This window comes from Dreissena polymorpha, chromosome 11 (genome assembly GCF_020536995.1).
Source record: "Dreissena polymorpha isolate Duluth1 chromosome 11, UMN_Dpol_1.0, whole genome shotgun sequence".
NCBI lineage: Eukaryota > Metazoa > Mollusca > Bivalvia > Myida > Dreissenidae > Dreissena > Dreissena polymorpha.
Window position 1 is genome coordinate 57395044 of NC_068365.1, and position 144179 is coordinate 57539222.

The 144179-nt window shown below is 35.7% G+C and overlaps 6 protein-coding genes and 3 long non-coding RNA genes across 14 annotated transcripts in view; 5 read left to right on the forward strand and 4 right to left on the reverse strand.

Moving 5' to 3' along the window:
- Window positions 1-1485: 1485 nt before the first annotated feature.
- On the forward strand, window positions 1486-8740 carry LOC127851539 (sulfotransferase 1A3-like). Of its 3 annotated transcripts, none has more exons than XM_052385365.1 (5): window positions 1486-1984; window positions 3794-4105; window positions 5399-5499; window positions 5779-5953; window positions 6405-6748. In XM_052385365.1, the coding sequence occupies exons 1-5, from the start codon at window positions 1798-1800 to the stop codon at window positions 6521-6523; spliced, it is 894 nt and encodes a 297-aa protein (XP_052241325.1). In that variant the 5' UTR covers window positions 1486-1797; the 3' UTR covers window positions 6524-6748. The 3 variants fall into 3 exon arrangements, with proteins under 3 accessions (XP_052241325.1, XP_052241327.1, XP_052241326.1); XM_052385367.1 differs by lacking the exon at window positions 1486-1984 and adding an exon at window positions 2029-2184 and having other exon boundaries at window positions 6405-8739; XM_052385366.1 differs by lacking the exon at window positions 1486-1984 and adding an exon at window positions 3429-3482 and having other exon boundaries at window positions 6405-8740.
- A 13636-nt stretch (window positions 8741-22376) lies between these two features.
- Window positions 22377-24141, forward strand: LOC127850049 (uncharacterized). Its single transcript, XR_008035026.1, has 3 exons — window positions 22377-22454; window positions 23194-23309; window positions 23586-24141. It is a non-coding gene; the product is annotated as an uncharacterized LOC127850049 (long non-coding RNA).
- A 10771-nt stretch (window positions 24142-34912) lies between these two features.
- LOC127850974 (origin recognition complex subunit 3-like) lies at window positions 34913-77699 on the forward strand. Of its 2 annotated transcripts, XM_052384373.1 has the most exons (20): window positions 34913-35035; window positions 35504-35546; window positions 43306-43397; window positions 45626-45764; window positions 47076-47236; window positions 48257-48367; window positions 50716-50858; window positions 51149-51308; window positions 52215-52328; window positions 54728-54861; window positions 56267-56330; window positions 56608-56724; window positions 60545-60624; window positions 61317-61444; window positions 65842-65927; window positions 66290-66381; window positions 67686-67827; window positions 73627-73743; window positions 76009-76073; window positions 77176-77699. In XM_052384373.1, the coding sequence occupies exons 1-20, from the start codon at window positions 35009-35011 to the stop codon at window positions 77279-77281; spliced, it is 2121 nt and encodes a 706-aa protein (XP_052240333.1). In that variant the 5' UTR covers window positions 34913-35008; the 3' UTR covers window positions 77282-77699. The 2 variants fall into 2 exon arrangements, with proteins under 2 accessions (XP_052240333.1, XP_052240334.1); XM_052384374.1 differs by lacking the exons at window positions 76009-76073; window positions 77176-77699 and adding an exon at window positions 74667-74696.
- Window positions 77700-78277: 578 nt separating this feature from the next.
- On the reverse strand, window positions 78278-82803 carry LOC127850975 (uncharacterized). 2 transcript variants are annotated; one of them, XM_052384375.1, is made up of 4 exons: window positions 82389-82803; window positions 81334-81534; window positions 80498-80614; window positions 78278-79511 (listed from the first exon to the last, which is right to left on the reverse strand). In XM_052384375.1, the coding sequence occupies exons 1-4, from the start codon at window positions 82450-82452 to the stop codon at window positions 78811-78813; spliced, it is 1083 nt and encodes a 360-aa protein (XP_052240335.1). In that variant the 5' UTR covers window positions 82453-82803; the 3' UTR covers window positions 78278-78810. The 2 variants fall into 2 exon arrangements, with proteins under 2 accessions (XP_052240335.1, XP_052240336.1); XM_052384376.1 differs by having other exon boundaries at window positions 78278-79508; window positions 82389-82790.
- A 2193-nt stretch (window positions 82804-84996) lies between these two features.
- On the forward strand, window positions 84997-86082 carry LOC127849866 (uncharacterized). The gene has a single exon (XM_052382620.1). It carries the CDS (start codon window positions 84997-84999, stop codon window positions 86080-86082), a length of 1086 nt encoding a protein of 361 aa, XP_052238580.1.
- A 405-nt stretch (window positions 86083-86487) lies between these two features.
- Window positions 86488-99525, forward strand: LOC127850653 (zinc finger protein 45-like). The gene is made up of 3 exons (XM_052383822.1): window positions 86488-86599; window positions 95411-95511; window positions 96719-99525. Exons 2-3 carry the CDS (start codon window positions 95413-95415, stop codon window positions 98270-98272), a joined length of 1653 nt encoding a protein of 550 aa, XP_052239782.1. The 5' UTR covers window positions 86488-86599; window positions 95411-95412; the 3' UTR covers window positions 98273-99525.
- Window positions 99526-106394: 6869 nt separating this feature from the next.
- On the reverse strand, window positions 106395-112997 carry LOC127850347 (uncharacterized). Its single transcript, XR_008035226.1, has 4 exons — window positions 112987-112997; window positions 112077-112205; window positions 107125-107187; window positions 106395-106956 (listed from the first exon to the last, which is right to left on the reverse strand). It is a non-coding gene; the product is annotated as an uncharacterized LOC127850347 (long non-coding RNA).
- Window positions 112998-117412: 4415 nt separating this feature from the next.
- LOC127850345 (uncharacterized) lies at window positions 117413-121662 on the reverse strand. Its single transcript, XM_052383323.1, has 4 exons — window positions 121502-121662; window positions 120514-120732; window positions 120103-120279; window positions 117413-117540 (listed from the first exon to the last, which is right to left on the reverse strand). The coding sequence occupies exons 1-4, from the start codon at window positions 121556-121558 to the stop codon at window positions 117469-117471; spliced, it is 525 nt and encodes a 174-aa protein (XP_052239283.1). The 5' UTR covers window positions 121559-121662; the 3' UTR covers window positions 117413-117468.
- A 17405-nt stretch (window positions 121663-139067) lies between these two features.
- The window catches only part of LOC127850348 (uncharacterized), a 25235-nt gene continuing 20123 nt past the window's right edge, over window positions 139068-144179 (reverse strand). For both annotated transcript variants that reach the window (XR_008035227.1, XR_008035228.1), the window contains 2 exons: window positions 142783-142844; window positions 139068-140273 (listed from right to left, as the gene is read on the reverse strand). This is a non-coding gene — a long non-coding RNA (uncharacterized LOC127850348). The remainder of the gene's footprint in view (window positions 140274-142782; window positions 142845-144179) is intronic.

Below are 144179 nucleotides of genomic sequence, written 5' to 3' on the forward strand. Positions count from 1 at the left end.
GCGTGCGCACGTCATAGCTATCGCGTGCGCACGTCATAGCTGTCTTGTGCGCACGTCATAGCTATCGCGTGCGCACGTCATAGCTATCGCGTGCGCACGTCATAGAGACCGTTAAATAAAATATTTCCTATGTCCCCGTTATGTTACCGTAGCTTATCAAGACATAAAGGTATTTGTCTAAAATGGTATAAATTAAAACATGACTTTAAGAATTAATTTTTTCTTGTAGCTTTACAAAATATTTTCCAATAAAAAAAAACAGTATAAAAAATATATTCTTTTATCTCCCCTAATCAGATATGAAAAGTATAGATTAGCAGAAATGTTCAGATATATCATAAAACGTATCAATATTATACAAACAAATTACATGCAGCATATAGATTTAAATATGTGATCCAGTTAAAAGATCTTCTGTACAGGGTATTATTCTATTCTGCCATAGACAGAATGGGTAATTATTCAAAATATCTATTAAATGTATGGTTTAAAGGTGTTTGTGATTTTTTAAATTTTGTAAATTATATACTAAATCATATTTTCCTTTTTCAAGCGTTTCATGAAACGTCTGTTATATTTGTAACTGGTTGGTCCGTGTTTTACAATAGACTTCTAAACATAGCCTTCTATAAGCTCGACACAACGCAAGCAAACAAAACGCAAAACTGCAAAAATGGGATAGTTTGCGTCAGTGGATCTATGGGGAGCGAACCCACGTTAACTGTTCAAACACCTATTTGTTTTCTCGAAGTAACCACTCGACTACGCCAGCCCCATATTTAGTGCGGCGAAAATAAGCGAATATTCAATCAGGGTAAACATTGGTTTAATATAGCACCGCAAGTAAGAACTACTTATTGGGCGCTGCACTTCAGTGCGGCACTCTTTATGGAATTATATTTTTATTAAGCCACAGTCAGGATTTGTTTTTATTTAAACGTCCGTTTGATGTATGTGTTTAAATTATGTGTGTATGTTTTAAATTGTATACATAATATGCTTGAACAATTATTTTGCTTTTTCAAGCGTAACAAGAAGCGGCTCCTATATTTGTTTGAGAAATGGATTTTCCGTATTTAAAAAAGACTTCTAAAAATAGCCTTAGATTAGCTCGACAAAAACGCAAGCAGAAAATGCAATTGAGTCCACATAACTAGCACTACTGTAACTGTACTATGCTGGATAAATAAAATTGAAAATGTGTGCTTTCGTCACCCAGGCGTTTCTTAAATTAAAATTTTATTTATTATTTTAACATGTTAATGTTTGGTAATTTACCAAAAAAATTTTGCTTTTGCCTGGCTATTTCGAACCATGTTTCATATATCAATTAGATTTAAAACCCACCAGAAATGTGAATGGAAAAATCTACTCGCGTTTTGTTACAGTCTCTCTAAGTAGAGTTGTCGTTCCATGCTTTCACGTACATGATATGAAACTTGCAACAGTCTTGCAAGAGATTTGCAACATAAATTTCGAGCGACCATAAGATATCTACAATTAGACTCAGACGATCTGAATACACGCACTGTTTATCTGTGTGGTAAACGTAATAATTTATGCAGCAAGTTAAGTTAGTGGTTGATAAACTAGATAGTGTTTGTACTGAATAGTCTTGTTTTGGATGGATTACTAAAATATTATATGAAAAATAATGGTAAAGTTAGGCAATATCGTGTAAGGGTATGCATTAAACGTTTACACCACTGATGGGATTTTTGTTTGGCGTGTTAGGCTTGATATTTGAACGTAACACCAGGAAACTATTATTGAAGAGAATATAGCACAAATATTCCAATGTCCGTCTCGGGCTACGCACTCAGTGACCCTGACGGTCAATCCCTGCAAGGAATGGTTGCTATAGACGGATTTCCTTTACCCACATTCAGAATGGAACCTATGCAACGGGGGGAAGTAATAAAGTCTATCCGATCTTGGACAATACGAGATGATGACATTCTTCTGGCGACAGCTCCGAAGTCAGGTATGTAGGAGTTTGGGGGAACATCGTGTTGTTGAGTATATATATGGTAAAGAACATTTAAACTCTCGGCCGGAAACCAGATCGAGCTCTGAAACTACCACGGCCTGTACCATATTGGAGCTTGTAACCAATCCTTAAACACTCCTCAATTTCCTTCGCTGCCTTGGAGACATCGTCCCCAAATAACTGACTCGTATAAGGTAAGGAGTGTGTGCACAAATGTGCATATTCATTTCGCATTTCAGGTTTTAACAGGTCCCTTCGAAGAAGATTCAACTGTCTATTGGCATGGCCTAGCAAGGCTAATGCATCATTACATCCATCAATTATAGGTCCTATATCTGAACCACTTTGTTTTGCTTGGGACTCAATCTTAGCTGCTTTATCAACAGTTTTTACCAATACACTTGCTGATTTCACAATACTTGTCTCCAGAGTTTGCAGTTTCTTATTCCTGGATCTGGCAACTGGTGAAACAATGTCCCACACTAACTGGTTTAATTTTACAACAACCAAACCATCACAGTTTGACGGACGGGCATTAATCTCATCTTTTGTCAGGTGGTTATACTGTTCTTCCTCCATACCCTGTTTGAACAGTTCATTTACATTGTTTGCTAAGACAAGATCTACATTTTGATCGCAAGTTTCAACCGTTCGGAATTTCTTTGACGGACTGTCAAAACGACTGCTGCTGGCAACAGCTTCATTATTATTGTCATCCGACTTGCGTTTTACCACGGCAGGGACGTCAGGCACACTGCGTGTATCTTCACAACCAAACTCAGACCCCTGTTCTTGATACATTTCATCATATTGACCATCGTCGTCACAATACTCATAATTCTCAATTTGATCTAACCTGTGCCCGTATGCCTCTAATTTTTTATTTGTATTCGGCTGTTCAGTACGAAGTGACTTTAAAATTGACAAAATTTCCTCGTTTTTGTCTGTTGGTTTTGAAGACGAACTTTTCGCCAATGATGGATTCACATCATCACAAACATTAGCCAGTTTTTTAGACTCGTCTGTGGTACGAGATTTGGCAGGCTGTTTTCCCTTTGACGACTGCTTAACAGTTTGACTTTTCTCTTGTTCACATGTCTGAACTGGAACCACCGGTTCCGCCATTTTTTGCCCCACCACGTGTGGCAAATGTTTTTGCAAATTTAACTCCTTGAAGTAAATGTCAGTGTTCGTACTGCGTACAAACTTGTGGCAATACCTTTAATTATCAAGAAAATACTCAATGCTTACGAACTACGTTCGTTTTATGCCACTATAAACTCGAAAATATCGACACAAAAATACATACGTCTTCCATTGACCGGAAGCGCGGAGCACACTGATTGCGCATGCGCACACATCTCATTTAATACCGTAGTAATTCTAATAAGCGAAATAGAATTGACAGTAACCTATTACTAGTATAAGGTAGGTTTTGAAGCGGTGTCTGTGATGGATATTACATTGTTATCAGCGAATGCAATCGTGGCAAGTTAGTGACAATTGTGAATGTAATGAAATCAGGCCCGCATGTAAAAAGTTAACAACGTGTATGTTAATGCATTTAAAATAAAACAACTTTCGGTATTTGGAAACAGAAATTCACATCTGAATCCCAATGAATAAACCAATAAATAGATAAAAATCCTTATTTTACTTGAATTCGTTTTTGTTCGTGAACGTGTTTTTTTTTAATATAACCGTATTTTATCAAAACCCTTATGCAAGCAACCTTTGGCGATCTGAAAAAGCAGAGCGATCTTTGTCCGTCTACTGCGTTGCTACATGTACTCTTTGTTTTAGGGACCCATTGGGCTCATGAAATTCTGAGCATGCTTCACCGTGGTAAGGCAGAGACCATCTCCGAAAGATTTACACTGCTCGAGGCCACAACGGAACAAGAATTCGCTAGCGCTCCTTCACCAAGAGTACTCACCTCGCATCTCCCCCTGAGGTTGCTACCGGATAATGCAATATCGAAGATCAAGATTGTGTTGGTGTTGCGGAACCCCAAGGACCTCGTGGTGTCTAAGTACCATCACATGCTGGGTATGAGGAGCTACGATTATACGGGTGCCTTCAAGCACTTCTTGCAGTGGTTTCTGGAGGATAAGTGTGAGTACTCGGTATATTTGGTATTAATTTATTAGTCTTAAAATAGATATGCCATAGATGGAGATATATTTATAAAGAGGTAAAGATATATGATAAAGATAACGAGGTTAGGTTCAAATCGTGATACAGCATATCTGTATATCTACAAAGCTTTTCAGCTGTAGAACTTAGCATTTTAACATATGCAACACTTGCATGTTCCTTACACTAATAGGGGCATTCTCTTTTTTGTTTACTTATCATATTTCAGTTTGTATACTGTGATTTTATTTGATATGTTATACCACATGGATCACGTAGTTTCTTTATATATTTATTGTTGATTTATGACCGTTTGAACTAATGGGTCTATGCTTTTGTCTGACAATTATTTTTATTCTTCACTATTAAAGGTTAAAACACGCACACACACGCACGCACGCACTCGATCCAGATCAGTATTTATGTATTACATAATATTTGTTTGTGTTGCGGGTGAAATATATTTAAAGGGGCCTTTTCACAGATTTTTTCATGTTTTGAAGTTTGTCATTAAATGCTCTATATTAATAATTGTAAAGATTGGTAATAAAAAGCTCCAGTGAAAAAATCGAGAATAAATTTTTTTTTAAAGAAAAAAAGTAACCCACAACTGGATTCGAACCACTGAACCCTGGAGTCCTGGAGTAAAAGTATAAATTATTTAGACCACTCGGCAATCCGCGCTCACGCAATGTAGAGAGTATTTTATACTTGATATAAGCAGTCCGCCTAGTTTCACTAAATATAACGACAACAACAGAACTCTCCAAATTATTCAATCGTTTCGCGTTGCAACGCTTTATAATTGTCAGGTTTTTAAATCGTCAAAAGATGCGTATATTGGCTATTTTAGAGCTTTGTAAATGTTCAGTTTTACTTTTTCCTCACAAATATCATAACTAAAAAGAAAATTTGCGAATCTGAAACACCTTTTTTTTTAATTTTGTCCATTTATCAAAACGTTAAAAGGCCCCTTTAAAAGAGTCGAAATGTTTTCAGAATAGAATTTTTTTAAAGAATGTTGCTTTACCGGTATTCTTCTTCCCTTTCATGACAATAATGTTGAGATTTTGAATCGTCGCCTCATGAGTAGAGTACATTTTGTAATAAACCAGGTAAAACTCCATCGAGGCCAACCGGAAACTCACTTTATTCAAATAAGTAACACTGCACATGTTTACAACAACAACAACGGGTTACACATGATCAAACAGAATATGATGTTTGAAATGATGACTATTATATTGAACATTGCGTACTATGTTATTCCAGTGCCATATGGAAGCTGGTTTCAGTATGTGAGAGAAATGGAAGCGATTATGGACACAGAACCAGACCGAATTTGTATGGTGCATTACGAGGATTTAAAACAGGTAAGGAATTTCGTTTCAGTAGAAACCAACTTTGGATTATAAAACTCAAACATCGTCAATTCAAAACCGTTAATGCAACCAGATACAGATGTAGGTCTTTCTATAAATCGTTAAAGTTGACTAATCGTCGCGTTGGAAGGAAATAAAGGAATAGTTGTTCAACTTTTATTATAACAAAATGACGTTTATTTGAAAGCACTCAGCCATAGGCTTATGGGACTCCATCGACCAAATATTTCGGAAATCCCGGTCGTCTAGTAAATTATGACTATTTTTCAGAACGGCATTGAACAGATAAAGAAGATCGCACAGTTTCTAAGCGTTGATGCCGACGATCAATTTTGCCAAGCAATTTACGACTGCTGTTCGTTTGAAAACATGGCCGTTAAGAAGCTTCCGCCGAAAGATCTACAGGATAAAATCTGGAAACCCGGTTGCTCGTTTTATCGAAAAGGTATAGTCCTTATAATATTTGTGTGAGATCCGTGAGTTTGAATATGCAAAGCACGTTTAAATTTCTCATGTAAAAGATATTTTAAAAATATGTGCCTTTTTTCTTTTAGGAAGAGTTGTATGTTACATAAATCTTTGCTTGCCGAATGTTCAGCAATTTTTATCGAGTAAATGTATTGTATTGCTTTCAAAAAAAACATGCACTATGCAGGAATAAGTTGGTTAAAATATATGTGTATAACAAGTTTTTTTTGTGTTAATTATAGAAGTCCAGCAAATGGCCATGTAGTAGAATATTAAAGATAACGTGATATGCGTAATAAAACGTCATAAGTCTGATTCGTTGAGCAAAGAGTAGGCGTGGCTTTTCATGCAGTCAATGAACACTACAGTTGTTATGTTCTTATTTCTTCGTTCACTGTCTAAAATGTTGTGTCCCTTATACAATATAGGCATTATCGGAGACTGGAAAACTCACTTCACTGTCGCCGAGAGCGAGATGTTTGACGAGATCTTAGCACAGCGCATGACCGGAAGTAAACTGAAGTTCCGATTTTCGGACCGTTCTTGATAGAAATTATTGATGTGTAAATGTGTATCATGCTGGGCAGTACTATTTATACCGTTAAAATAAAATATTTTTTTATTTCTACGAAGGAGATACATACGAATATGTCATGTTCTTAAAAATAATTAGCAGAATCATATCATATTTCTCAAAAACATGGTAAGCTCTTGAAATTATGAGTACCTGTATATATTTAGCTAAACTAAACCACATATGAGTTTAACAAATCGAAAAAAAAACAAAAAAAACATCCTTTTATTTTTCATAAGAGAGATGTTTTCAAGAAACTGTGCATGTTTATAAACCAATGCGAATAGTATATAAGTCTCTATTATGTGGTCATGGTTTGTCATATGTATAACTACCTAAATGATACATTAACAATTTAACTAAAACATGTCGGAGGAATTCCAGGACGTAGATCCGAATGAATTGCGTTGCATTGGTCACATTGAAAATTGAAGAGATGCTGCCATGCGTTTTGCAACGATGCTAGCCGAATGATGAGCGTAAAGCTAGCGCATCTCATATACAACACATGCAATTCTAACCAGTTTTATATTGACATACAGAAACTTTTCATTATTGGATTTCGCATAAACCAGTGTTGCGGCACAGACATTATAAAAAAAATTAATGTAATCGGGATACACAAAGTCAGTGTGCTATGAGAATTTCGAGAAATCGACCCTTAATACCCGGATAAGCTTTCGACAATGGACCGTTTTATATTACTGAAAAGTATCGAGGTTAGATTTTTCATTTTATAAAGCGCAATCTGTGTAAATGCGTGATTTGAATATCCGGAAAGATATGTGAAAAGAGGGATCAATTATGTAATACCCTATATTCTGAACAATACGCATTGGAAGGCAAATTAAAGGCTTGCCATTAGTTTAGTTAATGCATATTAATTTTAGCTCGATTGCATCACGCCTGAGGCTTAGTGAGACGCTCTCGAATCCGTTTTGTGGGTAGAACCAGTAATTGACGTCGTTTTAAAAGCTGTACATATTGCTACCACCGGTTTGATCGAACGTGTTTCCAGTACTTGAAGCTATTTGTTTCAAAAATTGTTTCGGGTCTTTTTTCGTGTCAGCCCACTTCCCTTATATCATTGGAAGAGTTTTCATGACACATGTCTTGAAAACTTACCACAGAAAGCCAGTCAAACCAACGCAAACGTAACGTATATTTCAAGATGTGAATGTTTATCTTTTAATTTTATGTCCTTTCTGTATCCCTTGTGCAAGAACAAGGATTAATGTGAAACTTGTCTTGTTTATCAAATTGCGGCACTGTGCCTTCACGCAACCTCAAGGTCAATACCATTCGTACATGACAAACGAATAACGGTAAAATATATAGCCTGCTTCGAATTGCCTTTTACATTTGAATTAATAATACTACAAGAAAACTAATGAAGAGCATGAAAATCCAAATTTGCAATTTTAGATTGGTTATTGGATGGTTCATTCTATGCAAATATACTGAGGATGCTATGATACTACACATATACATTTACGTGTACATTATTTTACAGTAAATAACACGAACATTAATAAAATATAATTCTCTTAAAATATAATTCTCATCTCCCCATTAATAAGTGCCCATGAATAGTCAGCCTGTGTGCATTGAATAACAATATTGCATACAAACAGCTACCATTAGGTTAAAAATAACCTGATCTAGAAATGCATATGATTAATATATGTTTGTCCGCCGATTTCGAACTCCGCGTATGAATATGCAATCGTTAATGTTGCTCCTTACAGCCCATTGAACATATTTAGGAATAAAGAATTCCGTACTTACCCAGCAGGAGACAAACAGCATCAGATATTGTTTCACAGAAAACAATCGCTTGTATCGTATATTGACCAATACTTAGGGAATACATGAACAAAACATCACGCAACATACACATGTCATTGATAAGTAATTCTACAATTAATAAATAAAATTCACGAAAATTAAAATTGAAACAATTTTATATTCTATTTTTAACAAGAAAAATGTACGAAAAAAACGAACACCAATTTTTATACCGGTACTTACTTAATCGTGACAAGGTATATAACCGATTTTTACACTCGTTTTATTCGAAAAATTTACACAGTTTAAAGATATAAATATCAGTGCGTTAGACAATTTGAAAAAACAAGAGACAAAAATGCAAAAAGGCTGAATTGCGTCAGTGGATCTATGGGGATCGAACCCACGTAAACTGTTTAAGAGACAGGTTTGTATTTCACGAAGTAACCACTCGACTACGCCAGCCCACGAACACTGAAGGAGAAAACAAGTTTATATTCAATCTGAGTAAACATTGGTTAAATCAAAGATCTATCGATAAATCGTTTATTGATATATCTTTGATGAAATAAAGAACCGCGATATTGAAATATGTCTTATGCGCCGACCTTCATTGCTGCGGTTCATAGTGAATTATATTTTTTATGTTGCCATAGACAGGATGGATTATTATTCCAAATGTCTGTTATGTTTTTTTAATAATTTGTGTATGTTTTGCAATTTTGTAAATTAAATTCTTCAATAGCATATTTTGTTGTATCGTTTTCAAGCACCTGCTATATTTGTTATTGATTAACTGTATTTTCGTGTTTAAAATAAGAATTCTAAATAAAGCCTAAGATAAGCTCGATCTTACAAATGCAGAAATATAAACAAAAACTATCCAGATAATGATGATTTATTAAAATAAAAATAGTGTATTAGTTTATTTAAGTCTCATCCAAAATTCATCAAAACATTTTTTCAATGAAATATGTGTAGCATGTATAGCGAATTATAAGAGACTATATATCACAATCTCATTAAAACTGACATAGAATACAACATAACATAATAATGTTACACTTATCAAATTATAATGTATCTATTTTAAGTTTTATAATTATTATGTTCAATGTAAAACTATACTATTGTATTTACATATTAAAACTTTATTAAATTCTGTTTATCAAGACATTTAGGTATTTGTCTAAAATGGTATTAAAACATGACATTAAGAGTTTATGTTTTCAGGTAGCTTTACAAATTATTTTCCGTTATAAAAAGTATAAAAATATAATATTGTATCCTCCCCGGTCAGATATGAAAAGTATAGTTTAGCAGAAATTTTCAGATATATTATAAAACTTATTATTATTATTATTATAAAAACAAATTACATGCAGCATATAGATTAAAATATGTGTTTCAGTTAAAAGATCTACTGTTCAGGGTATAATTGCTTGGTATATTTACTGGTCTATATAGAATGATATTCTTTTCTGCCATAGACAGGACGGGTAACTATTCAAAAATATCTATTAAATGTATGCTTTAAAAGTGTTTGTGATTTTTTGTAAATTATATACTAAATCATATTTTCCTTTTTCAAACGTCTCATGAGGCGTCTGCTATATTTGTTAGTAACTGGATAGTCGTGTTTTACAATAGACTTCTAAAAATAGCCTACTATAAGCTCAACACAACGCAAGCAAAAGATGCAAAACTGCAAAAAAGGACTGAATTGCGTCAGTGGATCTATGGGGATCGAACCCACGTAAACTGTTAAAAAGTCCGGTTTGTGTTTTGCGAAGTAACCACTCGACTACGCCAGTCCCAATTTTATTATGGAGAAAATAAGCCAATTCATACGAGGTAAACATTGGTTTAATATAGTACCGCGAGTAAGAAGTATTTATTGGGCGCTGCACTTCAGTGCGACAGTCTTTATGGAATTATATTTTTATTAAGCCACAGTCAGGATCTGTTTTTATTCAAACGTCCGTTAAATGTATGTGTTTAAATTATGTGTGTATGCTTTCAATTGTAAACATTATATGCTTGAATAATTATTTTGCTTTTTCAAGCGTCACAAGAAGCGTCTGCTGTATTTGTTTGAGAAATGGATTTTCCGTATTTTAAAATAGACTTCTTAAAATAGCCTTAGATAAGCTCGACAAAAACGCAGCAGAAATTGCAATTAAGGCCACAAGAACTAACCGGATTATGCGCATGAATAAAAATGAAAATGTGTGCTTTCGTCACCCGAGCGTCTCTTAAATTAAAACCTTATTTATTAGTATATAATATAATAATATAATAATGTTTGGTAATTAACCAAATATATTTTTCTTTTACCTGGCTATTTCGAACCATGTTTCATTTATCACTTAGATATAAAACTCACCGGGAATGTGAATAGCATCAATTCTCACTCTTGAGTCCGTCGTGAAACTAATCTTCGTTTTGTATTATTAAGTCCCATTCTTGATTAAATGGTGAAACATAAAATTATATCTGTATTCAATGTACAGTAATGTATTCAATGTATTCAATTAATGTACAGTACGAAATGTATGAGATAAAATAACAATATTATGTTCGCTTCTTAATCAATATTCAAATTTCTGTATTTAGAGTACTTTTACACATCGTATTTTTGTTTTGTTGATTGTGATAGTCTCCTTTTTCGGTCAAAAAACGGCGGTCGGTAAACATACTCTCGAGTTTCTATTGATAAGATGTTTTACCAATATTTTAAATACTTATTTGAGTTATACATGTAGATACCGGCATGAGTTGACTCAATGTAATGGAAGACTGGCCTGAAAAGAAATAACTTCTAGGCATAACACCACACTTACGTTGCGTGGACTTAAAATCGAACTCGCGATTCTCGGATGATGAGGCTAATCGGGGATTGGGTAGAAATCTGTTTAGACAAAGAGGTCAAGTATTTCTTTAAATTTTCCAAAATAGTGTTGGTAAAAAGAAATAAAACACGAGAATGTTGAAAAGGCCCTATTGATAATATATAAGGCATTTAAAAGTACATTTTTTTATGCATATGTGCCCACATACACTTACTCTATGCCTCTACAAAGCAAAGACATTGCAACAAAATGGCTGGAAATTAGTTATTTTTTCACCAATAAGAATTATAAAGTCACTGCTCACATAAGGTTTCCTGGTTTTCTCCATATGGTATCCATGTTTTCCCAGCATGGTCATTAAAAACGCAAATTTCTCCACAAGAAATAGTTTTCTTGAGAAACCCTGCTAAGAGGTTATGGCAGACATGTGTAAGTTTGTATAAATCCTTTAATTAATGTAGTGGCTTGCAAATTGAAGTAGTTGTTCTCCCCTAAATGCCTGCGCATGGCCCATTTTGCCCGATCTTCTACTTCAGGGAGCCATATTTCGCTAATTTTTGTAACAAAATTTGTCAGGATTTTTTCTACATGTAGGCCAATACCTTTGTCATCAATGTTAATACACAGTTGTTTCAAATTGGACTTTGAAATTTTTTTTTTTCCAATTTACCTATCCTATGTTAGTTCATGCTAAAATAACGAGAACTGCTCCAATGGTATTACACTGCTCACAAGGTATCGGGTTTCCTGGGGTGCTAAGGGTGGTGTAATCTAGTGGAGATCTAAACAACCTTGACAATTATGTTTTAGAAAGTATAAAAATACATTTAACAATTGTTGTATGTCAAGTTTAAAATCAATACACTTAAGTCATTAAGTTGTATAACTTTCGAACAAAATTTTTAATCTGAAATTTATATAAATATTGACTTGTCATTAGGATTTAACTAGCTGGCGCTTGAAATAGTGACATTAATTATCCTAGATAATATTGAAGTGATCTAAAATAATTGAAGCCAAATGGTGTCCTAAAAGATTTAAAATGCAAGTTTCATGTGTATATAAAATAAACGGAGTTGTAATCAAGTCCCTGATCTTAGCGTGCGTATTTTTTTTTCAAATAATTTATATGCAGAATTTTGTTGATATTTCTCGTTTTTAAGAAATCATTTTGACATTTCATAAGTTTAAATGCGTGCCCATGGTCTTTATAACAGTTACTTAAACAACCCTTTCAGCAGAACTTTGCCATTTTGTGGTTAGAACAGTCAGGTAAAAGTTGCTAATTTAAATTCAGGTGTACATGTGAAACACGTACATATCTCTATAACTACAAGGTAAATTCAAAGTATTCAAACTGTATAAATGCTTTTGGGATTATCATGCAAGGTCACTGAGCAAAGTCCACAACTCTGATCTGCAATTTCAAATAATTATACCCCATTTGCACTTGGAAAATCCAGATTAGCGCTTTTGCGCAATATCATAAGAAATGTATATCTACGACTTATTTTCAATGAAATATGAATGTATGTCTTCGTGGCCATTGTATTTATAATTGTTTTTGTGTTTATTTTTACCATTTTGGGAATTGAGCCGGGGCCCTTTGAATTGGGAAAATTTGCGGCGTTTTGACTAAAATTGGGAACTAACTGTTGTTGCAGTTTTGCTTAAAAAGCTTCAAGTTGAGAAAAGAAGTGTTTTCAGTTTTATTGTACTAAGGTTGAAATTATATGGCTGGATGGCAGATGGAAAAAAAAGTTGAAATCTAAAAAAATATTACTTTTTCCGAAAACCTTTTATTTGGAAATGTGTAGGTCCCATTTGGAACAAAAATATACTTTTTTCGATTGGGAATGGGGCAGAATACCGGATTAAAAAAAAACACCGATTAGACGGTCACAACTTACCTTCAACTATCAAAATAATGTCCTGTGTACTAATACGTTTTAGGTTTTGTGTTAACTAATGGGTTTACATTGACCAACCCTTATGAAACTATGGATGTAGCAAGACTGCATGGAGACCTTGGATTTGGGATCAGTCGAGTCACGGTCACCGTTCGATAAAATAGAATGTTTCTTTTAAATAAATGCAATTCTGCTGAAAGTTTGTATGAAAGGAGCGTACATGCTGATCTAGCGTGGGATTGCATCTGGGCTTGTTGATGTGCATGTCACTATTACTAAAATAGAAAAATGAATCCCTTTCAGTATATTTTGTTCGGAAGATGGTATTTTGCTGTCATATTAAAGCAAGTAGCATACATGAGACATAGCCAGGGATTGCATTTGGGATCTTTCAGTTCAAGGTCACTGTTTCATAAAATTAAAATAAAATGTTTCGACTAAATAACACGACTTTGATATGTGATGCGTTGTCATACATTTTGTTGTACCTAACATAAATGCAGACGTAGCTTGGGATTGCAATTGGTGCAAGTCACGTCACAGAGAATGTCACTGTTACAGTAACAGTTTCCGCTCATACTACAGACCGTACTAGTCATTTCATTGTTATTTGAATAAAAATATATATGTAAAACGTTTAACATCTAGTTATATGGCACGGTCTGTAAAAATTACAGATTTTTGCCATTAACTATGTATTCATACTTGAAGCTATCGTATCTCATATACAACACTTGCAATGTCGCCCTTGTGTATGTAGCCAAGAAGTCGATATATCGTGTTAAATGTATCGTGCGTCGCAGCGACTGTCAAGAAAAAGATCAAGTATCGCCGCGACGGTCAAGAAAAATATCAAGTATCGCTTCGTGTGTCTAGTATCGCGTTCAAAGGGCGACACTAGACACACTAAGCGATACTTGATCTTTTATAGATTATAGATGGCACTATCCGGATTCCGTAGTTTAGCGTTTAATTTCATGTCCGTTCTTTATCCCTTTTGCAAGATCAAGGATCAATATGAAACTTGCCTGATCTGTTTATCAATTTGCGGCACTGTGCCGTCACACAATCTCAAGGTCAATACCATTCTAATAGGACAAACGGATAACGGCCAAAAATATAGCCTGCTTCGAACTGCCTTATATTTGAATCAATAATACTGCAATAAAACAATAAACCCAATATTTACAATTTTAGATCGGTAATAAGGTGGTTCATTGACTTCATTGTATGCAAATGTACTGAATATGATATGTTACGACAATATACATTTACATGTACATTTTTTTTACAATAATTAACAAGAAAATAAATAAGATAAAATCCTCTTTTGCCCATTAAGAATGCCCATGAATAGTAAGCTGTGTGCATTGCATAAGACAATTGCCTAGAAACAGCTTAGATATAAATAACCTGATCTAGCCATCCATAATATAAATTTAATAGGTATCCATTCTATAATACAACTAACGCAAACCTGTACTTATGCAAGATAAAAACACGTGTGTTCGCCGAATTCGAACTCCGCGTGCGAATATGCTATCGGTAATGTTGCTCCTAACAACCCATTGAACATATTAACGAATAACGAATTCCGTACACACCCAACAGGAGATAAACGTAGGTCACCATCAGATAGTATTTTACAGAAAACAATCGCTTGTATCGTAATTTGGCAAAAACTGATGAAATACATACAACAATACATTTCTCTTCTTCTTTTTCTTCATCTTCTTCCGATACAGAACTCCTTCTAAATTGAAGATTTTGTACCGGCGCCTATTGGTTAAAGGGTGAAAACTGTACAAAGGTGCTCAGTTGCGTGTTAATTTAATATTGTTTACATTGTAAGTGTTTACATGTGGATAAGGGGGAAAATAACAGCCACAAGAGTAAGGGTTTTGAAAACTTCTACTATGTCTGCCTCGTGTATATGCGGAGGACGTGAGTTCCATTGGATTACAGTTCTTTGGTAGAATGACATCAACATGCATTAATTAAATTCATGAAATTATACATTGAAACAATGTTAGATTGTATTTATAACAAGTTAGATATACGAGAAAAACGCACCTCAATTTGAAGGACTTTTGTACAAACTTTGATCTTAGTTTTGGAAAACCGTTGAAAAAATAAAAACGATTTTTACCCCCGTATAATTCGAACATTTTAAATAGTAGATAACTATGAATGCGTTAGACAATTTGAAAAGAGAAAATGGCAAAAATGTAAAAAAAAGGCTGAATTGCGTCAGTGGATCTATGGGGATCGAACCCACGTAAACTGTTTAAGAGACAGGTTTGTATTTCACGAAGTAACCACTCGACTACGCCAGCCCACGAACACTGGAGGAGAAAACAAGTTTATATTCAATCTGAGTAAACATTGATTAGTAAACCGTTTATTGGTTAAATATAGAACCGCGATATTGAAATAGCTCATGTGAGCCAACCTTTATTGTTGCGGTTTACAATGAATTATATTTTTTGTTTTGCCATAGACATGAAGGGTAATTATTCATGTATGTTATGTGTTTGGATAATTTGTTTATTTTTTCAATTTTGTAAATTATAAACTTGGATATGACTAGTAACTTTGTTTTTCAAGCATCTGCTATATTTGCTATATTTGTTATTAACTGGTTTCCCGTGTTTTAAAATATACTTCTAAATATAGTATAAGATAAGATCGACCCAACGCATGAAGAAAATGAAAAAAAACTAGTCGGATTATTCGTCTCACACGCTTCTTTCAAATAAAAATCCTAATTTATAAAGTTATTATTTATGGGTCGAAAATAACCGACAACATTTTTATTTTATATAGTAATTCAAAACAATCTTTCTTTTATCCATTAGACATAACCAGAAATATCTTTAAAAACATTTAATTTCAAACATGAGAGTTCAAACTATGCAACTTTATACTTTAACACGATACACAACTCGCACGACCCAGTTGACACTGATCAGGCAGTATTTATGAATGAAATCTCCAGTTGTAAAGACATACCTCCGCATTGGACCAATGAAATCACTCGTGTGTTTAAAATGTCAGTTAGTTGAAATGTATGTAAACAAAGGTTTCAAACGGCGCTGGACAGTTAGTTTTGATGCATAATGTAACGGCAAGCACGGTAATAATGTTTTTTTTCATACGTTTTATTGAATTATGGTATCGAGGTTCTTGAACTTTGCAGGGAAAATGCCCTTTACTCCGTGAAGATTTCAGTCTTAAATACTGCCTGATCAGTGTCAACTGGGTCATGCGAGTTGTGTATCGTGTTATTTCTTGAAAGTTGACCCAGCATGTGTAAAAATATTGCAAGACATATACATTTCCAGAAAGAAAATTCATTTCTGCGTTGAATAAGACCGAGATCGTGAAAATCGCTGCACAATTGATGAAGATGTGGCTGTTCAAAGCGATGCACCCCGTTTTGGGGTGATTTTGAGTTGCATACCTTGTTATATATATATTTGATAGTGATTTTCTTTTCTTCAGAAAAGTTAATTTTTCGTTATAATATGATTATTTATCATTCAAAATGATGTTTTCACTAATAAATATCATAGCCACACGCTTACCACCTGTGACTTTATATACACGACCTTTAATCACGCACGCCACCTCTTTTTTTGAGATGCATTAATAAATGAGTCAATGCTACTTCCAAGGTGGCGCTCAGGCCCGGATGTTTTGAAATTAAACGGATAATTTTGCAAGGTGATATGGTTTTATGTGGTTTTTTTTTTAACATAGTTCGCATTATTTTTGCAAATCGGCCAATTTAGTGCGATTCAGCGATTATAAATTCATCCAAGGATGTACAGAAATATACAATCACAACTCATTTGGAACATGAGGCCCTTTATAAGTTGCGGCATGGTATATTTCGTAAAAGCAAATCGAAGTTTTTTACCTGTGTGACGAGGAAATTCCCAGTCAATTTAATTGCTCATTACATAAAACGATTGCTTTGAAACTGTAAAAGTTAATGCGTGCACAAAAATATCTGCTTCAAGCCGATCTAATTCATTCATTTGCATTTTTCAAAAAGAGATGAAGAAAATGCCAAGGAGGTGGCGCCCAGATTAGGAGGTGGTGCACATTTACAGCTATTTTAATGTGAAATATTTTATGTTATGGTTTCTATTATGTTTACAGGACATTATCTTTTGTAAGTTGACTACTTCAGCACATTTGAGTCGCGTGCGTTTTTAATTAGAAAAAAAATGTTTTCTAATAATGTCTTGATGGATTTAAACGTTCGTCTTTGTAAGATAACAACATTAACATGTATTATACAAAAAGGTTAACGGAAAAAGAACGAGCTATCTTCATTTTTGGTGTTGATAGTGGAAAAACAACATGTGAGTCTAATTAAGATCCGTTGACCTTGGCCTTTTAGCAAATTAAGCATTTGGATTAAGGGACACAAATCATCATTCAAGAAGAAGTATTATCTTATATTTATTTCGTGAATTATCATACTGTATACAAATATTATTGTCAATGAATTATTTTGATAATGTTGAACATTACGTTATTGGTTTTATTGAGTATTACAAATCTTTGGAATTTATCGTACAGTATGTTTCATTTATGTTGGTGACTTCTTAATTGAGTTGATCACTTAAATATTTAAAAAAACTACATCTTATTTATTTATTTATTATACTCAGTTTAATATCCAGTCGGGATAAAGATATATATTTTCATGGTAATTTATATTTGTAAACCTTGATAAAGCCCATTTGGGCGAAATATTGGAATAAAAAGAGTGTTTTTTACCATGAAATTATTTATTATAGAAATGTTTATGTTCTGTAAAGATTTGGGCCTTCGAATGTACTTTGAAAAATAAATTAAATAGATCAAAAATAGTATCTATCAATTGTACTTCATGTGATAATGCCATTGCGATACGACTGTTAATGGAGACATCCTGCATTGGCGCCACCTCCTAGCATTAGCGCCATCTCCTAAGCATTACCTCTATCTCTTTTGGAAAAATGCAAAATTATCTACTACGTCGGCAAGAAGGTAATATTTGTGTGCATGGCAGCATCAAATTTATGTTGTACGCAATCGTTTGATACAATTAGCGATTAAATTGGGTGGACAAATTTCTCGTCACACAGGAAAAACTCATCGAAATGATTTTAAAAACTCCACCATTCCACAACTTATAAAGGTTCTCACGTTTTTAAATAAGTTGAGAATGTATGTTTCTGTACATTGCTGGATTAATTAATCTTCCCTGAATTGCACTACATTGCCCGATTTTAAAAATAATGCGCATTATGTTGAAGAAAACATATAAAACTAATCACCCTGTAAAATTATCCGTGAAATTTCAAAACAACCGGGCCTGAGCGCCACCTCGGAAGTTGCATTGGCTCATTTATTAATGCATCTCAAAAAAGAGGTGGAGCGTGTGATAAACGGTCGTGTTTATAATTGCATGAAGTTTCATCATTTAGACTAAATAATGCTCAATCTACATTACGTAATTGTCTTTTTTCCGTCGTAAATGACTTGTTTATTTAACTTAAAAAGTTTATTGCGTGCACTGTTTATAAAGTTTATACGATTCGGTATGGTATATCTCGGATGTTTTCACGTATATATTGGATAATACAATTTATGTATGCATACCGTCCCTTTGTGTATCTTCTAAGTAAAGAAAATATTCGTCACGAACTCGGAGAATCAGAAATGAACGTCACACATGTTTGGTTTGATAATTCAACTATTTTCCTCTGGTCATGAAACTATGATATGTCGGTAGTTTTTTCTCACAATGCAAATGAATGGCATTTACCGATACTTTCTCAGTCATTTATTTCCCTATAATTCGTATGTATTTAATATATTGAAAGCAATACTGTATTGTCATCATTATGCGTTTATCGATAGACCATTCTGTATTCCGCTGACGATTAAATAACCGAGCACTGACCCTGAAATTCTGAGATGAAATTTAATGCGTAATTGTAACTGGTCCAAAATGTGTGTCTGTGTGTCGTATGAACATGTAGAGAGTAGTCCGGACATCCAAAAGGTCACAGTGATGTGACCAATGTTGTGGGGGATTGCTCTCAAATCAGTAAATGAAATATTCGAATGTATATTCGCGCGAAATGTTCCCAACAGTTTATAAGCTATTGATTATTGTCGTTAAAAATTAACAGCTGGTTATAGGTCTACACGAAAAATGCACCGGAAATGTTGTTAGTACAAAGTCGCAGTCTTGATTCCATTGTGAAAATAAAATAATCTTTTATATTGTATTATGAAGTCCCATTCTTGATTTAATGGTGATAAAACAAAAATCTCTGTATTTTATGTATGCACAGTACTTTATGTATTGGATAAAAATAAAAATATCGTGTTAACAACTTAATCAATATTAAAATTTCTGTATAAATATACTAGTTTTACATATTGTTTATTTGTTTCGTTGATTTTGATTGTCGCTTTGTTCATATTTATTTCAGTCACTTAACGGCGGTCAGAAAACATAATCACGCATTTCGATTAGTCTATTTACCTATACTTATGTCATTTACAGATAACTGCATGAGTTGACTCAACGTAAGTGGAGACTTGCCTGAAAAGAAAAAAAGCATGACCCATCCCAACACATATTGTGCGTGGAATTTAAATCGTATTCGCGATTCTCGAATGTGTTGGCTAACCGGGAATGGAGTGGAAATAAGAAGTAAGTAAATATTTTATTAAAGTGACATGAGCAAACATATATAGAAATAACAACAGACAATTACAAAAAGGCATGCACCCGGCCCAAACGGGCCTATAATACATGATAAAAACTTAAGCATGAAAATAGTAAGCGATTCAATGGTCAGTAACATAGTCAGTATATCAAGAATTATCGATATGGTCATATCACAAATTCAGAAGTCAATCAAAAAATATATTCTTCATTCTAATTAGGCAAAATATATGTGCTAAATTGTCATTAAGTTAAGTAAATTAGTATTTTCCTGCTAAATCACATTCCATAATATTTCATGTAGCGCCAATAATAGCGGCATGTAAGTTCTGACTTCAATGAAGTTACATTTGTACATAATTTGATTTTAATCAAAACTCATACTTTTAAGTGTATGTAGTGATCAAAATATTCATCCTTGTACGAAAATTCAAACTACAATGATGAAACATGAAAACAATCTAATATTTATTGTAATATTTAAATAAAAGTGTATTCTTAAATATGTTTAGAAGACTTATAAAGGTAATTCACTGGATATGAACAGCAACAAGGATATAATGGCAACTTAAGGATCATCGTTAATCTTTTGTAATTTTGTTTCATCTAATTACGACACTGTGCAGTCACACCACCGCTATATCAAGGCAATTTCTTACAGGAAAAACGGCGGTTAATATAGTCTGCTTTCGACTTCATTTTACATTTGAATCAATAATACATAAAACTCCCAATGTTATATCGGTAATTAGGTGGTTTATTCAATCAATGAAAATGAACCGAAGATGCTATACTGTGAAAAATATACATGTTTATGATTTTCCACAATAGTATATAATACAATTAATAAAATACATCTCTCTTTTGTACATTATTAACGTGCACAGAAATGGTCCTGTCGTGTGCATTACATTACAACATTGCATAGAAATACCTGATTAGAAATAACCTGATATATAAATGCACATTATGACGTGAGTTGTATACTAGGGATCAATAAAAATAACGCCAATATGCCAGGAAAACAAGATAAGAGTGCATGTGCCCGCCGATGTTTGAGTCCCTATAATATTTTAGTGTTGCCCCTTACACTCCATTGAAAATATTTATAAATTATGAAGTCCGCAGACTCCAACATGAGAAAAGCGCGTGTCACCATTCGTTTGCCGTTTATAGACATTAATAGCATATCTTGTATATTGGGCAATACGGGGCAATACAACCAACAAAACATTACTCAACGTACACATGTGATTGAAAACAAAGTTCTGCAACATTAAGGAAACTTTTTCAATTATAACAATTTTAATCACAACTATATTATATTAAAATATGTTCAAAATCTGTAAAATAATAGTCATGTTAAAATGTAAAATATCCGGCAAAAACAAACTTAAGTTTTAATGTATTTTTTTTTACTTTTGCTAACTTTTTGAACATTCATTATTATCTCCACGCTTTTCAGACAAAAAGGGGGGATATTGTGGTTATCTCCGTCTTCCGTCCGTCCGTCCGTCCGTCCGTCCTGGCCACTATCTCCTCCTACACTATAAGCACTAGAACCTTGAAACTTACACACATGGTAGCTATGAGCATATGTGCGACCCTGCACTATTTGGAATTTTGATCTGACCCCTGGGTCAAAAGTTATGGGGGTTGGGGTGGGGCCGGGTCAGAGATTTTTACTCATTTTTTAGGTTATTTTACTATATTTTCTTCATTTCTACACCGATTGTCTTCAAATTGATACTGAACCTCTCTTATGACAATTCAGTCAATCTCAACTATGCATGGCCCCATTACCAACCCTGGGGCGCCCCGCCCACAAAGGCCACGCCTACCCAAAATTGCCTTTTACTATAATTTCTTCATTTCTACACCGATTCACTTCAAATTGATACTGAACCTCTCTTATGACAATACGGTCAATCTCAGCTATGCATGGCCCCATTACCAACCCTGGGGCGCCCCGCCCACATAGGCCACGCCCACATAGGCCACGCCCACCCAAAATTGCCTTTTACTATAATTTCTTCATTTCTACACCGATTCACTTCTAATTGATACTGAATTTCTCTTATGACAATACGGTCAATCTCAACTATGCATGGCCCCATTACCAACCCTGGGGCGCCCCTGGGTCAAACATGAGGTGTGGGGATACGCGTCGGCCTCTGCCGCGCCATTTCTAGTTAAAATTGTTTTAACATTTGTACAACCAATTCTTACGCTCGTATAATGTGCACACTTTTAATAGTAATTTAGATATAAATATAAATGCGTTAGACATTTTGAAATGAAGGAAAAACGCGAACAAAAACCAAAAAAGGGCTGAATGGCGTCAGTGGATCTATGGGGATCGAACCCACAAGAATTATTTTTATACTGTTATTTTATTTTTTGTTTTCGAAGTAACCACTCGACTATGCCAGCCCAACTATGGTAAAGGAGAAAATACGATATTATTCAATCGGAGTAAATATCAGCTATATATAGCGCGCTATATATAGCGCCTGTCGTGTTTATTTTAAGACTATATATCACGGTGCCTATACCACGTGACTTTTTAAGATCTGTGTGGGGACTAAAATGTCAACAAAAGCGCGACGAAGGTAAGATTTTTATGGATATTTTTTTTAATTTGTCACCATTTTCAATGGGATAAAGTGGAGAGCCCGCTCATTCATGAGAGCTTTCTATAGGTATCATGATTTTATAAAACAAATAAGTATTTTTTCAGTAAAGTGAAACCGCGCGTTTGAACGCTTAGAAAAAGGTAGGATCAGTGTGGGGACATTATTTTATTTTGACACAGAAACATCACTTCTGGTGAAATAAAGCAATAAACTTAATGGGCGGAGCTTACACTATATCATTTTGCATTCATTTTCAGGTTTCTGTTATATATTTACGAAACAAAATTCAAGGTAAATATTCTTACAGTAATATGATCTGTGTGGTATACGTTTTTAGAAGGATCTGTGTGGTATACTGTTTATAAGTTTTTCAGTTCTATTCAGTTGCTAAAAAAATGCTTGTCAACAATGTATTTAAAACTGGATTTTTAAATGCGATAGCAAGTAAAACACATAATGGCTATACACTACGCTTGCACCGCTTGTTGAACTAATACATAATAATGATATACAGGCATGCTATACAATCCCCATCATAAAATTAAAATCTTACGCTGGAGCATCTTAAATTGATGACAATGCCATGCATACCTTTTTAACAGGTGTACACTTTATGTTATTGTAATAAATTCCATTTTTATTTTGGCACCAAACACTACTGTCACGTGAAGTAATGTATTCTATATATTATTTTAGATATTATATTTGCTTTAAGGTATGGCCCAATGCTCCGAATGCGGAAAATTGTTGAAGACCAGAGCTGGATTATTGCGCCACATTAGAAGATACGCTAACTCTGGAAACTATTACTGCTGTGGGAAAGCATTTCAGGTAAGATGAAATACCTTTAAAATAGTTAAATTTTTATACAGTTATACTAACAAACAGATGAACGGATTTTCGTGAAACAGTACAAATATACAATATATCTCATCTCTCAGGTTATCATACATTTTGAAATATCTCAATAATCGTCAAATCGTTGGTAATTAAAAAAAACGAACGCGTGTCTTCTGATACTAACATTTTTGAAATAGCGAGTTTACGCATTGAAATGTCACGTGATTAAAATAGCTTTTTTTCTTCTTACGATGCCTTCAATCTTAGAAGGCTTCAAAGAACGAAGGACCCCATGATGTGTGTACAGTGCGGCAGGAGCTTTTCGGACAAGTACCTACCTACCCGTGGCTCGAGAGAAAAGTGCAAAAAAGAGGGATTGTCGAACTGTTACCAGTGTGGGTTGGCAGTTAGGAGTGAGATTGACCTCAAAGAGCACGACAAGCCCCACATGCCTGACAAGTATTACATATATCAGGAGTGTTTAAAACGTACAAAACAAACCTCTCTCGACACGTGAGCACTTCACATAAATCCGTGAATACTGATTAATAATTATAATAGTTTACAGTTTGTCTGTGTAACTTGAGTATCGTTTTACGTTATTTTATTCGTTGTTTTATTTTAACTCTCCTTTTCAATATTTTTTAAAAGTTATCCGAATTTGATTAGTTTTTGTGTTTCGTTAAGTTCGTTTGTGTGTTTCTTTTGAAATTATTGTCAAATAATTGTGCAATAAGTTAGATTTACGTTATTCATTAATGAATCGCATCTGTGATTTGTATTATCTAATCTGTGATTCTTTATTAACGATAACTTGATTAAAGTTTTGCGATGTTTTTTCGTTGATTTCAATTTTAAATACCGCTGTCTGAAGCTAGTTTGATAATCATAAGCAGCCAGGGTTTCTAAAAAGGAGTGATTTTCACGATTGCTTTACATTATTAACTGCCTGCTTATACTTATTCTAGGCCATGGTAATTGACAATAAACAAATTTAGGCGATAAGGTTGAGTATACAATTAAATACTCCTTAATTTATTCGAAATACCTCTTGACATTCTTCACAGCTGCACCCCACCACAACACAAGAGGAGAATCGTACATATATAATCATTTAATATAATAGTTATTCATTTACTTTTTATATTCTCTTCAAAATAATTAACACTAAATATAAGCATACACTTGTTACACTAAATACAATGTCATAATTTATAACATGACATTATACAAACACATGGCGCAACAATATGAATTCCATAAATGAAAATAACACACACATATATATAATCTACAATGACCATTATTTTGTTTTTAGTAAATCGTGCCGGTTATTTTCAACTTTAAATAACAACAAAATAGAAAATAATGTCGAAAATGTATGATTTGTTTGGTCGTTTAAAGTTTCTTCACAATGATGCAAGGCACTTTGAAATCCATGAGAAACCAATACGTCTGGTGGATTCAGTTTTATCAGTTTTTATTTCACATTTGATTTTAAAACATACATATTACTCAGAAAAGAACATGCCTTTGCTTTTTGTCAACCTGTGTAATATTTGACACAATCTCTATTGCAGAATTTGTGTTCGAATTAAATTTTCAATTGTGTTCGTCTATCCCCATTCTTATTGTTGGCAACAGTTTCTGTCAGGCTTTCGTTTCGTCTCGCCGGCACCCAACTTACTCCTAGTGTCCCCTTCTGTATAGCATTTCTTTCTCGTGAAACAGTTTTCTCTTTTTTCTTCCCTTATCCTTTTCCGCTCACTAGTGTCAAATATGTGATTACTGAAAAGAATCATTTTTAATGATAATAATAGATCTACTACTACTACTACTATTACTTCTTCTTCTATTACTACTACTACTACTACTACTACTACTACTACTACTACTACTACTACTACTACTACTACTACTACTACTACTACTACATGTACTACTACTACTACTACTACTACTACTACTACTACTACTACTACTACTACTACTACTACTACTACTACTACTACTACTAATAGTAGTAGTAGAAGTAGTAATAGTAGTAGTAGTAATTGTTGTATTGAAATTATTGAAATTAAATATAAAAAAATATTTTGTCCTCATTATTTCAATTTATCCGTGAATTGTAGAAACACGGATACCACACAGATCCTTCTAAACACGTATACCACACAGATCATATTACTGTAAGAATATTTTTCTTGAATTGTGTTTCGTAAACATATAACATAAACCTGAAAATGAATGCTAAGTAATATAGTGTAAGCTCCGCCCATAACGTTTATTGATTAATTGCACCAGAGGTGATGTTTCTGTATCAAAATAAAATAATGTCCCCACACTGATCCTACCTTTTTCTAACCGTTCAAACGCGCGGTTGCACTTTACTGAAAAAATACTTATTTGTTTTAAAAAATCATGATACCTATAGAAAGCTATCATGAATGAGCGGGCTCTCCACTTTATCCCACTGAAAATGGTGACATATTAAAAAAAAATATCCATAAAAATCTTACCTTCGTGGTATAGGCACCGTGTATATGCCAGCACTACATAAAATAAAACGAGTTAAGTTATTTGTTAGTTAGCTATTTTGCTTAAATATCAATATAAAACTATATTTTATTTATACAACGTGTTAGGCTTGTTGAGAAAACTGTGTAGTCAGATTCTTAAGTTGAACCAGTACATGGTTTTGGTGGTGGGGATAAACACCCAAAAATAAGGATCCCTTTACATTTCCTTTGCAGGGAGAGACCATATCAATGACACCAAAGTCACAACAGAATGATTAATTATCTTAACAAACAACTTTTGCATTTGAATACCAACAAACACTCAAAATCGGAATTATGCAGGTGGAAACAACTGTTAACGTGTCTTCTCAGTTAACTTAATTGAGTCAATGTGTCAATTATGTGGTACAATGAACTAAACGATTACATCTATCGAAACAAGAGGTTCACAAGTGTATTTCCTTGACATCTTTACAAAAAAACGTTCCTATACATTATGTATAGCACTTCTAATCAGATTTTTTAATCGTTTTGCTGTACCTATGGTAATAGTCTACAACACGGTTTTTGGTGTAAGCTTATTTGTTTTAAACCGATATGCATGTGTGTGTTTGTTTGTTTTTTTCATATTTAAGTTAACGTGTGTTGCAGGATTTCAAGAGTAACTTTAAAATCGTTGTTTTGATTACTCTATGCTAGATGTAACTGATTTTTTTTTAATGTATATAGTATGCTGAATTTTACAAGGTTGCATTGCTTATTTGTTACTATTGACGCAAAGAAACAGATTTATCCCTTCTTGAGTTTTGTACCAGCCCAAATTGTAAAGCCGTACGATTCTGGTTCACAGATTCACATAAGCGTGAATATACTCACGATCACGCACTGACACATAACCTGTTGCCAAAGACTCTTCACACTATTAGGGTCGCTATATATCATCAGATGGCTCATGGAAGGTTTTAGGTTCGAATCCCGATCTGACCTTCGTAGGTTAACTTGTGGTTGCGAGGCTGGAAACTGATAGTGTAACAATCTGTTTTGGCCGGGGTTTGGCGCGAACAGTTCAGTTCATTAGGTCATGTGAAACCCTTTAATATGGCCCGTTTGTTGTTTAAATGCTGATTAACATATTAATAAAAAGTTCATTTCCATATTTTTTATACCAGTCTTTACGAACTCTACGTTCTTCTGCTAGGAAATGCCTTAAATAATTAAATTCAAACAATATCTTTATTAAAGTTTTTTGTTAGTTTCTTCTATTAAACATTAATCTTGCTCACTTTTAGGCTTTGCCTTATTTCGTATTAACTTTTAAAATCCATTTATCAATCAGGCATATAATCATACCCAATGCATATTCGGTCTCTTTGTACAATGTTGCTCTCACCTGGTTCCCTCTCGTTACTTTGTAAAATTAACGACAAATACTGATTGCCGTGTAACCTTGGTTGGAGGTTACAATATACCAAAAGATTTCCTACACAAAATCAATGTAAAAGCAATAACTTCAACTAAAAATAAAGTCAAACTTTTGCGCATAGAGACCCCCATAACCATACCTTTTCTTAAAGAGCATTCCAAGTAGCAATGATTTAGACAATAAAAAGGGGGGTCATGCGTTTTGCAAGAAAGAACTCAATGCGAATCAGCGGTCACTGTTTTACAGCCATCAATTTACCAGGTTCGTACCAGTGGATGAGGGTTTCCCGCCATCTGTCAAAGTCTCATGTAGTCTTTAACCTTCAAGCAAATGAGTGAATTTCTGTTAAACATCAATGTTTTCCCTAACACATGCACAAAGAAACATTCTAAAATAAAGTCATGGCAAGTGCCCACACAGAAAATTGTGTCTTCTTATAAATGATGTTCAGGTTTTTAAAGAGTATTGCACTCCCAAAAGATTTAGTATATTGTAACCTGGAAGTGAAGTGCACTTTGATTGGCACTCTGGATCAGCAGACGATTTATTTCATAAATCAATCTCTGGGTTAATAGTCGCCATCTTTCGAACTACTTTCAAAAGTACAACAACAACAATAACAGTAGAAGACAATTTTAATTGCGAAAAGTTGAAAAATTGAGTACATGTGTCACGGTTGTTGAGTGGAATAGTGTTATTTTCAACTGTGTACGAAGCATTTGAACTGGTAGTGGAATAACCGAATTGTTGGTGGAAATGGAATTTAGAAATATATCTAGTAATTCATCATCGTGTAGAATTATCATCAGTATCATTTCTGTGGAACATTGCAATATTCAAAATACAAGTGTTTCATAGCTATGGTGCTTTTGACATAGTTCACTTACCATCAAGACTGAAATGATTCATGCACACAGGTAAAGTAAATAATTGAATTTGTGCAGAATGTTTATTTTTTACAAATTATTATTTAATTTGACCAATTTGTTTTAGATTGATTGCACTGAAACTCAAAGTCTAAAGCTTAGTAAGACACTTAAGACAGTTTTCTGAGAAGAAACAATACTTGTTCAGAGTGTAGCAGGCTCATGCGGCCTCTGGTTTATTTATTTGGCCTCGGCCTTTAACCTGGGTCGCTTTGATTTCAGGTGTTTAGCCCCCATATCAACAAGGCTCTCGACCCTATATGTAGTTATTCATATTGTTTAAAGATTTTGAGAACCCTCACTCGGTGCCAGTGGGGATAAAACAGGGACCTTCTTATAGCTAGATGAGTGCATCAAATATGCCAGCAACACTTTATAATCAATAACTTTATAATTGATGATTCTGTTCTTTTAACTACATTACTAATTTACCAAAACAATTTGAAACACATTTTTATGCCCCCAAAGGATGGCATATATTGATCGCACTGTCCGTCTGTCTATCCGTCACACTTTGCATTTAGGTTTCGAAAAAATGCTCATAACTTCTATGTCGCTTCAGATGTAACATTCATATTATTTGGTATGCATGTGTATATGGACAAGGCCTCCCGATACACACACAAATGTTGACCCCTTTGACCTTGAGCTTAGGGTCGGCGTTTAGGTTTTGAAAAATGCTCATAACTTCTATTAAAGCGTTTACCGGGGGCGTATGTCATCCTACGGAGACAGCTCTTGTTTTTGCTACTGTCCTCTGCACAAACCATGATATATCTGCATATATGCATCCAACCAAATCAGTAAAACTATTTGTCACTTAATTACAGTAAACTTATTGCATGTTAACTTTTCAACAATTATATATATACATGTATATATAATTATATATAACAGATCTTGAAAAAAACACACATCAAACTTCAAGTTGTTTTAGTAAATTATAGGCTTTAATTGGTATTGTGACATTGACACCACTCATGCATGCGACTATACAATTATACAACTATGGAACACATTATTTATGAGAAATTCAAATACATCAACATATCGTCTCAGATTTAAGGCAGATAATCAAGTGCTTTTTGCTGCCATTTTTACTATTACACATTTTTTCATTTTATGTTATGATGCATTGATCTTGTTTCTAAATTAACCAAGCAATCATGTTAAACTTTTGAAGAAAGATGTTGTCGGATAAATATAGAAAATATAATCACTACAAAGTGAACAAAATTCAGTTGAATACTGTGACCAACAAAGACTTGCCAAAGAGCAATTCAGATCATGATTTAAATTAAATACAAGTAATATGAAAGTCTGCCTATTGGATCCCAGTTAAGACTCATTTGTCAAATCTGCACATTAATTTTCCCTTAGCCATGTAGAATTGGGGACTAAATACCATCAAGTCATGTAAAAAGGAGCAGGGTATAGCACGTTGCTATTGATCTCTTGAGCTTTCACATGAATTTTACGGGTAATTTTCATACAACAAATGATATTATATAGTGTAATGATAAAGCATTATGAGCACAAATTATATCTCTTACTAGTGGTGCAAAAATCATTTAAGTGTCACATTTCAAAAGAAAATTTATATAAAAAGGTATTATTAATTGTTAAAACGTTATAAAAGGTTATTTCAATTCACTAAAGCATTTAATTACAAGAACAAGTGCATTTTATGTCCATTACAATACATGTAACAGTATTGGCATTGTATTTATCTGCATTTGATGTGCATTTAATACACTTAAAAATGCAGACAATACACACTTCTAACAGAAACAAATGTAATTTTTTTCTGCATTTTTCCAGCATTAATACTCTTCAAGTGTATTTTTTATCATCCCAAATACACTTTACCAGGAAAAGGTATGTTAAAATGCATTTTTAGTTTGTTTTAAGTATATTTTCAAATGCATTAAGACACTCTTTTTCTTTTGCAAAAAATGATGAACAAAAACTTGAAAATATTTAATATACTAAAGTGTAGTAATAATTTAAGTTTTGTATAAGCATCAAAAACAGTGTCAAATTCATACCAGTGCCTATTTAGTAGCAGTAGGCCTTATATGGTCTACTTGTGGTAGAAATAATGCATTTTGTATAATACAACATACATAAATTTAAAAATATAGCTGCCCATACAGTTCAATACAATGTTCAATTAACTACACTATGCAAAGTTGAAATATGACATCAAGCTTGGAATAATCTTTTCAATAATTAATAATATGCTGTTTTAATTTATAAGTTAAATAGACACTTGCATATAAAAACTGATTTTTCATCAAAACTAAATGTTTAATTTGATTTTTAGCTCCACTGGCCAAAGGTCCTGTGTCCATCGTGCATCCATGCATAAACTTTTCCTTGAAACATCTTCTCCTAAACTACTGGTCCAATTCTGATGAAATTTCTTAGGAATGTTCCTGGGGTGAACCTCTTTCAAATTTGTTCAAATTATGCCCCTGGGGTCAAATTTGATTCTGCCCTGGGGGTCACAAAATTGAAAAATTTGAAAAATTGCTTAAATAAGGCCTATTTTGTGAAAACTTAAAAAATCTCCCGTCCATAACCATTGGGCTTTGGGCTATCAAATTTGGTATGTACAGACATCTAATAGTCCTCTACAAAATTTGTTCAAATTATACCCCTGGGGTCAAATTTGACCCTGCCCCGGGGGTCACAAAATTGAACATATGCTTATATAGGGTATATTTTGTGAAAACTTTACAAATCTTCTCGTCCATAACCATTGGGTCTAGGGTACCAAATTTGGTATGTAGTGGCATCTTATAGTCCTCTACCAAGTTTGTTCAAATTATGCCCCTGGAGTCAAGTTTGACCTTGCCCCGAGGGTCACAAAATTGAACATATGCTTATATAAGGCCTATTTTGTGAAAACTTCAAAAAATTTCTTGTCCATAACAATCCGGCCTAGGGCTATCAAATTTGGTATATAGTGACATCTAATAGTCCTCTACCAAATTTGTTCAAATTAAATCCCTATGGTCAAATTTGACCCTGCCCCAGGGGTCACAAAATTGAACATACGCTTATATGGGGCCTATTTTGTGATAACTTTAAAAATCTTGTTGTCCATAACCATTTGGCCTAGGGCTACCAAATTTGGTATGTAGTGACATCAAATAAACCTCTACCAAATTTGTTCAAATAATGCCTCTGGGGTCAACTTTGACCCTGCCCCGGGGGGTCACAAAATTGAATAAACACTTTTAAAGCGCCTATTTTGTGAAATATTTAAAAATCTTCTTGTCGAAAACCATTTGGACTATGGCTTCCAAATTTGGTATGCAGTAACATCTTATAGTCCTCTACCAAGTTTGTTCAAATTATGCCCTTTGGGTCAAATTTGATCCTGACCCGCATGTCACAAAATTGAACATTAAATACGCTTATATCTTGCTTATTTTGTGAAAACTTTAAAAATATTCTTGTCCTTAACTCTAGGACCTAGGGCTACCACATTTTGTATGTAGTGAGATATAGTAGTCCTCTACAAAGTTTGCTCAAATTATGCCCCTGGGGTTAAATTTGACCCAGCCTAGAAGGTTACAAAAGTGTACATGTGCTTAAATAGGGCCTATATTTAAGTATTTGCACATGCAGAGAAATTTGTTTCAGCCTTTGTTCAGCAGTGGAGTGATACAGGTCCATCATGGCTTTCTTGTTTAAATACTCAAAAAATGAAACCGTGTTCATGCTTGCATGAACACAGTTTATAAATGCTGTCAGAATTATAAAATATGCAATTACTATAAATACAAATGCCAGGGAAAAGTGCTTTTTTTTACTAAAAAATTCGAATGAATATTACAATAATGCATTCTGAATACTTGAGTATGTAATTAACAGTTTTGTCTGAGAAAATCACTAAATTTTATATATTTATTCAAATTCACATAAATCATATTTCAAAAACACATAATTACTTCAAATCCTTTCACACAATACTGAAAAAAATGCACAGTTTCTGATTGTTATTTATTCTTTATTAATTTATACATGTACCATTTTTTAATCGTGATGCATCCTCACTTGTATAAAGCACATCTTAATCTGTTTTAACAATTATAATATAAAGATTAAGGCTGACTCAGTAAAATAATAATCCATGATTTCTGCAGTACTTGCAGACAAACTAGGAATACTGCTGTGATATTATCTATCTATCTAATGGGATATTAATTTGGCTTCAATAGAAAAAAATCAAAGCATACACATGTATAAAATGTGTATGTATATATCAGTTAAACTTAAATTGATTGACAATCGATAAAAAGACATTATAATATATGTATATATATATATATATATATATATATATATATATATATATATATATATATATATATATCCTTGTAAAACTAAAAATTAAATATGTATGTTTCTATTACATCATTTAGGACTTTTATTTTCAGACAAAGTAGAATGAAGCTTAAAACAGTATCCAATTGTAACAGTCAATTTTGGGAAAATCAACCTTATAATTATTTTCTGTGTTGGCCAATGTCATAATTGGTATAAAATGTATATTGAACTGGAAGTTTTCTTTATTTTAAATGATAACATTTGCTTGGTCAGCCATAGTTGTCACAATCAAGTGGTCTTTTTACACTGTAGTTTTCTCACTGACTATGGGTTTGTTCTGAGAATGAGCCACACAAAGAATCTTTGGGGAGATGAGTTGTCAATTTTATGTTTATCAGTCTTTCATAATCCAGTATACCTGTAAAAAGGGAATTTGTAACTAATAGTCACACAATATACACAATTAAAATTGTATGCATTTAGATTTATTTAGTACTGCACATTAATCATTTTCCAAAAATATGTAGCAACATTACATTATATAATGCTGCAATACTAAAGTAATTTACTAATTAAAGGTCGCTGATGTGTAATGGATGTGCAGGGTTCGACATTAACTTTTTTTACAGCAAGACCGTCGGACCAGCTTCTCTTAAAATGTACTAGCCCGAGCCTGATGTCTACTAGACCATAAATGACATAGCAAATAAACACAATTGTGTCATGTAACTGTTTAATCAGGATTTATCAGTAAATAATCAGTGAACACCAGATTTTTTTTATGCATAGAGTAAAACAATAAAATAACCCTTTTTTTGCTTTTCTTCGTCAAATTCAAGCCATGGGAACTGACTCAATTTTCCATCTAGGATAAAATTGACGTTTTCGTGTTTCTTCATATTTACGTTTCGTGTCAGTTAAGCGTCGGATTCTTTTTTATTTACTGATTTGTCGGACAAAAATACGAACTTGAACAAAGCCATTCTTTAAATTACATTATCTTGTCTGCTACGCAAAAATGTTTACATTGACGATACTGATTTTTGATAGAAGTCGTAAAATCATGCTCTACAGTTTAAAGACACTGCAGAAAATCATTAATATTCATGACAACTTGACCAATTGAAACAAGCAATTTCTGCAGGAAGCTCTCCTTTGCGTCTAAAAATAGCGATGAATCATGTGAATGCTGCGCGTTTATTTAAATATACTAGTTTTGTTTTAATGTAAATAACGGATACAAGAGTAATTTTAAACATTAAAAGTAAAGGTTTTCACAGCAGTTATTTATAGTTATATGAATCAGTATAGATTTTTTTTTAAATTTATGTACGACCAGTCGGACAAGCTAGCCCGCAGTTTTACAAGCCCGACCACCGATCTTACTAGACAATGTCTGTCGGACGTGCCTAAGTGTCGAACCCTGATGTGGTGTCCACCTAATGATCTGGAGGTCACTGGTTTGATCCCCAGTGTGGGAGCATTCTTAAGAAATCTCCAAGAGACACCCAAGTACTGGTTCTAGGCCCAGGAAACCAACTCAAGAGCATTTCACATACATGTACGTAGTTAGTACTTTAAATTTAATCGAACTAAAAATGGGTTAAAACTAACAACTGAAACCCTTATTAATACATTTTATTTTGAATCAAGCAAATGTGCAAATTCATTAAAAATAATGAGTAAAATTTAAAAATTCTACTTTAAAGTAATCATGATAATTTAGATCATTTTCAGAATATTTAATGATGATAATGATACAATTATATATTCCCTAAATGATAAAAATAAAACATGTAATGTTAATTTATGAAAAAAAACGTTTTAATTTTATCAATATCATGGTAATAACAACTAGATACAGGCAATTAGATCAGAAACGTGCATTAAGTATATTAATGAACAACCCAGACATTTGTAGTGATTTATGGTCACTATTTTATTAACGTTCTATACATGACCTGTCATAAAAGGTATTTTTTAGCCAGTACTACAATCGGCAATGATAGTCTGTATTGCATACATATTCCAACGTCTATTATCGATTCGCTTCCTCAAACTGAACAAATATTTAATGTTTACATCGCGAAACGTAATGCATCTAGTTTCACTTTCGGTTTGGTTGGTTTTGTAAACACCGTAATTTCATCTTAAAAATTGGATGATAGGGTGATTAAATAATAATGGAAAAGTAAATCACTTGGATAATAGGTCAAAATGCAACACAAATGAACGTTAATAGTGCTATTAATATCAAAGTTTCGGTAAAAAGTTTGGCGCTAGTTCAACGCGCATCGTATACAGCCTCATAACAATAGACTGACAACCTTTTGGGTAGTAAAGTAGTAATACAAGGCAATATGGCGACCGTTAGCCACGAGGCCTATCTTACGGAGGAATCCGAGATAGCCGATGTATCACGATTGTTTGATTGGCTATTGTTGAATACTCTTCAAATCAAAAAGATCTGCGGGAAAAAAAATGAACACTGCTGGTTCGGTTTCAAAGGTTATTTTGGCGAATTATTTCATTTTTTAGAACAAGAATTAGACCTAAATATATATATATTTTTTATGGTGTTCACATGACTTAGTCTAATAAGGTATAAGCATGTTTCATGCCTCAGTTCTCATACCATGATGAATGTCATGACTTTCGGATATTCAACATTTCGGAAATTATGCTATAACAACATTATGTTTACAAGTAGAATTATCATTAAGCATTATACATTTCCATCATCACCAGCATCTAATCTGCACATAGAATAGAGTAACTATTCTGGTCAATAGATATTGTTCCAGTTTTCACGTTTGTTCATTAATTCTATACATCGTGTATTGGGGACATTGGATTTTTCTCAGAAAATCCCATTGCACATTTACCATTAGCTTGTCGTCTTCTGCTTATTTATTTCCCTGTTTAGTTTTCAGAGTTGTATGCATTAATATTAAAAATTACATACATCATTTTCAGGGCTGCTTTGCATTTAAAGGCAAGAAAAAACAGGCAAATGTTGGTGAGTATGACAATAATAAATTTACACTACCAGCATACATGCCAGACGTCCCGATTTCAGCCGGACAGTCCCGCTTTTGGGCCCTTTGTCCCTACGTCCCGATATGAGCCAATTTGTCCCGACATTCGTTAAAAACGATGTAAGGTCTATAAGTTCCCCATAAAATTCGCTTTTCAAGCTCTTTCTGGTTAAAACTTACCATCACTAATCCCTTTATTGCCCCCAATTTACAACCCACTTGTACTACTTGAGTGCACCAGTGTTGTTTTTGACACCTTATCAGCGATTTCAGGGGTGGCGAAATCAAATGTCCGAGGTGCCCGAGTCGTACATTTGCTTGTCTGGGCAACTGATATTTTTCAATTAAGTTGTCCGTGGACAACAAGTTTTTTAAAGTCGGGTCCAGGTATACAAAGAAATACATTGTATTAAAGCCGTAATTAAGTTTTACAAAACCGGATGTTGACACGCGATTACATTGTCAGTGCTAGTTGCGGAGCAATCAAGCTAAAATACGGGCACTCTCCTGCGCAGTGATCTCCCTTATTCTATAAGAGACCGGGAGCATGCCGCATTTTCAACATTCGGCCCGACTGTTAGACAGTGTACAGACTGGTTTCTTAATATTTACAATCAGACGGAAATAACAAGTATCAAACTAAGATAATCAAAACACGGTCTACCTTGTTATTTCAGACGACTTTAATGGTAAAGATGGAACATTTTGTTTTTTTAAACATTCAACAACAGAGAAGAAACACGAAGCTTTGAGCAGTCCACCTCCCAAAAATTCTAAGAAAGATTATGATAAAAAATATGATCTTAGTAAACGCGCCAGAACTTTTAAAAAAACTTGGCTAACAGATTTTCAATGGTTACCAGTTGATGATAATCAAATTGCTACCAGTAGCGGTGCAGAGCCTCAGTCTGATGAGGTCGACATATTGGACTAGTTTAATTTGTTAAGATAACGATGTACTTATGTTCAACACGTGTTTTAAGAACACTAGCTTTGCAAGATTAAAAGTTTGACAAAGTCTTTATATTGTTTATAATATACTGTTATAATGAATGTACCATTGAAATACAACTATAAACAAAACAAGCAAATCATACTTATTTTGATATATTCCACATTATTTTACATTAATCAATAAATGCGTTTATAATTTATATAAACATTAACAGACAAGTGTATTTCAGCAACGGACAAGTTAAATTTCCTAAATAGTTGTCCGTGGACAAGTATAGTTTTTTGAGATTTTGCCACCCCTGGATTTATTTGCAACTTATCGATTTAATCAGCATTCACACCATGGTGTTTTTATGATAGGAGTCGCTAATTGCTATCCAAAGATGTATCGTACAGAAATAAACGCCGCCTGCATTTGTATTTCATGGCCCAATCAAGTACAACAAAAATATTATCCTGTGTATTATACAACCCAAAGTTATAAAACCTGTCAAAACACCGATTTTGTACATCAAACAAATTGAATGCGGTCCAATACACATTGATGTTTCTCACAAATTACCTCTCGTTTTCGATGGATTTTCAGAAAATAGTTTGTACATATTGCATCAAACTAAATTAAGAGTTAATTTACGATTGGTTGAATAAGAATAGTGCTCTATGCGCTCACATCGTGTCACACGATTTACATAGGTTCAAGGGGATATCCCTGCACCAATTGGTCAAATCGAGGCAAACGGGAACACCCCACATTTCAGTTCATGGAGTGTGTTTACTTCTGGAAAATGGAGAACGTATGCGTTCACGAAATTCTGAACACACATTTATCATCATTGGGCAGAAATTAAGAGTTTTTGTAAGTAATATACTGATTACTGACTAAAGAAAAGATGAAATGATTGATCGTTTTAGGTGTCCCGCTTTTTGGTCAAATGTCCCGACAATTTTTAAGGAAAGTCCCGATTTGGACCTGAAAAATTCTGGCAGGAATGCTACCAGTCTATCTAATTATCTATCTATACTGTCTAAATCCCCTTGCTGGTATGATTGACAGTCTGTCCCAAAACATGTCCAAGCCCAAGGTTATACAATTTCCCATCAGAGTTTTCAGACTATACATGCTACCCCCTGGTCAAAGTCTTTTTGGGTTAAACAATATTTCTCCCCATTCATTTCCAAGTCCACCTTTAAAAACTTTACAATAAATGCCAGAAAGAAACCAAGAGAGGTATGCGCAAAGCTAAATAGACTCATATTAGCAAAATAATAGAAGAGAGCTTCAAAAACAACTCAAAACCGTTTCAGAACTACAGGAAAGGGGACAATTTAGGAACAGTTCCCCTATTAGAGCATGGACACCTCATCACAGCAAAGGCAAAGCAGAAATACTAATAAACAGTTCCAGTTCTGTTTTCACCTCGGATGACATAAACCAGCAAATTCTTCAGCTAAGCAGCAGGGTAAATGACAACATCCCTCCTTTACATATAAGTGCGGATGGTGTACTCATGCTGCTGAATAACATCAAAGTCCGTAAAGCAGCTGGTTCTGATGAACTCCCAAACAGATTACTGCAAGCCTGTTTTGTAGAGACAACATCAGCCATTACGGCCATGTTCCAGAGGTCAATAGACACTGGCAAGCTTCCAAAGGATTGGAGAGACGCAAACATTGCCCCAGTCTTTAAAAATGGAGATCGCCACCCACCAGGGAACAACAGACATTCTAGAGCATAATTATCCCCACGCTTTTTGAAAAACGTGGGGATATTGTGGTTATCTCCGCCGTCTGTCTGTCCGTCCGTCCTGGCCACTATCTCCTCCTACAGTATAAGCACTAGAACCTTGAAACTTCCACACATAGTAGCTATGCGCATATGTGCGACCCTGCGCTATTTGGAATTTTGATCTGACCCCTGGGTCAAAAGTTATGGGGTTGGGGTGGGGCCAGGTAAGAGATTTTCACTCATTTTTTTATGTTATTTTACAATAATTTCTTCATTTCTACACTCATTTACTTCAAATTGATACTGAACATCTCTTATGACAATGCGGTCGATCTCAACTATGCATGGCCCCATTACCAACCCTGGGGCACCCCGCCCACATAGACCACACCCACCCAAAATTGCCTTTTACTATAACTTCTTCATTTCTACACTGATTTACTTCAAATTGATACTGAACATCTCTTATGACAATACGGTCAATCTCAATTATGCATGGCTCCATTACCAATCCTGGGGCGCCCTCGCCCACATAGACCATGCCCACCCAAAATTGCCTTTTACTATAAATTCTTCATTTCTACACCGACTTACTTCAAATTGATACTGAACCTCTCTTATGACAATACCGTTAATCTTGACTATGCATGGCCCAATTATCAACCCTGGGGCGCCCCCAGGGTCAAACATGCGATGTGGGGATATGTGTCGGCCTCTGCCGCGCCATTTCTAATTATTATATGTCGCCATATACTAAACAACCTGGACAAGAACAATGTATTAACAAACCGTAATCCAGCGCTTCCGTGAGCTTTTAAAAGTTTGAAGTCCTGACTTCAAATCCTAAAATTTTGGATGTCTCAGACATACATTTTTAAGTCGCACTTTTATTTCAGAATTTTAAGATACGTACATATTCCAACTCTACCCATTACCCGATAATCCAGCATTATTACGATTGCTATTTTCAAAACCAAAGTAGGGCCAATATTGACATCTGCAAATGTCCGCCAGTTTACGCAAGTGCATATACAAATTGAATTGTGGGATGGGGGAACTCCCATTTAACAAGCGTTAATCACGTGACGCAATTTGAGAGCATAGAGTACTGGTCATATTTAGTAATTACAACAACTCAACAACTGAATTTTTAATGTTACATGTACCTCCTTTCAGAAAAGTTTGCGTGGGTTAAAGCGAATTTTGGAGTATAAAAAGGCGTCTTTCTTTAAATTTTACTGAGAACAATTCATTCCGAATTGCGATATAACTTGTCAGGTCATTCATGCATGTAGGCCAATATGTATGCATAGTTTGGCAATCTCAAAACACGTTATTTAACTACTTATTATGCCCCCCTTCTAAGAAGTGGGGGTATATTGTTGTGCACATGTCTGTCCATTGAATCGTTTCCGGATGATAACTCAAGAACGCTTACGCCTAGGATCATGAAACTGCATAGGTACATTGATCATGACACGCAGATAACCCCAATAGATTTTCAGGTCAAAGGTCACGGTGACTTGACACAGAAAAATGGTTGTCCGAATGATAACTCAAGAACGCTTACGCCTAGGATCATGAAACTTCGTAGGTACATTGATCATGACTCGCAGATGACCCGTACAGATTTTCAGGTCACTAGGTCAAAGGTCAAGGTCACGGTGACTCGAACCAGTAAAATGGTTTCCAGATGATTACTCAAGAACGCTTACACTTAGGATCATGAAACTTCATAGATACATTGATCATGACTTGCAGATGACCCCTGTTGAATTTTCAGGTCACTAGGTCTAAGGTCAAGGTCACGGTGACTAGAACCAGTAAAATGGTTTCCGGATGATAACTCAAGAACGCTTACGCCTAGGATCATGAATTTTCATAGGTACATTGATCATGACTTGCAGATAACCCCAATAGATTTTCAGGTCACTAGGTCAAAGGTCAAGGTCACAGTGACTTGACACAGAAAAATGGTTTCCGGATGATAACTCAAGAACGCTAATGCCTAGGATCATGAAACTTCATATGTACATTGATCATGACTCGCAGATGACCCCTATTGATTTTCAGGTCACTAGGTCAAAGGTCAAGGTCACGGTGACTTGAACCAGTAAAATGGTTTCCAGATGATAACTCAAGAACGCTTACGCTTAGGATCATGAAACTTCATAGGTACATTTATCATGCCTCGCAGATGACCCCTATTGATTTTCATGTCACTGGGTCAAAGGTCAAGGTCACGGTGACTCGAACCAGTAAAATGGTTACCGGATGATAACTCAAGAATGCTTACGCCTAGGATCATGAAACTTCATAGGTACATTGATCATGACTCGCAGATGACCCCTATTGATTTTCAGGTCACTAGGTCAAAGGTCAAGGTCACGGTGACTCGAACCAGTAAAATGGTTTCCAGATGATAACTCAAGAACGCTTACGCTTAGGATCATGAAACTTCATAGGTACATTGATTATGACTCACAGATGACCCCTATTGATTTTCAGGTCACTAGGTCAAATGTCAAGGTCAAGGTGACTCGAACCAGTAAAATGGTTTCCAGATGATAACTCAAGAATGCTTACGCCTAGGATCATGAAACTTCATAGGTACATTGATCATGACTCGCAGATGATCCCTATTGATTTTCAGGTCACTAGGTCAAGGTCAAGGTGACTGGAACCAGTAAAATGGTTTCCGGATGATAATTCAAGAACGCTTACGCCTAGGATCATGAAACTTCATAGGTACATTGATCATGACTCGCAGATGACCCGTATTGATTTTCAGGTCACTAGGTCAAAGGTCAAGGTCACAGTGACAAAAAACGTATTCACACAATGGCTGCCACTACAACTGACAGCCCATATGTGGGGCATGCATGTTTTACAAACAGCCCTTGTTGCATTATGTGTTATGGACGTTGATATAACAAAATATATTATTCAATTTCGGTATTTTCGAATGGGTATACTTAAACGTGTTATTCGAAATTATTTCCAGATTTTATTATTCACGGAAAGTTAAGAAAATTCTACCAACAAATAAACATTTCTCGTGTAATTAGACTTCATGTACAACATCACGTCATTCTTCCTCGGGGAAAGCGTGGACTTAAATATTTTATTGCTGAATAAAAGCTTTGTAGCGCAGTGGTCTCTTATATTATTGTATACAGCTTCACGTAGGGTCGGCGTGTATTCGGCTGCCTGGCGCTGATTGACTGATGCGCTTACCAAGGAGAATTTCATTGACAGCTGGATAAATCAATATTGGCCACTCGCTGAGAAATTCATTGATAACAGTAAATCTTAGGCGGAGTTAACGGTCTGAATAACCTGATGTACTGTCGACATTTGTACGTGTTGTGTATTAGGAAATAGCGTACATGCGGATTATCGGATGTCCAAGGGACTTTCACCATTTGCATAATGGAAGTAAGACTGCCGTTTTTGGGCGTAATTTACGCCAGGACGTCCACTAAAGGAAGCGCTGTTCATCATGGCTCCCGCTCAGGATAATCTTGTGAAACCCAACTTGTTTTCACAGCCCATGTCCTGCTCAGACAATGACCAGAACAAACAGGATGACACCATTATCCTTGATTTCAGTACGCCTACTGCTGAAGCCTGATAACCAGGGCATCCACAGTCCACTACTTAAATGGATATAACACTTCCTCACTCAACGTGAAGTGTGCGAGGTGGTTGAAGGTGATAAATCCCGTCATAGCTGTATGATCTGGCTTCCCACAAGGCACAGTGTTAGGGCCCCTGCTGTTTCTCTTTCATATTAATGATCTACCAGAAAGAGTGAAATCCCACATCTGGCTTTTTGCAGACAACTGCCTGCTGTATAGAGCCATCAACTCAATTTAAGACCACCAAATTCTACAAGAAGACCTTGTCAATCTACTAAAATTGGGCACAGGTTTGGGGAATGCGGTTTAACTCCAAAAAAATTCTATCTTCTCTATTCAAAATTGAAATCTCCCTTCTTCTACACCATTGACATCACAATTCTCAAAAACGTCTAAGAGAATCCATACTTAGGTATTACTTTCTCCAATGACTTAAAATGGAAAACCCAGATCTCAAACATAAAAAACAGGAAAATCTACACTAGGCTACCTGAGTCGTAACCTCAGATACTGCCCCCCAAAGATGCCGGCAAGCCCCATTCTAAGCGCTCATCCGTTCCAAACTGGAGTATGGGAGTGAAGTGTTTGACCCATACCAGCAAGGTGACATAGACAAGCTAGTGCGAGTCCAGCGATCTGCGACAAGCTTTATTACTAAGGTTTATAAAACAGACAAGATGGATGCGTATCAGCCATGCTGGACAAACTAAGCATTGATTAAGACCAAAACACACTATTAGGGCTAAGAAGTTTAAAGACTACATCCATCAAAATATAGTGTTAAATTCAGTGAACAGTAACCCTAAGTGCTTTCAGCCACTACACACTAACAGTGATAATTTTAAATTCTCGTTCTTTCGTAACCATTCTTGACTGGAATTTACTCAGTGAAAGCACTCTGAACTCATCTATTGAGTGTTTTAAGGCCGCAACATCAGCAAAAATGGTACATTTGCCTAGCTCATATTAACTTCATGCACTCCCCGTTGAATAAAAGCCAATCCTGGTCACTTCAACGGACTGAGAATTAAAGAGAAACTTTATATGCAGTTTATTCTGTACATAACTAGTCTTTTTATTACTTTTTTGATTAAATATCTGTAACTTTGCCATTAATTGATGGATTTGATAATATCATTTTACAAATGTAAACCATCATAAAGAAGACATACATTGTATCACATGTAACATCTCTATTATCTATCAAAGTGACTCACAGATGTTTAACGCCAATTTTGAAAACAAAAGTGGAATTTGGGGTTATCTTTGTAGTATCAACATATGTCTTGTTTTCTTTACAAACACATGCTCTCAGGTTGGTTGTACAAATGAATTGAGATGAATGCAGCACACAAAAAAAGAAACTAAAAATAATTGTTATATTAATTTTATAAATATGAATTTTGTGTTGTTTTGCAGATGAATATTTGCCAGAAAGCAAAAATATTGCTGTAAAGAAATGTCATCAACGGTTCAACCAGATGTGGGAAGAGGTGTATACACAAGTACAGGTAGGTGAATTCACTCATGACCATAAATCACATAAAACCAGTCAAGCTTCTTTTGGTCATGTTTCTTCCAAGAATAATTAGATCCTCATGCTAGGCATAAAACTCAGCTCAATTCTTTCTTGGAACAATCTTTATCTAATGTTGCAGGAAACAAAATAAACCTACATTGTATTATTATGCTCCCCAAAAAATTTCGGGGAGCATATAGTTGCCAGTTTGTCCTTCCTTCCTTACTTACTTCCTTACTTCCTTCCGTCACACTTTTGTTACAGTTGCTCATAGCACCTTCAATACTTTAACGATCTCTTTCATAAGTGGCATGTAGGTACCTTGCATGGACCTCTACCTTTTGATGAGGTTTGAGGTTAAGGGGTCAAGGTCAAGGTCACCGAAGCTAATAATAGATTTTTCCATCACACTTTTGTTACAGTTTCTCATACCACCTTCAATACTCTACCAATCTCTTTCATTTTTGGCATGTATGTACCTTGCATGGACCTCTACCTTTTGATGAGGTTTGAGGTCACTGGGATCAAGGTCACAGAGGCTAATAAAAGATTTTTCCGTCACACTTTTGTTACAGTTTCTCATAGCACCTTCAATACTTTACTGATCTCTTTCATATTTAGCATGTAGGTACCTTGCATGGACCTCTACCTTTTGATGAGGTTTGGGGTCACTGGGGTCAAGGTCACTGAGGCTAAAAATAGATTTTTCCGTCACACTTATGTTACAGTTTCTCATAGCATCTTCAATACTTTACCGATCTCTTTCATATTTTCACCTTCAATACTTAACTGATCTCTTTCATATTTGGCATGTAGTACCTTGCATGGACCTCTACCTTTTGATGAGGTTTGAGGTCACTGGGGTCAAGGTCAAGGTCACTGAAGCTAATAATAGATTATACCATCACACTTTTGTTACAGTTTCTCATACCACCTTCAATTCTTTACTAATCTCTTTCATTGTTTGCATGTAGGTACCTTGCATGGACCTCTACCTTTTGATGAGGTTTTAGGTCACTGGGGTCAAGGTCACTGAGGCTAATAATAGATTTTTCCGTCACACTTTTGTTACAGTTTCTCATAGCACCTTCAATACTTTACTGATCTCTTTCATATTTGGCATGTAGGTACCTTGCATGGACCTCTACCTTTTGATGAGGTTTGAGGTCACTGGGGTCAAGGTCATCGAGGCTAATAATAGATTTTTCCGTCACACTTTAGTTACAGTTTCTCATAGCATCTTCAATACTTTACCGATCTCTTTCATATTTTTCATATTTGGCATGTAGGTACCTTGCATGGACCTCTTTCTTTTGATGAGGTCACTGGGGTCAAGGTCACTGAGGCTAATAATAGATTTTTCCGTCATGCTTTTGTTACAGTTTCTCATAGCACCTTCAATACTTTACTGATCTCTTTAATATTTGGCATGTAGGTACTTTGCATGGACCTCTACCTTGTGATGAGGTTTGAGGTCACTGGGGTCAAGGTCACAGAGGCTTATAATAGATTTTCTTTCATGCTTTTGTTACTTTACCGATCTCTTTCATATTTAGCATGTAGGTACCTTCCATGGACCTCTACCTTTTGATGAGGTTTTAGGTCACTGGGCTCAAGGTCACCAAGGCTTATAATAGATTTTCTGTCACGCTTTTCTTACAGTTTCTCATAGGGCCTTCAATACATGTACTTTACCGATCTTTTACATATTTGCCATGTAGGTACCTTGCATGGACCTCTTCTTTTTAATGAGGTTTGAGGTCACTGGGCTCAAGGTCACCGAGGCTATTAATATATTTTCTGTCAGGCTTTTGTAACAGTTTCTCATAGCACCTTCAATACTTTACCGATCTCTTTCATATTTGGCATGTAGGTACCTTGCATGGGCCTCTACCATTTGATGAGGTTTGAGGTCACTGGGGTCAAGGTCACCGAGGCTAATAAAAGATTTTTTTAGGTGGTAATTTACACATAGATTGACAAAGTGCATCATCGGGGAGCATCCGTCAGTTTTACTGATATTCTTGTCATTTTTGTTTCTATAAATCTACATATTTTTCTGATAGCAAAAAAATATTATATTTGTTAATCTGTTGCTTGAACGAATAGTAAAATTTAGAATAAAAAATAAATTCCCAAACTTTAATAACAATTCCATTTTTAAAGTTTTTGTGCTTTTACAGCAAATGTATTATGTTTCACACCTCCATTATATTGCAGATTCTGCAGTCAGACTTCAACAGCAATATTTTTGATGAGCTGTTGAAATTTGCAGAGAATTCCCACACTGGGTTTAGTCTCGAAGGACGTGATACAAAAAAACTCCTGGTTGAAATACCAGCTGTGGCCTTAGTTACGGGTACCTTAGTTGTCCTATTTCCACTGTCAGGGGTGTTAAAAAATCTGTGAAGATCTATTCTTAATTTCAAGAGGCCCCAAGTTTCATTTTTGTTACAGTCAGCCGTACCAATACATGATTTTTATACAACAAAAGTTCAAATATCTAGCAGTTTTAAAAAAAAAAAGGAAAATAAATGGTATCAATGTGAAAATAGTTTATTTAGGCCTAAACAAAAAATTAGTTTCCAATTACCAACTGACTATATTTTAACCTTTTATCTGAGTAATAGCCATGTTGCTAATTGTCCACTGTTGAATATACATATATTAGTAGATTTTTCTGTGTTCTTATGTGTCTTGGCTTTTGTCCTTAGAAAATGGCAGTTTTTCACAAATTTGAGAAGTTTGCAACTAAAATTTTCACAATATAAAGAAATTTGCGACTCAAACAATTAACAGTTTGTGACTTGTTTGTTTTTTTTTAAGAATATTAGGGGGACGAAGACCGCTTCTCCGTTTTAGCAGTTATAATTCTATGGTGTAAAATTTGCAATTAAATGACGCTTACTATCTCAATGAAACTTCTTCTTGTAAAATTGACAAAGTATTCAGGAAAAGTGCTGCTATTTTTTGTGTGTATTTTTGTTTTGACTTATTTAATTTATTTTAATGCCCCCACATCGAATGATCGGGGGCATATTGTTTTTGGCCTGTCTGTCTATCATTCTGTCCCAAAACTTTAACCTTGGTTAAAGTTTGATAACTTTTGCAATATTGTAGAAAGCAACTTCATATTTGGCATGAATGTGTATCTCATGGAGCTGCACATTTTGAGTCATGAAAAGTCAAGGTCAAAGGTCAAATATCATTGTATTTTTCTTTCCTAAAACTTTAACCTTCGTTAAAGTTTGGTCATAACTTTTTGAATATTGATTATAGCAACTTGATATTTGGCATGCATGTGTATCTCATGAAGCTGCACATTTTGAGTGGTGAAACGTCAAGGTCATCTTTCAAGGTCAAAAGTCAAAAAATACAATCCAAGGGAAGTAATAAGCTTTAAAAGGGAGATAATTTTTAAACCTGCCAAATGATATATTGAAATTTTATTTCAACGCTTAAGTAAAGCGGTGCAATAGGGGGCATTGTGTTTCTGACAAACACATCTCTTGTTTAACTTGGAAGTTGTTTTCATAGAATTGAATTTTCAAATCATATTTAGTAATTGTTAAGCAGATTGTTGTATATATATACATTTCACTCCATGAGCAGTATTTAATTGCAGTATATCAAATGTTTTTTAGTATGGCATGTATCTTTTTCTTTTCAGGGGTGAATACCCCAGACCACAGCACTATGTTTGCAAACCTTGTGTCCATGCTGCGGGAAAGAGTTACTCCCCTTGTCACTATCCTGAAATCAAAGGACTGTCAGAATGTGAAGAGCATCCTCAGTAGAACTTTAACTCAGCTTATGGACAGCCATTGTGTTGTAAGTCATTAGTTGTAATTACTTTCCCCGGTCACTATCCTTGAACTCAAAGACTGTCAAAATATAAAGGGTAATAAGGGTATGGTCAGTAGAAATTTTTGTGAGCTTATGAACAGCAATTATTTAGTGTGTCCCTTTATTGTAGTTTTCTTCACTCTTGGAATGATCCTGAAATCAAAACGTGAACAAATAATTTGTGCTTTAAATACTCTCATAAACAATCCTTGTTTGCAAAGATAACTAGTATTGTAATACTCCTTAAAATCTGGATTGTATAGAACATAGTGTCATAATACTTAATAAAAAGTTAATGATGTTTTTGACAAATATTTTTTCTGAATTTCCATGTTGGAAGGTACATTGGTTCATTTTGTCATTCTCCTCAAAAATGAGAGAAAGCCAGTGTTTAGGGATATTTCTCTAAAATTAACCAAATCAATGTAAGGATTTATAATTTGAGCCTACTGGTGTGAAATGTATCCAACATTCAGGTCTTTTTAGCTCACCTGAGCATTGCTGTAGACCTCACCCTGTGTCTGGGTTGTGCAATGTTTGTCGTGCCGTGTGTTTCAATAAGCTTATTGCCTCTCTAGAGTCCACATTTTCATTGAATCTTGATGAAACCTGGTCAGAATGTGTACATGTATCTGGACAATATCTGAGTTAGCATTGGGTCACATTCATTAAAAAAACTAGGCTGCCAGTTCAAATCTTAGAACAACTCTGTTACCTTTCAAGAGGTCGTGTATATGACTCAGTCTGGATAAAAAAACAATCACTTTGTTTTTATTTAAGGTATGAAAAATATTCCAAGGTAAATTTAAAATTTGGCAAAAAATTGCTTCTGTTTAAAAAATTGCGTAAGGGGCCTTTCTCTTAAGGGAATGGGCCTATAAAAAGGCCACTCCTAAAAAAAATGAAAAAGCCCTGATATTGAGAACTTTCAAAGCCCGGGTAACAAAGCTGTGCTAAGAAATATGTTATCTGAATTTATTAATTGCTGTATTTGCATCTTTTTAGGCAGACTTTGACGATGAGGATGAAGATGGCACAGCTGTAAATACCGTTAATACCAAATCTCTACCCTTGACTCTGTCTTCACTTGCAAAATGGTATCGAAACAAATTCTTGGTAAGTAGTTTATAACACCCTGCCTTTCCATAGGCACAAACTTGTCGGCTGGCTTACTCCTACTCCTTATACTTTGTCACTATTGAGACAAATTCTTGTTTCAAACTATTATCAACATCATTTATTTCATGAATAATAACTGAATAGTTTAGAAATAGTAAAGTGCATACAGTATAAGGCAATGTTAAGAGCGAAAATATTAAAGGTTTTAAGGGATATATTTAAGTACCATATTTTAAATGCTGGTTGATCAGTAGACTATATTTATGTTTTTGTGAGCCTCTATGTGAACATTGTTCATAACTGGTATTTATTATTGTTCTGTTCAAAGAAGTGGGAGGATAAAGCTTTGTACCTGTCCCTCGGTCAACTGGTCGGTCAATCAACCATTTGTTTCCATAGGATAATCATAACTAGAGAATGCTTTGAAATTGTCTATTTAATTTGGGGTAAACATGTCAAATTTCAAAGTCACGGAGGCTAGCATAGTGTCATTAATACTTTTTTGTTTCCTCTCAATATTAAAATGACACATTTATATAAGATCTTTACTGGCCAATCGGTTTTGATGGTTACTTGGGATCACTGGAAAACACCTATCAATTTTGAGGTCAACAAGTCAATTATTTAGATCACAGGGGCTTATAACATGAAATATAGACTTTTTCTTGTCTGCATCGTATCTAGGGAAAACTTTGAACAATTATCATGCAAATGGGTGTTATGGAAACTTGATTTTGAGGTCAAGAGGTAACAAGGTCTTGTCACAGACAATTACTTTCAACATTATGTGTAGAAACACCTTTTCCTTCCATAGTCTTAAATTTTCTGCTGGTAACTTGGGCGGAAACGAAAACAAACTATTGATTTTGGGGTCAAAAGGTCAAATATACATATCATCAAGGCTTGTGACATAAAATACATTTCTGAATAATATACATTGTATAGATAAAGTTTACACTTACCATAACTTAAATAAGTTTGAAGTTACTTGAAATGGAACATGCTTATTGATTTTGAGGTTAACAGGTAAAAGGTCAAAGTCACAAGGACATACAATATTTAAACACTTCTTACCATTTGCACATACTGGATACTTAGCTGCACATAGGGGTATACATTTTTTTTAAACATCTTGTGTTGTTATCAAATTTTATGAAGATTGTTATTGGCTTATTTTCAATCAGATTAAAAACAGTAAACGGCCAGATTGCCTCTTGAACTAAAGAGTATCGGGACTTCAAATATCTAAAATTCATTTGTTCATCCTACCTCAACCCAGATTTTTATTTTCTTTCTTGTTGCCTAGAGAAAGCATGCCTTTTCCATAAGCTGCTCTAGTTTGTATAAATAAATGATAAGATTCTGGTTCTTTTTATGTCCCCCACTATAGTAGTGGGGGACATATTGTTTTTGCCCTGTCTGTTGGTTGGTCTGTTGGTTGGTTGGTTGGTTTGCGCCAACTTTAACATTTGCAATAACTTTTGCAATATTGAAGATAGCAACTTGATATTTGGCATGCATATGTATCTCATGGAGCTGCACATTTTGAGTGGTGAAAGGTCAAGGTCATCATTCAAGGTCAAAGGTCAAATATATGGGTCAAAATCGCTCATTTAATGTACACTTTTGCAGTATTTCAATATTCAAGATAGCAACTTGATATTTGGCATGCATGTGTATCTCATGGAGCTGCACATTTTGAGTGTTGAAAGGTCAAGGTCATCCTTCAAGGTCAGAGGTCAAAATTATGTGGACAAAATCGCTCATTTTATGAGTACTTTTGCAATATTGAAGATAGCAACTTGATATTTGGCATGCATGTGTATCTCATGGAGCTGCACATTTTGAGTGGTGAAAGGTCAAGGTTATCCTTCAAGTTCAGAGGTCAAATATATGTGGCCCAAATCGCTTATTTTATGAATACTTTTGCAATATTGAAGATAACTCGATATTTGGCATGCATGTGTATCTCATGGAGCTGCACATTTTGAGTGGTGAAAGGTCAAGGTCATCCTTCAAGGTCAAATTTATGCGTCAAAATTGCTCATGTAATGTCACTTCTGCAATATTGAAGCTAGCAATTTTGTATTTGAAATGCATGTGTATCTCATGGAGCTGCACATTTTGAGTGGTGAAGGGTCAAGATCAAGGTTATCCTTCAAGGTCAAACGTCATATAGGGGGACATTGTGTTTCTCAAACACATCTTGTTTGATTATATATTTTCGAGAAAACACACAGAATTCAAATTAAATGTCAATCAAACTGGCAAATGTGAAAATACAGACCTAAGCAAGAGTAATGGCCTTGCATCAAAGCCAGATCAGCCAGTTCTTGATTTTGTAGGACCAGCCCTCATCTCCCAAAAAGCGCAAGTCTGTTGATGGGAAGTGTTTTGAACACAAAGCACTGCCTCCAGTTGTAATAGTGATGGAGGACTTTGAAAACTTCTTGCCCAAGGTCGTCCAGGACTTCCTGCTTATTTCAAGGTGAGATTCACACAGGGTATCTTCCAAATGTCAGAGTGAAGATAGGCTGAATTTCCTCCAGAAGGGGAGAAATGTAATTATATACAATGTAGTACCAAATTTCAAAGTATTATTTACAAAATACCCTTCGGTATTCAAGGCATTGTTATTTATGTAATGTCAAATTTTTTATGTTACAAGAAAATGTACTTGTTTAAGGTGTAAATAAGCACTAAATTGCATCAATTTGAAGAAGTGACTTTTCAGGTAAAACATGTGATCACACTGAAAGCGAAATATCTGTTTTACAGTAACTACATATCTCACCTGCCCCTGGTGTTTATATTTGGCATCGCCACGTCTGTGTCAGCGATACACCGCCTCCTGCCCAATGAAGTATCCTCCCTGCTGTGCATGGAAAAGTTTCAGGCCCCTCCCTCCACTGAATACCTCACCCTAGTAATCAACCAGGTTGGTTACATACCAGTAATATTATAACATCCGTGAACAATTGATCTTTCAAAACAGCTCCACTGAATAACTCGACCTTTAGATCAAACAGCTGGATTGCATAGCAGTAATATTATATCAGAAATGAACAATTCAATTTTCACAATAGTTCCATGGAATTCCATTTCGAGTCATAAAGAATATGGCTTACATACCATTAATTTTTTTAAATGTCTGTAAAAATAATATTCTTATCCTTAAAATTACTATCTAACTTTTAATGTAAATCTCAATTGATATTAGACCATTATTGCACAGCTGTTTGTCAACTGCGTAATGATTGTTTGCCATGTATACATAACTCATAGACGACACATGTCTTTCAGTTCATAAAACATATTAACTGACCATTTGCTGGCCCATAACTCTAACTTGAATTTTAGCAAAATTATGCCACTGTTTGTAAATTCATATTAGTGTTTGCATGCACCAAATACATATTGACAGCTACAGTTGAAACTCTGCACAGGTATGTCTACAGGGTCATAATTTTAAGTCACTAATTCAGACTCTGTCTTGCAAATTAGCAGAATTACACCCATTTTTGTATGTAGAAAAAGTTTAAACTGAAAAATCAAGTATCAAATGGTATTTAAGATTTATAAAGACAATTAAGACTAGTTCTTGGAAACTTGACTTATTGCATGTGTATAAAGTGTCATCCCAGATTAGCATGTGAAGTTTTCACAGGCTAGTAAGGTTTGACACTTTCTGTCTTAAGGGGATTTACCTTTAGAAGATATTTCTTGTCAATAATTAAATTCCATAAAAGTGGAAAGTGTTGTCCAGGATTAGCCTCTGCGGACGTCATTTTCCAGAATGCGGCCCAAATTATGCTTGTATCTGCCATGTGTGTTTGTTTTGTAGATTTTGATGACTGCCAGGTACCCATTCAAGCTGGGGAGAGGGGTGTTCCAGCTGCTGCTGGACATATTTCTCTACTATGACTTCTCCGTGCTCAACTTCATTCAGGCCCTAAGAGTAGGCTGCATTCAATTTCAGTTTTTATCATGCTATTATGGCTTCGCAATTTCTAAAACAATTCAATGTTTTTTTCATCTTTAAAAAAAAGGGGCTTGACCTTATTCATAGGGAATGGGGTTGAATTTAGGCCAAAAATAGTCAATGACACTGAACAGACTAGCTATTTACAAGCTTTTTTTTCATTGCTTTGTTAAATATTGTATTTCAATTTATATATACAGTAGACCCTGCCAATACCGGACTCTCTAAATACAGGAACTCTCCCGATTCCGAATGGTCGGGCCAGTCCCGTATTTTCTCCTTCTATTTTTTTGTTAAAAAAATGTTAAATAAACCTAACTCTCTCAAAACCGGAAACCAAACGGATATCTCCGTGAATTTGGTCATTTTCAACATAAAATACATTGAGAACACCGGACGGTCCAAATTCTCAAGATGCCCAAGGCGTGAAAATGACAATACCTAGTCAGCACAGCGCGTGCGGTGTCACACATTTTGCTCGCTCAATCATTGATAATCGGATTAAACATACCATAAAGGTGTCAAGTCATTACCGCGCTTAAGAAGTCCGATTAAATAATGTAAAACAAACTGTGAATGTCTATAATAGACGTGCGGTAACACAAAAAAGTGATTGACTCGATGGTTTTATTAAGCTTATGATAAACAATTTAATTACAAAATTAATGCATGCCGTTGCGACGATCACTTTTTTGTGATATTCTCTGGTAGTTTAAAAGATCTTATAGCCATGTTTTTAACGCTTAAATGGTTGTTTGTTCGTTTGTCAGATAAAACTGTGAGAAATATGACCGTTAAGTATCCATCCATCTGTCTGCAAAGTCATTCATTGCCTTTTCTTAATTTAAAACGCATCTTCAGCATTAATAGTCTCAAATCTACAAGAATTCCCAAATCGTTATTCGTCAAAATTTTCTTTGAGGTTTAATTAATTCAGAGCTATTTATAGCGAAATGAACACGACTCACTTGCCTATATGACAAATGTCACGTATGTACATGTATAAAGCACCACACTCACTTTGGGATTAATTAAAACAAGTCGGTATGGAATGTTTTTTTGCTATTAATGGAATAAAAACACATTTTTTTAAGAATACTTTAAACATAAACCTTTCATGAGTACAGCTATCACATGGTACATGTAAATTATATGGTTTGTTTTATTCTTATATGATTTTGTACACAATGCATACAATGTATATAAACTATATTTTGGCAATATGCATACTCTTGGTAAACCGAAACTCTCTGAAAACCGGACGATCAGGCCGGTCCCCAGACTGTCCGGTTTACAGAGAGTCTACTGTATATATCTTGTGAAGATATTTTCTATATATCATGTTTAGCTTACATAAAACATGACCATTAATGATATTTTGTTATTATCATTGTTATATCTCCTTAGCCTATAATTACAATTTTTTTTAAAATAAAACTGTTGTACCGAAAACATCTTTTTTCTTTTAATAAAGTGCCGTTTAGAGGTGGCATTGTATTTGCTAGTCAAGTACATTTTACCAATTTTAAAGATAAGGCCCCTGTCCATCAACTAACATACAAATTGCAATGAAATTGATAAAATCATAATGATTTGGTTATTGTAAGTAGTATGATAGATGTATGTGAGAGCTTGTGTTTTCTCTGCAGCAAATCAAGTAAGTCCAAATAAATTAGGTTGTACCAAGTGTCCAGTAAATATACTAATCTTTCACACACTCACATTATTATTATTATATGTATTTCTTATAAACAAAATAGTTTCCAGTTAAATGAATATCATAGTCTTTCATTAACATGTATAAATGTTGCAATGAGTTATGTTTGTTTGACAGGTGCTTTACAAACTCCCTATCATTATTGTCCCCTACCTGTTTCACCGGAGGGGACTTACGGTTTTCGCTCTGTGTGTCTGTCTGTCTGTGAGTCTGTCACACTGGATCCTGCGATAACTATAAAAGTTCTTAATACTTTTTCATGAAACTTGAAACATAGATAGATGCCAATATGAACATTATGCACGTCATTTCATTTCGTTCCTACACCAAAAATTATGGTTGCTATGGCAACAAATAGACTAGAAATACTGCTGAAAATGGTGGTTTTCTGGATCCTGCGATAACTTTAAAAGTTCTTCATATTTTTTCATGAAACTTGAAACATGGATAGATGGCAATATGGACATTATGCACGCCATTTCATTTTGTTATTACAACAAAAATTCTGGTTGCTATGGCAACAAATAAAAAAATTCTGACAATGGTGGAGCCGGTAGGGGACATATATTGCTTGGTAATAGTCTTGTTATTTACTGGTTTTTAAAGTTAGAAGAACTGATAGTAAAACAATTACTCTCAGACCCCATGCTTGTTTCAGTTTACAATGTTGGAGCACTACAGCAGTCAGCCCCTGAGTTACCTGTGCTGTAACTATGACGACGTGCAGGATGCAGTAAAGCAGACGGACGCTGATAGCTTGGAGAGATTACGTCAGTTGCCGTCATTCATGAGGTAAGTTTATCTCATGCTTTCCAATGGTTTATGGGGAAATATATGTACTGGGTAATTTTAAATGTGCTATTCCCTCAAAACCATGGAATATTACCTTGAAATTCATTATCGTTCCCAAAGCAAAAAATATCCTCCTTATCAACTCAGTCTAAGAATAAGGCCGTGGGTTTTTTTTTAAGTCCTTCTCATAGGTTGATATTTCAAATTAATATGATATCTGTCGTTTCACAGACACTAACTTTTGAAACACATACTATCTTACTTTTCAATGTACCATTTTTAGCTCGACTATTATATATGAAATACATATAGTGGAGCTATCCTACTCACCCCTGCGTCGGCGTTAGCGTGAGCGTGCAAATGTTAAAGTTTGCGTACCACCCCAAATGTTTTCAATGTCCCTTGGCATATTGCTTTCATATTTTGCATACTTCTTTACCAACATGACCCCAATATATAAACAAGAGCAGACAACTGTATGAAGCATTTTGACAGAATTATGACCCCTTTTATACTTAGATAATTGAACATTTGGTTAAGTTTTGTGTTTTGGTCCTTTTGACTCCTAAAGTATCATAGCTATTGCTTTCAGACTTGGAAAACTCGCTTACTTCCGTATGGAGACTGTACAGGGCAAGTTGCATAACTCTGGTTGGCTTTTTAACGTAATTATGGCCCTTTTTGTCTTAGTAACTTTGAATATTTTCTTAAATTTTGTGTTTATATCCACTTTACTTCTAAAGTATCAAAGCTATTGCTTTCAAACTTCAAATACTTTCTTACTATCATGATGGTACTGTACCTGGCAAGTTGAATCTGACCTTGACCTTTGAATGGCCTTGACTCTCAAGGTCAAATTAATAAATTTTGCTTAAATTGCCATAACTTCTTTATTTATGATCAGATTTGATTCATACTTTGACAAAACAACACTTACCTGACATACCACAATGGACTCCACCCAAACCATCCCACCCCCCCCCCCACCCCAGAATCCCTCCCCCCCCCCCCCAAAAAAAAAAAATTAAATAAAAAAAAATCTTTTGTTTTTTGGTTATTTTTGAAAGATCATCTATTAAATGACCACACACCCACATTATACCCACCTCTCCATGATGGCTTACGTTATACTGTCAAGCACTCGAATAGTAGAGCGCGCTGTCCTCTGACAGCTCTTGTCATATTTGCATGCAATATTGTGTATGAGATGTTTGGGCAAACAGGCAGTGGTGGCAGTGGTTTGAAACAGGTTGGTTCCAGTCAATAACTTTGCGTGTATCTGAGGAAAATTAATGGTGCCGAAAATAATAAATTAATTTTTAAATAATTTTTAATGAAAATAAATTAGTTTACATCACACATTATTCATATGATAAAAGTGTTGCTTTCTTTTTTTATCCTTTAGATATGTAGAAGGGTGTTCAACCAAGGAACAACCTGACTTGCTATTGAATGAAAAGTTCACTAAGGTAATATAAGCTTAAACATTTCAAATTGTGTGCAACCGGTGTTGTCTGCCATTGCAAAATAATACTCCAACTTAAACATGGTACAAGTTCAGATATCTCTATTATCATATACGATTAGTTCCTTTCATTTTTTATATATATTAGACTTAGTACAAGTAATGTTTAACATTTATGTTTTGTATTTTACTTTAGTCAAAGAGATTTCTCGCATTAGAAACTTATAATTAGGACCAGTTCTGTAAAATGGTATTAAATTAAATGTAATCATTATTGGTAGGAGCGTGTTGTCCGCCTGATAGAAGACATTAACGAGTACCACACCAACTTTTTCCCGATTCTCAGCTGCCTACATGTCCTGGTTGGCAAGCTGCCAGGATATCCCCTCGGCAAACAGGTTCGTAAAAAGCAGCTTGTTTTTATATCCCCACAAACACAGTTTGAATTGTAGTCACTCTTTTTGTTCAGTCAGCCCATATAAAATGTTACAAGTTTGTGTAGCAAACTTATTCAACATCGCTCAAGCAATTTAAGTTAAACTTTAGGTATGTCAGAAATGATTGTAGATGCTCAATACCTTTTTAAATGCCCAATAAACCAAACATTCCTAAATTATATGCCCATTAAAACAGCTAACAAAACAGTTTGAATGTAATAGTGATATTTGGAACAAAGATCTTGCAGTGGTTTCACTGGGTAAAAAAAAGTTGTCGACACTAAATTGTGTTGCTTGAAATAATTTTGAGCCGATGTTTTTCCATAATAATTTAATTACAAAAAGCAATAATTTTATATTAACACATTTAACACATTTCAATTGTCAAAATAAACATGTCAACATAAAGTAGCATAAACTTCATAATCATTATTAAAATGTAACATTATTTTTTACTTCAATCAAATTTGTTTGTGCCTAATCAAGCATGAAACAGATGCTGTTACATCTAGATTGTTGTTCACATCATGATACTCTAGTCTGCAACAAACGGCTTATTAGCTATCTGATCTTGACTAAATGTGTTCTAGTTTTGTACCAAATGAGATTCTTTGTAATACAGTTAAGCCAAGTCCACAATTATGTTTTCTGCGATAAAATAAGCCATTTTGAAAAAATGTCGCCATTTTTATGCCCCCCTTCGAAGAAGAGGGGGTATATTGTTATGCACATGTCGGTAGGTCGGTCCGTCCACCAGATGGTTTCCGGATGATAACTCAAGAACGCTTAGGCCTAGGATCATGAAACTTCATAGGTACATTGATCATGACTGGCAGATGACCCCTATTGATTTTCAGGTCACTAGGTCAAAGGTCAAGGTCACAGTGACTCGAAATAGTAAAATGGTTTCCGGATGATAACTCAAGAGTGCTTACGCTTAGGATCATGAAACTTCATAGGTACATTGATCATGACTCCCAGATGACCCCTATTGATTTTGAGGTCACTAGGTCAAAGGTCAAGGTCACGGTGACCCGAAATAATAAAATGATTTCCGGATGATAACTCAAGAACGCTTATGCCTAGGATCATGAAACTTCATAGGTACATTGATCATGACTCGCAGATGACCCCTATTGATTGTCAGGTCACTAGGTCAAAGGTCAAGGTCACAGTGACCCGACATAGTAAAATGGTTTCCGGATGATAACTCAAGAACGCTTATGCTTAGGATCGTGAAACTTTATAGGTACATTGATCATGACACGCAGATGACCCCTATTGATTGTCAGGTCACTAGGTCAAAGGTCAAGGTCACAGTGACCCGACATAGTAAAATGGTTTCCGGATGATAACTCAAGAACGCTTATGCTTAGGATCATGAAACTTCATGGGTACATTGATCATGACTCGCAGATGACTTCTATTGATTTTCAGGTCACTAGGTCAAAGGTCAAGGTCACGGTGACTCAACTTAGAAAAATGGTGTCCGGATGATAACTCAAGAACGCTTACGCCTAGGATCATGAAACTTCATAGTTACATTGATCATGACTCGCAGATAACCCCTATTGACTTTCAGGTCACTAGGTCAAAGGTCAAGGTCACGGTGACTTGACACAGTAAAATGGTTTCCGGATGATAACTCAAGAAAGCTTACGCCTAGGATCATGAAACTTCATAGGTACATTGATCATGACTCGCAGATGACCCCTATTGATTTTCAGGTCACTAGGTCAAAGGTCAAGGTCACAGTGCCAAAAAACGTATTCACACAATGGCTGCCACTACAACTGACAGCCCATATGGGGGGCATGCATGTTTTACAAACAGCCCTTGTTGCAAATTTGTGGTATTTGGCTACAATTTCGAACAACATCTAAACACTTACTAGTTCAAACTAAACTGAATGCTCAATAAGAAGTTGTGTGATAAAAATTTAAATCCAATAAAACCCTTTGCTCCCATTATTTCTTGAAACTTCCATTTCTGTCTTGAGCATACATGGGGGCTCTCATTAAGCTGATTGCATAATTGCTCTATTATAATCAATTAGAGACTAGCAATTGCTGGGACAATTAAGTGTGATGCAAATAAACGTGTGAAAAATAGCATGTGTTTATCTGTGTTTCACTCAATAATTCTGTTACTATTTATGTGCTAGCTATCTTTTGAGTTATTGATCTTTTTTCCATCTTTGATTTTCTTGGCTATGCAATCATTTTCACATGTATTGTGCTATTCCATTTTAAATGGGTATGGATCATTACTTACCTTTAATATTTTTTTTAAGTCACACCCACAGAATGGTTTATGTCAGAAAAGTATACCTTTACATAAGAATGGTCATAATAATATTTAAAAGTACCTCACCCTAGTGATCGGTAAGATTTTATTTAGACAGTTATGGTAATTTTCTATATACTTTAATCCTTTACCACTTAGAAACGTATTTTTATGCATGTGAAAGTTAAATTTAATTAAATACCTTTCTTACTAGATTCAAGTTTTAATGGTTTCATTTCCAACCCATAGATACTGTTGAGCAGCAAACAGCATAAAACCTGAACAGACTGCGAGTTTCTTGCAGGCTGTTCTGGTTGTATGCTGTTTGCACATAGCCATGTTCACTTTGCTTTTAAGTGGGAAGGGATTCATTAAGATGAGTTAGATATTATATTGTGCACACCCAGCATTCAATTGAAACAAGTTTGATTTAATTTAGAATAAATTATTTGTATGCCCTCTTTTGAAGAAAAAGGGGCATATAGTGATCAGACTGTCCGTCTGTGTGTCTGTCCGTCTTGTCTGTCTGTCCGTCTTTCCGTCACACTTTGCGTTTAGGTTTCAAAAAATGCTCATAACTTCTATGTCCCTTGAGATATAACCTTCATATTTGGTATGCATGTGTATATGGACAAGGCCTTTCCATACGCACACATTTTTTTACCCCTGTGACCTTTACCTTGAAGTAAGGGTCTGCGTTTAGGTTTCGAAATCTGCATTTAGGTTTCGAAAAATGATCATAACTTCTATGTCCCTTGAGATAAAGCCTTCATATTTGGTATGCATGTGTTTATGGACAAGGCCTTCCAAACGCACAAAAATTTTGACCCCTGTGACCTTGACCTTGAACTAAGGGTCCGCGTTTAGGTTTCAAAATCTGTGTTTAGGTTTCGAAAAATGCTCATAACTTCTATGTCCCTTGAGATGTAACCTTCATATTTGGTATGCATGTTTATATGGACAAAGCCTTTCCAAACGCACAAAAATATTGACCCCTGTGACCTTGACCTTGAACTTAGGGTCCGCGTTTAGGTTTCGAAATCTGCGTTTAGGTTTCGAAAAATGCTATAACTTCTATCAAAGCGTTTATAGGGGGCATATGTCATCCTATGGTGACAGCTCTTGTTGATATTGTAATGAGGCACATTTAGCATGGAGTTGCTACCAATTTTGTTTATGCTTTCCGGTGGTTTATACTAGAGAAATATCAGTGAATTAAAACTGATAATTCAATGTTTCAAACTGTGAAATGACATCTTTTTCATGACATAACAACCATTATTTCAGCAAAAATAAAAAATAATCATTTGTAAGCATGAAATTAAAAGAAAATGTGTTGGATTTGGTGGAATTTCTATTTTAATTTTTCACTTGCGATCATAGAAAAAATATGTTTTCTATGATTACGTGTGAATTAAAATTGATATTCCTGCAAATCGAACAAAAAAAATAATCCTAGATATATTAATGGTTAATTGTACTGAATCTGTTTCAGTTACGAGAGGTATACTCATTGTGTTTGGATGTAAATCTACAAGAGAATGAAGACTTTAAGCACGCCAGGGATCTCCTAAGGTATGATTGGCAAGAGCTGTTAACATTGTCAAAGCCTAATATTACATGTATGTGGATAAGTGTTGCTGTAGTTAACCTCTTAAAATAATACTTTCAGTTTTTGTAGCTAAAATCTTCAAACATTAAATGTTGGTAAGTTTTTTTGTTTTGTTTTTTCAGAACAATATTAAAACAATAAATTGTAGGTGATTTATATGATTTTTGGTTTAATCATTCATCGAATGATAATAAGATTTTGTATTATTTGTTATCTTAAAAGCTTTACCATGATATACGCCTTGAGTTCACAAGACGTTAGGCTTTTTTAATGGAAGCTAATGCACACCACCAAATAATTTATTTGTCCCTAGAAAAAATTCAAACTTAGGAGAATTTGCGACACCTGGATGTGAATTTAGTCTAAACATAATGAAAATTATGGAAATAAGCAGTGCTCTGTGAAAACCTTGCTCAATGCCTGTTTGTAAAGTATTTCAAAGACTGCATAGGCTAATCAGGGATGACACTTTCCGCTTTCAGTGAATTGTTTGTTTAAATGAAGTCACTTCTTAACGAAAAAACCAGTCTAGGCGGAAAGTGTCGTCCCTGATTAGCCTGTGCCCACTGCGCAAACTGCACAGGCTAATCTGTGACGATACTTAAAGCACATGAGTTAAGCCTGGTTGGCATAGCTTGGCACAAATATATTTTAGGATGCTTTCAAAAGATGAGTGGAAGAACTTGCTGGTGCAGTGTATTGAGAAGCATCAAAATGAATCTCAGCTCAAAGACGTGATGACAGAGCTAGAAAAGTTTGTCAACAGAATAGACCATATTGATGGTAAGATTGCTGAGATTTATTCAGTTAGTTTGATGTAGGCATTACTTGCTGTGGTATTGATGTTTGTTAATTGCCTTTCAAAAAAAAAGGAAAAATACCTGGCTTTTTGAAATATTTTTTAATGTAATGTTAAATTTTCTGAACTCCTGATTAAGTTATGTTCGTAAGATTTTTAAGAAACATCACCTGATTTATCAGTGACTAGTCTGTTTAATTGTATTGTTACTTAAAGGAGATTGAAACATGCTTACAGATTAATATTTGTACTAGTGTCATAATGGCGGTATGCTCTCCAAACAGTCTTAAACATAGAAATCATGCAGCTTCATTTGAACAAAAAACAACAAACACATTTGATCTGCGCTCTGTGAAAAGAGCTTAAATGCATGTGTGTAAAGTGTTGTCCCAGATTAGTCTGTACATACAGCTTAGGCTAACGAAACTTTTTGCCTAAAGGGGGTATATAGTTTTAGCACTGTCCGTCGGTCAGTCCGTCAGTCTGTCACACTTTTCTTCTGCTCTCTAATTCAAATAGTTCAGGGTTCTCAATAACTTTTGAGCCAACAGGCGAAAATGTGAAACGAACAGGCCTTCTAGGGGGGTCTGGGGGCATGCTTCCCCGTAAAAAATTTTAATTGAGCACTTGATTTCCTGCATTTTGGGCCATTTTATGGCTATTTTAATGGTCAACCAGGCACTTAAATTTGATTATTTTTTGTGCATTTTATGAATTTTAGCTTTCGGATACGTAATTGCACTCTATTTTTAGGGTCAATTTTTACGATTTTGACGGTTTTTTTTCACAAGGATCCAATTGGGACATTTTATTCTGATAAAGAAAAAACTTTGATTATGGATTGGGAATGGGGCCGAAATTCGGCCCTACCGGAATGGGCAGAAAAGGCCTGATCGTCCGTCTACCTTGCACATTTTGCGTGACACTTCTAGTTTGAAATGTAACTGAATTAAAACAAACTTTCACAACAACAAAAACTTTGCATTAACACAAAAACACAAGCAATCAGGAACAAAAACTCACCATGTGATGAAAAGAACGTCAAAATATTTGACTGCTTTTTGACCAATTTCAATTTGTACCTTTTTAGTGTTGTTGTTGTTGTAATGCGTTAAGGGAGATAATCAAGCGACGTCTTTGCTTAATAGCAAAATGGAGCAAAATTACCGAAAAGACAAGCAAATTTCGAAAAGTCAATTGCCGATTTTCCGATTTTGAGCGATTTTCATTCGGCCATAATCTGATTTCAAACGGCCAATTTGGCGGGCGGCCGGCTCTTATTGAGAACCCTGTAGTTTTTATCCGATCTTTACCAAACTTGGTCAGAAGTTGTATCTAGACAATATCTAGGTCAAGTTCAAATATGGGTCATGCCGGTTCAAAAACTTGGTCACAGGGTCACTTAATGCATTTCAAGGATTTAGCATGGTGTCCGCTCTCTAATTGAAGTAGTTTTCATCTGATCTTTACCAAATTTGGTCAGAAGTTGTATCAAGACAATATCTAGGTCAAGTTCCAATATGGGTCATGCTGGGTCAAAAACTAGGTTTTGAAAAATGCTAATAACTTATATCAAAGCGTTTATAGGGGGCATATGGCATCCTATGGTGACAGCTCTTGTTTGAACCAAAAATATCATAAAAGCGAAAGAGTGGTTAGCACAGGCTAATTTGGGACAACACTTTGGGCACATGCATTAAACCCTCTTTTCACATAGTACAACCCATTTAGTTGAAATGCTTTATTGCTTCTTAAACGATGAGTGTCTGAGCACAAGGCATCAGGTAAGGTTCAAATGGTACTTTTGACCTCTTTGCACCGTCTGACCACCAGATTTTGAAGGGTATCAGAGATGCGTAAATGGAATCAAAAAGTTTTGAAATAGGTTTGGCTTATACGGTTTATTATGCCCCCCTTCGAAGAAGAAGGAGTATATTCTTTTGCACATGTCGGTCGGTTGGTCCATCGGTCGGTCAGTCCGTCCACCAGATGGTTTCCGGATGATAACTCAAGAACGCTTAGACCTAGGATCATGAAACTTCATAGGTACATTGATCATGACTGGCAGATGACCCCTATTGATTTTCAGGTCACTAGGTCAAAGGTCAAGGTCACAGTGACTCGAAATAGTAAAATGGTTTCCGGATGATAACTCAAGAATTCTTACGCCAAGGATCATGAAACTTCATAGGTACACTGATCATGACCGGCAGATGACCCCTATTGATTTTCAGGTCACTAGGTCAAAGGTCAAGGTCACATTGACTCGAAACAGTAAAATGGTTTCCGGATGATAACTCAAGAATGCTTATGCCTAAGATCATGAAACTTCATAGGTACATTGATCATGACTGGCAGACGACCCCTATTGATTTTCAGGTCACTAGGTCAAAGGTCAAGGTCACAGTGACTCAAAACAGTAAAATGGTTTCCGGATGATAACTCAAGAATGCTTACGCCTAGGATCATGAAACTTCATAGGAACATTGATCATGACTGGCAGATGACCCCTATTGATTGTCAGGTCACTAGGTCAAAGGTCAAGGTCACAGTGACTCGAAGCAGTAAAATGGTTTCCGGATGATAACTCAAGAATGCTTACGCCTAGGATCATGAAACTTCAGTCAATGGTCAAGGTCACAGTGACACAAAACATATTCACACAATGGCTGCCACTACAACTGACAGTCCATATAGGGGGCATGCATGTTTTACAAACAGCCCTTGTTTTAATTTCATGCAAAGTACTGTGAACACTATAAATATATGTTAAAAAAGGATAAATTACTTTATTTTTATACGCTTGTTTTTTCAAAACGGGACGTATTATAGTTTCACCCATGGCGGGCTGGCAGCGTCCACAGCAGTGTCTGCTCTCTAATTTAAATAGTTTTCATCCGATCTTCGCCAAACTTGGTCAGAAGTTGTATTTAGACAATATCTAGGTCAAGTTCGAATATGAGACATTTTAGGTCAAAAATAAGGTAACGGGGTCACCTAGTGCGTTTCAACCATTCAGCATGGTGTCCGCTCTCTAATTGAAGTAGTTTTCATCTGATCTTCACCAAATTTTGTCAGAAATTGTGTCTTAATGATATCTAGGTCAAGAACAAATACGGTCATGCCGGGTCAAAAACTAGGTCACGAGGTCACTTAGTGCATTTCAAGGATTTAGCATGGTGTCCGCTCTCTAATTGAAGAAGTTTTCATCCGATCTTCACCAAATTTAGTCAAAAGTTGTGTCTAAATGATATCTAGGGTAAGTTCAAATATGGGTCATGCCGGGTCAAAACTAGGTCAGGAGATGACTAAGTGCATTTCAAGTATTCAGCATGGTGTCCAAAACCTTCAAACAGGCGTATCTTGTGACAGTTTGGCACTCTTGTTGTGTTTTAGTTAGATTTTCAATGTTTACCAATACCCTCCCCCCACTTAATTTTTGAAAGGTTTTTAGGATACCTTACTTACATTTTCAGAAGGGTACAGAAAACCAGGCTTAATTTATATACGGAAAGTATTGTCTAAAACTAGCCTGTGAATTTAGTACAGGCTAAGCTGGGCTAATACTTTCCACCTTGGCTTTTTATGCTCCCTGAAAATTTCGGGGAGCATATAGTTGCCAGTTTGTAGTTCCTTCTTTACTTCCTTCCTTAATTCCTTCCTTCCGTCACATTTTGTTACAGTTTCTCATAGGGCCTACAATATTTTACCGATCTCTTACATATTTGGCATGTAGGTACCTTCCATGGACCTCTACCTTTTCATGAGGTTTGAGGTCGCTGGGGTCAAGGTCAAGGTCACCGAGGCTAATAATAGATTTTTCCATCACAATTTTGTGACAGTTTCTCATAGCACCTTCAATATTTTTTCGATCTCTTACATATTTGGCATGTAGGTACCTTGCATGGACCTCTACCTTTTGATGAGGTTTAAGGTCACTGGGTCAAGGTCACCGAGGCTAATAATAGATTTTTCCGTCACACTTTTTTTACAGTTTCTCATTGCACCTTCAATATTTTTCCAATCTCTTACATATTTGGCATGTAGGTACCTTGCATGGACCTCTACCTTTCGATGAGGTTTGAGGTCACTGGGGTCAAGGTCAAGGTCACCGAGGCTAATAATAGATTTTTCCGTCACAATTTTGTTACAGTTTCTCATAGCACCTTCAATATTTTTCCGATCTCTTACATTTTTGGCATGTAGGTACCTTGCATGGACCTCTACGTTTTAATGAGGTTTGAGGTCACTGGGGTCAAGGTCAACAATGCTAATAATAGATTTTTCCGTCACAATTTTGTTATGCACATGCATTAAGCCTGGTTTTTTGCTCATTTATGAATAAAGGAACATTTAGTCATTAGGTTTTGTTGTTCTTTAGAAGTGGTAGAGGAAGAGGAGGAATCAGAACAGCCTGCTAATGATGATGCTCTGCCCTATAGAACATCATTGCATCAGTTACGGCAGGTTAGTTGCACTTGTTTGTTTTGATTTTTTTTCCAGTTTAACAGTACTTAGGCCATTCCAAGGTGGTCAGTTAATCAGCAGTAGTGTCAAGCTTATCAGTTTAGTATTAAACTTAACTGCATATCTGTAAGGCTTAAACTGACACTGGTCCTATTTGAATAAGAGGTATGGGAAGAATGGACATATAATATAAATTCATGACCATTCCTCTTTCACTTGCTTGGCTTAGGAATGAACTTTGACATGTATTGCAGTTATGCATTAAAATGATTTATATTAACTTTGGAACTAAATTGCTCCAGTAAAAAAGAAGAATAAAAGTATGTGAAAGGTGAGGACTGAGCATTTAATGTGTTTCTTAGAAACTTCAAGACATGAGTAAGAAGCAGAAGAAGTTGAGTCCATACGAAAAACTTCGTGATGAAATTGTGGGCTTCTATGATGACCTGTTTGCGTGAGTTCAGACATTTTACATCATAATTCATTGTGCATCACAGCAGAAGATGGCAAGTTTAGCTCTTTTTTTAAACTGCAAGTGCTAAATGTGAATTTATAGTGTTGAGCCAATTTTCTAACATTGTTTTAATGCATTTATCATCGTATGGCAATGAGTTCATTATGAACAGCAAACTAGTTTACAGCAAGCATAATTATGATAAGACATTTTAAGTGTAAAACTTATTTCTAAACGGTTCATTCCAGCTCACGCAAAGAACAGTAAATAAGTGGGCCCTTTCTTCCTTTCATTTTTATGTCCCCCACTATAGTAGTGGGGGACATATTGTTTTTGCCCTGTCTGTTGGTCTGTTGGTTTGTTTGCGCCAACTTTAACATTTTGCAATAACTTTTGCTATATTGAAGATAGCAACTTCATATTTGGCATGCATGTGTATCTCATGAAGCTGCACATTTTAAGTGGTGAAAGGTCAAGGTCATGGTCATCCTTCAAGGTCAGAGGTCAAATATATGTGGCCAAAATCGCTCATTTTATGAATACTTTTGCAATATTAAAGATAGCAACTTGATATTTGGCATGCATGTGTATCTCATGGAGCTGCACATTTTGAGTGGTGAAAGGTCAAGGTCAAGGTCATCCTTCATGGTCAGAGGTCAAATTTATGTGGCCCAAATTGCTTATTTTATAAATACTTTTGCAATATTAAAGATAGCAACTTGATATTTGGCATGCATGTGCATCTCATGGAGCTGCACATTTTGAGTGGTGAAAGGTCAAGGTCATCCTTCAAGGTCAGAGGTCAAATATATGTGGCCCAAATCGCTTATTTTATGAATACTTTTGCAATATTGAAGATAGCAACTTGATATTTGGCATGCATGTGTATATTATGGAGCTGCACATTTTGAGTGGTGAAAGGTCAAGGTCATCCTTCACAAGGTCAAGGTCATCCTTCAAGGTCAAACATCATATAGGGGGACATTGTGTTTCACAAACACAGCTTGTTTTATCGCTTTATACATATGAAACTTTCATGAACTTTTTTTCATTTTGTGCAAATAAGCATAGTGAATGTTTAAATGTTAAAATTAACTTATCCGTACAAAATCATTACTTTTGTTTCAAAAAATGTAATTCTTAATATGTTTCGGCCATTGCCTTCATCAGTGGTATGAATGAAAAAAATGAAAAGGAAGTTTTTTTCTTGTTTTTTTTTCATATTGAATGTTATCAATTTGTTCCTTTTTAGAGATATACAGTTTTCAGTTTGTACACATTAACAAATACCCTCCTAATTCCAGAAAGCATCTGGTATGCCCGACAAAGCTGCCACTGCACGAGATATTCTACTACAACTCCACCCGACACCTGAAGCAACGTCTGAATGCGTCCCCTCGCTCTTCCCTTCAGATGGCCCTTAGCAATCCCCACTACTATTTACAGGTATATGGATTGACTTAACTTGGCTTATGGTGTTTTATAGTGTAGTGCAACCTCTGCTTTATTTACAGGGGTGCCTCAGTAGCAACATTTTGGTCACCCAAATTGGACTGTAAAATATCTTTGTTTGACAGTTTTTATTTTTAGTTGTGAGCATTATCTTCTCTGAAACTGCAGGGACCAGAGGCTTATTATTTGTTATGTAATGTCTTAAAGTGGTTCTCTTCTAAATTTGTTCTACTCATGCCACAAGAATAATCAAAGCGCTGAAGGCACTGAAGTTGTTCGCTATTGCATAATTTAAGACGCAATTCATTTTTCAAAATTAATCGCAAGTTTGAAATGAACACACGCCATTCACATTTATGAAGAGTGTGTCATAAAGCACGGGTCGAGCTTTGTGTGCTCTTTTTATCATCCTATTTATTTCATAGAGATAACTTGGACAAAATAAAAACAACATGGCCTTTTTTGAACGCTATGAAAGCATAGAAAGTATGATGAAAATGGCAGTGAGAACTGAATATTAAGACAATTTGTGCATTCACTATCATATTAAATGAATATTGTTGGAATATAGAATACCTATCTCACTAAGAATATAATTTCATGATGAAAATTCACTTTACAAAACTTTTGACTTTTGACACCATATACAAATTCAAAATATACAAGAAGATCATTTATGAAAATAAATAAATAATAAATCTGCGAGAAATACTTTTTACTCACGAATTAAGTAGTCATCAAGACCTGCACATTGTTGTTCATGCATTACTTGTAACCATAGCAGTTCACACGGTGTCAACAACTCTTACCTAGAGCAATCATGCGCTTTTTCGGCGTAGCTGTTTTACTCAGCTTTTCATTTTAAGGGGTGTTGCTGCAGTTTTGCTGATTTTTTTCCACCAAATAGAATTTATTCACAATTTATATTCAAGTACTATATACAAATACTATATGAAAAATGAAATAAAAATATAGGGTCACCGGCTTTGTTTTGATTTTATTCACCATTTTATAACATGTACTTTTTCATTTAAACTGGAAAATCTCTAATTGCCTCAAACCAATTTATAACCTATGAAATAGACAACATATAGATATGATATAAGCTGAGATACATAAAATACCATTAAATTAAACAACACAATGCCAATAAATGGAGAACACAAGTTAAATTAAAAAAAATATTTATTTTTTTTAATTTTTATGTCACCCCAAAAAACATCAATCTTTTACTATTTTTAACACCAAAATGTCAAATAGAATTCTGAAAAACTGCTATATGTTCATCTACGTGTTGTCATCATAAAACACAAATTAAAAAAGGGGGTCACCGCACTTTTAACTGAGATTTTTTGTTTTAACTATCCCTACCGTCTACGTCAAATTTTATAAAAATACATCAATAAGGCAAAACCCAAGTACCGGTACATTGATTGTAAGAAATATGCATGAACATTAGAAATTGTTTACAATCTTAACTGGGATCACAACAGCTTACCAAAAGACATTCATAAACATCAATATTTAAAAACAAACATAATACCATACAGTATCAAACTGGACCTTAATCATTAATAACTTACATGTACTTGTTCACAGATTTCGGCTTGTTTTGGAGTTTGTGATTAATTGCTTTAAATTGATAATTTTAACGACATGACTAAAAAGCTCCAGTATAAAGGACAAGACTGAAATTAAAGAAATTAAAAAATAGTAAAAAAAATAAGTTAACCCCATCTGGGCTCGAACCACTGACCATTGAATTATGAACCAACTCAGTCATTTCTGATGATACTGATAACAAAAATATTGAGTTGTGATAATAGCATCATGGATGTTGCTATAAATATATTCTCAGTTAAATAAACTGCCGCAACACCCCTTAATGACTTTTACACAACGCCAGCAGACACGCATGAATATTTTCGAATATTTCATAGGCTGATTCGAGATAAAACCTCTGAAATTTGACTACATCACTGTGTCTGTGCTCAGCGCAAAGGATGTAGCACTGTTCAGTGTAAGGAATTCCGGACTACTCTCTGAATGTTCAAACGACACAAATTGTGGCCCAGTTACAATTACGTGTTAAAATCTATTTTGCAGAATTTCAGTTTTGCTTTCAAGATGAGAAAACAATCATTACCAAAATAGTATAGTGTCACAACAAGAAGAAAATTGTTTAATTATCCAGCCACAATGTTTGCCGTACTCCTTCAGCACATCTGGAAATCGTTCCTAAATACCTGGATAGGCTGCCCTTATTTACAAGTTTGCTATTTTAAATTCAATTTTGTATCGAAAAGTATTGTGCTAAAATGTGTCATTTACAATTCGAAATTAGATTTTTAATGACCCTCGTCATGCAAAAGTGGGTTTTATTCCATATGCGCCCATCATATATATATCATCTCTCAGTCTGGTCAGAAGATACATAATGAGACCATAACAAATTGAGGGATTTTATTGCGAACAGCATAGCCTCTGACCAGACTGTGCAAATGCACATGTTGAGTTTAAGAAACGCTGGTCGAAACGCATAAGACCCATTTTCACATGACGCAACAATGAAAGTGTGATTTAAATGTGTCGAAAGAAAATTGCGTTTAAATCAAACATTAACATACGATATATTTCGATAGTGAAGAAATATACTTGTTATAAGGCATGTGAAGACACATATGATGTGCACTCCCGTAGTATATTTTTTATCTTCTTACACTTATGTGTGGTTTGACACTGACAACACACATTTCATGTGGTGAATATGCAACTTATAAGTGAAAAAAACACATAATAGTTAAACTTTTGTTTTCATTTTATTTATTTATTTAGAAAAGTCAATTGCAAACTTTATTTCAAAGTCAGCGTTTATGCCAACTACATTTTTAGCTCACCTGATTGCTCTGGTGAGCTTTTGTGACCGGTCTTTGTCAGTCGTCCGTCCATCCACGTTTGTTCGTAAACACTCTAGAGGCCACATTTATTGTCCGATCTTCATGAAACATGGTCAGAAGATTTGTCACAATGATAGCTCGATCGAGTTCAAAACTGGGTCATGCTGGGTCAAAAACTAGGTCACTAGGTCAAAAAAAAAGAAAAACCTTGTAAACACTGTAGAAGTCACATTTCATGCCCAATGTTCATGTAACTGTGTCAAAATTTTTGCCTTAATGATATGTTTGTCGAGTTCAAAAGTGGTTTTGGTCTGTTGAAAAACATGGCCGCCAGTGGGCGGGGCAGTTTTCCTTATTTGGCTATAGAGAAACCTTGTAAACACTCTAGAAGTCACCATTTTTTGCCCAATCATCATGAAAGTTGGTCAAAACATTGGTTTTATTGATATCTCAGACTAGTTCGAAATTGGTCCAGATCGGTGAAAAAACATGGCCGTCAGTGGGCGCGCTTTTTTCTCTATATGTATATAGTGAAAACATGTGAACACTCTAGAAGTCACATTTTTGGCCCAATTTTCATGAAATTAGGTCAAAATGTTTGCCTTCTTGATATGTTGGTTGAGTTCAAAAGTGGTTTTGGTCCGATGAAAACATGGCCGCCAGTGGGCGGGGCAGTTTTCCTTATTTGGCTATAGAGAAACCTTGTAAACACTCTAGAAGTCACAATTTTTCCCAATCATAATGAAAGTTGGTCAAAACATTGGTTTTATTGATATCTCGAACGAGTTTGAAAATGGTCCAGATAGGTGAAAAAACATGGCCGCCAGTGGGCGAGGCATTTTTCTCTATATGTATATAGTGAAAACATGTGAAAACTCTAGAAGTCACATGTTGGCCCAATTTTCATGAAATTCGGTCAGAACATTTTTTTCGTTGATACAAGAGTTGAGTTCGAAAATGGTTCCGGTCAGTTGTATAACATGGCTGCCGGGGGGGTGGCAGTTTTCTTATATTTATATAGTAAAAATAGCTTATGAACACTCTAGAACTCACATTATTTGCCCAATGAAACTCATCATGAAACTTGGTGAAAAGATTGGTTTTATATTTATCTCTGATGAGTTCGCAAATGGTCATGATCGGTAAAAAAAACATGGCCACCAGGGGGGTGGGGCAGTTTTCCTTATGTGACTTGAGAGAAACCTTGTGAACGCACACTTTAGAAGTCACATTTTTTGCCAAATCATCGTGGAACTTATTCAATACATTGGTTTTATTGATTTCTCTGACAAGTTTGAAAATGACTCAGATAGGTGAAACACACTTTTTAGCTCACCTGATTTCTCAGGTGAGGTTTTAGGATTGGTCTTTGTCCGCCGTCTGTAAACACTCTAGCATTCGTATTTCTCAAGCATTCTTTATCAAAGTTGATAAAAGATCTCTGTCAAGTTTGATAGTGAGCAAAATCAATGCCATAATTATTGCCCTTAGATTGTTCAAATTTTCATTATATTATACAAAATCCTTATAAACACACTAGAGGTCACAATTTTGTTTCAGATTATATGAATCTTGGTAATAATATTTATTTTTGTAAGCAAATTTTGATGTTCGTTAAGGGGGTCAACTCAAAATATAGGTAAACAGGTCAAATCTTACAAAAACAAAAACACTCCATACGCCAGTGTTTTGGTTCAATAATGATGAAACTTGACCAGGATGTTTGTCAAGACAATATCTAAGTTTGACATTTGGTAAAGATTGAATAAACCGACTCCTCTCAGGTGAGCGAAATAGGGCCATCTTGGCCCTCTTGTTAAAAGATATTTCTTGTTCTATTTAGTTGTTTTCGGTTTTAGCGATTATAAAGCATTTTTGAGGTTGTCTATAGTATACCTGTAGTAATTGGTGAACTCATGTCCAACGTTTTATAAATTGAGAACTGTGAACAAGTACAAAACAGATCATTCGTGTTATATTTAATTGTTTGTTATTTTCGGTTTTAGCGATTATGAAGAATTTTTGTTGTTGTCTATCGTATCCCTGATATTATTGTTGAACTCATGTTCAATGTTTTATAAATCGAGAATATAAACAAGCGTAATCTTATACAATTGCGTTGTTTTCCCGAATCTATTAATAGCCTCAGATTAACAAGCGTAACCTTATACTATTACGTTGTTATCACCCATGCAATTGGACTCTCCCTTGTTTATCAGCAGCCGCATCTATTAATAGCCTCAGATTATGAATGGGCTGAGCAAAAATACTATGTCATGAAGACGTAGCAGAAAATGGACTATTTTAATCATTCATAAACAATCTTAATCATTCATAAACAATCTCTTCCACGACATGTATAATACAATCATTGTTTATTGATTACTTTCTATATAAGCTCCGTTCAAAACTATTACATTTAGCACGATATTTATATAATGTTTCCATTTGTGAATGAATATAGTTGGAGAACTCAAAGCTATTGCATAAATTATACAACTCTTTCTCGCGCGGATGTGGCAGGTAGTAGGCTCTCAGTAGACAAGCCGAACCGACTTGAAATTTTTAGTAACAACATTAGCTGGTCGCGTAAAATTTGACCGGCCCCAGGGGTCAAATTATTTGCATAGACTTGTTTAGTAAAAACTGATTAACTAGTAAACTCTAGTGCATGTGTGTTAAGAGTTCAGCCTGTGCAGTCTGCATGTGCTATTACGGACAACACTTAACATACATGCATTAACCCCAGCTGTGCAGTCTGCATGGGCTATTACGAACAACACTTGACATACATGCATTAACCCCAGCTGTGCAGTCTGCATGGGCTATTACGGACAACACTTAACATACATGCATTAACCCCAGGTTTCCCAAAAGACTGCATTACTATTTTCAGTGCCAGTGTTGTTCTCTTGAGAAGAGTGCCCTGTCAGGTACCATGCCAGACACCTGCATTGTCTACAAGCTGCACCTGGAGTGTGGCCAGCTCATCAACCTGTATGACTGGATGCAGGTATTTATCAAGCTGTATGACTGGATGCAGGTTTTTATCAAGCTGTATGACTGGATGCAGGTATTTATCAAGCTGTATGACTGGATGCAGGTATTTATCAACCTGTATGACTGGATGCAGGTATTTATCAACCTGTATGACTGGATGCAGGTATTTATCAACCTGTATGACTGGATGCAGGTATTTATCAATCTGTATGACTGGATGCAGGTATTTATCAACCTGTATGACTGGATGCAGGTATTTTTCAACCTGTATGACTGGATGCAGGTATTTATCAACCTGTATGACTGGATGCAGGTATTTATCAACTTGTATGACTGGATGCAGGTATTTATAATCCTGTGCGACTGGATGCAGGTATTTATAAACCTGTACGACTGGATGCAGGTATTTATCAACCTGTATGACTGGAGGCAGGTATTTATCAACCTGTTCGACTTGAGGCAGGTATTTATCACTGTGTATGACTGGATGCAGGTATTTGTAAACTTGTATGACTGAATGCAGGTATTTATAAACCTGTACGACTGGATGCAGGTATGTACGATATGTATGTATTGTATGTATGCAGATTTTTATCAACTGGTATGACTGGATGCAGGTATCTATCAACCTATATGACTGGATGCATTTATTGTCCCCTACCAGTGAAACCGGAGGGGACTTATGGTTTGCACTCCGTCTGTCAGTCTGTCTGTGTCAGTCAGTCAGTCCGTCATAAAACTTGAAACATAGATATATGGCAATATGTAGATTATGCACGTCATTTCATTCGTCATTTCATTTTGTGCCTAAGTCAAAATTTCTGGTTGCTATGGCAACAACAAAAAAAAAATATACTCACAATGGTGGAGTTTCACCAGTAGGGGACCATATTGCTTGGCAATCTCTTGTTAATCAACCTGTGTTATTGGATGCAGGTATTAATCAACCTGTAAGACTGGATGCAGGTAATTACCAGCTTGTATGATTGAATGCAGGTAAATATGATTTTATCCTATTACCAGATGAAAATCGATATTAAAACAATGATCGTATAAACTTTAGCTTTATACTATCGCTATTTTTAGATCAGGTTTAGATTTTTCCAAAAATTGGAGAATCTGTTTTTGTCAACTACGGAAAGATAAAATCGTCAAAAAATGTGATATACAATTATTAATGGAAAATAGGGAGGAGATAATAGGAAAAATAAAATATTATGTGAGTTTTGGATAAAGATCAAGTTTATCATGCTCGGCTCGAACCATGTCAGCGCTCGGCAAGCCTCACGCTACATCGGTTCTAAGCCTCGCATGATAAACTTGATCTTTATCCAAAACTTACATAATATTCTCTATATATATGACTGGATTCAGGTATTAATCAACCTGTATGACTGGATGCTGGTATTTATCAACTTGTATGACTGAATGCTGGTATTTATCAACATATATGACTGGCTTCAGGTATTTATCTGTGTGATTGGATGCAGGTATTAATCAACCTGTATGACTTGATGCAGGTATTTATGAATATGTATGGATGGACGCAGATTTGTATCAATCTGTATGACTTGATGCAGGTATTTATCAACCTTTATAACTGATTGATGGTACATGTTCACAAAGAGGGTATTCACAAAACATTCAAAAAGAATTGTTGTAATTAGCTTCACTCTGGGAAAACTGGGCTTAATGCACGTGCGGAAGTGGGCACAGGCTTATCAGATACAAAACTTTCTGCCTACACTGAATTTTCGTTTAGAGGAGACTCTTTATACGAAAAACTACTGTGAAAGCAGAAAGTGTGGTCCCTATGCAGACTGCACAGGCTGATCTGGGACAACTCTTTGCATATGCACTAAGCCCAGTTTTCCCGCAATGAGGCTCTTATTATTTTCACTTATGTGTATAGATTGTAATATGTTGTGTTTATTTGCTTGTTTTTCTTATTTTTCTGTGTGTGATATTAAGCAATAAATATGTAACATTTAAGGGATTTCAAAATATTGTTTTGTTTTTAAATGCTAAGAAGTAATTTCTGAAATTCAAAATATTGATAGTACATGTATTCATAATACAGTTTTTTGTCAATCAAATGTGTGCATGTACAGTTTAATTGGTTGATAGTTAATATTATTGTTTTTTCATCATAGATGTAGCTATTTTACTAACGCATTTAATCAAGTTATGCCAAACCTTTGCCTTTATACAGTTTCGATTTACTCACATGCAAAAATTTTCCTTATGTGACTTTTGATTGAGTAATCATTGTTTGCAGGCCTTTCTCACAGTTGTTCAACCAGAGGAGGAGGTGGATGTAAAAGAGCCCAACTACAAAATGCAGTATCCTTGACTTCCTCTCGGAAAAGATTTTTATGCTTTCACGAAATCAAGCTTTCGTGGTTGCTATAGTCTTAGACCACTATTGCCGTGGTGCACATATCTAGTCAATGTGGCTCTTTTATTTTACTAGTTTGGCTCAAATGTACAGTAGCTTTGATTGAATGAGGTAATGTTGCCTGACTATAGAATAAACATGTGTGTATAAGCTCATTTAATATCACATAGTTTTTTGTTTCTACATAATCAAATTCATATCCTCACAAAAGACCCAACAATTTAAATTATAAAATAGATTATACAATTATATAAGTATAATGAAATATATTATTTGTTTACATATATTTATTTTAAATGACTTCAAGGTTGAAAGATGTTTGTGTACAGCTTCATTCAATCTGCATTTGAAAACTCAACTATTATGCTTAAACAGTTACTACATCTAAACCAATGGTTGAACAATTCTTGATTCTTTGCAAAGCATTGAACTAGTCTTTACTATTGATAAACCTATGTTTTGACAATCATTGTCTCTTAATAACCTATGGTTGGGTAATTCTTTACTCTTAACATATGTATGGGCATTCTTTACTCCTAACCAATGCTTTGAGAGTTCTTTACCTGCCCTTTCATAATTCTATACTTTTAACATTTGCATTGACAAGTCTATACATTTTACCTTTGCTTTTACAGTTCTTTGCTCCTAAACTATGCTTTTACAATTCTCTACTCTTTACCTACGCTTGAAAAATTCTTGACTCTGCAGTCTTAAACTGTACTTGGACAATTCTTTACTATTTGCCTATGCTTTGTCAATTCTTGTCTCCAAACCTATCCATAAACACTTCTTGACTATTTACTAATTGATGGACAATGCTTGAGTCTTAATATATGCAAGGACAATATTGCTATTTACAAATATTTAGACAAGTCTTTACTCTACCTGTGCTTAGACTCCAAATCTATGCTTGCATAGACTGGTAACAGTTAGATACTCTTAACCTTTGCTTCAACGGTTACAGTTAGATACTCTTAACCTTTGCTTCAACGGTTAGATTCTCTTGAACTTTACTTTGACAGTTATTTGCCCTTAAACAATTCTCAGAGCTCGGTTCATTCAAGCAGTATCACAGCTTCAGTTTCTTGGTTTTGTGAAACCAACCAAGCGGAAAACTGACCATGTAGCAAGACTGACGTGGGGGGGTTGCTAGGACTGTTGAACTGTTGCTAAGGAGGGATTGGGATGCTAGAGAAAGAATGAAATATTGACACCAGCCTACAAGAATTAGACCTTATAACAAGGCTTAAGCTTGGATGGTTGCTTAAAATATTGGGGTTGCTAGAGACATTGAACAAAACAGAAATCAGCAAACAGAACTTAGACTGTATACACAAAGAAGCTATTAAATGGTTGCTGTGAATGATTGAGCTAGCCTGCTAGAGAAAATTAGGTTCAGCTAAAGTTGGTAACAATATTCCATTGGAAAACAGATCAGAGAACAATCCTGTTAGATATGGATAAGAATAGTGCTTATTTTGCCATGTGCTTGCAATTAATCTGATTTTCCTTAGTATGACAGTGTTTAATGTATTTTGCTATACTTGTATAATTAAACTTTGTGAACCTGACTTAATTATAGACATTAATTTATTGTTTAAAAAAAGCTTCATTACAAACAATACCTAATATGCACTTTTGTTAAATGAATTTACCTGTAAATAGACAATATGAAAAATTAATGTTTTAAACATCACTATATGTTTTGTACATATTTACAAATATGTTTTGACTTCAGAAAGTACAATTAGGTACTGGTAATGGGTATTTTATTAAAGAAACAAATAAAATAATAAGTTTTATTTATGCAAATGGATTTATTTGTAAACAATTCTTATGGTTTAAACTGGAAATCAATTGATAACCAGTAATCATTTCAAAATTCAAGGAGAAAATAATCAGCATTAAAACTGTGTCAACGTATAAATAACATCGTAATTATCTAGCTTCATAAAGTACAGGCAGGTGGGACAGTGTAAATAGATAAGTTCAAGAGCACTAGATATTGAAAAGTATTTGCTATTTGAACTTATATCACCATAGTAACAACTAATGATATCAGCTGTGCTGTTAGTTGTATCATGTGTTCCAAATGAATTCTTCACAAAATGAAACTGACTTCGAAAAAAATGTGTAAAATATGTACAAATAAACTTCAAAAAAGTTTTATTCAAGATAATAAATAAATCACAGAAAATAATTGTCAGAAAGTCTGTTTTCAGTGTTCTGAGTCTGAATTCTGGATGATCCTGCTAATAATAACGCTTTAAAATCCACACAATGAATTGTGAATACTCTTTCTACATGTGTATATCTTACTACATCTATTTTCAGTCTTAGAAGAGTGCACAAATTTCTTAGCATCGTTCAGAAGTTAAACACTCATTATAATTCTCTATTGTGACTTTCTTAGAAACACTCATTTTGTTCAGTTTAAATGTTCCAAGTTTGTTCAAAATACATCTATGTTGTGAAAAAAACTTGTATGACGAAATTAAGAGGTATGAAGTTGCTGAAATGCATAGTTATTATTTCAATAAAACGTGCAACATTGATACTTCAAATCAAGCTTGTATTTTCACTGCTCATGTTTCCATGTCAGTCTGTCGGTCGTCGGTCTGTCTGCCCGTCTGTCGCTCGGCTGGTTGGTCCGTCTGTCTGTCGGTCTGTCTGATCACAATCTTAGATAAGTTCCAGATAATCGTGCACTTTTTCTTCTTTTGTTTCCAGCCCCTCTTTTTTAGGGGTCTCACTTGACACTGATAGGGTACGCAAAGGCGTACAAGTATCCACGGGAGGTCTCGGGGGTGGTATTGGGGGCACCTCTGTGTAGACTGGGTCCAACATCTCGCTGCTCCATAGGGGCTGTGCGGACTGGTTTGAATTTTGTCTGTAGGCCTTCTGGACAAAGTACAATTCGTCTTTGTTTCGACGTAGTTTGTTAAGTGTTTTGCGCCACGAATAAAAGAAAAAGGTTGTGAAAACACTAATTATGCCCATAAGCCCAAACAATAGGAAGCTCAGTTTATTAACCTCAAAGTCATTGTTAGATTGTTGTGTTAGATGCTCTTGTGCTTTTATTTCTTGTTCTTCTTGGTGGTAATTTGTTGGTGTTGGCATTGGTGTTGAAAGACTTAATGTGGATGTCCTTTCAATGTTCATTGGAAAACCGTCATCTTGTTTTGGATGGGTCCATTTTATTGTTGGTTGAAACTGTATGGACGCACTTTTGGTTGTTTCTGTGTGTTGTTGTGTTAAAACTGGAGTAGGGCTTGACTCTACAGTCTTTGGTATTGTGGTTGTCTTCAATGTGGTAACTGTTGTCAGTTTCGTAGGAGTTGTTGTTGTTGACAATCGTGTTGTTGCCGTAGATGGTGTGGCTACTGGGGTAGAGGTCATAAAGAGCATTTAATGTAAGGTTATACATGTATCATCTTTAACGTATAACAACATCTGGGAACATAGGAAAGAGATAACAATAATATATGGTACCCAACAATAATATGGGCTATGTTTTTATTTTAGTAACATTCTTTAAATTAAACATCTAGGGACTTGATAAAAAACGAGAAAAGGTACTGCTGTCTGGAAATCGCAATTAATGCATGTGCACAAAGTATCCTCCCAGGTTAGTCTGGTGTTTTTTGTTTATCTTCAACCCATATTTTAATCACTTATATAAATGTCAAGTATGCAATACCAAAGCAATTCAAAGATAATATTTGAATGTTAATCTACTGTTGACTCTAATCATGTGATGTAAACAAAGCAGCTGCTACCCGAGTGTTTATATCTGTCTGAAAGAATGCAGGTTTTTTCAGACTAGTGATTTTCTTCCTTATAACTTATTTTATCTTTACCACTGATTCCTGCTTAATGGGAGGAAGTGGGAGTTCTTTCATTACAACAATTATAAAACCTCCCCATTTCCACAGTTGAACAGATAAACCCAACCCACTGAAGAGGCGGTAGGTCCTACCACACAATCATGTTTACAGTTGGTCAATTCTAAACGAAAATCTAGTTGAGGCTGAAAGTGGTGACCCAGACTAATCTGGGACAATACTTAACTCTTTCAGTGCTGGAACCGAATTTTGAAGGCCTATTCATACAGTTTGGATCCAGATGAGACGCCACAAAATGTGGCGTCTCATCAGGATCCAAACTGTTTGCTATTCTGATAGTATTCTTTGAAAAAAATCGAAGAAAATGCTAATTTTAGAAATTCAGCAGACGACATTTTAGCAGACGACAAATTTCCCAGCATGCAAAGGGTAAACTCACAAGTCCGATTACCAGAGGCAGAGCGCGACTTAAATAGAATAGAGGTGCACATTACTCTAATAGTCTATTATAACAAAACTTGAACCTTGTGTATCGACGGATTGCTTTTGTGTTGTACAGGCGCACTTGACAGCCATCTGTTCATAGTATGTTTCACAGTTGGGCGGGCATTGACCATAGTTGAAGCCTCCGTTGTATAGATCTGGATATGAAGGAACTTGGAATGTAACTTCGTATCTACTACAAGATCATAAGTTTTTTTATCGCAATGTGATATGTTGATATGGTTTTGAATGAGAATGATTGTATGTGGTTGCAGACATAAACGTTATAAATAAGGATGGGAATGAATACTGAAATGACATAAGGATATATTTGTATGCCCCCGAATGAGGGCATTATAGTGATCGAACTGTCCGTCTGTATTTCCGTCACACTTTGCGTTTATGTTTCAAAAAATGCTCATAACTTCTATGTCGCTTCAGATGTAACCTTTATATTTTGTATGCATGTGTATATGGGCAAGGCCTTTCCATACAAACACAAATTTTGGCCCCTTTGGCCTTGAACTAAAGGTTCGCGTTTAGGTTTCGAAGTCTGCGTTTAGGTTTCGGAAATGCTCATAACTTCGATGTCGCTTTAAAAATAAATCGTTATGAACATTGAAAAGGACTTTGCGTATGTCTATTATTATGTGTGTCAAAGACTTTGTCACAATACGATATCATTCTCACTAAAGTGATACTTAACTTTCCCTAAAACGCAACTAAAAACATGTCGGGTATTAACAATAGCTCTTAAATCCTTGCCTACGATATCAGGGAAACACACAAAAAGAAACATTTACTTTAGGGGTTCTACCTATAAATATGTCAATAAACAACGCAACACTGAAAACATTTCGTTATTTTACAATCTTACTAGACATGGGTGGTATCATATTTGGCGCCATATTTCCCCCTGTTCCCCCTACTGCTGCAGGCGTGCACGATGGGTTGCAGATGTAACATCCGGGCGTTTTGTCGTCAGGCACGAGGCAAGCGCTCTGGCAAGGGGTATACGGGCAGTTCGGTTTCATCATATTCTGGTTCATGATCGCGAGGTCTACAGCACTTCCGCTTGCTGAAGTTATTATAAAATACTGTTCATCTGACAAGCGCTGTCTGTAGTTTTCTTATGGAAATTATTTTTTGCCGATGTTTATAACAAAAACGTTGCATGCAATTCTGGAAATATCCGCGGTTATAAGTACAAAATAATTGTTCATTCCACACTGAAACCGCATGCTATAAACATTTAATTTACTAATTTAGTTATAACGCTGCGCATCCACATAGACAGTCGTCATAATTATTTGAGTCGCGTTCTGAGAAAACTGGGCATAATGCATGTGCGTAAAGTGTCGTCCCAGATGAGCCTGTGCAGTCCGCACAGGCTAATCAAGGACGACACTTTCCGCTTAAATTGGAGTTTTGCCAAGAAGATACTTCATTTAAACGAAAAATGTCATAAAAGCGGAAAGTGTCGTCCCTGATTAGCCTGTGCGGACTGCAGAGGCTAATCTGGGACGACACTTTACGCACATGCATTATGCCCAGTTTTCTCAGAACACGACACATTTATAAGAATTACGTCGTATATTGTCTGTTCCAGTGACGTTTTATTTTGTATTGTTATTTTCGCTTATTATTATTCTTCATATTTTCATTACATAATACGATAGTGGAGAAAATTGTAGGCTAATTAGTAAGTTGTGTAGCCTTACCCTTAGATCCCTCGGGGACATACAATCAAATTAATTGCATTCCATTATTTTGACCTTTTTCATTTTTAAATGATGATTAAATTCATAGGAGCCTTAATAAGCGTATTTCTTTTGCACAGATGAGTGGTTATACATTTAACACTTTACATAAAAACACAAATATGCATGCAATTAATTATGAAAATGCAGTAGGCCCTTAATCTCTACTCACGACCACTCTGACAACATCCTTCCGAAACTAATCCGAACAATATCCAGAGTAGGCCTAACACCATTTCAAAATATATGTTATTCTATAATTCGTGCATATATTGCGCTAGTGTCAAATCATGATTTCATTTCCAAAGCAACATAAATTTTCCTGCACTTTTTGAACTATTCGCTACTCGGTTCTTATGCGCGTGCCACTAAGAACGGGAACTCTACGGCGTAGCAAAAATTGTCTGTGTATATTGGGGTTGAGTACAACTACGGTGCAAACCAGGACCCGATTGTTAAATTCTGGGTTTAATGTGACCTTGGTTTTAAAGTTGCTTAAATTTAATCATAGGTTGAAGAAGTGGATTTATGATGTTGCTATATTTTTGTTTACGTAACCCAGCACACATCCACATTAATTAAACCCCGGTCAGATTTTTTGTAGAGTCACTGCATAAAGCTTTCCAGGCTGCATATCATTTTATTTTACCAACTGATTTATTCCGTCTGATTACCGGTAGTTATCCAACGTGGATAATTTTAAACTGTGGTTATTTTTATCTAATGAGTTAACCTTACCCGGGCTTTTAATGGTCCGTATTTAACGAACTGTTCTTCGAAATAAAGAATATAAGTAGACATCCCCAAAGATAAAATAATAGTTTGCAAATAAGCTTTATACCGTGATACTAACGATACCAAAAATAATACGTTATAAATATAAAAGAGTAGCGCACTAAAACAACACGGACTTAATGCATGTGCGAAAAGCACGGCCCCATTTTACCATTAGCATCAACAACAAATATATATATATATAGCGGAGAGTGTCGCCCCTGATTTTCATGTGCGGATAGCATAGATTGATCTGGGACGACACTTTATGAACACGCTTTAAGTTCGGTTATACCAAAACATTGCTAATGTAAATAAATGCCATAGTTTAAGATTTCCATGAAGGAATCGAAATTACAGTGTTTCTTCGAATAAACCGGGTGTCAGGGTGTTTGTTATTCCCTGTCGAAAGTGCGCTTGTTGGTTGAGTAAGCTTTTGACAGTCAAATGTTATGATTGAAGACTGCTAAACTATGAAGTCCATTGAAAACCAAACAGATCGCATGGTTAAAACTGACACTTGTATCTAATAGATTAATGTTGTCTTTGCTAACAAAGCATCCCTGTACATCTTTCGTGTGAGGACAGTTCAATTTTACAGAATGTCCACTGTTGAATCGTATATTGCAACGGCCGCACATCGTATCATTATTATTATTTTTGAACTGAAATTGGCTACGCGCTGTACAACCCATTCTGATGATAATTCCAAATTTTGACCACCGATACTGAGTTGTTTGAACTAACATTGTTACTTCGCCGCTGATAATGAATTGATATTATTTAGAAAAACAATTGGGTATCTCTTGAGCGGTCGACTTGATGTTTTTGGTCCGGTATCTATTTCGTGTCGTCGTTATGTCTGCCTATCGCGTGCCGGTATTACTGTTATATCCCAATAGGGTCCACTTGATCTCTGGCCCTTTTGTCTTTATGGAAGACTCATTTTAGTAGAAGAAAGTACGAACTTTGAGGGAGATATCGAGCGCGTGTGTTAGCTTTGTTGTGATTCAACTTTCTGCCTGCGAGCGCATGGCTGACAATCCGGGGAATGTGAAGTCGATAACCACCCTGCCACTTAAAATGTGCAGGGATTTGTCATGAAACTGATAATTTATACGTCCATTCCGACCTAAGCTCTGTTTAAAGTTTCAATATGGCGGCTGTCATTTACTGAAATGAGTAAGTACGCGTGCACTAAGTGCTGGCAAAGTTTAACGGCTTATTTCATTCACTTTGTTCAGAAAGTGAGTGAGCAGCTAATCTTACGACAGACTTAAGACTACTGCAGTAGAGGTAAAATATTACCAATAACATGCCATGAACGTTCTGGTTCTGGGGCATCCGAGTTCAGCATGACGTGATAAGCTCAGTTAATTGATTACGTACTTGTCGATTTACACTGATATTTTTAACGATAAAAGTTTGATCGAGCAGTTTGATCAATATTATTTGATCAATATTATTTGATTTCAATGTCGCGTAATAAATTCTTAAGCTTTCTTGAAACTCAGTAAGGCCTGTGAAAATTTATTTCCGTCCAACCATGCATGCTTCAAACGCTTAACTGTTAACTGTCTATATAAACATATTATTAATTTGCATTATGCTTGATTGGTCTATTGGTGTCTTAAACAACGATATATAACATATCGGAAAGTGGTTTCGAGACTCACTCAATGATCAACAGAGTATCAAAGACACGGTAGTGCAAATGGAGAACTGGTTGAAAGATGTGGACAAGTGTGGTCTACCAGGAAAATTCAAGGCCTGGATTTACCAACATGGCATCCTACCACGCCTATTGTGGCCGCTGCTGGTGTACAGTGTACCGTCATCAACAGTGTAAGCAATGGAGAGGACAATAAATTCATTCCTCAGAAGGTGGATGGGGGTGCCAAAGAGTTTCACCAGCCTCGGTTTGTACTGCACAGGCAGCAAGCTGCAGATACCTCTCAGATCACTGACGAAAGGAATACAAGGTCACAAAGGCTCGGAAAGTCATTATGCTACGAGACAGTAGTGACGAGAAGGTTAGAGAAGCAGGAGTGCAGGTCAACACCGGGAGAAAGTGGAGGGCTGACAGGGCAGTTGATGAGGCTGAGGCTCGTCTTCGGCACAGCGACATTGTCGGTAATGTCGCACACGGGCGACTAGGCTTCGAATGCGTCACCCGTTCGCAGTGGAGCAAAGCCAGTGCAAAAGACCGACGCACCCAAGTGCAGGAAGAGATTCGCCGAATGGAGGAAGAATCCAGGCTCACCAGAGCTTTTACCCTACGGAAACAGGGAAAATGGCTGAACTGGGAGGGAGTACCCCAGAGAAAGCTTACATGGAATGCGATCTGGACCATGGAAAGCGACACACTAAGTTTCTTGCTCAAGTCTGTCTACGACGTGCTGCCAAGTCCAACAAACCTAGTGACTTGGGGTCTTGCCGAAAAGCCAGATTGCAAGCTCTGTGGAAGACCAGCGAATCTGGAACATGTCCTGAGCTCATGCAGGACAGCCCTGTCTGATGGTCGATACAGATGGCGTCACGACAGGGTTCTTGCTTCAATCGCCGATCATCTAGATCAAGCACGAAAAGCGCAGAAGACGACCAACAAAGGTCCCTCATTCATTTCCTTTGTCAGAGCCGGAGAAGAAGGGGCAAAGGCCAAACGCGCATGTGGGATTCTTGGAACGGCAACAGATTGGAGAATGGAAGCAGACTTGAAGAAACAGCTCAAGTTTCCACAGGAGATCACCGTGACAAACCAGAGACCCGACATAGTACTGTGGTCAGCTGCATCAAAACAGGTTGTGATGGTGGAGCTCACAGTACCATGGGAGGAGCGGATTGAAGAGAGCTTCGAACGGAAGCGCGAAAAGTACCAGGCCCTCACAAATACCTGCACAGAGAAAGGCTGGAAGGCATGGTGTTTTCCAGTGAAGGTGGGCTGCAGAGGTTTCCCAGCGCAAGCACTGTGGCGCACTTTCAGCAGACTGAGAGTTACAGGACAGGTCCAGAAACGGGCCATATCGGTTGTTGCACGTGAAACGGAGTCTGCTTCCTTGTGGCTATGGCGGAAGAGAGAGGAGAAGCGATAGGGGGACACAGGGCTGTCGACTAGAGACTGGCCACCGAGACCTGGCAGATGAGGAAGTGTAGCGGAGGCTTACTATCTCCTGGCCGGAAATTGATCACTTCCGGTCGGCATACCAAAGGAGGACGTAGTGGGACAGTGCCGAAACGTCCGATGAATATGGACCCACCTGATGAAGGAGATAGTAGCAGCATCACGGCTGTATCTGACAACTAATATTGTTTCTCTGAACTAATCGAGACAATGTTGAAACTAGTTTTTCATTTTTAAAATGTCCCATTTAAATGCCCGTGGTTCATTTTAAATGCACGTGGTTCTTCCAGACGCGAATTAATGAGTAGGAATTAGCCTACATTAAAACACTAAGGCTTGGTTTTTGTGGATGTCCATTTTGTCCAATCAGATTCTTCGTTTCTGTAACTACAACCCTATCAAAGCGACGGATGCGAAGTAAAATATTTATTTCACTAACTGTCCAGTTATAAGAATATATTATCGACTGACAGTTTCTTTTACTAAAGGTAATTTTACTTTTGACACGGGAACAATGTTATCATTAAGTAAATTTAGTTGAAATCGTTTTTTCATCCACGTTTTATCCATTTTCGCCACCTCACCCCACCCGCCATCTTGAATTTGTCAGTGGGTGGAGTGTGGAAAACAAAGTTTGATGTAAATGCATTGTTTTTGGAATAGCAAGCTTGTTTATATCTTGCATATGGATAGATATTTGTCAAAATTATGCTATGTTTTATAATTAGACCGTCAAAGGATGATTTCACGTTTTTTCGCATATTTGGAATTCTCCACTTGATCGTCACGAATACCTAGTCCAAATAATTAGACGTAAGCTACCCCGCTTACGTCTAAACGGCTACCGTCGTTTTCCTGTAGCAAATTGAGTTCAACTTAAACTTCAGTTTTTTACGTTAAATCTTGCTAATGCATAAAATTATCATTAATTAGACATAAATGTGAGCAATTACCTCTTAAATGTGTAAAATTTGTGCTTTTAAACCACTTATGTACATTTTAAAAATAAACATACACAACACACGAAGTGTGTTTGTCGTTTATAGAATTAGATTGAATTATCTTGAACGAAATTATTTTTTGAATAGGTTACACATAACCAATTGTTGTTGTAAAACAAACCACATCACTTTTTAGCTTTCTGTACTTTTTAATTCAATGAAACCTATATGTGTGTGTTAAAACTACCAGTTGTATCACGGCGTGTATATTGATAGGAAATGAATCGAGTATTTGACCCTTAATGTAGTAAATTCAATCATATGCAAAAACTATTCATCCGATTTTATTGTTTTATACGTTATCTTGTTGCTTATTAATTCGTCTTTCAAAAAATATACGTTTTAGTATATTCTTGTTGTTATTAATGGATTTATAGCGAGATAAACACAAGAAATACACATGTTATGTTTTACCACCGCGCGTTTTACCGTGTTGTGGCTATCGATCTTGTACAATAAGCGTACAGCGAAGCGCCGAGGTTATACATTTTGATGTACCCACTCACGTCTTTTGTTGAATTATAGTTTCATTTCTCGGCCGATTTTGACAAATTATATATCATTAGAAAGCTTACGTTACGTAGTAAACAGATATATAAATATATATTATGTTTTTCTTCTGATTTCGACAGTCCGGCGAGTTATAACTTTAACTTTTGCAAATATCATACCGTTTTGGAGTTTTAGAATCTAGATTTACGGTTGACATGTTCGTACTTAATACCAATTTGTAGCGTTCTTCTGATTTCGACAGCCCGGCGAGTTATAACTTTAACTTTTGCAAATATATACCGTTTTGGAGTTTTAGAATCTAGATTTACGGTTGACATGTTCGTACTTAATACCAATTTGTAGCGTTTATATTTGGAGTTCAGTTTTAAAAATTACATCTTGCTTAGGAGAATAGAATTCTGTATACGATAGAAAAAAATTGTTTAAAAACGAAAGAAATTAAGGAATGAAGGCGGAAGAAAGTAGCGCGCGTTCCAAACGCACTGAACTGATGCTACGTTCTTGGCGATTATGCTTTTGTTTAGAAACCGGCCATTGAATTTTCTTTGCCATGATTATTATATTTTTTATGGAATATATTGTAGTATTTTGTTCGCGAAACATATCAATAAAGCTTATTATAAATAAATCTTAATAAATAAACGATTTCAGCTCTTGTTTATAACAAAGAAAGGGTGTTAAATTTATGATGAAACAGCGTATATAGCGGACCCTCTCGATTTTATTCGGCTTTGCATGCATACTTGAAATAAAATGGGTGTCAAAAACATTCATCGTTTGCTGTTAATTATCAACGAGGGAATTATGTATAATTATATGAAATGTTATTTACCTTAAATTACAAATTTATTAAAGATTCTTGAAAATCACGGTCGGTGTTATGCGGGTCATTTCGTATTTTGACATCAGGGCATCATGTCCAACTATTCAAAATCAGATTTTTTTCACTGGGATGATGACGGCTTAGCTTTAGACAGGCAGACAGATAGTTTATTCAGACTTATACAACAGTACATCGTCTTCAACTCAAATATATAAATTATTTTTAGACGAATTGTTAGGTGATTACACATATAGCAGTGATGATTCTGAGAATGTTGCCATGTTTCTTATCCGTGTAATCTAGAGTCCGTGGTTTGAGCATTTTTATCGCGGTGTTCAATAAAAGATATCTCAATAATCTTGTTTATTGATAGATCTGTGGTTTTATTGCCCCTGTGTTCAGCACAAACCAATTATCTCGTTATGATCAGATACTGTGCCGACCAATACTAATTAACACTATGGTGTCATACGCTACAGCAGGGACCTATACTTGTGATCATGGAGTCTTAAGTGCAAGACTTAAAAAAGTATGTTGTTTCGCTTGCGGTTGTTAAAGCCAAAACGGGGCTTCCCAGCTGGCACAGCTGCTGATATTCGGATCTGAATACCTAAACTTATTCAAACCTTATTCTTAACCGTTGCGCGTTTTACGATATCGGATTTTAGGCGGGAATACAACTCAGTGAAACTATTCAATTTCTTATACAACATTAAGCATATTAACAGTTATTGAAATTAACAATATCAGCGACATCTTTTTAAAGACTAAACACCTTTTCAAGTATCGAATTTAACATGTCAATAAAATATATTAATACCAAAAAAGTTTTCATTTAATATTGTTCACATGAAACCTTTAAATGAAAGTGTCGCTTTAACTATTTTCCGTGTCTTATTAAGCCGCGAATCGTTTGCTAAAAACAGTTAACAAAAAGGGCTTCACGTTCTAATTCTTAATGAAATACAAAAATAAGTATAACATAATTAATAACGTCCATAAACACACACGGCAAGATCAAAGTCTTCATGGAAAACTTATATGACATTCCACGTAAATTATTATTTTCGTCTAAATCTAATACTATATATAAAGAAACAATGTATTTATAACCGACCAATGAGGTAACATTATGCAACTTTCAATTTACACAGTGCTATATGGCAACAATATGAAATTTGAACAGTGGTAGTGTTTTAAGGTCTGAACTATCATTACTTGTAAGTTTGTATAAACATTTTTCTAGTGCAATTAGTAAAATAATGTTTATATTTTATGTTTAATAATTTATTGCATGATTATTCTGTGCTGTTATATGAATTTGATGCCGTTAAAGCTTCCGACATGAATTCATGTCGGAACGATGCTATTGCAAAATAACGTTAAACGATATGAGGTCGATGTAAATCGACCTCATATTTATAGGAGTACACGAATACCCATCGTCACTAGGTTGGTCAACTTCCCCCAAAATTATAGAATAAAACATTTTGCAGGGTAACCAAGCTTTCACCATAAATGACCTTAATTTACAGCTTTCAAAATGTTTAGGAGAAATCACTGAATTATGAATGAATCTAAATATGTAATTGACTGATCTGACTGTAAGTCCATATAAACGTACTCCCAGAGCCTTTGATAATTTTTGCTATAGCAGCTCTGGGAGTACATATGCAACTGTTCATGAACACAATCACAGTTTTGCTCACAGATTATGTGAGCATCACTAAACAGACGTTTAAAATTCACCTGGATGACAGCCTACGGACGTTATCCTTTGCATGAACCCTAAAAAACACGACCATATTTTAGTACACTTTTCTTTCTGGCATTTTCATTTTGAAATTTCAAACAGTGTATACAAATAACGACTGTTTGACATCGTTGTCGACTGAGGGCTAATCAAATATCACAATGTGCACAGGGCTTGCACTAAGCGGCGTACGGCCGTATATTACGCCCGATAATTGTTTCCATACGCCTATAAAAAAAACATGACGGCCACTTTACTTCCTTAAAATTGTTCATACGCCGAAAATAGCAACCCGTGACGTAAGCTGTCGATTAAAATAACACTTCAATCAACACTGCTTTCTGCCGACTCAATGTGTTTTGCACACGTCTCGATCAGTCTAAACTCCGCCTCCTTATATTTGCAACCGCCCGCAGGTGATTAGCAAGTTAATTGTGTGTTGTTTATCTAATGGTTACACAATTTACCCCCCGCACGGATCGCAAATTGACCGTGACAAAGCAGTCGCTTAAAATTGGTTGCTTTTGCAACACACTCGTGCCTCTGCGCGAGCCATATGCTGTCTAATGATTAGGAGATAATTGCTGGTTTGGGGCAGACGGCACGGTAAAAGAAAGACGGCAAAAATAATTAAAGAAAAACAAAATTGATCAAAGTTTAATTAATTACGTAGATTCACTACCGTATTAGGCCCCGCGAGTTTTCTCAGCTTGTTAATCCACCGATAATTACGAGTAATAACCATTTTATATAAACTGGAATCGAAGTTCATTTTCTATACTAACAAGTCATATAACTAGTCAGAAACATTCAGAAAACACATTTCCTGGATTAGCCATAAATTATCCGAGTAGAATTAAATTGCTACGTCATGACAGTGCCTTCCCCAGGAATTTTTTCAGGCGCCCCGGGGCCGATTGGGGTGGGTTCGGGAGGGGTGTCCCCTCCGTACGTTGATTTTTTATTTATTTAACGTGTCAATTCACGTTCTGTGGTGCGTTATAACTCAAAGAAAAACAGCGTCAAAAGACGTCATTTGGTGCGCTATGACTCTTAAAAAAAATCCCCCAGTCATTTAAAAATATATTTTTTTTATATTGTTTTATTGTTTTAAAACTTTTCCGCACAGATAGTAAAATCCCGCCTCGAACGATTCCCCAATACATCCGTTTCAACCCGACTCTATTCCTGTATACTTACTATTTTTCAAGTTTCTATTTATTACCCGATAATCCCGTTTATTCCGTTGTTATCAATCTCTTTCTAGTAAATATTTACGATAAAAGCTTTCAGTTATTTCTTTAACACAAACCTTGCCATTTTTTAAGTGACTATTTATAGATTTGATGAAATATTGCCTCTGAATATGCCTCTGAATATGCGTCAATCCCCTGACCTGTTGTGTGCTTGTTAAAACGCTCAATACACGCCATTTGTATGCAATAGACGCGACGTTGTATATGCTGCATAATTTTCGCGCTCTTTTTAATTGAGAAAAAGATTCGACACAAAATAAATTTGCACTGCTAATTTGAAGCAAAAATATTTAACGTTGCGGTAACATTTACATTCGGAAGTGTGTTTCGGATTAAAAACGCGTTAACATCGACTTACGGTAATGGGTTTCGGATTACAAATTTAATTATTCCCATTTGAGATTTCAACAAATATTAACCGTTGCGTTATAAATTAAACGATAATTTGTTTACACACTTTACGAGTCGAATAAATGTTTTGACGGAATTATGCATGAAATTCACGCTGTCCACGAGGATCACGGCCGGTTGCCATCATCAGTCTTCTAACTATCGATTATCGGACGAAACATTTACAAGTGTGCGTAATTAATTCAACGAAAATTTGTTAAAGCGCATTACGTGTCGAATAAATGTCAGAAAAACGAGGTGAATCAGTTCTATAAATGGACATGTTGAAATATACATGTACTGGAATTAAATAAATTGTTATCACATAATTGCAACCGGGAGTCATTTGCACAACTTACTCGCTATAATAATTAATTGTTTACCACTTGCAATTAATTTCTCGTATTAATTATGAGTCATAGGTAACACTTGTTTACAGTAAAAAGGTGTGATGATGATGCCCGAAACCGTCTTTAATGTTCTGTACTGTACTAATTACCGGTTTTATATTACTCAAATGGTACAACTTCTTGCTAATCAAGCTGCGATAAACTCTTACTTCATGCCCGACGTCAATCAAAAATAATGGCCGATAGTTAACCCCGCCCTCATAAGCATTCGCGTAACCGATTGGACGATGGACTTCACAGTTTGACGACTGGAAAGTTACCAGATACATCCTTGTCAGCATTTAAATGACCGTGTAATGTGGCTAGAATAATCGATACGCGCGTCATGCTATTCTCTTATCAGTGGATTATCCATTACCCCATGTGGTGTTTATGGCGATTACTTGTGAAAGTAGGTACCGAGTGCTCTTTTTAAACAGGGAATATTGATACACTGATAGGGAAACCTTGATTTTTTTGGGCAATCTCCACTTTCTTTTACTGGAGAATACACTGATCGGAAAATTTCAAGCGCCCCGGGGACTCTGATTTCGAAATTCAAGCGCCCCGGCAAGGGGCGCTTAAATGGCCTGGGGAAGACCTGTTGCCAGGGGAAGACAGAATGGACTGTGGATAAACTCCATATGATGATAACACAGTATTCAAGATATAAATAAAACCAACTTAGAGAAAGAATTGAATAAAAATCTGGCGCCAATGGGACTTACGGTAATGGGTTTCGGATTACAAATTTAATTATTCCCATTTGAGATTTCAACAAATATTAACCGTTGCGTTATAAATTAAACGATAATTTGTTTACACACTTTACGAGTCGAATAAATGTTTTGACGGAATTATGCATGAAATTCACGCTGTCCACGAGGATCACGGCCGGTTGCCATCATCAGTCTTCTAACTATCGATTATCGGACGAAACATTTACAAGTGTGCGTAATTAATTCAACGAAAATTTGTTAAAGCGCATTACGTGTCGAATAAATGTCAGAAAAACGAGGTGAATCAGTTCTATAAATGGACATGTTGAAATATACATGTACTGGAATTAAATAAATTGTTATCACATAATTGCAACCGGGAGTCATTTGCACAACTTACTCGCTATAATAATTAATTGTTTACCACTTGCAATTAATTTCTCGTATTAATTATGAGTCATAGGTAACACTTGTTTACAGTAAAAAGGTGTGATGATGATGCCCGAAACCGTCTTTAATGTTCTGTACTGTACTAATTACCGGTTTTATATTACTCAAATGGTACAACTTCTTGCTAATCAAGCTGCGATAAACTCTTACTTCATGCCCGACGTCAATCAAAAATAATGGCCGATAGTTAACCCCGCCCTCATAAGCATTCGCGTAACCGATTGGACGATGGACTTCACAGTTTGACGACTGGAAAGTTACCAGATACATCCTTGTCAGCATTTAAATGACCGTGTAATGTGGCTAGAATAATCGATACGCGCGTCATGCTATTCTCTTATCAGTGGATTATCCATTACCCCATGTGGTGTTTATGGCGATTACTTGTGAAAGTAGGTACCGAGTGCTCTTTTTAAACAGGGAATATTGATACACTGATAGGGAAACCTTGATTTTTTTGGACAATCTCCACTTTCTTTTACTGGAGAATACACTGATCGGAAAATTTCAAGCGCCCCGGGGACTCTGATTTCGAAATTCAAGCGCCCCGGCAAGGGGCGCTTAAATGGCCTGGGGAAGACCTGTTGCCAGGGGAAGACAGAATGGACTGTGGATAAACTCCATATGATGATAACACAGTATTCAAGATATAAATAAAACCAACTTAGAGAAAGAATTGAATAAAAATCTGGCGCCAAAAACCACTGTGGATTGTGAGAAAAAACTTCCAAAATGGCATTGTCTTTAAGTCACATAAATGCTCAAAATCAACCTACAAATGTATTAATGAAAACAGTGTGGTGCTTCCGACGCTGCCCGAAGTTAATCTTGCGTTCTCTCGTAAATGTTTGGATAGTATCGTCGGAAATGCACGTGTTATATATTGTCAGTGCTCCAGCTAGGATTTGAAAAGGGCAGGGGGGGGCTTTTTTTGTCAAAAGGGCACTTTCAACGCGCAGTATTTTGTCAAAAGGGCACTTTCGACGCGCAGTATTTTGTCAAAAGGGCACGTTCGAGCGCGCTGGTGTTTCTGGAATGCTTCCTATTGCATGTTAATTTATATGTTATAAATAATTGTATTATTCCCATTATTATTAAACCATTCAAATATAATGTCTACAATGAGGATTAAACTAATTACAATGTAATAAGAGATTTATGAATTATCATATGTAAAAGAAAAAAATCGATTTAGGCCTAGCTGGAGCACTGTATTGTCACACATGAACAAAAATAAAAACCAGTATTTTGTATTGCGTTAAATCTATGTTACCAGACTACATGTACATTCAGCGTTGAAATTTTAGCTATTGCTATAAGGAACACTGATGTTTAACATGTATTTGTAAACTTTATTTTTCAAAATATTGTACAAAATATTTGTTTAATTGATTTTGAGTGTTTATGGGCTTTTAAGATAAATCATTTTATTATCTTAACCACACTTGATTGACTTTCATTTCCAATGGCACAAGTGCATGACAAATATTTTCTTTATGTAGTAGATAAAGACAGGGATGGTAAACATTAAAGATAAACACGTAATGCGCGTTGATCCAGTTTTTGTTATAAATTTAACTATTTGCAATTATATAAAATTGTCTATTTTGAACTCTCATGTTTGCAATTAAAAAAGAATAACTTTTTAAAGATATTTGTTGTTACACATGAATTGAAATTCCATTTGTTTTAACCCTTTCAGTGCGGGAACCGAATTTTAAAGGCCTTTGCAAACAGTTTGGATCCAGATGAGACACCACAGAACGTGGCGTCTCATCAGGATCCAAACTGTTTGCTATTCTGATAGTATTCTTTGAAAAAAAATTTAAGAAAATGCTAATTTTAGAAATTCAGCAGACGACATAATAGCAGACGACAAATTTCCCAGCATGCAAAGGGTTAATGGGTTTGATACTTTAATCACATTTGTTGTTTATAACTGTCATCTGTTGTTGTTTAACTAATCAATCATGGTTTATTTGAGTGAGTGTTGTTTGTGTTCTAGGTATGGAGGTAGACGGGGTGGAAGGGGTGTCGGTCTTGGGTGAAGTGAACATGCAGCAGTTACGGCTAGTCACAGGTCACATTTATGGAAAAACAATTCAGGTGATGTTTATTTTAGTTTAGTTTATAATGGGTAAATTTATTATGCTAAAAAAAGTAAATATCATAATTTAAAGTCCTTTGATTACAGGACAATTTATTAAAAATTCACCTGATATAGACAATGAATGAATTATATATTGACATTTAGAATCGACACAGTTATGGGCATGTTTTTTCCATGCACTGTCCAGATTGTGATAAGGGAGGAAACCATGACAGTCATCAAAATAAAAAGAACTTTTGCAAACAAGCCCAAATTTTACTGTTATTATTTTAAAATGTAGTAAGCCTGTCTTCATAAATCTTAACCCTTTCAGTGCGGGAACCGAATTTTAAAGGCCTTTTCAAACAGTTTGGATCCAAATGAGACACCACAGAACGCGGCGTCTCATCAGGATCCAAACTGTTTGCTATTCTGATAGTATTGTTTGAAAAAAAATGAAGAAAATGCTAATTTTAGAAATTCAGCAGACGACATTTTAGCAGCAACAAATTACCCAGCATGCAAAGGGTTATACTCTGAGAAAGCATGGTTCAATTTGTCCAGTGCAATTCTCAACTTCATGGGCTTGTGCTTATTTTGTGCGAATGTCTTCCATGGAAAGGATTAATGTCAGTTGTGGTCTACACAGTCATGATAATCCAGACTGTTGTTCAGGTTAATATCACTGGACACATCTTGTACGTTTAATGTTTGCAATTGTGTGTGTTATAAAATAGTTAAAATTTTTGTTGATTGCAGTTATTCAACATCAAAAATGCAAGAACTGTAAAATGATATTTCTCTTATAGTTTTTTTCTTTTTTGTTTTATTGCTTATTTTTCTCTGTTGTTTTTTGAAATTTATTGTTGTGTTTGTAGATTTCATGCGTGTTTTTTGCAGCGTTCCTAGATTTTTGTATTGTGTTGCAAAGTGTAAGGCCATTTTTAGCTTTATCTGTTAATGATCATTAATTACTAAAAAAATAAGGTATATTTTGAAAGTGCCGAGATCTATTAAACATCTACACAATTTATAGATACTTTTAAGGCCTGTACTGGATTCTGGTTTTCATTCCCTGTTATGAGCATTACCAGGATTCTTCCGATAGCAACCCTATACTGGTTCTTCACACAAACATCAATGTCTCTGATACACACCACATTTTTATAAAATAAGGTCAAAAAGGGATTTAACTAAGCAAGTGTTGTTTTTTAAACATTTCAGACAAGTGACGGAAGCAGTATCATCTCCATAGACCCATCTCATACCGCGTACAGCACCCCTATTGCCATGGAACAGGTCATCATAGATGCCTCCTCTCTGTCCCACAACCACGTGATCATCACTCGAAACTCGGGCATCCAGAGCACGGACGATGATTCGGACACCGACGTTAATGATAAGATTGCTGCCGGGATGTACAGCTATCATGAAATTAAAACGGAGGAGCTCTCAGAAGATCTGGTACCGGATCGGTTGGATCGATTGAGTCAGAGCATTTCACATCACGATTATATATCATCTTCTGTTCCAATTTTATCGAGAGCCAGGCCCCTGGAGCTTGGTGTATCTAAGAACAACTATGTCCCAGTGGAGAATGGAATACACACTGAGGGTGCAAGTGATGGCGGACTGGTTATTGAAGAAGCTGTGGAACAAGAAGTCTTAACGACTTCCACTAGTTTGGAGGACGAAGAAATTGTGAGGAGCAAGCCTTTGACTGCCATGTACTTACAAAGCAAAATTCCAGTAAGTGATTCATTGTACGGGTCTGTTGCTCGAGACAGACTGATAAGCACGCCAACAAAATCTCCCGGCAGTTCTAGGTTTACTCTAAAGCCATCTTCGAGAACAATTGGCATGGAATATGATGATCTTCGGTTGTACCCTGTGGATGACTTGTACAGGATGAAGCACGGATATGGAGACCAGGTGAGTGTGTATCATCCCAACACTGGGGAAATAACGTTCAGGAGTGTAGAGACTGATTATGAGTTGGACAAAAAGTCACCCAGCGCTAAAAGATCTGTTGAAGCCATTCTAGCAGCGTCTGAAACCATCAAGAATCAAGACATTGCATCTGAAATAGAAATAGGCACCTGTGAAGTGGAGGTGAGTCCCTCAGGGAGACGTGGACGGAAACCAAAATATCGGACAGACGGTATTGAGGAAGACATAGAGCAGATAAAGAAAGCTTCAAAGGATGTAGGTTACACTTTGAAAGGTAAAGGTTTAAAGCAAAGAAAAGATGGCAAAAAGCGCAAGAAGCCAAGAATCAGGTTGACATTAACTAAAGCTAAGCATCGGCAATTGGCCAGTAGGGTCTATCTGGATGACGCTGAGGATGATGATGACGATGACAATAAGGAAGAATACGAGCCTATTTCTGTAACGAAATCAAAACGAGGGCGAAAACGCAAAGACGCTGTAGAGAGCACAAACATTATTTATCAATGTGAATACTGCGAAAAGCAGTTTAAAACAAGAGACAAGGTGAGGGCTCACACGAAGATTCACACGGAAGAACGTGCGTTTGGTTGTGACATCTGTGGTTCAAGTTACAGACGACGTGAGCATCTCATTCGCCATTACCGTCGTCACACGAATGATCGGCCGTACGAATGCATGGAGTGTGGAAAGAGTTACATGAGAGCTGAACACTTGAAGAGACACAGTTACGATCACACAGGAGAAAAGCCATTTGAGTGTCCCATCTGTCCGAAAAAGTTCACTCGGCATGATAGACTCATTAAACATTCCTTAGTTCATGATAAGTAGACATAAGCTTTGTTGTGTAATGCCCCTCATCAAAGATGGTATGGTATAGTGTGTTGCTAATGTCTATCAGAAAGTAGGTAACTTAACTTTCTTCCCACTCTCATAACACTTCATAAAAAATATTGGCCTGACATATCAGTGTTGTTTTTCACCATTTTGGGAATGGGGCTGGGTAACTTTGGATTGGGAAACATTGCTGCGTTTTACCTAAATTTGGGATATCACTTGTTAGTATTGTTTTTGTTTTGCTAACAAATACTTGAAAATTGAGAATAAATGGTGTTTTCAATATAATATTTTCTTAGATTCAACTTATAAAGCTGGACGGGAGATGAACTAAATTTTAAGATCTTATTATTTTTTTGGAAACCTTCAATTGGAAATTTACAGGTCCAATTTGTGATATATATTTTCCATTGGTCCATATACCGTCCCCTAATTTGAAAGAACAAAAAACACTGCATATATCTAAGTCACTTTCAATTATAAGCCGAAACCATTCATGGAACTGTGAAGCATTGCCTTTGAACAATCAAAAACTCGTTTAGTGCACATTTCTGCTCTCCTTTTTTCATCAGATTTTTACCAGTGTTCGTGTTGTAAGTCGTAAAATTAAATCAAAGCAAAGTGCAATTTATATTCATATTGTCAACGAAAAGGTAGAAATGCGGTTCTTGATTTTCAATAATGGGTATTTTAAGCTGGTTATGATCTTTATTTAAGAAGTTTTAATCAATACTACACCAGACTTTATGAAAATTAGCGGTCATTTATCCTCAGTAGGCAAGTTCAGTTATCAGATAAATGGCCCCAGGAAATGCAAAATTATAGCCTTTGATTTATAAGAAATTACCTGAATAGCAGTGCAATGTTCATTTTATTTTCAATTGATCCTAACTATATGTGGTTATAAAGAGTGCTTTTGGCATTGAAAGGGCAATCAATTTCAATTTTTCGATTTTAAGTAATATGATGATAATATAATGTTTAAAAATTCCTTGAACTTAGCAATTAAAGCTTTTTTGGTCTGTCAGAAACACATACGAATTTGAAAGGATCAATAGATATGTTACTTCAAACACGCACATTATATTCTCTTCAACAGTAAGCTGAAATCAGGGTCTATGATATATGTCGTGTAACTCTTGTTTACTGTTGCTTCTGTTGATGTTGATATTCTTGAAACAGATCTAACACTTATGTACAACATTTAAGTAGATATTTTATGATTGTAATATAATATTCCAGTTTGATGATGATCTTTCATTGAACTTATATTTTGTTTTTAGCTCACTTAAGCACTATGTGCTCATGGTGAGCTTTTGTGATCCCCTTTTGTCTGTCGTGCTGCATCAACATTTGCCTTGTTAAAACTCTAGAAGCCACAGTTATTGTCCAATCTTAATGAAATTTGGTCAGAAGATTTGTGCCAATGTTATCTTGTATGAGTTCGAAAATGGTTTAGGTTGGTTGAAAAACATTGCCACCAGGGTCGGGGCATTTTGCCTTATATGGCTATAATAAACCCTTGTGGACGCTCTAGAGGCCACATTTATTGCCCAATCTTCATGAAACTTGGTCAGAAGATCAGTGTGCGAATTTCACTTATGAAACCACTAGTCCGTTCGGGCTACCAGATGGAACTGTTCACTAGCCGGAACCAAAGTTTACTAGCCCGAACTGTTTATCACAAGTTTTTAAAAGAAGTTTATATTTTTGACAGTTCTGGATAGTTTTTATTGCAGGCATGGTGTAATTGATAAGGATTACAAATAACAGTTCATCCCAATTAACTGGAAATGTTATTATAATATTTCAATGACACAATAGGTTTATAATATTTATGTATGGAGGAACTCGTCAATCAATACCTAACATGCAGTCAAGATGCAAAGGTTTATATCCAGTCTGTGAATTAGTTTTGGTGTCAATTGTCCTAAATTTAAATCCGAAAAAATAAGCCAAGAGTCTGATGCTGTATGATAAAGCGAATAGAGGGCAGTGTCCCCTCCCCCTTGCTAATTGTTCTTTTTTATAGTCTTTCTAGGTCCAATTCTGGTGAGTACTATGTGAAAAATTATCAACCCCACCATCCGTAACACCGCATGTGTATTCATCATTCTATGTATTTTTTTTATCAAGAACGTCGAAAATGAATTAAAATCGACAGATAATACCGTGTCCGGAAACGACTGCCCGAAAATATATTAAGATACGTCTTTTGCACGTGCAATAAAATAGGCATTTTGTTTGAACCCCGGTTTTCTGAAAGTACAGCATATTGAACAACCTGGGTAGATACGCATTTTAAACGCATGGTATCAAAAAAGTAGTCAAACACTCGCCATGTCAACATACTCAGGAAGGTGAGGAAGCGCGATACGACGCTAAATAAACGCTAGATATGGTTCTAACGATGGATGAAAGTAATCATGATAATATTTTTAAGAATATTACATTTTCAAAAGTTGGAAAAATCACTAGCCCAATCGGGCTAGTACCTAGGGAAATTCAGTAGCCCGAAACGAGATCAACTAGCCCCGAGCTATCGGGCTAGTGCGAATTTCGAACACTGGAAGATTGTTTATGTCCCCCACCACTATTGTGGGGGACATATTGTTTTCGCCCTGTCAGTTGGTCTGTCTGTTTGTTCCAACTTTAACATTTGCAATAACTTTTTCAATATTCAAGATAGTAACTTGATATTTGGCATGCATGAGTATCTCATGGAGTTGCACATTTTGAGTGGTGAAAGGTCAAGGTCATCCTTCAAGGTCAGAGGTCAAACATATGTGGCCAAAATCGCTCATTTTATGAATACTTTTGCAGTATTGAAGATAGCAACTTGATATTTGGCATGCATGTGTATCTCATGAAGCTGCACATTTTGAGCGGTGAAAGGTCAAGGTCATACATCATATATCGTCGCTGTCGTTTTCAAACCTCGTAGCTACAAAATGCCAACTTTTCAGGAGAGAGAAAAAACCGTCTCATTTTTTTATAACGATGTTTTAGAAATTGAAATTCTGTAAAAATACCAAACAAAGAAGCTGCAAAATACGGTATAAGCCGTAGACGCGTAAGTCATACTGATAAGTCATACTGACAGTCAGACATGGTAGCTACGATATTTTGTCACCACAGTTTTGTCATTTTTATGAGGTACGACAATTCGTCCTGATAGGAAACCTAGTAAAAAAAAATTATAAAAACGTTTTTGTCAAATTTGTCCAAACGAAACGACGTACCTACAGGTGAAATGGCGTCGCTACAACTTTTCGCCGGGAAAAAAGCCAACAATCATTCTACAACATTTCGTCACGTGGCTTTTTCAAGGGCTCTGATTGGCGTAGAGCTACGAGATATAGCACAAAACACGCACCAGACTTTATATATTCGGAAAAGACGAAAAAAATATTTTGAAAATTTTGGAGCTACGAGGTTTGAGAACGACAGCGACGATATGGGGACATAGTGTTTCACAAACACATCGCTTGTTTGCAATTATATCTTGGACTAGTTTGAAAATGGTTCCCTCTTAGTCTAGTTGAAAAACATGGTCGCCAGGAGGCGGGGCATTTTTCCTTATATGGTTGTAGTAAAAACTTGTTTCCACTCTAAAGGTCACATTTATTATCCAATATTCATGAAACTTGGTCAGAACATTTGTTTTCATGAATTTTTGGATGAGTTTGAAAATGGTTTAGGTCTGTTGAAAAACATGGCCGCCAGGGGGCAGGGAATTTATCCTTATATGGCTTTACTATAGTAAAACCTTGTTAGCAATCTTAAAATAGATATATAAAAAGATACATGTACAACTCACACTACATGAATCTTTGTCAGTTCTTATGATTTCTTGGGCTGCACAGTACAGTTCAGTCCATTTGTATCTCAGGTGAGAGACTTTGGACCTGAAAAAGGCCCTCTTATTGGTTAAATAGCTCACTGCCATTGCTTTGTGTATTACGTTGTACATGTATGTGTAAAACAAATTTCATGTTGCCTATTACACAGTTAAACATATGCATTCCCACCTCATAGAAGATTTCTGAGATGTCTCAGCACCTTGTTCAGTTTGTCTATTCTCACATGTTGTAATGATTTTGTTAGACTCATAGTCTTACAGCAGATAACAGTGTTCTTTAAAGCTCAATATGCACGTTTATGCAGAATAGGTGTGAGTCGTTTGAACTCTTTATTTTGAAGATTGGATACCCTCATTGTGATCTGTTGAAAAATCACGAGTCGAACATGCAATTGTTTTTTGTTTTGTTGGTGGATTATTATGTCTCGTATGTCGTTATTTAAGTTATTTGAATTGTAAATAGAAGTTTATTCCCATTGTGGATGTTGGTCTGAATAAATTATTTGATTAAACATTTTATTCAAGAGTGATGTTTTACTATTATTGTTTTGTAAGAACCTTATTTTAAAAGGGCTGCTGTAAAACCTGAATTTGTGTAAACAAGGCAACATACTATGCCAATATCATTGATGTCTATTAATATATTGTGGGGGATATTTAGCTCATTTGAGAATTTAATTCACAAATCTTGTCAAGTTGTGCATTACTGTATCTAGATTGAACATTATTGGCGTGAAAGATATATTGATATACATGTATATATGTAAGCTCACCTGAGCATGAAGTCTTCAAGGTGAGCTATAGGGGTCATATGGACCTCCACAACTAGGACAAGCCCAGATAATCTGTAGGTAGAAACAACTTATTTAACCCATCAATGAACAGGCCAATAAGAGCGGATACAGTATGAAAGGATAATTTTTTTCCAACGTCTGGCACGTTCTGGAGTGCATTGTGTAAGTCTTGTGTGATCAGTCTATGTGATGTCTAGCTAGTTCAATGTCTTTTAAGCTTGTAAACAGAAAATGCATTTTTCGTTCAATCTTGATGAAACTTGGTGTGAATGCTCATCCTGACAAAACTTGACATTTATCAAAGTTTGAATCTTGGTCATATGTGTCCATAAACTTTATTACCATTTAAAATCTGGACAAAAACGTTACCATTCTAGCCACATTCATGCCTTAATTATGACAATTTATCAAGGAATGGCCCTTGCTACACTTTGGGGGATTGGGGCCGGGGTCCTTAAAGGGGGGAATTTTGCGTCGTTTTGGGCGAAAAGGGGAATTTTAGAAGATCTTTTCACCAACCATTCAGCACTTAAAATTGCTATATTTTAATGTGATTTACATAAATATACATAAGGTATAAAAGTAAAAGAAAAAAACTTTCTTTCTTTTTTTGAGGGGGGGATTTTTAGCTGAAATAGGGGGAAAAAGTATTCTATTTTAAGGGGGGAATGGGCCCCCAAAATGGCCAAATGAGGGCCCTGCAAGGTCAAGTTCGAATCAGGGTAAATTGGTTTCCAAAAATAGTGTTATCAGACAAAATCTTAGAAAAACTATTACATGCTAGAAGCCATATTTATGACTAAATTTTTTATTAGACATGGTCAGAATATAATATTTATTTTGACCATATCAAGGCCATGTATACAAGTATGTCCGGGTAAGGAGGGGACAAAAACAAGGTCATCTGGTGGAGTCTTCAACAATTAGTTGCACAACGAACCAAGGTGACAGCTGGTTTTATACAAAACACAATAATATACTAATATTTTTTTATTTTCTGAGAATAATAACACCAAAGTGTAGTCGATACAAATGTATTACCAACAAGTATTTTCACGAGTCTGGAAATATCGACTTGTCCCATATTATCTTTTATTATGTCAATATTCAGTCCCATCAGCTAAAGGGTTTCCTGGTGTATACCAATCAGGCCTCCCTCTTGGACAACATGAATTTAATGCATGTACGTGAAGTGTTGTCCAAGTAATGCATGTACGTGAAGTGTTGTCCAAGATTACAACAAATAATCAGAACCATCAACCAGTTTATTCAAATCTACACATGTAGCACTGGGAAAAACGGGGCTAAATGCAGTCCGCAGAGGCTAATCAGTTGAAATACTTTCCGCTATTAAGGTATTTTTCGTTTTAAGGAAGTTTAATCTTAACTTAACAAAAGTTCAGTTTAGGCAGAAAGTGTCGTCATTGAATACCCTAAGCAAGGTTCAAATAACGGGTAATGATTGTTCTGATTTTTGTTGTAATAACAAATATTAACTTCAATGTTTTTTTTTCTTGCTTTAGGTATACAATAAACACAAGTTTTGATGTTTGATATTAGAGCAAGTGATATTCGTTATTTGCTTAACACATTTTGTATTACATTGCTCACAATATGACATATTTGAACATTCATATAATTATGGGGATCCCTTCTCGAAAAAGTGCACTAAATGCGCATTTAATGCGCATGTTATTGGCACCGTATTTTTTGCTTAACAAGTGCATTTTAATCTGTTAAAAAAAACACTTTACTAGTGTGTTTATACATTTAAGTGTATTCTTTTTCCACGAAATAATACACTTAAGTGCGTTTATTATGATAATAAGTGCTCTTAAGTTTATTTTTAAGTGCATTTATACACTTGAGTGTATTTTAAGACATACAAATAATACACTTCATGGTCAAAGTAATTTTTTTAAAGCGCATTAATACACTTGAGTGCATTTCCAGTCATTCAAATAATACACATTACAGAATTAAAAGCAAATTATTTAAGCGCATTAATACACTTGAGTGCATTTCCAGTCATACAAATAATACACTTATCAGTAACTTAAGTAATCTTTCAAGTGCATCAATACACTTGAGTGTATTTTAACTCATACAAATAATACACTTCATGGAGTATTCAAAGTTAATTTTTTAAGCGCATTAATACACTTGAGTGCATTTCCAGACTTACAAATAAAACACTTCATTGAGTATTCAAAGTGAATTTTTGTAAGCGCATTAATACACTTGAGTGCATTTCCACTGATACAAATAATACACCTTACAAAATTGAAAGTGATTTTTTTAAAGCACATTAATACACTTGAGTGCATTCCCGGTCATACAAATACTACACCTTACAATATTAAAAGTGAATTTTTAAGCGCATTAATACACTTGAGTGCATTTTCAGTCATACAAATGATATACTTTTTGAAGTGTTGGAAGTGAATTTTTTAAGCGCATTATATGCTCAAGTGAACTTTTTATCACTTCAAATTAATATGCTTAAAAATTAACCAAATTAAAAAAAATCCCAGCATTTTGAAGTCAGCATTCATTCTTTAAATGAAAGGTTAGTGTAAACACATACATAAAAAACAAAAAGTACAATTCAATAGAAAATACACACTTTTATTAGAATGTTAAGCCTTAAAAAAAAAAAAAAATGTTACATATCTACATAAAAGAGAGGATTCAAACGGGCTATTGCCTATCTGGAATTAACAATTGAAAATATCAAGCTCATACGAGTGATTTTTCTCCCCTCTGATTACCGGTAACTGATTAACCGCCAAATACAGGTGGTTTCCACTTCAAAAATATTAAAGTTTTCCCCTCCTTAAGCTGAAATTTTTTCCCTTTCATTTACTAGATTTTTATATATTACATTACTTCCAAATCCCTTTTTAATATGGACAAAAGCAGCACATTTAATTCAATCATATTCTGGATCCTAATACATGTATATGATAAATGAACAGTATTCATGAAATTTATATAAATCTATACCTTATTTTTAAGATCTTCCTTTTTTTGTTCATTATTGCGCTAAAACATGCCCTTCTGAGAGCCAGTACGTACAGGTTATATAAATTACAGACACATGAAATTGATTTTTATGCCCCCCTTTGAAGAAGAGGGGGTATATTGCTTTGCACATGTCCGTCTGTCGGTCGGTCTGTCGGTCCGTCCACCAGGTGGTTTCCGGATGATAACTCAAGAACGCTTGGGCCTAGGATCATGAAACTTCATAGGTACATTGATCATGACTCGCAGATGACCCCTTTTGATTTTGAGGTCACTAGGTCAAAGGTCAAGGTCACGGTGACCTGAAATAGTAAAATGGTTTCCGGATGATAACTCAAGAACGCTAATGGCTACGATCATGAAACTTCATAGGTACATTGATCATGACTCGCAGATGACCCCTATGACTTTTGAGGTCACTAGGACAAAGGTCAAGGTCATGGTGACCCAAAATAGTAAAATGGTTTCCGGATGATAACTCAAGAACGCTTATGCCTAGGATCATGAAACTTCATAGGTACATTGATCATGACTCGCAGATGACCCCTATCGATTTTGAGGTCACTAGGTCAAAGGTCAAGTTCACGGTGACCCGAAATAGTAAAATGGTTTCCGGATGATAACTGAAGAACGCTTATTCCTAGGATCATGAAACTTGATAGGTAGATTTATCATGACTCGCAAATGACCCCTATTGATTTTCAGGTCACTAGGTCAAAGGTCAAGGTCACAGTGACAAAAAACATATTCACACAATGGCTGTCACTACAATGGAGAGCCCATATGGGGGGCATGCATGTTTTATTTATATTTTCATTAAGTGTTTTATTCAGTGACAAGAAACTTCCACGCAATGGTATTGAGTTATTTCTCTGATCATAGGATGTTATTGCTGCCCTGCACTGACTGCTACTCCTGGTGTTTGTACATAATTATAGATTACCGCATTACTGAGAAGGACTGTGGAGTTAAGCGTTTTCTCTTTTTAATTTCTATCTCTGAAAAGGAAAAAAAACAAAAACATTTGTGTTCGCATACACAATTACATAGCGGCAATATTTCCCTGTGTCAACAATTAATGCACTAGTGATAAGAATTCTGTATTTAGAGTATAAAAGTAATGAACCATACAAGACTAAATATTACTGCAATATTAAAATGTTTACCTTTAACGGGCGATTGTGTGTCCAATATATTGTCCAACTCTTTGTGGTGCCAGAGCAACAATCCTTTAAAACAAGATAGCACATTTTAAACATTCCTACCCTGCAATTGACTTTTTATTATGCCCCTGGTAGGGTGGCATATAGCAGTTGAACTGTCTGTCAGTATGTCAGTCTGTCCGTCTGTCCGAAAACTTAAATGGCCATAACTTTTTCAATATTGAAGATAGCAACTTGATATTTGGCATGCATGTGCATCTCACGGAGCTGCACATTTTGAGTGGTGAAAGGTGAAGGTCATTCTTTAAGGTCAAATGTCTAATATATGGCATCTGTCCGTCCGTCCAAAAATTTAACATTGGCCATAACGTTTTTACTATTGAAGATAGCAACTTTATATTTGGCATGCATGTGTATCTCAAGGAGCTGAACATTTTGAGTGGTGAAAGGTGAAGGTCAAAGTCATCCTTCATGGTCAAATGTCAAATATATGGCGTCTGTCCGTCCGAAAACTTTAACATTGGCCATAACTTTTTCAATATTGAAGATAGCAACTTGATATTTGGCATGCATGTGTATCTCATGAAGCTGCACATTTTGAGCGGTGGAAGGTCAAGGTAAAAAAAAAATCAAAGCGGCGTTATCATGAAGCTGCACATTTTGAGTGGTGGAAGTTCAAGGTCAAGGTCATCCTTGAAGGTAAAAAAAACACAAGAAACCGTCGGAGACGGGTGATGCTCCCCAAAGTTGTTTTTTTGTCACAATATTGCACTATATATTTAGATAAAAGGAAACGTCTTGAGGGGCATAACTTTGGGCAAAATAATACGATGGATGGTTAAGCAACTAAAAAAAATTCAAAGGGCCATAACTCTCTAAATAAATCATCTAACCAGAACCCACTAATAACATGCGCATCTCCTCAAGGTAGTTAAGCTTCCCATAAAGCTTCATTGAAGTCCAGTCAGAAGTTGGGGAGAAATAGCCCGGACAAGAATTGCACTATATGTTCAGTTTATAGAAAATTTCAAAGGCCATAACTCTGAAAAATCATCCGACCATAACCGGCTGGTATGCTCATCTCCTGTTGGTAGTGAAGCTTCCCATAAAGTTTCATTGAATTCCCGTGATAAGTTGCTGAGAAATAACTCAGACAAGAATTGCACTATATGTACAATGGAAAATTTTAAAGGGCCATAACTCTGTGAAAAATCATCCGACCAGAACCGTCTGATAATATGCACATCTCCACTTGGTAGTGAAGCTTCCCATAAAGTTTAATTGAATTCCGGTCATTAGTTGCTGAGAAATAGCCCGGACAATAATTGCACTATATGTACAGTTAATGGAAAATTTCAAAGGGCCATAACTTTGTGAAAAATCTTCTGACCAGAACCGGCTGATAATATGCACATCTCCTTTTGGTAGTGAAGCTTCCCATAAGTTTAATTGAATTCCGGTCATTAGTTGCTGAGAAATAGCCCGGTCAAAAATTGTGCACGGACGAACGGACAGACGAAGCGGCGACTATATGCTCCCCCCAAAAAATGGAAAATTTCAAAGGGCCATAACTCTGTGAAAAATCATCCGACCAGAACCGGCTGATAATATGCACATCTCCACTTGGTAGTGAAGCTTCTCATAAAGTTTAATTGAATTCCGTTCATTAGTTGCTGAGAAATAGCGCGGACAAGAATTGCACTATATGTACAGTTAATGGAAAATTTCAAAGGGCCATAACTCTGTGAAAAATCATCCGACCAGAACCCGCTGATAATATGCACATCTCCTCTTGGTAGTGAAGCTTCCCATAAAGTTTAATTGAATTCCGGTCATTAGTTGCTGAGAAATAGCCCAGACAAGAATTGCACAACATGTACAGTTAATGGAAAATTTCAAAAGGGTATAACTCTGTGAAAAATCATCCGACCAGAACCGCCTGATAATATGCACATCTCTTGGTAGTGAAGCTTCCCATAAAGTTTAATTGAATTCCGGTCATTAGTTGCTGAGAAAAATTGTGCACGGACGGACAGACACACAGACGGACGGACAGACGAAGCGGCGACTATATGCTCCCCCCCCCCCCAAACAATTTTTGGGGGAGCATAAAAAATTTCAAAGCGGCGTTCTCATGAAGCTGCACATTTTGAGTGGTGGAAGTTCAAGGTCAAGGTCATTCTTCAAGGTCAAAGGTCAAAAAAAATATATATTCAAAGCGGTGCAATAGGGGGCATTGTGTTTCTGACGAACACGTCTCTTGTTGAGATCAAATTTGAGAGTACATTTCACCATGGCTTCGGACAAAGCATTTATTTTATTATTATTCTGCTTCACAAATTTAGACTTTGCTAGCAAGGTAATTTGGAAGAGCCTGGACTACAAATCTGAGAATGATATGTAGACATTGCTTATGAAGTAATTTGTATCTGCCTCTTGTTCAAGTAAGGCTATTGCCAGTAACCTATACATAAGTGGTAAACCAGCTTATTTAGAAAACTTAAAAGTAAGTACCCGTATTTACTGAATAAAGGGAGGATGACAGAATAATTAATAAAAATGGGAAAATATTAAATATACAAACAAACAAAAAGATTGGTGTAAATAGTTCAGGGTAGAGTTGCTCAAAACTTAACAGCCAAATACTTGCTGTTTTGATTTCTATATTCCGATAAATTGTCTAAACCGGTAGTTAAAATCAACCCCTGTATTTTCAAACAGCTTATTAATTTTTATTCCGAAAAATCTTGTGCCAAATTTGGTGTGTTGCGCATCTCAAAACTTCTGTGAACAACTTTTCGAGAATTTCTACGCTTAAATATTATTGCTTTCTTTGCTTGTATCAAACAAAGATTTTGTGTTTGGTCATAGAATGTTCTGTATATCTCAGTTGACAATTTATAAAAGTGAACGTATTCAACACAGTTTTTCTGAACTTAAATACAAGCTGAACAAGTAAATATGACAAAATATATAAGTATTTGTGGTGTAACATTTTTAGAGATTGCCTTAACTACTGACATTTTAGTACTCTGCTTGTGTAACATGTGGGGGCTTTGGTGTACCCCCGGTCAGTTTGTTTGAATCTTAATTACTCAAAAAGTGACATTGATGAAACGCAGTATGTTGAAATAGGGCCATATTGGTAAAATGCACAATATTTCAGTTTTTCGTCAGACAAAAATTGTTGCAGCTATGGTTACATAATAAATTGGAAACAAGATGTGTTTGTGAAACACAATGTCCCCCTATATGACGTTTGACCTTGAAGGATGACCTTGACCTTTCACCACTCAAAATATGCAGCTCCATGAGATACACATGCATGCCAAATATCAAGTTGCTATCTTCAATATTGCAAAAGTATTCATAAAATAAGCGATTTGGGCCACATATATTTGACCTTGAAGGATGACCTTGACCTTTCACCACTCAAAATGTGCAGCTCCATGAGATACACATGCATACCAAATATCAAGTTGCTATCTTCAATATTGCAAAAGTATTCATAAAATAAGCGTTTGGGCCACATATATTTGACCACTGACCTTGAAGGATGACCTTTACCTTGACCTTTCACCACTCAAAATGTGCAGCTCCATGAGATACACATGCATGCCAAATATCAAGTTGCTATCTTCAATATTGCTAAAGTATTCATAAAATAAGCGATTTGGGCCACATATATTTGACCTCTCACCTTGAAGGATGACCTTGACCTTGACCACTCAAAATGTGCAGCTCCACGAGATACACATGCATGCCAAATATCAAGTTGCTATCTTCAATATTGCAAAAGTATTCATAAAATGAGCGATTTTGGCCAAATATATTTGACCTCTGACCTTAAAGGATGACCTTGAACTTCACCTTTCACCTCTCAAAATGTGCAGCTCCATGAGATACACATGCATGCCAAATATCAAGTTGCTATATTCAATATAGCAAAAGTTATTGCAAAATGTTAAAGTTGGCGCAAACAGACCAACCAACCGTTACAGACCAACCAACAGATAGGGCAAAAACAATATGTCCAGAACATGCATTTGTATGCTTTGATCTATTTGTCGAACCGTATGTAATTATGAATATTGCTTGCTGCTGTCTCGTTTATAAATTTCGACAGATATGTTTATCGCATGTTTTTCTTTTTTGCTATTTTTTTTTTTTATTGCTATGTCAAAATGTGTGCAATTGTATCGTCATTTGGTGAATAAATATACTTATACAAAAAAAAAAAAAAAAAAAAAAAAAAAAAAAAACAATATGTCCCCCACTACTATAGTGGGGGACACGGCAAAAACAATATGTCCCCCACTACTACAGTGGGGGACATAAAAAAAGAATCTGGATCCTGCAATACCTAAAATGTACTTGAGTTGGTATGATGGAAGTCAGTGTCAGTGGATAGATGGTTATAAGGTGAAAATTGAAGCTATTTTTTGCCCATGTTTGTCTGAAAAATCTGAACCCTGTAAAAACTCAAAAAGTACTTAAGCTAAGTTGATGAAACTCTGTATGTGGAAAGATTACCATATGCGGAATACAAATGTTATCTTAGTTTGTTGTTTTTTTTTTCAGAACAAAATTTGGATGTTATGGTTACAGAAATGATTGAAAACTATATTCTGCATCCTGCCATGGAGTACTTAAACCAAGTGAATGTTACTGTTCTTATTCCAACATAAAGGACTGCTGTTTTGTCTGTGACAAAAATCTTGTTTGTACAAGTTTTTCAAAACTCTATATGTATTTTCTATGGAACTTTAGTATTAGCATATCTACATGTCATTCACAATAATACCAATGTAGCTGTTACGATTAATTTAAATATATGTTCCTTGTTATAACTGGTATATTTATGTGATAAAAGAACAGCTTGTTAATTAAGCTGGCTATTACAATTTTGAACAACTTTTCATATCCAGTACATATTATATTTAGTGCAGACATACCATGGTTCTGCCTTGAGAGCACATTACTCCAGCATGCAAGCAACTGTGCAGGTCGGCTGATTCCCTTCACACAGTCTGCAGCCTTGGCCAGGTTCTGGTTGTATTTAACCTCCTGCAGCTCATATGACCCTATAATACGCATGAATACGGTACACATTGTATGCATGAACTTCGGTTCATAAACATGCTTCGACTTTTTATAAAAGCATATTATAATTGTATGAAATGGATAGTATCATCATACAAATAGTCACGAACATTTCATATAGTATACAATTGAACAAATTCTAACTACCGGTATCAAAGTATCTTGTATTGTATATAACGGGAATGTTATGTCCCTATTTTTAATTAACCCTTAAAGCGCTGGAGCTGAATTTTAAAGGCCTTTGCAAACAGTTTGGATCCAGATGAGACGCCACAGAACGTGGCGTCTCATCAGGATCCAAACTGTTTGCTATTCTGATAGTATTCTTTGAAAAAAATCGAAGAAAATGCTAATTTTAGAAATTCTGCAGACGACATTTTAGCAGACGACAAATTTCCCAGCATGCAAAGGGTTAAGATGATGATATCTAATTCCAAGATGCACTGCCTCAGAAAGTATGTCTGCACACTTTCTGCTACTAGCTACATACAAGAACATGATACTGTTTTAATTGTTAACCGTCCCTCATCTCATCGGTACCACCCATTTCCATTATGTATTTTTTTCATAATTAAGAGTGTTGCAGTTCGGCAGCGAAAAGTAGTAGAATAGCCTGGAACATTACATGATTAAGGATGACTGGCAGTGAGTTAAGTGTCGTCCCAGATTTTATAAGAATGATTGCTTTTGCGTAAAGTGTCGTCTCAAATTAGCCTTAGAGTCCGCACATGGACGACACTTAACGCACATGAGAACTTATACCCGAATCTGGTTTCGGATAGACGACGTCTGTGTCTGGCAAGAATTGAAGGACGTTGTTCCTCTGCATGAGACACATTGGCATGATGTGGGCGATAAAGTCGTCCTGTCAACGCCGGTCGGTCGCAAGGGCCTGGCGCACGCGACGCCGTTCATCCAGGCTTCCTGGAACCAGACAGCGCGGTGATAATTCACGTATCCTCTGCTTAGTGCAATAGCTTATTAAATGCTTGTATTGTATAGTGTTGTTATTTGGAATTAATGGACGATATCTGTCACATATACCTGTGAAAATGCATTTTCTTATATCACAAACGACCAGACACGGACATCAAACTTTGGGCGACACTCATATGATTAGATCGCCGTTTTGAAACTGCTTTTCATTTAAACAATCTTGTAACAAATCACACATTCCTAAGTAATATTGCACAAGTTTGTAATTACAAACAAACGCAGTTTAAAAAGTGTGGACACATGGCGCTGCACACCACTACTTTTGTACTTAATAACGATTATATACGTGTGCATGGTTTATTTTACCATATTCCCAAATATGAACGATGTCGTTGATCCCGTCTCCTAGTTCCGTGGTCCAAAATCCAACCATTTTAGAATAAGAGGTTCGCACCGGCATCGACTGTTTAGCCATCTCGAGGAACGTTTTCACGGTGTGCACGTGCATTCGGTAGTGACGTTTCTCGTAGATCTTGCTCGTTTGCGTTGATGCATGGCACCGCGTCGTGACAAAACAGTTCTGTACGGTACATTTGACGTTTATTGAAATAAAGAAATTGTATTATGAAGATTTAAGGAACTCAAGTAATAAATGTAAGGAACTTAAGTATTAAATGTACCATCTGTACATGACATTTCCCGCAAAAAAGTGAATTCTAAGTTAACTTTGTATAAACAGGACCTACTTTTACAACCCTGCAATGACTGAAATGAAGCCACTAATTCAGTGATGATATTTTAGCCTCGTTTTTGGAAAACTGGGCTTAATGCAATTGCGTAGTGTCGTCCGAGATAAGCCTTTGCGGACCACACTTTCTGCATTTACGGAAGTTTTCGTTTAAATGAAGTCTCTTCTAAACGAAAATTCTGTGTCGTCCTTGATTAGCTTGTGTGGACTGCACGGGCTTATCTGCAATGACACTTTACGCAGTCTGCATTAAACCCAGTTTTCCCCGAACCAGGCTTATAAAGGAACGGCGTAACATGTAGAACCTGTGACCTAGCTCATTTAGCGCTATTTAATGCTTGTGAACGAATAACTTGCAGAGGGACGGTAAACAACAACACAAAAAAGATACTAGTACGCATTGGGCTCTATTTCGGTTATGCCCGTAATCTTTGTGCTTAAAATTCTTGAAATTTCTTTTGAAAAATACAGTTTTAAAACCATCAGTTTAACGTGTACATTGGCACAACACAATACTGTATGTATGTTTATACATAGGCCAAATTATACAGCACAGCTAAATCGCTGATGCGGAACCATGCCTCTCAACCTTTGTATGTTCACAGTATTAAACTTAAACTTCGTCTGATTAGAAGGCTGTATAACCTTTACGTTGTGTCAATTAAATTGTATAACCAACGCCATCTCGGTAATATTACTCTTTTTTAGTTTATCTCAGTTAAAAGTCATTTTTAACATCTTTTATGTTTGCTATTATTTAACGTAACCTGCATACCCGAGGATGCCGAAGAAGCAGTGCTAAATCTCTTACCCTGACCTTGGTAAACATTTCGATTAAATATTGATAATATAAATAAGTGAGTAGAAGCGATAATCCGCAGTGTTTTATCAATGTTACGTCTTTGGCCAATGCTCACATTTTCTGTCAAGTTTATTTCAGATGGGAAGAACACCGATCGACTTGCTGAATATATCTGGGACAAGAAATGCAAGGATATGTTTTCTGACGCTCAACGTATACGCTGTGTTGTAATGACTGTCTGTACCGTTGTGGCTGTATGTACCGTGTAAGACATGCGCATGGTTTAACTTTGATATTAGTCCAACTTGTTGACGCTCTCAAATAATAAGCTACTTTTTATATTGGTAATATTTGGAGAGAATTTTCAAATTTTCCAAAGAATTTAGCCCATATAAAAAGTATCTCTAAATTCTTTGCTCGTCTTCTAAATAAGACTGACTTTGGTATATTTGCGTACATTATTGTGATTTAACGGAGTTGCTTGTTTAAAATACTGCTATAAATGTAAATCTTAATTACCGAGATCTCTTGTCTAATGACATTGATTGCTGCGATTCGTCTATCAAGTCTTATAGGTAGCGTCACGTGGAAGGGCGGACTTCACATGCTATCTAGGACGACACTTTACGCACATGCATTAACACCCGTTTTCTGAGTTCGAGGCTCAATTGTATCAGTGAATGGCATATGCTACATGTATGGTCTTTATATTTATTATGTGAAACATGTTATATATCCCGTAAAAACACGTAACGGTAATGTGGCATTTTTTTCTTGCTCGTTTACCAGCAAGAATTTATCATACATGATACTCGTTATATTTAACAATAATAGCTTACAGTTTGTCAACCAGTTCCGGATAATCAGCAGTTCCGATTAATTTGTATTTAATTTTCCATAACGCCCCAATAAAAACAAAATGATAAGTGTCCTCGGTAAACATTAGGTAAAGGAATAAATTAACACAGTTTTATCAAGAAAGCTTTTGTATTGTGCTTACAGGGGGCATAAATGCAGCAAAAAGTTAACCGGAACTGATTGAGTTACGTTTTGAAATGTGCATATGGATAAAGAAGGCTTTATTATTTTCAAATAAACTTTTTTCCGATGGAAAACAAATGCCATGACAATGTTTTGAAACACTTATTCTGTATGTTGAATGATTTTTAATAATTTTCCGAAGGGTGAACTTTAATTGGCTATTTTTGACAGAAAACTGCATAAGCCGTCGACTGGCCTAACCTGTTATACAGAATAAGTTTTACCCTTTATTTTTACATCTTTGCACATTGACACTAAACCGCGAAAGAAATTATTGTGGTCAATAGAATTAACGTTTTTGCAGGGTTATTCTAAACTGGTTGACTGACGGTATATGGTTCGTATGTCAGATTATTTCATTTGATTTGTCGTTGTTAGTTTTCTTTTCACTGGCTGCACTGGCTCTATGTCGTCTCAATGCGATTTAATGTCATATTTCTTTGAGCTTTATTCCATGAGGTTGACGCCTGTATTCCCACAAACATAGATAACGTTTCATAAGCTTTAACTCGATGTCTCTTATTTTGAATTTCGATCATTCCGCGTTAAAAATGTTGTTGTTTGCTTCAATATTTTTGTATGTAATTAATGAAATAGCATATAGATAATGATGAAAATAACCAAATATTATTTAAGCTTGCCAATTTATTTGAACTTCAAGAAAATATGTTTTCACCGTTAATTTTTACTCTTTAACATATTATTGTTATGCATGTCAAGTGAGATATTTTTGTGCATAAAAGTTTGGAGTGAACATTTATACAGTCTCCTTCAAGATGTAAATTTTCTTTCATCATGTATCATCTTCACACAATCGTATGTAATTGTTATCGAACTTTTCTTACACATAATAGTATATACCAGCGCATACATATATCTTTCAAACGTCAATCGTATACTGCCGATATATAGTTAGGAAAGCCAAGCACAGTTCTAATTCACAGGTGGTTAGCGTGTGGCTATGATATTAATTAGTAAAAACATCATTTTGAATGAAAAAATAATCAAATTATAACGAAAAATCAACTTATCTGGGGAAAAAATCAAAATTCAAAGGTCAAATTTTAAGAAATAACACGATACACAACTCGCATTACCTACTCGTTTACGATCTGATCCGATTCAAGTATAAAATCTTCAGTTAGTGATAATGTTTGATTGCAAATGATGTTTTAACCAATTAATATCATAGCCACACGCTTACCACCTGTGTTCTTGATTGGTCAGGTGAAATGGAATTCTTAATAAGTCAGCTGAAATGGAATTTTTAATCCGTCAGTTGAAACGGAGTTCTAAATTGGTCAGCTGCAATGGAGTTCTAAATTGGTTAGCTGCAACTGTAGCCCTAAATTGGTCAGCTGAAATGTAGCCCTAAATTGGTCAGCTGAAATGTAGCCCTAAATTGGTCAGCTGAAATGTAGCCCTAAATTGGTCAGCTGAAATGTAGCCCTAAATTGGTCAGCTGAAATGTAGTTGATAATAGGTCTGCTGATGTGGAGTTCTTTATTGGTCTGCTGAAGTGGTTACATGATGACTAGAGAGTACATTTAATAGGGATTAGCAAGACTATGGAATATTTGAATGAACAGACAATTACGCAATATGATTGAAAGATAGTTTTATTGATTTAAAAAAAAACACTTAAATAAAAAGTATAAAGGAAGTTGGATTTCGATAGTAACTTTGCTCATATCTGGTGTATGTTCTTCCAGCCGGTTTAGATAGAATCCAGAACGTCACATACTGCATTGAAGCGGACGAGGATATCAATAAGCTCCTGGGCCTTGTTCTGAAATGACAAGGACATGGGATGTGAGAATGTGTTGTTTCATTGAGTTAAATAAAATGAGCTTGGGGAGAAATGTGCGTTACTGCGGCGCAGACTTGAGTCTTACAAATCAATAAAACTAGTTGATTAAGCGTTTTGTAAATTGTGTTCGGTGTCAAAGTGTATGACAAGTATCAGTTTAAAATAAGAAACTAATATCCATGTATCACGTAAATATCACTTTGCTGTTGTTTGTCAGCGCAATTCCACTGGAAGGGAATGCAACTTAAGGTAGAGCCACTGTAATGGACACCTTTCCAAACATAATCTAATGTATTATTTTCTTAATCAGCATCATTTCACTGAACTAAATGCACATTTTTAGGTAGGCTTTCCATGCTTTTTTAAAACATATACTGATTTTTTCAAAACCGACCCCACGCTCGGCATTTGTCTAGATTATTTGTGCCCCTTGGGGTATATGAAAGTCCCATAATTCATCCAGATTTTCAATATATGGGCATGCAGTTGGTGTGAACATATGCAGTAAAGGTGTTTTAAGTTTAAACAAGATGAAATAAGTATTCGTTTACAGACATTAATTTTTTGATATATCTTGTTATCTATGGAAGTGCGCCATAAAATGTAAGTGGTTTCAGCCAAGAAGAAATTGGGTTGGTTAAAACAAAGTGTCCTAAAATTCAAAATAGTATCATTTAAGTAACATTTTAAACTTATACTGCAAAAATACTAAGAAAATGACAGATTTACCGTTTACTTTTTGATATTTTCGCGAGCGCATGGCGCTAGTAAAAATATAAAAATTTTGTACTTCGATGCAAAGCTTGATATATACAGGTAGTTATTGCAATTGTTGTGTTATTGCTGGAAAACCGGACTACTATTTAACAATAAACATAGCTTATGTGCTATAATAAATCAAATTACAAATATATTGACTTGACCACTGGGCAACGACAACTTCACATTAGTATCTACTTAAATTAGATATCCATAAGTAAAGAGGTAACAAGGGCAGTTGGTAAAACATGCATGCCCCCATATGGGCCCTCCGTTGTAGTGACAGCCATTGTGTGAATATGTTTTTTGTCACTGTGACCTTGACCTTTGACCTAGTGACCTGAAAATCAATAGGGGTCATCTGCCAGTCATGATCAATGTACCTTTGAAGTTTCATGATCCTAGCCATAAGCGTTCTTGAGTTATCATCCGGAAACCATTTTACTATTTCGTGTCACCGTGACCTTGACCTTTGACCTAGTGACCTGAAAATCAATAGGGGTCATCTGCGAGTCATGATCAATCTACCTTTCAAGTTTCATGATCCTAGGCATAAGCGATCTTCAGTTATCATCCGGAAACCGTTTTACTATTTCGGGTCACCGTGACCTTGACCTTTGACCTAGTGACCTGAAAATCAATAGGTCTCATCTGCCAGCCATTATCAATCTACCTACGAAGTTTCGTGATCCTAGGCATAATCGTTCTTGAGTTATCATCCGGAAACCATTTTACTATTTCGGGTCACTGTGACCTTGACCTTTGACCCAGTGACCTGAAAATCAATAGGGGTCATCTGCGAGTCATGATCAATCTACCTATCAAGTTTCATGATCCTAGGCCTAAGCGTTCTTGAGTTATCATCCGGAAACCATTTTACTATTTCGGGTCACCGTGACCTTAACCTTTGACCTAGTGACCTCAAAATCAATAGGGGTCATCTGCGAGTCATGATCAATGTACCTTTGAAGTTTCATGATCCTAGGCCCAAGCGTTCTTGAGTTATCATCCGGAAACCACCTGGTGGACGGACCGACCGACAGACCGACCGACAGACCGACATGTGCAGAGCAATATACCCCCTCTTCTTCGAAGGGGGGCATAAAAAGGCTCTTCGATCTTCGAAGAAATCGCGGGAAATCATTAAGTGGCTCTTCCTTAATTCACGCATCTGCTTATGGTAAATTGTTTGATTATCAAGGATGATTTCATGTTACAAAAAAAGCATAATTATGCGAATCAGGGACGCACTTTCCACTTAAGAGTGGGTGTTCGTTGAAGCGAGACTATACGTTTTTTATATTTTTTAAATTGTAATATATTGGTGAAAAATATGTTACACAAAATAGGCAAGAAAAATTATACATTTGAGACGAATTTCATAAAATGCAGCGAATACTAATTAGCGCCCCAAGCCGATTGTGACGAAGATATTTCGCACATATTTTCCTACAATAACCGAAGCATTCGTCTTTTTATTAGGATCTGAGATAGTGTTCGTGTGTCGTATGAATAGATTTAGTTGCAGAAAATTAAAATGATCCGTAAAACTAAAGAAGAGAATTTGTTTAAACGAAGAATTCCATAAAAGCGGACTGCACAGGCAAATCTGGAACGACAATACGCATATGCATGAATCTGGAACGACAATACGCATATGCATGAATCTGGAACGACAATACGCATATGCATGAATCTGGAACGACAATACGCATATGCATGAATCTCCCTTTTTACAGAGCAAGGCTCAATTATTGTGTATTAAACATCAGCCGCACTTACCCCATCGTCAAGCGGGATTCTTTCAACCTGGTCGCATGTGCGGCGGAATATGCTAGCAGCGCTTGGCGGGCCAGGGCGGCTACCGCTTGGCGGGCCAGGGCGGCTACCGCTTGGCGGGCTAGGGCGGCTACCGCTTGACGGGCTAGGGCGGCTACCCCTTGGCGTACGGCGCTCGCGCTGAAAACACGAAAAAATATTGCTTTATTTTTCTTGTTCTTGCTGAAAGAAATTACTGTTTTTGTTCATGTTTTTGTTTCCATGGTTGTTATTGTACACATAAAGATTTAGAGTTTATTTCAGATTATGTTTAGCTTAAAACCAACGTGTACATATATAGTGCATATACCCTATATATGTATAAGTGGTTTTATATTTGTACTGATATTAATCAAACTATAAAATAGATCTTACCAAGGGTTCGTTAGCAGCAAAGAAGTCCAGCAGATCATCGCAAACTGGGTCAATAGAAGCGAAGACTGCGTCAAAAGTAGCATTGGCGTTGACAATGGTACCTATTGCAAGCCCCCGACAGAAGTTTTTGGTGGCGGAAAGTCCACTTGATGTACGGCCCTGACCCCTGTTCTCATCCTCGGGTGGCGGGCCATTTCCCCTGTTCCCAGTTGTCGGAGGCTACCACGTTATTAATAGGAACATAAGAGGTGTGTTCTTAGAAAACAATATATTGTTAATTTAATAACTCCATGTAGATTTTGAATAAAGGTACTGACAAGAGCTGCTAGCACCGTACGATTTCAGTATTCTATGCACACAATAATTATACTTTTTACGCTGGAAATACATTTATAATACTTTTACGATAGAAATCATATTTTATACGAAGGACATGCATGGAAATGGATTGTTTAATATTTTTGCATGATTATGACATATAGTTTTACATGAATGAGCGTTACAGGTTTGATCAACACAATATATATATATATATATATATATATATATATATATATATATATACACTTTGATAGGTTCGACGTGCAGTAAATCAATTAAAATTAAAATTTAATAGTTAAATATCAACAATTATATGTGTGCAAGTAGAATACCCTACATACCGGTGAGGAGGAAATATGAACATACATAAGCTAAAGTCCCGGAAATATCGCCAAGCAAATAATAAGTGCATCGCTGTTAGTACAGAGCCGCGTCATGCGGAAATGAACATCTGCCACCAGCTTATCTCCAGATCACACTGCACATTCGCCCAGTCCGGTCAGGAATTACCATGTCCGCTAATGTGGCCACGAAACCTTGCTAGACTTAAAGCGGACATAGTAGCCATTGAGCAGACAACGCGACTGGAGCTACGCTGACCGCATATAGCATAAGAACCATTTTCACATGACGCAGCTCGAATAACGATATTATTATTTGTACTAACTCCTCTAGCCTCTGCAGCCAAAATTATACAGGCGAACACTGCAACCAGCCACTTCATCTGTAAAGAAAAATCCACGTATTATAACTAAAATTCCTCAAATATTAATTATAATATTTGTATGGTGACTTCAATTGGTATGACAACACGTTTCAGTAACACATGATAATGCTGCTGCTGTCAAAGGGACTGTCAACCGCGATTGACGAACAATGAAAAGTTTTAAAATACTGTATATTTTTTACAATGATTAGTTTATATTTATTAAAATATCACGACTGGTATATTACATTACAAGAAAAAAGTTCATATTTTCAGTATATTCGGCAATAAAATTTCGCGATTTGAAATCGAAATTACATCGCGAAAATAGGTGACATAGCGATATACACACTATAAATAACGCAAGTAGATTTATCATTATATATATATAATATATACAATTTACTACGCTTTCACAATTTGCATTCCTGGGTTTACCACGTGACGATGATGATCAATCTACTTGCGTTATTTGTAGTTAACTGGTAGTTACCTGGTAGACATACCCAGTAAAAAAAATTACCGAATATACTGAAAATATGAACTTTTTTCAAGTAATGAAATATACCAGTCGTGATATTTTAATCAATATAAACCAATACTTGTAAAAAATACGGTATTTTAGAACTTTTATTTTTTCGTCATTCGCTGTTGATAGCACAGGTGGTTAGCGTGTGGCTATGATATTTATTAGTGAAAACATCATTTCGAATGATAAATAATCATATTATAACGAAAAATTAACTTTTCAGAAAAAAAATTCACTATCAAATATATATATATTTGATAGTGAATTTTTGTTTTCCAGAAAAGTAAATTTTTCGTTATAATATGATTATTTATCATTCAAAATGATGTTTTCACTAATTAATATCATAGCCACACGCTAACCACCTGTGGTTGACAGTACAAAAATAGCTCTACACTTCCATAAAAATTCTGTCACAAAACAAAGAATACTAAGTAGAATGAACTGCTATCATTAGCTTAAGTCAACTAAACAAAACCCATTAGGGCATATACATTTGTATGCAAGGTTATTTTGTATCGTTATTTTACTTTGTTGTTTTGATACTCATCACTTTAACCCATTTATGCCTAACGTCTAGAAAAAAGGCCTTTGCAAACAGCGTAGACCCAGATGAGACGCCGCATGATGCGGCGTCTCATCAGGGTCTGTGCTGTTTGCTTAAAGAAATTTCTGTAAGAAATATTCTAAATATAGAAATGAATATACTAGACATCCCTAATTTTGGAAATAAATTGATACAATTTTGAAGGATGAGAGAGTCCACTAGGCATAAATGGGTTAAATATATGTGTTGAAAACCGAAGCTCTTTACACTCTTTTCTTACTGTTAGTCGTCTGAATTAAAACATCTGATCTGATATATAATTATACAATGCTAAATAAATATATATCTTAAAAAGTGATGTTATACATTGTCCATTTAAAATCAATCATATATCAAGTTCGACCTGCACCGCAGAAATCTATGATATGGCGTAACATAATGTTTATAGCAAACTCACCTCTGTTTATACGTTTGTACCGACGTCTTTCAGAGAAATGCACAAAGGGTGTCCAAAGGAGCTTTATAAAGCCGCCCCGCGCCATCCAGTGGAAACCCCTTGGGCGGATCGTGACCGGGCGATGTACCAAAGTAAAAACGAGGCTACCCACGCGTTCAGCAAATAGATGGCAAATAACATTCTTTTCGTAAATAGGTACAGGTGTTAATGTTTTTTTTTTCTTTCTTATGTCAACTAACAGTTAAAAACAACAACATTTTTATTGTTTGGGCGTGATGGAATAGTAGATTTATTTTCTGCTTCATTGTCCGCATCTTCCGTTTGACCAAAAACAAGCGACCAGTGTATTGTCATGGTTGTGGGTTTATTGCGAAAAGGAAATTGGGCATAACGTTTGATATGTGCTTTGTCAGGGTATAAGTCGTGGGTTAAAATACGTCAACGATATTTTAAAGGGACCATTTTCGCGTTTTGGCAAATTGACAAAATTATTAAAAATATTGTAAATTCGCAAATGTTCGTTGTTGTTATGATATTTATAAGGAAACAGTTATACTGAATTAACCATACGCTTAAATGTCCATTAAATGCATCTTCGATTTAAAAACCTGAAAAGTATAAAGCGTTGAAACGCGAAACGATTGAATAATTGTGAGAGTTCTGTTGTTCTCGCTATATTTTGTGACACTACGAGGATTGCTTATATAAGGTATAAAAAGCATCGTTCATTGTATTAGCACAGATGGCCGGGTAGTCTAAGCATTCGACTTTTACTCCAAACGTCCATGGGTCAATGGTTCGAGCCCAGATGAGGGTGTTTTTATTTCTTAATTTAATTTTATTCTTGTTTTTGTACTGGAGCTTTTTAGATTCAGTGTTTACATTTATCAATATAAAGAATTTAATGACAAAATTCAATACATGCCAAAATATGTGAAAAGGTACCTTAAACATAGGAGGCACCTATGATTCTAACCGCTTGTATGTGAGAGCATTTGATTATCCGTAGATGTTTTAGAATGTGTGTGCTTTGGTTTACATTTTTATAACGCCATTTTTTATCAACGGTATTTTAACTATAATAAAAAATATCAAATGGAAAAGGAATACGAAAAAGAATAAAGAGGCGCAAGGAAAGTGGTATTTTTAGTTGGTAGCTTTGCGACCAGCTTATGTCGTTGCTCAAAATGTGTGTGTGTGTGTGCGTGCGTGCGTGCGTGTGTGTGTGTGTGTATCAGAGTTTATTTACAGGTCCTACTGGCCTCTTCACGAGGTGTTTGTAGCCCGACCTGCCCCTGTGACCTTTCAGGGGATAAAGGTTAATTTTGAGCCAGAGTAGGTCAAATTTACCCCGTCCGCCCGGGTATTCGTCAAATGATTTTTATTTTTAAGAGAGTTCAGTGCACGCTGGCCAATGAGACCTTAATGTTCCCTCTACCGTATGGTGATGATGAGGTGTGGATCCCGCGGAGCGTCCCGCACACTACTAATGTACAAGACACTCAACACGACCCACATCCCATCATCACCCGGAGAGTAAGACCCAGAACACACACATATAACACTCACACACACACATGCCTTGTGTCATATCTTGTGGTGACATGGGCTCTCTCTGTTGCTTTTTGGTATATTGTTTGAATGGTGTTGCGAAGGACAGGCTAGATTTTGAAAGATCATGTATTTGATGATAGATGAGAGGGACTACGTGTGTTTGATTGGGCCGATATGACTATTTCGTTGGTGGCATAGACAATTTCTATATATATTCTTTCTTTTTGTTGCGTTAAATGTCTTATGGTACTGTGGTGTTGTAAGGGTCAGACTTGTTTTGATAGATCATTTATTTGATGAAAGAAGAGAGGGGCTGAGTTTGAGGTAATAGTGTACTAGTATTTGGTATTAGGGAGGGGCGCGCACGTTAATGTTTCTGGTTATAATGTATATATGGAGACAAAGGCAGTAGTCCTATGTGTTATTATATTATGACCGGTTATTATCGTGGCCTCAGCACTGGCCTGGTCTGGAACATGTCGAGCTATGGGCTCGATCCTGCTACACAGGAAATTACAATGGTAAGTATACAAAATGGACTACAATCAGTGATTCTCATCACTGCAATTCAAAGAAAAATAACATACAATAAATACCTTCATCTTTCTTTTTTTGGTAATCTTGGGTGGGTCGCTTTTCTTTTTCTTATATATATATATATATATATATATATATATATATATATATATATATATATATATATTATATATAGCTGACCAAAGCGGACTTATACTGTGATGATTACTTCCATTTGTGTAAAGATCACCATGAACGACCATATGGAACAATTTGATTGGCTAACTAACTCGTGGCCACGAGTTAGCTAAGTCGGGATCTCGAGCTAGCTAAAATTATATCCTCTTTTGTTGATAATTACTTCCATTTGTATAAAGATCACCATGGACGACCATGTGGAACAATTTGATTGGCTGACTAACTCGTGGCCACGAGTTAGCTAAGTCGGGATCTCAAGATAGCTAAAATTCTCTCCTCTTTTGTTAATGCACCCTTCCTTTATTTACTGCACCGCTATTTTTTTTAATTGCGCTCCTCTGTTATTTAGTTTTGCACTGCTCTTTTTCTAACTCGCGGCCACGAGATAGTAAGTCGTGGCCACGAGATAGAAAAAAGAGGTGTGCAATTAAAAAAAAAAAAGAATGTATTGTGAACATATTGGTGGTAAATAAAGCCTTGACTTTATGCTAGTTTCGATTAACTTAAATTGATTTTGACGCCGTACGTGTTTGCAAAATGTTAATACCCACCGGGAGATAGCTTTGAAGTGTATGTGTTCTTTAATAAACGTATTAAACATTGTAAAATTTGGAATGCACGCTTATGGAACAATATGTCATTTTTGAGAAAAGACCATACATTGAATGTATATGCTTTTTATCGAATGCATAGAGATTTAACTTGATTGTTTTTACTTGAAAAATTGCATATTTCACGTGGGATTTCGGCTGTGTTCCGGGAAATATGTTGCATTTTACACGAAACCTTATAATTTCACATTCGAATTATTGAGCATTTACTTCATATGGTTCAGTTGGGCTGCATTCGTCGAAACGTGCCGCTTATGTCTAACTGATTTACGGCTGTAATATTCCCTTTAAAGGTTACTTGAGAGGAAAGGTAGTTGCCCATTGATTTCATATCAACATTTCACAGATTTAGATCACGGACTGCATGTTAGTTTCTGCACCGTCCTTAAAAACTACAAATAAGGAGCTGCGTTTGTTAAACAAACAGGTCGCGACTGGCGGCTAAAATTTGGTGCTGGCCTGCGCATTTCAGTTCTCATCCGGCGGAGGTCCAAGCAAGACTGTCCGTAGCATGGATTGAGAATGATTAAAAGAACAAGTATAAATATCAAATTGCTGTATAAGTCGAAGCTTCTTGACAACATTGTAAAATCTTGATAACTAGAAAAAGCTCTAGTTCTACGTGTAAAATGGAGCTTTGTTATACACATGACAAATACGCATGCATAAATAAACATTCTTTTCCAGTTAGCTAAGATCAAACGAAGTCGGCAGTCACATTCCCCCATATGTGCATCTTAAAAGATCAGTATATAACGAACATTTCTTATTATTCACCTAATTAAACGGATTATCTGGAAATAAAGCATGACAACTCCAGTTACCTGCAATAAATATGTAGTTGTCAGTAGTGGGCACCAATTAGGATTCTAGATTAAACAAAATATTACTACTTTCCAAATAATAACTTACTATCGGTATATCTGTGAACACTTCAGAAACTTTCGTACATAACTAAGTGGACATGTGTTTGACAAAAATGTGCAACCATAGTTAATTCAAAACAAATTCGATATGATCTCATCATCTCATATTGCGTGATTTGTTTGAAACGAAAGTTGTTTGTTTTTCATCTTTAATGTTGTCACAAATTGTTTGATGTCTGTCGTTGTTTTCAACTTCTTTGCAGAATTGATTACGCGCGAAGATTGGAATTACTTTGAGCGTAACGCTTTTTTCAAAGTTTTCTGAATACGTCAAAGTGTACTTTTCCTCTTCGATTGCGTCCATGATTGGCTAATGCTCTACCCTTCTCGTAGTAGGAAGGCGATTTTTTTTTTAAGTAAACAGATTTTAAGGTTTCAATGTCTTTTAAATTTCTCCATTGACGAAGATAAATTGGAACTGTTTTAAGAGCGATATTTGGTAATGTAGTTATTTGTTCTATATGAATCCGATTTTATTTTAAGTCCTCTAATCCAAATTAATTTCGGCGTTAATAATGTTTTCTGAAACCATGCTGTGATGTTTTGGTAACACCATATTGTCCAATATATTTCTATTTATATGACCTTTTCACTACATGATAAACAGGGTGCAGGCTCATGTAACTTTTGGGGTTCCATCTTTTTATATTTTTTGGATTTATACACGGTGCCTTTACCACGTGACTTTTTCGGATCTGTGTTGGAAGAATAAGGCGCGACCCAGTTAACATTTTTATGGATCTCTTTTGAAATATTTCATCATTTATAATGGGATGAAGTGGAGAGCCCGCTCATTCGTAAGAATCACGATCTTTTAAAACAAATAAGTATTTTTTCAGTAAAGTGCAATCGCGCGTTTGAACGGTAAAAAAATGTCGGATCAGTGTGGGGACTTCACATCACAAACGCGCGGTTGCACTTTACTGAAAAAATACTTATACACCGGGGATGAACATCTTTTGTCACGTGACCACACAAGTCAACGCAGGTTGTTGAAATGCATCAGGAATCCCGCTCCGTCAGTTAATTTTCATCTGTTTATATGTAAATATGTAAAAAATACAAAGCCTATGACATGCTTCATACCTTTTCGCATATTAAGACGCATTGCAATTGTTCGAAGCTTTGCAGTTTTTAAGAACACTTCGACACAAAATTTAGATTTTCAATGCAAACGCAGTTTGATTTTATATATTTTTTACTTTCGATTCACGAATAAATCATATTGTTTGAAAAATGAGAGCACACGATGCTTAATTTTTGTTTATTTATTGTATTTGAGATAAAAAATGGCGTTTTTATATTTTATTTGGTCAGTTCTTGCTATTTCAAAAATATACAAACGCGGGTTGGTTGAGCAAACACAGTTTGCTTAAGCTGGATTATGACAAACGCAGGTTGGTTGAGATAGTGGCATACGCAAAAAATCTGCAGATAAATGGTTTTATTGCTGCAATGAATATCGCGTATCGCAATAAGACACGTAATAATCAGATCGACGGCCAAGATTCTAAAAGAAACGATTGGCTTATGCGCAAAACATAAAACTGGCCTATGTGCAACTTGATAAGGCATTACAGATTTAAATGTAATTGTTAACTATTCGTACAATGATTCAAATGAGACAAAGATGCATCACCGCAAATATATTTCAAGCATATTGATTCGCATTAGATAAACAAAAATCACAGATTACAAATGTATATTCCAACGGATTGGGTGAGATAAAAAAAAATCGTCACAGATAATTAACATAAATAACAATGATTTTGATAAGATCAACACTAATCTCAGATAATCAATATTAATCACAATTAATAGGTTGAGATCAACAGTTATCACATATTACAATAATGAACACAATTATTCGTATGAGATCAACCATTATCATACTGACTTTAAATCAGAATAATAAATATATCAACAATAATCATATAAAAAAAAACAGGAATACCAAACAAAACAACACAAGATAAACGATATGAAAACAGTGTTTCGGATGCAAAATCATGCGTAATATTATATTTTATTGTTTTACAGACTGTATTATCACTAATAAAGAAAATAATCACGGCACATTGGTAAGACATATGCCAGGAAAAGGGTTAAAAATAATTCTTGGTCATACCATCGTCATACAACAGATGACTAGGCCCCTTGCTTTGCAGATCTGTGCTTTGATAGACTACTGCGGTGCCTGTACCTCTTTTTACACATATCACATACACAGTTTTCTCTCCATTGTGGGTGTCAAGGTGGGCCTGAAGGCCAATTTTCTCTCGGAGTGTTGCATTGCAAATTAAACAGGTAAATTGCTTTGCAGCTACCTCCCTCCGGACGTGACGATTCAGGTAATCTTTCGTTGAAATCCTTTTGTCGCATTTTTCACAGGGGATCGACTTTTCAACACCACGAATGCGGCATCTAATTTTAAAAATGGAACTGTTAAATTACTATTAAATACAGAACAAAACACAGAATATTATCCATAATAATATGGAACTAAACAAAATGATGGTCGTCAGAAGCGCTCCAGATATGGCGCGTAAACGCGTATTTACGAATTACACAATCCAATATACGCATTAAAACATATTTGTAAGGGTCCAATTACGTATACTGGATTTATGCCGTGTAATTTCCTTTTTTTTTCAGTGAAAATTTGCATTGACATTTTATCTGGGCTATTATTGTCGTTAAACACCATACACTATAATGAACACACCAATATGCGCGAAACTAGTTACTAAATGTTATTTTTAAGCCGTCTCATTTCGAAAACACTATACAAAACAGTTCAAATAGTGCTTTGTAACTAGGTTATCAAAAACATACTTTCGCTAAGAATGCAGTGAGAATGTTGAATTGCATTTTAATTTTTAAACCGACAGAACCTAGCGTTGTATATGAAAAATATACACCTGTGTCTTTTGAACGCCTGTGTTGTGCAAAATATTTTTTCACTACAGACGAATCGTCCAGTCCCTCTTTGGCGCTAACCATGAAGCTTTAACCCCCACTCCGATTTAAATGTCTGCCCAAAACATGTTTCTGTAATTAAAGAATTACCATTTGTTAAAATATATTTCTGAAAGGTTTTTAAAGTTTTCATGACTACACCAAAAGGCATAAGAAACGCATATGATTGGATGTGACACAATATTTGTAAAAATAAATCCATTAGTATTTTGACGGACAATAATCAACTTGGAAAGAAAATGATGTTTTGTGGAAAACGAAATTGAATAATTCCGCCAATTTTTCGTTAGAATTTCATTTATCACAGATAAAAAGCAATTGAGCGTATAATAACTCCTAAAAATGTCGATTACAGACTTGTTAAATAAATGGATTCTTGTGTATAAAGTCGACAGTAATGACGCTTTGTTGTGGCAGAGCTTTGCATCCAATGCTTATATAGGCAGCAACGAGCACGCACTATTGCTACTTTGAGACTACGCATAAGATTATAATGAGGTCTAAAATGCGGACAATCGTTAACTGCTTGCTGTTAAGATGTGTCGCCTACAATACTTCTTTGGTGACAGGCAAACTAAAACAAAAAATCCAATGAGGAATGGTTTTTAGTTAAGTGATTATGTTGAAATCGAGCCCGTGTGTAAATCCCTGAATGTACGGACTCGAGAGCGTTTATATAAGCCTTAGGCTTTCGATGCAATCGAGCTAAAATAAATAGGTTTTAACTAAATACCTGAAAACCCCGTTGATTATGCACCCTAGTAAAGATCGAAGACCCGTGTCTCAACTACGAAGTTCAATACCTATATTCGATATGTCAATATAACTGAGACCTTTTCATCACTTGTCCACATGAACTGTTGAACTTTGTACAATAAATTTTATTTTTTAATTAAAATATAAAGATGTATAAGGATGGCGTACTTCATGATGTTACTATGATTGTTTGCCGTTTTCAAAATTACATGCATTTCACTCATAATACAGAGAACAGTTAACCCATTTGTGCATAGCGTCTAGAAAAAATGCCTTGGCAAACAGCGTAGACCCAGATGAGACGCCGCATAATGTGGCGTCTCATCAGGGTCTGCGCTGTTTGATTAGAAGAATTTCTGTACGAAATATTCTAAATATAGAAATAAATATACTAGACATTCATAATTTTGGAAATAAATTCATCCAATTTAGAAGGATGGGAGAGTCCACTAGGCATAAATGGGTTAACCTATCGGTCCTCACACTATTCCTATTGTAGCTGGACTACAAGTTTCAAGTGAACATGCTTACGGCAGCAGCTAATAGATGACCTTAAATCCGAGGTAAGTACATAATGGTGGATTTTTTTAAGATAAATACTCACAAACGCAATATGGTCGGATTAGTAATGTAACCTAGCTTTTTCTCGGAATTATAATTCCAACGATCTTCTTACGCGGCTAGACGACCCAATTTTGGGTTGCTTTCACGATGTTTTTCCATGCACGGTATATGTTAGAAACACTGGACTGTAAGTACCGAAAATTTATATCAAAGTTTATTGGCAATCCGGCATTCTGCCTTTGGCCAAGAACATATATACAATAGAAATATGGCCAAGACAGGGAATCATGCAATAATACATTTAAACATGAGCAAATATGACAATCAAAAACATATATGTTTGACTATTAAATACAGTTATGTCTTTTAACATGCAATTATACAACAGCTAGATGATTTAAAGTATCACATCTAAGTTTGAACGCTTCAACTAAATATTTCGCAATGCTTTTTAACTTAAGAACATTTTTGGAAGACATCATTAATATGTATTTACTTATGGAAGGCCATGGTGTCCTGACATTATATTTTACACGCAAATCATTATATAATGGACAACATAATAAAAAGTGATATTCGGATTCACAAACATTTTGGTTACAGAGTTTACACTTGCGTTCTTCTCGGGACAGCCTACTATATCTGCCAACTTCTATTTTTAGATAATGGGAACTTAGACGAAATTGACTCATTTGGATTCCTAACTTTTCATTAGATATACAATCAAGGTATTTTTCATATTCGAAGCTTTTTTTAAATTTCAAGTACATTTCCATTTTGGACTGAGAAGCTAAAGTATCGCTCCATTCTTGAACAAATTGGTCTTTTAATCTTTGGTTTACCATGTGAGAAATGTCGCACGTGAAATCAGATAAATAAAGCGTATAACCCAAACCAAGATTGTCTAAAGTTGACTTCAAAGCATGACACCATAGATTATTTTTCGTACAATTGAAATTGGTTAAAACATTCATTTGTTCCATAAAAACTTGGTACAATAATGAATTTTGGTTATTTGCGACTTTCATCCAATAACGTAATGCTCTAAGTTTGCATAAAACGGCTAGAGGGAATCTACCCAATTCACTAAGAACAGCATAGTTAGAAGTAGATTGTTTTACACAAAGAATATTTTTGCAAAATTTGTAATGTAATTTATCAATATCAGGGTTGTCATAAATGCCCCAGACTTCAGAACCATAAAGTATGATTGGTGTTACTAATGCATCGAATAGAGCTAGTTTGGTTTTGACATCTAATTTGACACGGCCAAAAATAGATACAAGATGATGATATGCTCTAAGTGCTTGTTCATTAATATTTTTACAGTATTAGACATATTTCCCGTGTAAAGGAATTTTATACCCAGATATACAAAACTGTTGACAATTTCAAGGTTCTCGTTATTTATTGACCATGTGTAGTTGCACCTGCATTTTCGTTTTTCAAATATGCATATTTTCGTTTTATTTATATTAATTTTAAGACCCCATTTAGTAGAGTAAAGGTATAAATTGTTAAGTTGGTTCTGAAGGCTTACTGGGTTAGTAGTAAATAATAAATATCATCAGCAAATATCAACATAAAGACAGATAGCAGATGCAAATCTGCATTTGACAGATTTTGAACATTTATACAATCTTTAATATCATTTATAAACAATATAAAAAGTAGCGGCGACAGGGGTTCTCCTTGTTTAACACCAAGAGATACATCAAAGAAGTCGGAGTACGACATATCCTGTGTGTTTTTTATACATGACTTAACATTTGCATATATACTTTTTATCATTGTTATTATTTTGCAACTGAGACCTGATTCAATTAATTTAATCCATAATGCTTCGTGGATTACTGTATCGAAAGCCTTTTCATAATCAATAAAAGCACAATATAACTTATGTTTCTGCAAAAGAACATTTTGTATAATGCTATGTAAGATAAAAATACAATCGCTTGTACTACGTTTGTCTCTAAAACCGAATTGAGAAGGATTAAACATATTTTCTCCCTCACACCAGCAATTGATTCTGTTGCGTAGACATAATGAGAATATTTTAGAAATTATATTAACAAGTGTGATTCCTCGATAATTGGAAGGCTCTTTCTTGTCCCCTTTTTTAAAAATTGGTATGATAGCACCTTTACACCAAGAAACTGGATAAATACCACGATCGAAAATATAATTGAAAATTTTAGTAAGATATGGTGAGATAAAATCATTAGAATCAATAAAGAAATCGGCTACATTGCCTAACAAGTCACAGCTTTTATTACGCTTCATGTTAGATATCGTTGTTTTCACTTCTTCTACAGTAAATGCACAATCAAGCGTTTCAATAGATGGCAATGTTTCAGTTTCACTGAATTTAGTCATGGGGTTATAAACATGTTACATAATGCGTTCTAAATTTATTACCGAGATTTAATTCGCATAGTGAGATACAGGATATTCTCACGCACAAGTAAGTTGATAGGGCAATCGACGTGTAAAGGTTAACGTTAGCGCATTTTTTTATTTAAAAAGACCTTTTTTTTGTTGTTATTGCGGAATTCTTTTGGCACATCGTTTTAGGAATTTATACTATTAACGGGCCACGTGATAAACTTTGGTAAAAGTAATTTTTTGATACCCGAGCAGTCCCGGTATGAAGTACATTGAGCATAAGATAAATGTAAATTTACCAATAAAACATAAAAGGAGAATATAATCGTAATAGTAGTACATCGTTTGGCAAATATAGTGTGTGATCGTCAGGTAAGACAACCCTATGCTGCCATACACTTTCTATTTATTTGGGTCAAAGTTAAGGATTTAGACCGTATGGTTAGCCTTATGCAATCCGTTCATTGTCCTTTATATTGCAAACTGCCCATAGGCAGTCAACAATGAATGACGCACTAGTATTTGCGGTCATGATCTTTTAAATAATACGTGTGTGAAGTTAGCCTATTTAGCCTATTTAGCCTATTTAGTACATAGGTTTAAACATACATCCTATTTAGCCTATTTGGCCTATTTAACAGCCTTTTCAGCCTATTTAGCTTATTTAGTACATATGTTGAAACAAACATCCTATTTAGCCTATTTAGACTATTTAACAGCCTTTTCAGCCTATTTTGCCTATTTAGAAAGTTTACTACATAGGTTGAAACATACATTCGTTTTAGCCTATTAAGCCTATTTAACAGCATTGTCAGCATATTTGGCCTATTTAGAAAGTTTAGTACATACAGTTACATCCTATTTAGCCTATTTAACAGCATTTTAAGCCTATTTAGCCCATGTAGTACATAGGTTGAAACAAACATCCTATTAAGCCTATTTAGCCTATTCAGCCGATTTAGCCTATTCAGAAAGTTTACTTCATATGTTGAAATAAACATCCTATTTAGCCTATTTAGCCTATATAACAGCCTTTTCAGCCTATTTAGCCTATCTAGAAAATGTAGTACATAAAGTTTAGTACATAGGTTGAAACTTACATCCTATTTAGCCTATTTAACAGCCTTTTCAGCCTATTAAGCCTATTAAGAAAATTTAGTACATATGTTGAAACATTCATCCTTGTTAGCCTATTTGACAACCTTTTCAGGCTATTTAGCCCATTTGGCAAGTTTAATGCATCCCTATTTAGCCTATTTAACAGCCTTTTCAGCCTATTTAGCCTATTTAGAAAGTTTAGTACAAAAGTTGAAACATACATCGTATTTAGCCTATTTTACAGCCTTTTCAGCCTATTTAGCCTATTTAGAAAGTCTTGTGCATAGGTTGAAACATACATCCTATTTAGCCTATTTAGCCTTTTTTAGCATATTTAGCCTATTTAGAAAGTTTAGTACATAAAGTTTAGAACGTATGTTGAAACATATATCCTATTTAGCCTATTTAGCCTATTTAACAGCCTTTTCAGTCTATTTAGCATATTAAAAAAGTTTAGTACATATGTTGAAACATACATCCTAGTTAGTCTTTTTTGCAACCTTTTCAGGCTATTTAGCCAATTTAGCAAGTTTAATGCATTCCTTTTTAGCCTAGTTAACAGCCTGTTCAGCCTTTTTAGCCTTTTTAGAAAGTTTAGTGCATTGGTTGAAACATACATCATATTTAGCCTATTTAGCCTATTTAACAGCCTTTTAAGCCTATTTAGCATATTTAGAAATTTAGTACATAGGTTGAAACATACATCCTAGTTAGCCTATTTAACAACCTTTTCAGGCTATTAAGCCCATTAACCAATTTTAATACTTTCCTATTTAGCCTTATTAACAGCCTATTTAGCTTATTTAGCCTGTTAAGAAAGTTAAGTACATACGTTGAAACATACATCCTATTTAGTCTATTTAACAGTCTTTTCAGCCTATTTAAAATATTTAGAAAGTTTAGTACATATGTTACAACATATATCATAGTTAGCCTATTTAACAACCTTTTCATGCTATTTAGCCTAGTTAGCAAGTTTAATGCATTTCTATTTAGCCTATTTAACAGCCTATTTAGCCTATTTAGAAAATTCAGTACATAGGTTAAAACATACATCCTATTTAGACTATTTAGCTTATTTAACAACCGTTTCAGCTTATTTAGCATATTTAGAAAGTTTAGAACATAGGTTGGAACAAAGCATCCTATTTAGCCTATTTAGCCTATTTAACAGCCTTTTCAGCATATTTAGCATATTTAGGAAGTTAAGTATATAAGTTGAAACATACATCCTCGTTAGCCTATTTTACAACCTTTTCAGGCTATTTAGCCCATTTAGCAAGTTTAATGCATATCTATTTAGCCTATTGATCAGTCTTTTCAGCCTATTTAGAAAGTTTAGTACATAGGTTGAAACATACTTCCTATTTAGCCTATTTAATAACCTTTTCAGCCTGTTTAGCATAGTTAAAAAGTTTAGTACATATGTTGAAATATACGTCTAAGTTAGCCTATTTAACAACCTTTTCAGGCTATTAAGCCCATTTAGCAAGTTTAATGCATTCCTATATAGCCTATTTAACAGCCTTTTCAGCCTATTTAGCCTATTTAGAAAGTTTAGTACATAGGTTGAAACATTCATCCTTGTTAGCCTATTAGGCCTATTTAACAGCCTGTTCAGCCTGTTTAGCATATTAAGAAGTACATAGGTTGAAACATACATCCTAGTTAGCCTATTTAACAACCATTTCAGGCTGTTTATCCCATTTAGCAAGTTTAATACAATCCGTTTTAGCCTATTTAACAGCCTTTTCAGCCTATTTAGCAAGTTTAGTAAGTAGGTTAAAATATACATGATATTAAACCAGTATTAGCCTATTAAGCATCCATTTGAACCCCTTTAGCCTATTTAATAAAAATATTAAATGGTCAGAAATATACGTGCCATTTAGCATTTTTAGCAAGTATATCAAAAGAAACCTGAAACAAATATCCCAGTGAGCATATTTAGTAGCATATTCAATCTGTTCAGCCTACTTTATTAAATAGGATGAAACATTTTCCAGTGGGTGAGTATGCACCTTTAAGGGCCCCTTTCGGACAAACAATGGTTATCCACCGAAAGCGACCTAGTGCACGCTGACCTGACGTCGACTGTCTGTCGGGCTGACCTAGTTTCAGCCGGGACTTTTAATTAGGGTCGGACTCAGGTACAGCCCATTAAGCGTATCACGCGTAATTTTGATTGTGAGTGAGTATGCCCCTTTAAGGGCCCCTTTCGGACGAACACGATTTATCCCCCCAAAGGGTACGCTGACCAGCCGTTGACTGCCTGTCGGGCTGAACTAGTTTCGGCCGGGACTTTTTAATTAGGGTCGGTCGTGCATGCAGCCTATAAAGCCTGTTTCTCGTATGCGTCATTTCCCAGGTAGCGGGTATGCAACTTTAAGGGTCCCTTTCGGACAATCATGAGTTATCCCCCCAAAGTGACCGAGTGCACGCTGACTTGCCGTCGACTGCCTGTCGGGCTGACCTAGTTTCGGCCGGGACTTTTAATTAGGGTCGGACTCGGGTGCAGCCTATTTAGCGTATTACGCGTCATTTTTCCTGTGAGCGGGTTTTCTCCCCTTAAGGTCCCTTTCCGGACGATAAAGAGCTATCCTCCGGAAACGACCTAGTGCACGCTGAATAGCTGTTGACTGCTTATCGGGCTGAATTAATTTCGGCCGGGACTTTAAACTAGGGTCGGTCGTGCATGCAACGTTTTTAGCCTACTTCTCGCATTCGTCATTTTCCAGTGAGCGGGTATGCCACTGTAAGGGCCCCTTTCGGCCAAACAAAGGTTATCCCCTGAAAGCGACCTAGAACACGCTTGCATCCCGTCGTCTGCCTGTCGGGCTCACCAAGCTTCTGTCGGGACTTTTATTAGGGTCGGAGTCACATACAGCCTATTAAGGGTATTACTGGTATACGTCATTTTCCATTGAGTGGGTATGCACATTTAAAGCAACCTTTCGGATAAACAAGTGCCATCCCCCGGAAGCGAACTAGTGCACGCTGATCTTCCTCGGCTAAATGTCCGGCTGACCTTCTGTCGGCCCGGGCGTTTAATTAGGGTCGGCGTCAGGATAATGCGTATTTAAGTATTTTGTTAATTAGTTTGAAACGTACAGCTTATTTTGCATATTTGACCTTTTCAGTAGATAAATAAGCAAGTTAAAATATATAATAAATTATACAGCTTTTTTTCATAGTTCGTTTATGTTTGATAGTAAGCATCATTAAATTTAACATAAGAACGTGTATTTATGCCTAGAAAAATACGTAATCAAAACTCTACTCGTAAACACGTTAACTCGGTCTTGAATATTACGAATGGTCGGTTTCATATTGCTTTAGAGACACATATTTTATTAACTAATATGTATAAGTTGACATCTTTTTTGTTCGAAAAAAGGTTAATTAATATAAGAAATGTGTTGCACGTGTCATGAACGCATGTGTATTGGAATACACGCTGAAAACGCGTGATATAACCAGGGATATATTTGTTTGTATAGGTCCCTGATATAACGCATGACAGAGCGCGGCGGGTGAGATAACACAAGACCTCCCGCAGTTTTCCCTCGATGTTACCATTCTATTATGGTTACAATATACCAAAAGATTTCCTACACAAATTCAATGTAAAAGCAATAACTTCAACAAAAAATAAAGTCAAACTTTTGCGCATAGAGACCCCCATAACCATACCTTTTCTTAAAGAGCATTCCAAGTCGCAATGATTTAGACAATAAAAAAGGGGGGTCATGCGTTTTGCAAGAAAGAACTCGATGCGAATCAGCGGTCACTGTTTTACAGCCATCAATTTACCGGGTTCGTACCAGTGGATGTGGGTTTCCCGCCATCTGTCAAAGTCTCATGTAGTCTTTAACCTTCAAGCAAATGAGTGAATTTCTGTTAAACATCAATGTTTTCCCTACCACATGCACAAAGAAACATTCTAAAATAAAGTCATGGCAAGTGCCCACACAGAGAATTGTGTCTTCTTATAAATGATGTTCAGGTTTTTAAAGAGTATAGCATTGCACTCCAAAAAGATTTAGTATATTGTAACCTAAAGGAAAAATATGTTCTGCATGAAATGTGTTTTTCTTGCATATTATTATCTTCCTATTCATATTGCACCAATATATTAAGTTTGGCTGGATTATCTGTCCATTTGGCCATTTTAGATCACATTTTCACATGCGGGTGTTTTCGGTCCGAAGAAGGCGATTAAGGGCTGTTAAAGCTTAAATGTCCCTTTAAGAGTTAAAGCTGTTGTGTTCAATATCTGCAACAAAATACCAAAACAAACCATATGGACAGGCACGTGGGGCTTATGCGGGGTGGGGAAAGAATGAACTTGTCAGATATTTTCACTCTAAGCAATTTTGATAATGTCTTTTTTGTGTGTGTTTTTTTTTTAAATACCCCCAAAAATGTCAATTTCCCAGCAAAAATATCCAATTTCATCCAAGACAAACAACAAATAAGCAAAAATGAGAGATCAAAGATACTTTGAAGTGTAGAAATCAATAAGCTTCCTATAACTTGTTGTTTCACACTTATAAAAGTGTGAAATCTTGAAAGCGCCTTGTTGCTCGGAGCCCATTTATTTACCAGTCGCAAATGGTATATTCTAGCATATAATGCCATGGGTGCCTTTAAACTGCAGCAGATGGTCAATATGCTCTGCCAGCTGTCATTCAGAGGTTCAAGAGAATACAAAATTTCATATTTTGGGCGCAAAACAAGTACTTTTGACTATTTTTATGGTGGCAATCTGGTCAAAATGGGCGTTAATAACTGAGCGAAAGACAAAAATGCTCATTTTGGGGGTTTAAACTAGAAGGAAAGGTTAAAATGAACAAGATACATATATGTTGGAGAGCATTATAAGCTTAGAAATGAAGTTCTATGAAGTAACAGGGGCAGAAAGGCAGCTCAGATCAATGCAGGCTTCCTGAAAGAGGTTTCTAGTACATCTTCTGGGGACACAGCTTCCCGCAGAATTCTCAACACAACACATATCATTGATCCATGTCACCTTTGTATGCAAAGACAAGCAAATAAGGTCAATACTTCCCATAAATCACTGAATGAGAGAAGCATGTACCAAATGAAAAACTAAACTGGTTGCTGAAAGTGCCACATTTTGGCAAAAAGATCCCTCTAAGGTAAATGATGAAGGGGACACTTGCTACAACAATCCTATGTTTAAGTCGGACGCCACATCCTTTCAAGCCGGGACCATGACTGTAAGCATATTGTGAGAAAACAATACCAAACACAAGCTGATTGTAGGGTTACAAGTAGCATATCAACTCAGATGCACTGCATACATGCTTAGGAACAAGGATAAACCTGTTAAGTGCCAACTTCTGCTGCCAACAAAGCGCGAGCTTTACGTGTCAGGACGCGGAACTATCCATACAAACTGCACGGGGAATTGCAAGGCGGCAAGGGTTTGAGTGACCACAAACCTGATTATGACAGTATTTCACACCTTAAGCATCATAAATATGCTTATTTGCTTGCGTACATGATAATAATTTAGTATTATTACCTGTTTTACCATCAACAACCCTTATCCAGTGGCCCTCGGCTTAGTTGCAGACATTCCTCTACCTGAAAAAGTCAAAATTCCCAATAAAAAATAGATATAAAATGGCAAAAAACATGCACTTAAGTATTTTTAGTGTATTTTTATGAATAATATGAAGTAATAAACCTTGTTATGTTCATGATTGCACTAAATATGAAGGCTGCCTCAATTAAGTGTCTGCTGCACTGTCCAAACTGTAAAAATGTCCGCCATTCCATGTCGGTGAAATGGGGCTCTGTTTGAATGTTCATGCTTTATGCACTAGCTATTGTTGCGTTACTGGATCACGGAGTTCCTGGCGTTGAATTCTGACTTCATGTAGCACACTAACGCTACACGGTCAAACAATATGCCTTTGAATTCAAGTCGGAAAGCAATTTAGCCCTTATTTGGCTATATCAGGGTGGGGGTCAACTTGAAAAACAACTATTCCAGGTCAAATTATCTGAATTCATGCATTTAAGGCACTTATTTTCTTCTCTTTTGTTAAGAAATGACCAAAAATCAGCTTTCCCAGTCATATTTTGCACTTGCAGATGATATTTCATTTTTACCTAAAGCTAGTTTAGGTTACAATATACCAAAAGATTTCCTACACAAATTCAATGTAAAAGCAATAACTTCAACAAAAAATAAAGTCAAACTTTTGCGCATAGAGACCCCCATAACCATACCTTTTCTTAAAGAGCATTCCAAGTCGCAATGATTTAGACAATAAAAAAGGGGGGTCATGCGTTTTGCAAGAAAGAACTCGATGCGAATCAGCGGTCACTGTTTTACAGCCATCAATTTACCGGGTTCGTACCAGTGGATGTGGGTTTCCCGCCATCTGTCAAAGTCTCATGTAGTCTTTAACCTTCAAGCAAATGAGTGAATTTCTGTTAAACATCAATGTTTTCCCTACCACATGCACAAAGAAACATTCTAAAATAAAGTCATGGCAAGTGCCCACACAGAGAATTGTGTCTTCTTATAAATGATGTTCAGGTTTTTAAAGAGTATAGCATTGCACTCCAAAAAGATTTAGTATATTGTAACCTAAAGGAAAAATATGTTCTGCATGAAATGTGTTTTTCTTGCATATTATTATCTTCCTATTCATATTGCACCAATATATTAAGTTTGGCTGGATTATCTGTCCATTTGGCCATTTTAGATCACATTTTCACATGCGGGTGTTTTCGGTCCGAAGAAGGCGATTTAAGGGCTGTTAAAGCTTAAATGTCCCTTTAAGAGTTAAAGCTGTTGTGTTCAATATCTGCAACAAAATACCAAAACAAACCATATGGACAGGCACGTGGGGCTTATGCGGGGTGGGGAAAGAATGAACTTGTCAGATATTTTCACTCTAAGCAATTTTGATAATGTCTTTTTTGTGTGTGTTTTTTTTTAAATACCCCCAAAAATGTCAATTTCCCAGCAAAAATATCCAATTTCATCCAAGACAAACAACAAATAAGCAAAAATGAGAGATCAAAGATACTTTGAAGTGTAGAAATCAATAAGCTTCCTATAACTTGTTGTTTCACACTTATAAAAGTGTGAAATCTTGAAAGCGCCTTGTTGCTCGGAGCCCATTTATTTACCAGTCGCAAATGGTATATTCTAGCATATAATGCCATGGGTGCCTTTAAACTGCAGCAGATGGTCAATATGCTCTGCCAGCTGTCATTCAGAGGTTCAAGAGAATACAAAATTTCATATTTTGGGCGCAAAACAAGTACTTTTGACTATTTTTATGGTGGCAATCTGGTCAAAATGGGCGTTAATAACTGAGCGAAAGACAAAAATGCTCATTTTGGGGGTTTAAACTAGAAGGAAAGGTTAAAATGAACAAGATACATATATGTTGGAGAGCATTATAAGCTTAGAAATGAAGTTCTATGAAGTAACAGGGGCAGAAAGGCAGCTCAGATCAATGCAGGCTTCCTGAAAGAGGTTTCTAGTACATCTTCTGGGGACACAGCTTCCCGCAGAATTCTCAACACAACACATATCATTGATCCATGTCACCTTTGTATGCAAAGACAAGCAAATAAGGTCAATACTTCCCATAAATCACTGAATGAGAGAAGCATGTACCAAATGAAAAACTAAACTGGTTGCTGAAAGTGCCACATTTTGGCAAAAAGATCCCTCTAAGGTAAATGATGAAGGGGACACTTGCTACAACAATCCTATGTTTAAGTCGGACGCCACATCCTTTCAAGCCGGGACCATGACTGTAAGCATATTGTGAGAAAACAATACCAAACACAAGCTGATTGTAGGGTTACAAGTAGCATATCAACTCAGATGCACTGCATACATGCTTAGGAACAAGGATAAACCTGTTAAGTGCCAACTTCTGCTGCCAACAAAGCGCGAGCTTTACGTGTCAGGACGCGGAACTATCCATACAAACTGCACGGGGAATTGCAAGGCGGCAAGGGTTTGAGTGACCACAAACCTGATTATGACAGTATTTCACACCTTAAGCATCATAAATATGCTTATTTGCTTGCGTACATGATAATAATTTAGTATTATTACCTGTTTTACCATCAACAACCCTTATCCAGTGGCCCTCGGCTTAGTTGCAGACATTCCTCTACCTGAAAAAGTCAAAATTCCCAATAAAAAATAGATATAAAATGGCAAAAAACATGCACTTAAGTATTTTTAGTGTATTTTTATGAATAATATGAAGTAATAAACCTTGTTATGTTCATGATTGCACTAAATATGAAGGCTGCCTCAATTAAGTGTCTGCTGCACTGTCCAAACTGTAAAAATGTCCGCCATTCCATGTCGGTGAAATGGGGCTCTGTTTGAATGTTCATGCTTTATGCACTAGCTATTGTTGCGTTACTGGATCACGGAGTTCCTGGCGTTGAATTCTGACTTCATGTAGCACACTAACGCTACACGGTCAAACAATATGCCTTTGAATTCAAGTCGGAAAGCAATTTAGCCCTTATTTGGCTATATCAGGGTGGGGGTCAACTTGAAAAACAACTATTCCAGGTCAAATTATCTGAATTCATGCATTTAAGGCACTTATTTTCTTCTCTTTTGTTAAGAAATGACCAAAAATCAGCTTTCCCAGTCATATTTTGCACTTGCAGATGATATTTCATTTTTACCTAAAGCTAGTTTAGGTTACAATATACCAAAAGATTTCCTACACAAATTCAATGTAAAAGCAATAACTTCAACAAAAAATAAAGTCAAACTTTTGCGCATAGAGACCCCCATAACCATACCTTTTCTTAAAGAGCATTCCAAGTCGCAATGATTTAGACAATAAAAAAGGGGGGTCATGCGTTTTGCAAGAAAGAACTCGATGCGAATCAGCGGTCACTGTTTTACAGCCATCAATTTACCGGGTTCGTACCAGTGGATGTGGGTTTCCCGCCATCTGTCAAAGTCTCATGTAGTCTTTAACCTTCAAGCAAATGAGTGAATTTCTGTTAAACATCAATGTTTTCCCTACCACATGCACAAAGAAACATTCTAAAATAAAGTCATGGCAAGTGCCCACACAGAGAATTGTGTCTTCTTATAAATGATGTTCAGGTTTTTAAAGAGTATAGCATTGCACTCCAAAAAGATTTAGTATATTGTAACCTAAAGGAAAAATATGTTCTGCATGAAATGTGTTTTTCTTGCATATTATTATCTTCCTATTCATATTGCACCAATATATTAAGTTTGGCTGGATTATCTGTCCATTTGGCCATTTTAGATCACATTTTCACATGCGGGTGTTTTCGGTCCGAAGAAGGCGATTTAAGGGCTGTTAAAGCTTAAATGTCCCTTTAAGAGTTAAAGCTGTTGTGTTCAATATCTGCAACAAAATACCAAAACAAACCATATGGACAGGCACGTGGGGCTTATGCGGGGTGGGGAAAGAATGAACTTGTCAGATATTTTCACTCTAAGCAATT

What these genes read in the sequence shown, in the direction of transcription:
- LOC127851539 (XM_052385365.1), top strand. Translation starts at nt 1,798, where the DNA reads ATGTCCGTCTCGGGCTACGCACTCAGTGACCCTGACGGTCAATCCCTG. An exon ending in ATTACGAGGATTTAAAACAG is followed by an intron (nt 5,500 to 5,778) that starts GTAAGGAATTTC and finishes ACTATTTTTCAG; the next exon opens with AACGGCATTGAACAGATAAA. An exon ending in TTGCTCGTTTTATCGAAAAG is followed by an intron (nt 5,954 to 6,404) that starts GTATAGTCCTTA and finishes TATACAATATAG; the next exon opens with GCATTATCGGAGACTGGAAA.
- LOC127850974 (XM_052384373.1), top strand. Translation starts at nt 35,009, where the DNA reads ATGAACACTGCTGGTTCGGTTTCAAAG. An exon ending in TCACCCTAGTAATCAACCAG is followed by an intron (nt 51,309 to 52,214) that starts GTTGGTTACATA and finishes TTTGTTTTGTAG; the next exon opens with ATTTTGATGACTGCCAGGTA. An exon ending in CAGAATAGACCATATTGATG is followed by an intron (nt 61,445 to 65,841) that starts GTAAGATTGCTG and finishes GTTGTTCTTTAG; the next exon opens with AAGTGGTAGAGGAAGAGGAG.
- LOC127850975 (XM_052384375.1), bottom strand. Translation starts at nt 82,452, where the DNA reads ATGGTGTTAGGCCTACTCTGGATATTGTTCGGATTAGTTTCGGAAGGA. An exon ending in AGGATGTTGTCAGAGTGGTC is followed by an intron (nt 81,535 to 82,388) that starts GTGAGTAGAGAT and finishes TAATAACTTCAG; the next exon opens with CAAGCGGAAGTGCTGTAGAC. An exon ending in TATGATACCACCCATGTCTA is followed by an intron (nt 80,615 to 81,333) that starts GTAAGATTGTAA and finishes CTTCATATCCAG; the next exon opens with ATCTATACAACGGAGGCTTC.
- LOC127849866 (XM_052382620.1), top strand. Translation starts at nt 84,997, where the DNA reads ATGCTACGAGACAGTAGTGACGAGAAGGTTAGAGAAGCAGGAGTGCAG.
- LOC127850653 (XM_052383822.1), top strand. Translation starts at nt 95,413, where the DNA reads ATGGAGGTAGACGGGGTGGAAGGGGTGTCGGTCTTGGGTGAAGTGAAC. An exon ending in TTTATGGAAAAACAATTCAG is followed by an intron (nt 95,512 to 96,718) that starts GTGATGTTTATT and finishes TAAACATTTCAG; the next exon opens with ACAAGTGACGGAAGCAGTAT.
- LOC127850345 (XM_052383323.1), bottom strand. Translation starts at nt 121,558, where the DNA reads ATGAAGTGGCTGGTTGCAGTGTTCGCCTGTATAATTTTGGCTGCAGAG. An exon ending in TGGCTGCAGAGGCTAGAGGA is followed by an intron (nt 120,733 to 121,501) that starts GTTAGTACAAAT and finishes ATAACGTGGTAG; the next exon opens with CCTCCGACAACTGGGAACAG. An exon ending in GAATCCCGCTTGACGATGGG is followed by an intron (nt 117,541 to 120,102) that starts GTAAGTGCGGCT and finishes TTGTCATTTCAG; the next exon opens with AACAAGGCCCAGGAGCTTAT.